This window comes from Sus scrofa, chromosome 1 (assembly GCF_000003025.6).
Source record: "Sus scrofa isolate TJ Tabasco breed Duroc chromosome 1, Sscrofa11.1, whole genome shotgun sequence".
Taxonomy (NCBI): domain Eukaryota; kingdom Metazoa; phylum Chordata; class Mammalia; order Artiodactyla; family Suidae; genus Sus; species Sus scrofa.
Window position 1 is genome coordinate 116659625 of NC_010443.5, and position 144179 is coordinate 116803803.

The 144179-nt window shown below is 38.0% G+C and overlaps 2 long non-coding RNA genes across 2 annotated transcripts; one reads left to right on the plus strand and one right to left on the minus strand.

Annotated features, from left to right (window-relative positions):
- On the minus strand, positions 5454-11162 carry LOC110256986. The gene is made up of 2 exons (XR_002339089.1): positions 11051-11162; positions 5454-8302 (listed from the first exon to the last, which is right to left on the minus strand). It is a non-coding gene; the product is annotated as an uncharacterized LOC110256986 (long non-coding RNA).
- Positions 27432-70175, plus strand: LOC110256987. The gene is made up of 3 exons (XR_002339090.1): positions 27432-27572; positions 32997-33165; positions 69873-70175. It is a non-coding gene; the product is annotated as an uncharacterized LOC110256987 (long non-coding RNA).

Consider the following 144179-nt stretch of genomic DNA (forward strand, 5'->3'; position numbering starts at 1 on the left):
TGATCGCTGTCACTTCCCAGGCCCTGCAACTAGGAGCAGCCTGAGCCACCTTCTTATGGGTCCTTGCTGTTGCCAAGTGCCCAGAAACAAGGCACTAGCTTCTAGACCTGCTCACTGCCTCCATCTCCCTGGAAGCATGCACAGCACCCTAAAATTAAAAAGTAAGCTCTCACAAATACCCAGGGGTGCTCACACATATAAATAGCCTTCCAAGACTATAGTAGTTGTTTTCCCTAAACTCACAGAGTAAGAAAAATATAAGCAAAATGAAAAAGCTCAGGAACCATTTCCAGTTAAAAGAACAGTAGAATTCACCTGAAGGAGCAAATAATGAAACAGACCTCTGCATTCTAGCAGACACCAAGTTCAAAAAGGAGGTAATGAAAATAGCACAGGAATTAAGAGCAAATATGAAGGAATTAAGAGTAGGAAGAGTAATGCAGATTACTTTAAAAAGGGACTAGAAAATATAAGGAGCAAATAAAAGCTATAAAATTAATTTGCAGAGATGCAAGCTGAGTTAAGTAACTGAAGAGCAGAATGGATAATTCAGAGGAAGTGAATTAAGTGACTTAGAAGATGGAATAATGGAAATCACCCAATCAGGATGGCAGACAGAAAACCAAGTGAAAAAAAACATGAAAGCAATATAAGAGATCTATGGTATAATATAAAGCTCACCAATCTACACATAATAGGGATTCCAGAAAGAGAAGAAAAAGAAAAGGGGATTGAAAATATATTTGAAGAAATTATGGCTGAAAATGTTCCAAATCTAAAGGAAACAGACAGCAAGATAAAAGGGGACAGAGGGCACAGAGAAAAACTGAAAGCCTTCCCACTAAAATCTGGAACAAGATGAAGTTGCCCGCTCTGACCACTTGTATTCAACATAGAATTGAAAGTCCTAGCCAGAGCAATCAGACAAACAAAATAAATAAAAAATATCCAAATTGGAAGAGATAAAGCTGTCACTCTATGCAGATGACATGATAATATATATAGAAAATCCTAAGGATTCCACATGAAAGCTACTTGAACTGACTAATGAATTCAGAAAAGTAGCAGAATACAATATTAACATTCAGAAACAGTTGCATTTCTGTATACTAACTATAAAATATTAGAAAAGAAATAAAAAATACAAAACCTTTTAAAATTGCACCCCCCAAAATTAAATACCTGGTAATTAACCTAAGGAGTTGAAAGACTTACATGCTGATAACTATAAAACATTAACCAAGGAAATTAAAGAGGATTCAAAGAAATGGGAAAATATTCCATGCTCCTGGATTGAAAGGATTAATATCATTAAAATGGCCATACCTCCCAAAGCAACCTACAGATTCAATGCAATCCCTATCAAATTACCCATGACATTTTTCACAGAACTAAAACAAACAATATCAAAATTGATATGGAACCATAAAAGACCCAGAATTGCCAAAGCAATCCGGATCAAAAAACAAACAGGGGGAGACACCAACATCAAATGCTTTCACTGACACGTGGAATCTGAAAAAAGGACAGACTGAACTTTGCAGAACAGATGCTGATTCACAGACATTGAAAAACTTATGGTCTCTGGAGGAGACAGTTTGGGGGGGTGGGGGGATGTGCTTGGGCTGTGGGATGGAAATCCTGTGAAATCAGATTGTTATGATCATTATACAACTACAGATGTGATAAATTCATTTGAGTAATAAAAAAAATAAAAGAAAGGGAAAAAAAAGTTAAAACAAACAAAAAAAACCAAGCAGGGGGCATAACTCTCCCAGACTTCAGACAATATTATAAAACTACAGTAATCGAGACAGTATGGCACTGGTACAAAAACAGACATAAACCAATGGAACAGAATAGAGAACCCAGAAATTAACCCAGACACCTATGGTCAATTAATCTTTGACAAAAGAGGCCAGAATATAAAATGGGAAATAGAAAGTCTCTTCAGCAAGTCGTTCTGGGAAAACTGGACAGCGACATGTAAATCAATGAAACTGGAATACACCCACACACCATGCACAAAAATAAACTCAAAATAGCTTAAAGACTTAAACGTAGACAAGACCATCAAACTCCTAGAACAGAACATAGGCAAAACATTCTCTGACATGAACCTTACAAATGTTTTTTTAGGTCAGTCTTCCAAGGCAATAGAAATAAAAGCAAAAATAAACCTATGGGACCTAATCAAACTGCTAAGCTTTTGCACAGCGAAGGAAACCATAAAACAAACAAACAAACCAAAATCCCCAAAAAGACAACCTACGGAATGGGAGAAAATAGTTTCAAATGATACAACTGACAAGAATTTAATCTCTAAAATACACAAACAACTTATACAACTCAGTAGAAAAAAAAAAACCCATTAAAAAATGAGCAGAAGACCTGAATAGACATTTCTCTAAAGAAGATATACAGATGGCCAACAGACACATGAAAAAATGCACAACATCACTAATTATTAGAGAAATGCAAGTCAAAACTACTATGAGGTACCACCTCACACTGGTCAGAATGCCCATCATTAACAAGTCCACAAATAACAAATGCTGGAGAGGGTGTAGAGAAAAGCGTATGCTCCTTAACTGTTGGTGGGAATGTAAATTGGTACAACCACTATGGAAAACAGTATGGAGGTACCTCATAAAACTCAATATAAAACTACCATATGACCCAGAAATCCCACACCTGGGCATCTATCCAGTCAAAACTCATTCAAAAAGATACATGTGGAGTTCTCGTCATGGCTCAGTGTTTTGTGAACCCAACTAGCATCCAGAAGGATGCAGGTATGATCCCTGGTCTTGCTCAGTGGGTCAAGGATCTGGCGTTGCCATGAGCTGTGGTATAGGGCTCAGATGTGGCTTGGATCCCGTGTTGCTGTCGCATAGGCTGGCAGTGACAGCTCCGATTGGACCCCTAGCCTAGGAACCTCCATATGCCATGACTGGACCCCTAGCCTAGGAAACTTTTAGACAAAAAAAAAAAAAAAAGACAAAAAAGATACATGCACCCCTATGTTCATTGCAGCACTATTCACAAAGGCCAAGACATGGAAACAACCTAAATGTCCATCAACAGATGAATGGGTTAAGAAGATATGGTGTATATACACAATGGAATACTAATCAGCCATAAAAAAGAGCAAAATAATGCTATTTGCAGCAACATGGATGGGACTAGAGACTCTCATACTAAGTGAGGTAAGTTAGAAAGAGAAAAACAAATAACATATGATATCACTTATATCTGGCACCTAATATATCACACAAATGAACCTTTCTACAGAGAAGAAACAAACTCATGGCCTTGGACAAGACTTGTGGTCGCCAAGGGGGAGGGAAAGGGAGTGGGATGGGAGTTTGGGGTTAGTAGACACAAACTGTTACTTTTAGAATGGATAAGCAATGATGTCTTACTATGTAACACAGGGAACTATATCCAGTCTCTTGGGATAGACCATGATGTGACTATAATATAAAAAAGGAAATATATATATTATATATATATTATATATTATGTATAATATATAATATATATTAAATATATATTATATCTGGGTCACTTTGCTATATAGCAGAAATTGACAAACATTGTAAATAAACTAATAAAAAATAAAAATCTTACAAAAATTACATAAAGTAATGTCAGTTGCAGCAATATGGTTGCAACTAGAGATTCTCATATTTAGTGAAGTCAGAATGAGAAAGACAAATACTACATGGTATCACTTCTATGTGCAATCTAAAATATGACACAAATGAACCTGTATGTGAAACAGAAACGGATTAATGAACATCGAGAACAGACTTCTGGTTGCCAAGGGGGAGGGAATTGGAAGAAGGGTGAAGTGGGAGTTTTGGGTTAGCACATATATGCTTTTATATATAGAATGGATAAACAACAAGGTTCTGTATATCACAGGAAACTGTATTCAATATCCTATGATAGGGGAGTTCCCGTCGTGGTGCAGTGGTTAACGAATCCAACTAGGAACCATGAGGTTGCAGGTTCGGTCCCTGCCCTTGCTCAGTGGGTTAAGGATCCAGCGTTGCCGTGAGCTGTGGTGTAGGTCGCAGACGCGGCTCGGATCCCGCGTTGCTGTGGCGTAGGCCGGGGCTACAGCTCTGATTGGACCCCTAGCCTGGGAACCTCCATATGCCGCAGAAGCGGCCCAAAGAAATAGCAAAAAGACAAAAAAAAATATATATATATCCTATGATAAACCATAATGGAAAGAATATGAAAAGAAGAATGTACATATATGCATAATTTAATCACTTTGTTGTGCAGCAAAAATTAACACATAGTAAATCAACTATACTTCAATGGTAATAATAATAATAATAATAAAACTACCATACGATCCAGCAACTCTACTTTGGGATGTGTATCAAAGGGAAATGAAACTATTATGTCAAAAATATCTACACTGCACTGAGGTCCATTGCTGCATTATTGATAATAGCCAAGAGGTGGAAAAACCTGTGTCCATCAATGGATAAATGGATGAAGATGTGATACACACACACACACATATATATACAAACACAATGGAATATATTTCGGTCATTAGAAAGAAGGAAATCCTACCATTTTTGACAACATGGATGGAATTTGAGGGCATTATGCTAAATTAAATATGAGACATAGGAAACACACGTATGTAAAAATTAGTATGTTACTTATATGTGGAATTCAAAAAATCCACGCTTAGAGAAACAATCCTCCTTATCTGGGGCTAGGGAAAGTGAGGAGATGTTGGTCTTAGGGTGCCAGCTTCCTTTTATAAGGTGAATATGTTCTGGGGATCTAACATACGGTTATGATGATTACAGCTAAAAATTCTATATTATGTACTTCAAAGTTTCTAAGGGAGTAGTCTTAAATATTCTCACCCACAATATGTGATTACATGATGCTATAGTAGTAATCATTTGGCTATAAATAAGCATATCAAATCAACACATTGTACACCTTTGAAAGTGCACAATATGATGTCAATCATATCTTGATAAAGTTGGAAACCCTCCCCCAAACCCAGAAAACAAAAGTACAATTCAAGTCATGTTTTGTTCAATAGGTGGGGGAAAGATTCTACTGGAAATATTAGACATTCCTTAGGTCTGAACTGCAGGATAGGAATTATGTGTGAATTTGGCAAAATATACTTGCTCCATTGCTGGGGAGGAGAATGATAGGGCTTGCCATGTATTGGGCAGAAAATAAGGGCCAGAAGCTCCCCATCCAGGCTGAGGAATGGTAGGCAGATGAGGCCAAGAAGTAGGGGTGCAAATGCAGTGAAAAGGTTGCCCATCTCTCTTGTGATGAGACCTGCTCGTCAACCCAGCTCCCAAAGTCAGTGGTGCTGCAGAATTAACAAAGAAGAGACAAAGAAATAGAGTGGGGATCAGGGGGATATCACCTTCAAGAGGCAATAACAACCCTCTGAGCAAAGTCATGATTTTTATTTGCTATTTTCTACTTCCTTGTACGTACAGGATCACATATGGCATTTTCAATATTACTGATCAAGGCTATAGATATGCAAGGCACAGATCTTTGTATTCATAGAAGCTATAAATGACTAACCCTCCAGAGAAAGATTATGTTGTTTATGCTTAAGGCTATTATGCCCTTTCCTCCAACTCCCTTAGGGTTCTGGGCCTGAGAACAAGAATGTCAACGGCTTCCCATCAATGACAATGGGAGTATTTGGCAACTTGCTTTCAAGCAGCCACTCAAACGATGTACGTTTCCCATCTCACTCCTTTTCCCCGAGAAGCCTGGGAAAGCCTTACATATTTTGCAAGCCTAGATTAGCATCATTCTTCAACTGCCATCTAATTTCTTTGATTCACTATGGCCTGTATACATGCATATCTGTCAAGCCTCCAACATCTCTCGTTGACCTTACTGTGGCAATTTGGAAGATGTCAAAGACAATATAAACAGAGTTCTGAGGTTGCTGAGGCTACTGATAACCATGTTGTTATTCTACCAGTAGAGGTGATCTGTGTCCAAGGCAGTGATGGAAGCTAGATAGAAAATATTCTCATAAGTGAGAGATGCTAAGGAGGTTAGGGCTGATTCTGGTCAAGGTCTCTATTGGAAATACAAAAGGAATTGGCTTACTTTTTCTTCTGCCCTCTTTCTCATCTAAGTTCTATCAGGGAAACGCAGTGGGTTTATCTACATGGGCTGAGTTCCTAAAAATGTTGATTTGAATGGAAAAATTATGTGAAAGAAAATAGTAAAATCAACTTACTTCTAAGGATGATTTTGGATACTTCCCATCAGTGAAGTATCAAGAAACGACTTCAGATATACATCTAGAAATTTGGCAAGAATGAATCAGGTTGTGGAAATCTTTGGCAGTAAGTAACTGTCTCTCTGTTACCATGAGATTTCAATCAGAGATGGTAATCTGCTCTATGTAGAGAGATCTAAACTTTTCAAAGCATTTTCATACACTTCCCTCACTTGAGGTACAGGGCAATCCCTATGGTTTGTGGAGCACCAGTTATTCCCCCGAGATAGATAACTGATACTCATAGAGACCCAACAGACTTGCCCAAGATCATGTGTCCAGTTAAAAACAGAGTTAGATCTGGAAGCAGACTCTCGATACTGCTTGTTTTCTCTGCTTCTATTTTAGCATGACCAGCAAATGACGTCTTCTGCTTTGACCTGAAACAGTTTTTAGATGACTCAGACTTCCCAAAAATGTGCTAGGTCTTCCTTGGTGGGTGATGTCAGCACATTATGGTGTTTAGAGGAACAGGAAGGGGACAACAGCGAGATAAGAGTGAAATCTACTTCTTTCCTAGAGGAAGCAGGACAGTTTAAATCAACTTGAAGGTGAACATTTGCCCTTGAAAACCTTTGTTTTGTAAAAAGAGAGGCTATTTGGTTGCAGCCTTGTGCAGGGATAATTATGGCTTGAATCAATTGAGCTCTTGGTGGATAGTTTTATTTCCCCAAAATTATGCTTGGAGGGTTTTCAATGACCACAGCTTCTCAAAATATCAGTAAGTAGAAAGTGAACAAATCATATTCCAATTAATTTTATGGATCTAGTATTTCAATGGTTTTTTTAGTCAAAAATGTATTTACTCAGAACATAAGTACACAGGAGAATGGGCAAAGACAGCTATATCAGAATTAATGTTTTATGTTTATGGTTACTTATTTTCTGCATCAAAAGATATTCACTATGTACTATCTGCTGTGAATGATACATCTGAGTTGGACAATTATTCCTAATTTTTAGAGGACTTTTATTTGGTTTTCCATTTATTAGGCCACTGTAGAATTGAGAATTCCTTTCCTCAGTTAGGGGGCATTTGTTTGAAGGGTAATCAGTATTTCACACCCAAGAAGGGGAATTTTTTTGTAGTAACCGCTGCCATAGGTCTTGGTTAAGATTTGGGAAGATTGAATGTTCATGACGTCGCTCCTCAAGACCAAGATCTGGTTCCATTAGGTATCTATCAACAACACAGGTGGGGGACTAGACCCTCACTGTCTCAATCATTCAATCTGAACTCTGCTTCAGATTTTCTCTCACTTGGTTCAGGACTTGATGGAAAAGCTTGAAAGTCTTCTCTACTTGGCTAGATTCTCCAATTGATCTGGACTCTGCTTGTAGGTTGACCTGGTGGTGACATGGGTTACAAGGCCCTGAAGTTTACCTTTGGGTCAATTGAACTATACAGATTATTTCCTGAGAGTGGCAGAGAACATCTTAATCAGGAGGTATGTACCAAATCATGGTCCAGGGGTGAAGCCAGGTTTTGGAGCTTGATAAGTTGCCTAAGGTCCAAGGGCTGAAATGGTGATATACCCCCAGAAACAGGCAGAAGCTGGAAGACTGAGAATAATTTGATAGTTGAGTAGGAGGTGGCTGGGGTATATATCTCAGGATAGAAACCGTGAATAAGGAGAAACTCTAGAAAGTTACAGACACATCTTGAAGGATGTACCTGTACTATTGAAAGCAAAGGCTATTTGCAATGAATAAAAGAAAAATTTCCTAAGGGTAAGGTTTAGAAACACTTCCTCCATGGGCTCAACAGTGGACAGTCATTGAAGTAAATTATGGAGACCTTGCTCCCAAGTCCACTGCACCCAAACATCTGGAGAAGAGTAAACACGAGAATCAATGATGGCAAAACCAAGCTCTGGGTAAACTTTGAGAGAAATGAGCTTGAGGGTTTGTTTTCCAGGTTCTGTGAGTGAGATGTGACAATCTCTGAACAGGGATTTCCTCCTCTTCATTAGGCTTGAGAATTTTCTAGACAGAAAATCACCACATTGAAGTTGCTGGGCACTACAAGATTAAGAGCTTTCAACTTTCAGTGGGACAGACAACCATCTCTCCATGGACTGCCTTCTGCAGCAGGGCTTCCCTCAGCCCAGAAAAGTGAGTGAACATTCCTTTAAGAGGAAAGAACAGGCTATTTCCCACTAAAGCTCATCTCTCCTCAATTCCCTGTCTCTTAGCATTTCATTCAGTTCTAGTACAAAGTACCTTAGCTTAATACTGGACTATTTTTCATTTTTTTTTCTTTTTGGCTGCCCTGCAGCATATGGAGCTCCCTGGCAAGGGATCAGATCTAAGCCAGCTGTGGCAAAGCCAGATCCTTAACCCATTGTGCCCAGCCGGGGCTTGGACCTGTGTCCCGGGCTCCCCAAATGCGATCAATCTCCTTGAGCCACTGTGGAAACTCCTATTTTTGAGTTATTATACTTGCAATTTATGCTCCAAGGGTTAGAGCTGGAAAGAACATTAGAAATCATATTATGTAAAAACACGTGGATTAGAAAATGGAGGCCCATGGTATTTACCCATAGTCATGGATGGTGGAGCTATGCTTAGGACCCAGCTGTTCTGACTTCATTTCATTTTGTTTAAGATACAGGAAATAATGAATTTATTCCAAAGGAAATGAGGAAGAAATATATACAAATATGGGGATCCCTCCCGAGTATAAAGAAAGTGATTTCCTATTTGAAATTTGGATTACTAATCTAGATGTGGAAATGAACTTTTCTCAGCTAGTTGAAAAGCCACAGATATGATGTTGACAAAAACTAAAAAGCAGCACTGGCCTTAGAATTGATCAGTCCACTTACGAGTTAAAATGAGTTATAAAGAAAAGATTTCTTGGTCAACCAAATTATTTTATAACAAATCACTGTTTTCACATCCCTATACTTGTTTTCACCCAAACCCTCAGGTTTGAGAGGCCATCTACCTGAAACCAGCTGGATCAAACTGCTGACTCCACCTCCGATTTCTAGCCCTGATACCCAGTCCTGATTATACACATACACAAAACACTGCTGAAGTTATATGTGCCTTTGGACCCTCTTTCAACTGATATCCTGAAAAGTGATCCCCTTTGGGGAAACTGAGGCAATAGTAAATATATCTTCAAACCATTTTACGGATTTCTTAAGTGGTTGGGGTTATGGTCACACATTTTTGTGGGGATAACATTGCAATCTTGATAACTTATCATCTCTAACCACTATTGTCAATGAACAGAAGGCATGCAACTCTAAATCTGGACCCTGCCCACCAGCCTGGACCTAGTGCTTTGCTGCACAACATACGGGGGAGGATTTAGACTGTGGGTGGTTGAGGGAAAGACAGCTTGTTAGACACTGCACAGGGAGGTGTGAGGCTATGAGCATGAGAAGTGTGGGTAAAGGACATCACCACACTGCCTCAAACAAAACAGCACTGAAGGGCTGGCTGGGAAGCATCATGAAGAGGACCACGTTGCATATGGAAACAAGAAATAGGATCAGCAGACATCCTGTGGGAGACAGTAGAGTACCAGACTGTTTGCCTTCTCAGTTTATCTGCTGGAGTGTCTGAAAATCACTGCATCTTTCCAAATCTCTATAAGACAAAAAAAAAAAAAAACTACTCTGCTCATCTCTAAGAATGTTCAGCTCAAAAGAGGCAACGTATGTTAATGAAAAATTTGAAGCTCTGAGCATTGCAGGTGTTCCCTTTCTACATGAGGCCAAGAAGCAGTTAATAAACAGCAGCTGTGGCAAGTGTAATACTGCTGAGATAGTGAACATCTATGTACCTCGAGATTTACGTGAGTTGTTGGTCATCTTTGAGACTCTGTGAATTAGGTATTTTTATTCCCATTTTACCAAGAAAGTTAACTCAGTCTAAAGATGTTACTCCAGGAGTTCCTGTTGTGCTGCAGTGGTTACCAAATCCGACTAGGAACCAGGAAGTTGTGGGTTTGATCCCTGGCCTTTCTCAGTGGGTTGAGGATCTGGTGTTGCCGTGAGCTGTGGTGTAGGTTGCAGACGCGGCTCGGATCCTGCGTTGCTGCGGCTCTGGCATAGGCCGGTGGCTACAGCTCCTATTAGACCCCTAGCCTGGGAATCTCCATATGCCATGGGAGCGGCTCTAGAAAAAGGTAAAAAGACAAAAAAAAAAAAAAAAAAAAAAAAAAAGGTGGTACTCCACGCCTTCCTCATATGCCTCTCAAATTCTTCCTACAGTATTGGGAGTCTGAAGTGTAAATCTTATTTGTAAGGTTTCCTTTCTTTGGAACTTTACTCAGCCCTATAATTTCCCACCTAAGAAAAATACACAGGCTTTGTACATTGCAAGTCTGTTGTAAAAGTCTTAGTCTGGAGACTGCCCTTCCCATTTTCCCAAGGGTGTGATTTCCAATCTCGCATGATTCAGGCATCCTTGTCATGGCCCTGGGGCCAGCTTAGAAGGTCACTGTGCATAGGGTTCCCTTTTTACAGTGAAAACCACAGCAACTGCAACAAGACTAAGGAAGGCAGACAGGGGAGGATGAGGTCTTTAAACCATGTATTATTGTTTTATGGTTGCTAGAATAAATCATCACAAATTTAGCAGCTTAAATCAATACAAATGTATCATCTTACGTCTCTGTAGGTCAGAAGTCTGACACAGGTTTCACTAGGCTAACATCAAGGTGTCATCAGGGCTGTATTCCTTTCTAGAAGCTCTAGAGAAAGGTTTATTTCTTACCTTTTCAGCTTCCAGAGACGGCCCTTGTTCCTTGGTTTATGAGTGTTTTTCTCCATCTTCAAAGCTACCAGCTCTCTGAGAGCTTTTCCACCAAGTTCCTCTCTGACTGATTACAGCATGAAAGCCTCTTTCCTAAGAAGAAGTCACATGACTAGATTGTTTCCACCTGGGTCACTCAGTCTACTTGCCCTCATCTCAAAGTCCTTAGCCTTCATCATATTTGCAGAATCCCTGTTGCCACCTAAGTTAGCATATTCACAAATTCTAAGTATTAGGATGTGGACATTTTTGGGGGCCTTCTTTGGCCTACCACCATCCCCAGATTACAACAGGCAGAAACAGATGCAGGAACAAGCACAATTGACTCTTGGTAGACATACAATCAGATTATTAGGGGAAGCAGAAGTGTATGGGTGTATGAAGCTGACTAACTCACATATAGTGACTTTTCTGCCTGCATTGTCATCTGAGTATTTGATAGAGGGAATGGACAGAGCTGGTTAACAAGGTGAAAAGTTAAATGGGAGTCAATTAATAGAATTTCTACTACCATTTGTTCTGCAGGGAAGGTGTGGCAACCTGGGTTTGATAGCATTGCCGGGAAATTGAGGTCTGGTGTTTTAGCCCCCAGGGACAAACCAGTTAAAAATTACTCCTTGACCCTGCATAGAAGTGAAGTGAGATCACCTGCTGGCCTTCAGGGCTGGGTGGCCATTAATACTGAGGTGAGAAGCTGGATGGTCATTGAAGGCTAGAGAGGAACAGGAATAAATAGGTTTTTAGAAGTCTGAACTTGACTCAATACTTCTACTCTACGAAGATGTCTTTTTCCTCTCCTCAGCCAGCCGTTTTTAACATTTTCTGAGTACCAAATGCTCCATGTCTTATTTTAGCTCTCATAATGTGGGGTTGTAGTTATTTGGTTTTATACCCAGACTGGGTGCTCTTTGAGAATAGACCCTGTATCTGATTTACTGTGGCATCCTACAATCTAGTTCAGTGTCTGTTACAGTGAGGGCATGCAAAGATTTGAAGGAATAAATGAGGAATGTCCACCTTCTACAGTTCCCTCTTCCAGGCATAGCTATTCAGGAGGATTTACACTCTTAGTAATCAGCCAGGGTCATATATAGTAATGGAGAGATGTAGAGGGTCCCACTTAGTACCGCATGGGATTGTTTTCTTAATTTCTCTTATAGTTCATTGTCAATATATAAAAATGCAGTTAATATTTGTGTTTGATTTTTGTTTCCCACAAATTTTCTGAATTCATGCATTAATTCTAACCATTTCTGGTAGTCTTACGGTGTTCTATATGTAATATGTCATCTACAAAAGACAGTTTTACTTCTTCCTTTCCAGTGTGGATGCTTTTTACTTATCAGAATATTTTAGCCTCATGGTAGTCCTGAGTCAAATGCAGCAGGAAAGGATGAAAAATAGATTTACTTTCGCACTTTACTGCCTTAAACTGCATTTTACTCAACATTTCTGAGTAAAAAACTAGAAGAAACCATGAGTGACTCCCTGAAATTTGTCCTGAGGTTAAACCTGTAAAGCCTTTAGAGACAGCCAAATCTGAAAATTACTAGCAGCAGTAAAATCCTACAAAAGGTGAGGTGCTTGTTATGTGTTTTGTCAAAGTTCTCCAGAGAAACAGAACCAATAGGATGGATATAGCTATTCATATATTTTCACATTTATCTCTATGTATATCTATAAAGAGATTTAGTATAAGGAATTGGTTCCTGTAATTATAGATGCTTAGAAGTCCCAAGGTCTTCAGTTGACAAGCTGAAGACCATGGAGAGCTGAGGTGTAGTTCCAGTCCTGAAGTCACAAGCTCAAGACCCCAAAAGAGCTGGTGTTTCAGTATGAGTCTGAAGGTTGGAAAAGACCCATGTTCTAGCTTATTAAGTCAGGAGGGAGGAGTTCCCCCTTACTCAGCCTTTTTATTTTATTCAGGCTTTCAGTTGATTGGATGAGGCCCCATCCACATTAGGGAGGGCAATCTGATTTACTTAGTCTACAAATTCATATATTAAGCTTATCTAGAAAAACCCTCAAAGACATACCAAGAATAATATTTGACCAAGTGTCTGGGTACCTTGTGGCCCAGTCAAGTTGATATAAAATTAATCTACACTGTATCCAAGAAAATTTTTTCAAGAATCCTCTGGTTCTGTCACAATTTGTTTCTACAATAATTAAGAGCCTCAGGTGACACATATTCTTTTTCAGAATGGAAAATAAGCATAAATCTCTACTTACCCACTTGTCAATTTTAACTGGATAAAAGCAGATATTTGACGATTAGAGATTCAGTCAAAAAAGACAGAGGTGACAACTTTAAGATAAATCCACAGTAATTTTAAGTTTGCTTTTTAAGATAAGAAGGAAGCCATCAGGTACCATTTCTGGGATGGCAGTGGCAGTATGAAGAATTCTGTGGACCTACTCCTTGGTGAAATAAGCATAACTACTGAAAACCATAAAATAAAGTCGAACTATTTAAAATCTGAAAACTTTCCAAAAGGTGTACAGTAAATGAAGAAACATTGGTTCAAGACAAATCTCTGAAAGTAAGATCAGTGAGAGTCAATGGCAATTAAGCCATGACCAGCCCCCATCCCCATCAGCTTGACAGAAGCACTACTTCTGGTGGATGTGACCAAGAAAATGGGACTCCCTCTCTTCTCAGCTTCTAATTAGTGGATGTAATATTTACCACTCCAGAACTTTGTAGCCTCTCAATCTCTGAGTCAAAGAGGCCAATTTATTGGTGAGAGAGACTGAGAAGTCAGAGGGATTCCTTCATCCAACCAGTCCTTACTCATGAGGCAGACCATCTTTCACAGGTGTGACAGGATGAGCATACTGGCCTCCAAGTTCCCTTGTCCCAGCTCACTTGTAGAGCAGAGTTTCCAAGCCAGGAGAGATAAACCAAGAAGAATGGAGGCTACTGCACCTGCCCAGTGCCTGGAGTAGGAGCTCAGAAATCTTGTCTAAGAGAATAGGCAATTCATATGAAAATATGAATCCAAAGCTCACCCCAAATGGAGTTCCCTTTGTGGCACAGTGGGTTAAGGATCTGGTGTTGCCACAACCACCACTTGGATTTGATCCCTGGCCCAGGAACTTCCAAATGCTATGAGTGCGATCAAAAAAGAAAATGAAGTTCTCCCTAATTGGACTGACTTTATTTGAAAAGGTGTGTAGAAATGTTAAACCTAAAGGTGCTCTCCAAATAATAGGAGTTTTGTTGGTAAGCAAATAAGATGAGGCCAGTAACTCTTCTAAATTAAGAGCAACAAACTAAAGCAAAGACAAGTTAGTTTAGCAATAAGTACTGGGGAGAAACAGCTAAGAAGAGCCTTCTTCAGGTCAGAACAAACCTCAAAAACTGGTCTCAAAAACTACTACTGCCTAAATTTAACTGAATGCATTGTGGAGCAATTTATATCCAAGGCATTCTTGAAACCAAGAGAGCTATGAGCTGGTAGAGCCTAACAACTGGGTGTGATACCAAACGAGGCAGACATATTAACAGATAGACTCTCAAAGAGAGCACTGCTAAAACCATTGTAATCCAAAAGGTTTCATCTCTGGTGGGGAAATGGACTTCATTAAAATACTATCAAAGTGTCTAAACATGTAAAAAAGAAAACACACACACACACACAACACACATGAAAAATCCCTAGAGATGGGGTATGGGAGTCACTATCCAGAGTCTCTAGAAAGTCCAGTTGTCAACAAAAAATTATGAGGCAGGCAAAGAAACAGTGAAAAAGGCAGATAATAGAAAAGGGAAAAAGGCAGATAATAGAAACTGCCTGGGAGAGGGCTCAAATGTCAGATTTAACAAGGACAGATTTCAAAGCAGCTGTTATACATATGTTCAAAGAACTAAAGGAAATCATGCTTAAAGAAGTAAAAGAGGGTATGAAGTAACTTTTCATCAAGTAAAGAATGCCAATAAAAATACATGAATTATAAAAAAGAATCAAATTGAAATTCTGGAGTTGAAAGTACAATTGAAATGAAAAATTCACTAGAAGGGCTTGACAGTAGTTTTGAACTGGCAGAAGAAAGAATCATCAAACTTAAAGATATATTAATGGAGATTATATAATATGAAGAACAGAGAGAAAAGAATGAAGAAAACTGAAGGGAGCCTCAGAAACATCTGAGAAACCACTAAACACATTTACATATGTGTAATGGGAGTACCAAAATGAGAGGAGACAAAGGAGTAGAAAAAATATTCAAAGAAATAATGGCTGTAATGGCTGAAAACTTCCCAAATTTGATAAAGATGATTAATCTACATTTCCAAGTAGCTCAACAGGTCCCAAGTAGGATAAACCAAAGACTCACACCCAGACACATCACTGCAGAAATGATGAAATCCAAAGATAAAATCTTGACACCATCAAGGGAAAAATAACTTATGTACAAGGGAATCCCATTATGATTTGAAGTACATGAATCATAGGCTTAGAGAGCTGCAGCCTCAGGAAAGAACTTCCACATATGATGAATCATGCATCAATACTTTCTAATCCTATGTGTATTGCAGACATCACTATTCAGTCACAATCCTCTTTCCCTTTGACCTAGTCTCAGCCTTATTATATTCCTCACAAATAGCCATCCATCCACCCACTGCCAGTTAACTAGATCATGCATATAAGGGGAAACACAATACTTATCATCCCAGCCTCATTTCACAGGTTAGGAAATCAAGGGCTAGAAGTCACACAGAATTAGAAACAGATGCAGAAACAGCTTCCAAGACTCCTGACAACTGCTCCTTGGCACCACTTTGCATTTATTCAGATCCACCAGCATCACAGCTCCTTTTAAATTTCTACCTGAGGAGCTTTTAAATAATAAACCAGCCTTGTTCGCTCTATTTTGTATGAACATAAAGCTCTAGGACTGGAGCATTCATGCTTGAAAAGGAATGATTAATTAGCACTGAAAGCGGTTGTTAGATATATTTAAAAAATATCTTATATTTCAGGCTTCCCTGGAATTCCCCGGAGTTCAAAGCTATGTCCATGAAGCTTCCCTGTCCCTCCCCAGGCATAGGAGACAGCCCGCTGGGAAGAACGCGCATTCCCAGTACCCTAGAAGAATTTCTAAATTTCCATGGGTAAATGTCCCATCTGTCTCAAGTTTTGAAGATGGAACTGGCAGATCAACAGATGCATCAGGTGAGTGAAGCGTATATTTGGCTCATACTTATTAACACAGCTGACAACCAGAAGTTGACAACTGAATGTACCTCATGCCTTAGAATTTTATTTATTTAGTTAGGTTTTTCTCTTTCTTTCCTCTTAATTTGAAGAATCAGCTCTGGGAGCTCAGCGGGCGTGGTAAATCAGTTATATAACAAAGAGTCTCCTGCCCCTGGTGAAGTCGATTGGGAGATGTCAGTGGTTGAGTTGGTGTGAATCACATATTCTGAGGAGAATCCAACAAAATCTCTTTCCAATGTCCCCACTTACCTTTTCTCATGTGTTTTCTGCTCCTACAAGTAATTCTGCATCCTGGAAGCTTTCCTCATTTTCCAGTCCTTCCCGCTGGGTGGGATTGATGTTGGCAATCCAGAAGCCTAGGATTGCAGCTGTTTTCCTCTTGCTTATTGACACTAATGTTGGGTGCCGCCACCAATACCTTCTACTCGTCAAGCTCCTACCCATCTGATCTTGCTGAGACCAGGATTCAGTGAGAAATGATAGATAACTGTCTCCAAGGGTCACCTTAAAAATATTTTATAAATACTTAATGCTACATTTTACTTTTTACTTTAGCTAAATTCATTCAGATTGTTTCTACAAACACATCTGTGTGAAATCTGATAAATGGAAATGTAAAAATCTGTTTCATCTATTTGGCTTCTCTTGGAATGCCATTCCTGCTTCTTTTCAGATGACAGCCCTTTTGGCAGGAAGCAACTTGTATCATTGATCCTAGGAAGGTGGCCAGCTACCAGTGACTTCAAATGGAGATAAGCCTCCTTGCATTGAGATCTGGTCGCCTTTCCCCAAAGCCCTGATGAATGTGAGGATGCAGAGTATTTATGTTTTCCTAGCTTCCCTCGAGTGATGTAGCCATCTGGCATGCAGCTTTTGTGCAGCTTTGCTGTGGTGTAATTGCAAAACTATTATTTCATTCAGTGCATCACCCTGATTGCCTTTACTTTTTATATTACTCATAAATGAAACCATACATTATTTATTACAATTCAGGGGAATTGTTCTTTGCTGGGTTTATGTTTGGGGCAGTTGTGGAAATGTAATGTAGGAGCCAGTGTTTGCTTTGTAAGAAATCTCTGAGAGTGTTTTCAAAGTTAGGTTAAACCCAGGGCCTCAAGTCTCTTCTCAAGTGAGGGGTGTGTTTCAAGATTTGGTGAGGCCTTTGTGAATGCTGAAGGATATTAACTCCACCCAGATGTTCACTGCAGTCTAGTTTCAGTATTTCCATGATGAGTCTCTGGACCAATCTAGATGCCAAACTCAGAATATCTTTAGAGTTTATGGCAAAAAAACCCAAAACAAAACCAAAAAACAATTTTTTTTCTGATTTAACTTTATAAGAAAGGTGGGAGAGGGGATTTTTGTCACATATCTCATTGCACCAACTTAAAACAAATCCTCTTTAGAAATATTTGTTCTCCTCCAAAGCCCTTTCTTGGTTGCTTTGTCTGCATGGGTTTGTTTTGCCTTTTGCTTTTTTGAGCAGCATTTGGGCTCTTCTTTTGTGCTCCTTGGTTGCTGTCACCCAATCTCCTTATTGTTAGCCTGTCTACTAGATTTAGGCCACTCATATTAAGTGTTTTCCCTTCTATACTGGTTGTCTTTTCAACCCAACACATCAGTGCCTTGAGATAAAGGAGGGAGTCCTCATTACTCCAACTCTTTATTTAATGTTTCTTGGACTGAAAGCTTTGCTTTACCTCTTAGTGTGTCAACTAGTACTCTTATTGACTTACTCTTCCAGTTTCCTAAAATGCCTTCTTTTATAGAATTTTCCATAAGTGCCCTGGGACCGGATTAGGAGAGTATGAAGGATGACCATATGAAGAGCATTAAAACCTGATCCTCCTCCATGACATTTAACCAGAAGCTGAGTTCTAACCATTGGACTTGGGGTGAGAGCTCATAGGACTTACGATGAAAACCAAGCATGCTTCACAAAACCAGAACCTTTGGTTGTTTGAATGCCTTGTCTCTTCCACACTTAGCTAGCTAGAGTAACTTTTGATTACTCTCTCTCTCCTTTTTTTTTTTTTTTTTTTTGTGTGTGTGTGTGTAAGATGGATATGTTTCTGCAGAAACAATTGCCACTGTCATTGCCATGCACCATCAAAATGGACTGGAAAACTGCTGACATGACTGTGTGGGTGAAAATAGGTTCTGTCACCAGCTTTTTAGAACATCTGCAGGGAGAGGCTACTCCATTAAAGACTAATGTCCAAGTTTAGAAACTAAAAAGTCTATGACCCAGGGTTTAAAATTAAGCAGCAGCTGGTGGTTCACAGGTATGATGGTGGAGACCCAAGGAGCCTATTCAATGAAAACTAAAGAAGCAGAAACTCAGACCTGAGTTTTCCTAGTGATACTGATGATGAGAGTCTTGAGCTTGATGAAAATGAAATATGACGTACAGCTACAAAATATGGCCTTGGAAAAAAATCTTAAAATTATTTTAAAAAGAGGGGCTACTTAAAATTTTAAAAATTAACACATTTTAAAGATATTTTCCATTAAGAGTTACTACAAAATATTGGCTATATTTCCTGTGGTGTAAAATACATCTTTGAGCCTATCTTAATAGTCTGTATCTCCCACTCCCCGATTCCTGTATTGCCCATCTTCTTTCCCCACTGGTAACCACTAATTTGTTCTCTATATCCGTGAGTCTTCTTCTTTTTTTGTTACTTTTATTTTTTATTTTTTGGCTGCACCTGTGGAGTGTGGAAATTTCCTAGGTCAGGGATAGAACCTGTGACGCAGTTGTGCCCTGAGCCACAGCTGCAGCAGCACTAAATCCTGAACTTGCGATGCCACATGAGAATGTCATGATATATTTTTTACATTCTGCATATAAGCGATATCATAGGATATTTGTCTTTGTCTGGCTTATTTCACTTAGCGTAGTGGAAGAGGGGCTACTTTTTAAAGGTCCTTAACACAATAGGTTTTAAGATTGTATTTTTTTTTGTGTAAACATATTTTGTTTCTATGTATTAAAGTATGAAATTGCAGTAATTCAACAGTTTTTGGGAGTTCCCTTTGTGGCATAGCAGAAACGACTCTGACTAGGAACCATGAGGTTGCAGGTTTGATCCCTGGCCTTGCTCAGTGGGTTAAGGATCCAGTGTTGCATGAGCTGTGGTGTAGGTCACAGAAGCGTCTTGGATCTGGTGTTGCTGTGGCTGTGGTGTAGGCTGGCAGCTACAGCTCTGATTGGACCCCCAGCCTGGGAACCTCCATATGCCGAGGGTGCAGCCCTAAAAAGACCAAAAAAAGCAAAACAAAACAGTTTTTGATTTACAAAAATGGTAATCCTATATAGTTCCTAAAAGCCTTCTGGTAGTTCTGTAGTATTAGAAGGGTACTCTGATTGCTGTCTTTGTTGGAGCCACTGAGTCCTCCTCTTGGGCCTCTCCTGACCTGGTATGGAATACACTGAGTATATCATTCCTAAATATCAGTTGCTGCCATGAACTATTCTTGTTGCAATACTCTAGTGGGAACAAAATAAAATCAAGAGTAGGAGTTCCTGTCATGGCACAGTGGAAATAAATCAGACTAGGAACCAGGAGGTTGTGGTTTTGATCCCTGGCCTCAGTCAGTGAGTCAAGGATCTGGTGTTGCCGTGAGCTGTGGTATAGGTTGCAAACATGGCTTGGATACTGCGTTGCTGTGGCTGGAGGCTACAGTTCCAATTAGACCCCTAGCCAGGGAACCTCCATATGCTGTGGGTGCGGCCCTAAAAGGCAAAACAAAACCAAAACCAACCAATCCAAAAAACCGAGTAATAAGGGAGTTTCCACTGTGGCACAGTAGATTAATGATCCAGTTTGTCTCTGTAGAGGTTTAATTCTGAGTCGGACACAGTGGGTTAAGGATTCAGTGTTGCAGAAGCTATGTTGTTGTTCAGTGTTGGTCACAGCTCCAGCTTGGATTTGATCCCTGGAGAGGGAACTTCTGCATTATGGATGCAGCAAAAAAAAAAAAAAAAAAAAAAAAAAAAGGAAAAAACAAACAAGAATAATACAACGTGAAAATGTGTATGTTTTTTAATGGGAAGTGCCAGACACTCTTCTAATTGCTTTATTTTTATAAATTTACATTTAGACCAAAAAAAAAAAAAACAACCCCACGGGGATAATGCTATTCTCTTTCTCACAGATGAGGAAAGGTAGAGATAATTTGCCTAACATTCCACTGGGTTATCTGGGGGACATCAGGACTGAGATTTCCTAGCAGACAGTTGAGTCCACAGGTCTAAGCTCAAGGAAGAGGCTTTGGAAATCATCCTCTTATAGTCAGGAGATGAAACTGCAAACAAGAATATAATCACCTGGAAAGCATGAGCAGTGTGAGGGAAGATTTCCAAAGTTTACCTAAGATTGGATTCACCAGAAGCAGTCCTAGAGGTTGAGATTTGTGTGAAAAGGACTTAATAGGCAAGACAAGTAGGAAAGGAGGAAAGTGAGTCAGGAAAAGGAAGGAAATCAAGCTTTGGATGCAATATTAAATCAAGTTCTACAGAAGATGATTTTACTTCAGACCCAAAGGAAGCTCTGGGGATATGGGAAGCAAAGTGTTTCCAGAATTTTATTTTATATAATGATCTGCTGATAAAAATTCAATAAATGTCAAGGAAGTAGAGTGTTATAACACCCCCAATTATTATTAATGGGATTCATTATATAATACAATATTGTTTTTACTAAAACAATTTTCCCCCTGAAGATTCTAATTTTCATTTGATTTGTAATGATTTTCACACATAGATGAGAATAAAAGATAATCTACAATATTATTTTAATATAAATTTTAATTTTGAATTCTTGGTTTTTGAAAATGTTATGTGCCAATGAAACTGGTAGCCTCTGATCATACAGCATCTGCTGTACCAAGTGTGATACTGGATGCTTTGAATACATTGTCTAATTTTCTTCATTAACTGTTGGTGCCCTGTTTTCAACACTGGGGAGAAAACTGTTAAAGAGTATATGCTGGCAAGGTTTAGGAGATTTTTTTAGAAAGAATTCTCATTGGTTTAAAAAAAAAACCAAATAAATGCTTATAAAACAAAAACAAAGAACAAGCAGGAGTTTCATTGTGGCTCAGCAGGTTGAGGACCTGACATTGTCTCTATGAGGATCCAGGATTGATCCCTGGCCTTGTTCAGTGGGTTAAGGACCCAATGTTGTCTCAAGATGCCAGTGTTGTTCACAGATGTAGCTCAGATCTGGCATTGCTATGGCTGTGGCATAGGCCTGCAGCTGCAGCTCTGATTTGACCACTAGTCTGGGAACATCCATATGCCATAGGTGCAGCCATAAAGAAAAAAAAAAAAAAAAAAAAAAAAGAACAAACAAGCATATGGAAATATACTTGTTAGGAATGGCCATTATTTAGAGTTTAATAAATATACTTCCAAACCATTATCCCCTTATCAGTTTCTCTCTCTCTCTGTATGTATTTTACAGTTTATTTAAAAGAGGAATCACACTTATATCCAATTCTGCGATTTGCTTTCCCATTCAATATTCATAACATTTCTTTCTCTTTTGCCAGTTGAAAGTAGAAAATAATTTTACCTATTGCTCTTCCTTCTAATTGTCCCCTTCTGATCTTTTTATGCATAAGTCAATAGTCACAGGACTCAGAGAAACTAATCAGTTGGACCAAGGAAAAATGTTTTAATGATAAAGCAATTCTTTGATACTTAATATTTTCTATTGGGAGAAACTGGGGTTTTTGTCACTTTTTTTGGTGTTGTTTTAAACATGATGTTAATTATAAGTAGTCAGATGTGTCAAACTTGCCTTTCCCTGAATTCAAACCATGATGGAGAGGTGGCTGGAAGATGATCTAAAAATAAAACAGTATACGTATACTGAAATTTTATGTGGTTTTGTTGCTAAGGCCATAAATTTTCATAACTTTGTGCCTTTCACTGTCCATGGCTCCCTAGCCTGTGATTTATGCTCTGTCTAGTATACAAGGTTAGGGTAGCCAGATGTCCCAGATTTAGATGTAGACAAATGGTGAAATTTTGGCCATCAACATAACAAAGAACCACTCCATGATTTGCAAAGTAATTATAGGGGCTGCAACATTTTTCTACAGTGGCATTGGGAGCATTCCTCCTTCTTCCCAAGATGATTAGCCCCTGAGATATTATTTGTTTGGGCACCAAACAGCCTTGATCTAATATTTCCTCATGGATTATTTTAAATGGATAAAGAGCAGCTGATAAGCTGTGAACTGTGATCTATTAGAGGAAATGAGGAAAAACATTTTAGAATCTTCTCATTGTAGGGTAGTAGTTCACATGTACTCTAGAATTACACCCTATTTCTTAAAAAAAACCCTCTGCCTTTACTTCTTTTTTAAAAAAAATAAATTTTATTGGAGTATGGTTGACTTAGAAAGTTGGGTTAGTTTCAAGTGTGCAGCAAAAGTGAATCAGTTATATATATCTCCATTCTTTTTCGGATTCTTTTCCCATATAGGCTATTACATAGCATTGAGTAGATTACCCTGTGCTATGAGTAGATCCTTGTTACCTGTCTATTTTATATAGAGTAGTGTGTACATGTCAATCCCAACCTCCTAATTTATCCCTCCTGCCCCACACTTCCCCTTACATAACCACGAATTCAGTTTCCAAATCTTTGAGTCTGTTTCTGCCTTTATTTCTATCTTATTTTAACAACGTTCTTTTGACACTTCATGTGATTTCTGTTCTTACCAACTTGCTATCATTGGACATGGCTACTTTTTCCTCTAGCTTTGTGGTCCCATGGGGAAGATTTTTTTCCCTCACTTTTTTTTTTTTTTTTGAGACTGAAACGTCAGTCCTGGGCAAGTGCCCCAATAAAAGACCATTTACCATAAGAGAACATTGGAGAATTTTCTCAGTCTGATGCCTGAGGAGAAATAGGAGACCAGAATTTCTTAGAGACTTTGCGGTGCCTCACGTGCCTCTCAGTTCTGGAGAATGAGGCCAAGGAGGAAGAATCTTCCTTGGCTCAGCTTGCTTGTCCATAAGACGATTAGGTTTTTCTGCCACTTTCCTCTCGTGTCATTCTCTCCGACTTGAAGTAAGTGCTTGAGAGCACCATCAATTTAGACAAGCGGCAGCTCAAATCTCTTTTTTAATGTCAAAAATAAAGTGAGATTTGGAAATGAAAACGAGGTACCCTACATAGTTATTTTAGTAGTCGTTATTTCTATAATTCATAGAAGCTGGGAAAGCTGTCAGTGTCGACTGTGTAGGTTAGTTAGTATGTAACTGGTAAGCTGAGATAGTTATGATGGGTGGGATATCACTGGTGATTGAGACACAACTTTGTGTCTCCCATCTTCCTTATGAAATTGATTGAGTGGAAGCAATCTGCACCTGCCATTGGATGAAAACTGGCCACCCATGACTCTCCTGGCTACTTTTAGGTAATAACACTGTCATAGTCACTTTAAGTTGCAAACTTAATCTCAGTTCAGCAGCTGGAATGCTTAATGCTAGGGAATGAATAGATAAACACGGACGGTGTAGAACACAGAGTAGTTTCACCTGTTACCATTAAATTCTTATTATGACATTACACTTTCTCCCCCCACTGGCCCCCATGCTAGCTGTTTGCAGGGGGAAAGGGGGATATGGCTCTTCACTTTTCACAAAAGTGAATGATGTTTAGCCTGGTGGCTAGTGGCCTTCTGCTTCTAAAGCTCACTAAAAATGTTCCTCTTTGGAGAAATCTATTTCTTTCTTCTAGAGAGGTGAAAATAGTATAGTCTAGTTCAGATTATGGATTTTTGGCTTAAATTTGGGATGAAGCTTCTAATGTGGGGACGTCTCCCTCCTCTAAACTTCAGTTATTCATATGTTAAATTGAAATACCTCATAGGATTGTTGTGAAGATTAAATGAGTTCATGCGTGAGAACAGCCAAGTAGAATGTCTGGCAGGTATTATTCACTCAATCAGTGTTTGATAGATGGCCATGCTCTGGGTTCCAAGCCCACATCCCTTCCTGATTGTGGTAGGTATTTCCAGGACTTTCCCATATCTGGTGCTTCTTTCCTTCTGGGTCCATCATTAGCCTGGGAAGATGATTCCCTTCAGGCCTAAATGACAGCAGGTGATTAGAAGCAGACTTGGTCAGAGCCTGCCTGTATCCTACGGACATCTCTCATTTCTGTGCTCTCCAGCCTAACCCCCAAGTACCAAGCCCGTGACTCTGCTTGAGGGTTTCCTCTGGCAGCTGCAGCCTGTTGTGCATGGGACAGGTCAGTTATGGAAGGGATTATGTGCTCAACCAACAATTATCTGAGCTCCTTCACCCCTTAGGTGGGGTGATTCTAAGGCATATGTTCTATACTGTTTCTCAATGTTTTCTGGTGGGATTGAGCTCCAATTCCCCGTAGTGGTAAACTGCTTGACAATACACCCTATATTGTCTCTCTTCCCCTACCTGTAGTTGCAGGTTGGGTTTATTAATGTGCAGGATGTTTACTGGGGAGCTCTTTTGGGATCTACACCTGTGGGAGGCAGGTGATGGGAGCAAAGTAGCAAAAGGAGATGCTGGACCGCAACATTGTCCAAGTTGAAGCCTCAGCTGAACCCTTAGGGGACTTTGGAGAGGCCCTTCAGAGGTGTGCTGAGTTGAGGTAAGTAGGTGGGAAGATTATAACCCTACAATGTTTAGTCTCTGGGTGTGGGCTCTGTGCTTAGAAGGGGTCCTGACCTTGGGAGAGGCAGCTGTCTTCAAACAACTTCATTTAAAAAAGAGCTGGTAGCTGAGGCTCTACTGTGACACTCACAGGCTGCCTCTTTGAGAGTATATGAGCAAATGCATTACAGTGCTCATCATACCTATGGTTCCCACTCCTCGCCAGTGTTTTCTGAGAGCACCTCCTAAATAAACCATTTGCCCTGGAATCCTGGTCCTGGTGCTGGCTCCTGAGGGAACCTAAGCCAAGACAGGGCTTTCATAGCACTACTTGGAGAGCTTGCTATGTACTCTTTGGAGGGCTTTCATTGCACTGCAGCTTCTAGGCTTAAGAAACAGGAATGTGATTCTTGCCCAGGGAATCAAAAAGGAGGGACAGACTGCTTTGCTGATGGGGGTAGCAAAGAGGTTATCACCTAGGGATTAGCCTATACCCCAGTGTTTTTTTGCGGCAAAGGAGAGTGACTGAGTGTTTCCCTTGGAACAGAGATGGGCCTTGGATGAGAGGGCCTGTGTGGGCATGGCTAGGTCCTGACCAGCTGGCAAGGGGACTCCTGCAGCAAGAAGGTCCTGGGGGCTATGGAAGGAGGCGAATGTCTTAGGGTAACAAAACCAAGAAGATTAAAAAAAAGCCAAATCCAGTTCCTTCTACCTACATTAATTATAGAAATCCTAATTTATTTGCATGTGATAAAGTAATAGTGTCCAGGGGGGTTATCTGGATTGCTAATCTTTTCACATTCATCACTCTAGCTATTGTATTCTGGCAACCAATCCTGACTCTTTATGTGGAGGATTAACTATTGCATTTCAGGGTTATGGTCCCTAATTTTACATTCCCTTTTATTGAACCCACCGTAGAGGATAATAGGTTAATCAAAGTTGTGCTACCTCTGGTCATGGTTAGACTAGTATTCACCTCAATCAGGGCATCATTAAAGTCCATATTAATGATTTGTATTTTCTATAGTAGATGTCAGCAAGCAACACATTTCATAACAGTCCAACAAGTCTAATCGTATGATATTCAGTCCAATATTTGGCAGCCTGTTGTTTTCCTAGTTTGGTCAGACCAGGTTAATTAGAACACCAAATTGTTCAGTCCTTGTGCATTGTAAGTATTCAGTCTGTGTGTATTCCACTTGGCTATACGGTATAAATGTGTCAATTGGGAGCATCATCGAAAAAACAAATTCAGCCATGCTGCAGGAGAAAAAAAATATTTTTTTAGATTAAAACTTGATTCTACAACTCCCCAACTTTGATATTAATATTATCTGCAATTTCCAGAGATTTTGACTTCCATGTACAGTTATAATAATCCTCAGATACATCATAAATATTGAAAGATTTTTTTTTCTTTTTGCTATTTCTTTGGGCCGCTCCTGCAGCATATGGAGGTTCCCAGGCTAGGGGTCGAATCGAAGTGGTAGCCACCGGCCTACGCCAGAGCCACAGCAACGTGGGACCCGAGCCACGTCTGCAACCTACACCACAGCTCACGGCAACGCCAGATCCTTAACCCACTGAGCAAGGGCAGGGACCGAACCCGCAACCTCATGGTTCCTAGTCGGATTCGTTAACCACTGCGCCACGACAGGAACTTCCAAATATTGAAAGATTTCAAAGCATAAGCTTCATCTCAATTTGCCTTTATATTTATAATGAAAGAATAAAATTTTGGTGAGTAGTTAAGGAAATGAATCCAAAGGTCCAATAATACCAATAGCTCTAACTTAAAAAAAAGAAAACAAAAAGTTAGAACAGTGCTTTTAAAACTTGACCATACACACGAATTACTCAGGACTTTTGTTAAAAGGAGGATTCTTATTTGATAGGTTTGGGGTGGAGCCAGAGACTCTGCATTTCTAACAACTCCCAGGTGATGCTGCTGGTCTATGGGCCACATTCTTTTTTTTTTTTTTTAATTTTTATTTTTTTATGACTCAAATGAATTTATTGCATCTGTGGTTGTATAATGATCATAACAATCCAGTTTCACAGGATTTCCATCTATGGGCCACATTCTAAGTAGCAAGGACCCAGAAGATTTTCTGAAAGCCTGGTGATTTTAGGCAAAATGTTCAAGGTAACATTTCTTCATAAGCCAGTTTGCATAAAGTTAGGTCTGTTACTGAGCTTCTTCAGGGTTAAGGACTAATTCTCTCATTAAATCCAAGATGTCATTGATTGTTAAAGGAGTCATTATTTGATATGCTGCTGAGAAGGGGAAACGCTGACAAACTATGATGCGTCCTGATTTCAGAAATGTTAATATATGAATTCAAGACATATGATGGTTTCTTTGATTCCTTCCTGGTTTCCACAGTGAGTGTGTACTTCACACTAGATGCTTCTTCTGTGAGTGCTATTTTTTTTTCCCATTTTGCAGATTACTTTAAATGGCACAGCTAGAATTTGAACCCAGGTCTCAGTGACTGGAAAGCCCATGCTCTCATCTTCTACCTCCTAGGAAGAGCTCTTGTCCTCGAGGAAAAAATCTCTCCTGTACTGTCTCCCATGGCATCCACTTAAGGTAATTGCTCCTACAAGAGCATCTGGGCCTGCTGAGTTTATTTCCTTTTAAAAGACATCTTTGAGCCTAGCTTCTTGTATTCATCCCTCTATTGAAATGGCTTGTCTCGAACTCAACAGTGACTGATTTTTACTGCTAAATCCAGCAATCCTTTCAGTCTGAATTTTCCTTGACCTTGTCTCTGTCTGACATAGCTTATCATCATCTCTTTGAAGGTCCCGCTTCTGTGCTTTTGAGTAGCGTGCTGTTTGTGTTTGAAGCTTCTTTAATATGGGTAAATCATACTTCGCTTAATATATATAGCACCAGCTTTCCTTTGTAACCACGCATCAGAAGTGAATGACGGCAATTCAGGCAGTTCCACTCATTGAATGCAAGTGACTTTGAATCATGGATCTTTCTTACTAGAACTTTCTCCTTTTTGCTCCCACTTTGTGCATATTTTTATCATTGAGTTTACAATGTTATGTTTGAGTTATGTCCGCTTGTCTTTGTATCTTACTTGACTGAAAGCCTTGTGGGTAGAGATTGTGTTTTAGTTATTTCTATTCCTCCAACCCCTATCCAGTGCCTGGCACACAAATGAGTCAACACAGCTGAGGCAGGAACAAAATTCACTATTTTTGTGGCAAGAGTAGCTGTTTCATGATATCTATCTTTTAAAAGATATTTTTATTAAAGTGTAGTTGATTTACAATGTTCTGTCAATTTCTGCTATACAGCAAAGTGACCTAGTCATATATATATATATACACATATATATATACATATATATATATACATATATATATATACATATACATACATATATATATATATATATATATATATATATATATACACACACATTCTTGTTCTCATATTATCTTACATCATGTTCTATCATAAGAGATTGGATATAGTTCCCTGTGCTGTACAGCAGGACCTCATTGCTTAACCATTGTAAATGTAATAGTTTGCATCTACCAACCCCAAACTCCTAGTCCATCCCACTCCTTCCCTCTCGGCAACCACAAGTCTGTTCTCCATGTCTGTGAGTCTGTTTTTGTTTTGTAGATAGGTTCATTTGTGCCCTATTTTAGATTCCACATATAAGTGACTGATATCTATTTTACGTTGCAAGGGAATGTCACTTATGAGATCTCTAGCCCCAGGATCAGACCAGTCAGACTGGGGCAGAGGCTGAGGTAGTGTCCCTTCTCTGTTTCACAGAGAGATCTCACATGTTCTGGCTTGAAATTACTCTTGGCTTATTTGCTTTTTTATTTTTTTTTTTGTAACAAATTTGGAAGTTCTGGTTTTTTTCACACAGGAGGGTAAAATAAACTTTGTATGGAAGGCAAAGTCTTCTAATGAAAAACAAAAAACAAAAAACCCTCACCAAAAGAGGTAACCCTATAAAGTCATTTATAAAACTAGTTCGATGAAGGACCGTAGGGTTAAATGTTCTTGTCAAGAAATAATTCCCTAGGAGTTTGAAAGGGTTGAATCTTGCAAAATGCAGCATTTGTCCTCCTCAAGGAACTTCTCACAGCATTGGATGCCCTAAGCCCATGCCCAGCTTGGTCTAAGATGATGTAAGCCTGGAGAAAATCAGTACCCCTTCCCCTCCCTAACCCCAGCTCTTATGGGCTAGGAAGATGGTTTCTCATCACTGCCCTGCTTGCTGGGTCATTTTGATTAGATTTGATTCAGTTCATTGTCTGCTTCTGAAGCCAGCCATATAAAGGCAATTATATGGTAATTCAGCCATGTAACAAATCTGTTTTTAAGAAAAATCAAATTAAATCTTTTTCTGAAAGAGGAAAGTGACATAAACATTGACCCTACCGCAAGTAATTTTACTGCTTGATTTTAGAGTCCATTATACCTATTTTTTCTTTTGTTTGTCAAATGATTTGTGTTCCATCCAAACAGCACTCTTCTTAAGCTGCTAATTTATCTGCGGAGCTGTGTCTGCAGAATGTTTGAAAACAACCCAAGTAGTTGCAGAGGCCACAGGGAAGCAGTGTGGCAGAAAGGCCGATAGAGGGCACTGGGCCATTTGCTATAAGTTTGGAAGGGCTGGAGAAGTCTGTTTATCAGCCTTTAGGTGAAAAAAGTAAAAAAAATAACAAAGTAAATGAACACAGCATTTTTTCTTTTAATCTCACTAATTCTGTTAGAAGGACAATGGAATTTTAAAAAATGAAAATGGAAAAGATCATCAGCTACATCTTTAGGTCTGAATTCTACACAACGGAAGTTTTCAACGTTGGCTGCTTATCTGCTACAAAGAGCTTATATAAGGGACCTAAGGACCTAAATGTGCACACAAGGTCCCTTTTCCTGATATATTTCAGTTTGCCTGGGAGCGATGGTAAATTGCTTAAATTACCCAGACATCAAGTTTTAGATGTAATAGTTTTGTAGAAGACAGTTGAAATCAAAGAACTCCTGATCATACCATAAATAATGGTTTCTAAAGAACATTTGGTTTTTCCTTCTGCAATTCTGTTCCCTCTCTCCCTCCCTCTTCAATTCCTTCCTTCCTATCTTCCTTTAGAGGCTGGAGTGCATGGTTTGTTCCTATGATCTTCTTTGGGGGGTACTAATTGGTAAGCTTTGCTCTGCTGTTCTTTCATTCCGTCTCTTGTGTTCATAGATCCCATGATTAATTTTCATCCTTTGCCTTATAGCCTCTCCTTCCTCTAGGGACCTCAGTTGGAAAAACTTAGGAGGAAGTTTGAAGAGGGAAGAAGCCCGGGCAGTGGGTTGCCTGAGTTTGGAAAGCATCTTCAGTGGCCTTCTGTTTCCTTGGGTTCCTCTCAGCTCCTCACCCTGGGGCACCTGCTTTGGGGGCGGGCCAAGTCTCTTTGCTCTAGTCCTGCCTGGCAGCACGCTCCCTCTTCCCTGCTCACACCTCTCTCTCCCAGTTAGATTTTCAGGCCTCTAATATTTGTTGTCTTCTGAAACGGTTTCAGATTTCTTGCTTCCAGATAACATATCACTATTACAGCCGGCTAGGCAAGTAGGTGATTTTCACTGTCATAGGTGTAAAGTATCTCATAAGAACAACTTACAGATATATAATCAGAGAAAAGCAACAACTAGTAATTATCTCAAGACTTGCAAATTTGTGATAGTGATATAAAAGTGCTCTTAGGCAGGGAATGCTCAAACCCTTTGAATTCATCTGCCCTTAAAAAAATTAAGCCAATCTCACCTGTTTTTTTTTGTTGTTGTTGTTGTTGGTTGTTGTTGTTGTTGTTGCTATTTCTTGGGCCGCTCCCGCGGCATATGGAGGTTCCCAGGCTAGGGGTCTAATCGGAGCTGTAGCCACCAGCCTACGCTGGAGCCACAGCAACGTGGGATCCGAGCCTCGTCTGCAACCTACACCACAGCTCACGGCAACGCCGGATCGTTAACCCACTGAGCAAGGGCAGGGACCGAACCCGCAACCTCATGGTTCCTAGTCGGATTCGTTAACCACTGCGCCACGATGGGAACTCTCCTTTTTTTTTTTTTTTTTTTTCACCTGTTTTGAAACAATTAAAATTTTGTAAATCCTCACTGGGATTACTTCAATGGATCCTTGGACTCAGATCTTTAGGGATAATCATTTCTCTTGAATGGTTTATTTTGAAGAGATCCATATGCCTTAAAGCAGCATGGTTATAAGGTGATTTGTTCATGTGAAGCTAGTGTCAGACTTGTTGGTTAGGGGGAGCCAGCTGGAACCGAGGTCGAGAAGACACCCAGAGGAACCAGCAGGGAGAAGAATGGAGAATTGAGAGAAGCAAATGAGAGATGAAGAGTAAGGTCTGTTTGTTTTTGGGAATTTATCTTACAGCGTACTTTTGAGATAATCATAAGAAAGATAATTTGTGGAACATGTAAATGAACATAAATGAACATAAAGAGTCAAGGAATGATGAATTATTCTTTTCTCTTGAGATACTAAGAATTAGATAAACTGGATAAAGTAGAGTTAAGGTTAGGAATTGTGTAAATTTCCCCCATTCTTAAAGCCCATCTGTAGTACTCTTCTCTGATAATCTAACATGTTTCAATTCTTTAGTAATAAATACCTTAATACAGAATTTTATAATAAATTTTCAAAGACATCTTTAATTACGCTTCACAGAGTGCTATCTTCTATAGGCAGTCAAATCATTGTTGGTCAGATTGATATGCCCAGGGGACCTCTCTCTGTGGATTACATATGATAGAGGTGAGCTATAAGCTCTTAAAATATGAAGTTTTGGAGTTCTTTTTGTGGCTTAGTAGCAATTAACCTGACTGGTATCCATGAGGATGTGAGTTCACACCCTGGCTCACTCAGTAGGTTAAGGATCTGGCATCGCTGCGAGCTATGGTGTACGTCGCAGACATGGCTTGGATCCTGTGTTTCAGGCCAACAGCTGCAGCTCCAATTCGACCCCTAGCCTGGGAACTTCCATATGCTGCACATGTGGCCCTAGAAAGACAAAATCTGAAGTCTTAACCCTCAGTAGAATTCTATTTTGGATGTACCTTTTTACTAATAACCACTGGTGCCTGTTGTATCAGAGTCTGATGTGTGGTCTGGCCTACATAGCAGAAGGGTGCCCATAGAAAGTCTGCTGTGCCCTGAGTCTTTGGCTGGGAGACAGGAAGGCCTGAGGCACACCCCTGTTGCACAATCAGCAGGATCCCTAAACCTGTCTCAGGCATAGTTGCTTCAGGTGTTAGTATTTTATAGGTGTCAGGGGAGGGGTGTTGCCCTGCACACAGTGGGCCCATGGCAAGACCTGTGTCCTAGGATGTATGTGGTTGGGTGGTAAATGGGGTAACCCAGTGTTCTGAGGCCACTTAGCAAGACATTTTGTTTAGAAACCTGGGAGGGGAGTTGGCCTGGCTGAAACGTCAGTCTGTCAGGCTCAGTGGCCTCAATAATCTGCATGTTCTTTTGGGGGAGGGGGCAGGAACACTGAGGGAAGTGGTTATAGGGTAGAAGTATAGGGGTGCTGATTGTAGGAATCAAACAAGAGATTTCCCTATTGGTGGAAGCTTGGAAGATTTGGAGGATCTGACAGATGCTTTGATTTTGGAAGTGAGACTTTCAGTGAAGTTGACCGTAGTTCTTCTATTAAGAAAATTGGGTGCAGGGGGCAGGAGAGGATGTTGGGGTCATTAACTGGCATTTTTGTGGGGCTATGTAGTGTGTAAGCTGTAACACTGATAACTTCATTATCTGGCCTCTTCCTTCTCTTGAAGCCTTGGGAGGGGTGCCTTGAATGTACAATAAGAAATGAGTAGAGCCAAGAGTTCTGCTAAAGGTGGGAAAGAAGTCTTGCTGAGGAGGTCTCACCATTTTCAAGGAAGTCATGTGTGGTAGAATGATAATGAAATATGTGAAACTGGTAGTGTGAGAAGCTATCTTAAAGTTGTGTGTCATTCCAGGGTACTGGCAGTAGTGACTACCAACACCTTGGCAGAGTGTGTATGACTTTGGCTGGATGCAGCTGTGACTAGTTGGCAGTAAAGAAGCAATTGAAGACCACTGGGCAGCTACAGTAGCAACAAGATGACCTCTACTTTTTGTGCCAGAGACCTTGACCTTCAATTACTTGTGAGTTCTTAGCTTCAACCAGGATGGCTGAAGCCATTTTACATATGACATTGACATAAATGTAATTCTATTGTGCATGTTTTAAGGATTTTTATAGGATTTGCTAACCAAAATACATAAATCTATTCATATCTGCTAGACACTCAAATTTATTACTTTGTTATATAAAATGAAAGGTAAAACTTGACACAATCAAAAGAAATGCATATTTGATTTCAGATTAATTGGATGGGAGTTAGGAAAATGAAAAGGCATTTACTCTAACAGTAGTTTTAAATAGAATAAACTATGGACTTTTTAAAGGATTACTATTATCCTTAATCATGCCCAAATGAAGCTTGAAGCAGTTATTGGCAGTACAGATGTATTATTAACACCAGCTGTAACCCAGGTTTTGATTAATAGGCTTAAATTTTTGGCGGAGGGTAAACTTAAAAATTTGAGTAAATCCAAGTTTTTAACTCCTGAAAATCTAGGGAGCATTTCTATTTGAAGAACCAAGATTTTTCCTCCATAGGGAATATGCTGAAACTGGAATTATCCCAGTAACCTTCAAATGTGACTTTGTTCTTTAGAAAGTTAACTATGCCCTTATTTTTCTGAGTCCTCAACTTTATAATTTTTCCAATGTACTGCGTTTGTCAAAATGACTTAGGAACATTTTTTTGGGACATGTACAAGCTTCCATTAGCCTTTCTTCTATCTTTTAAATTTTTTTGATTCTCTTTTTATGGGAAGTCCCTGAATTGTCATAGTGCAAATGGGCACCATTGGGGGGAGATCCTTTCTTGCTACTGCAGTGTTATTCCTCTAGTGATGGATCTTGGACATGGAAGCAGGACAAGTTAATGGGCTGAAGTTGGTGGAGCTAATATAATGGTGGAGCAATTCTTTCTTGCTTCAACAGGGGCAAGAAAAATCTCTGACTTGGCAAGGTCACTCAAAAGGACAGCAGACCCCGGTCAAGATATCAGCACTTTGTCTCATCTTTTGGCTTCCGTATTCTAGGGCACAGTGTCTGCCATGCTTGTTTTCATTCCTCCTGATAAGAAGAGCAGTATTTTGACTCTTGTGGGAGTAGGAGGGGTAGAGAGATCAGAGCCCCAATCACAGGAAATTAAATTATCCTTCATCAATTAGGCATTTGTGTTTTAGTGGGAGACTGTGATTTGGGTTCATATGGCTATTCAAGAAACCAGTGGGAAGAGTTTGGTTGCAAATATCCAGTGTAACTTTCTGGAGTAGGGAAATAAGGTCAAGATAACAGCAAGATTGAGATCTTGAAGAGGAGAATAGAAAAAGAGGCAATATTGCTCAGAATATTACCTGAAAATAACATGCAGGTGTGTATAACCACCCGTAAACTCATGAGATCTTTCTAATGGCTTCACAACTGAATGCTATCTTTAGGGAAATATAAGTGGAGATGACTGATCGGGGATGGATGGAACCACCAAGTGAGTACACACTTTTTTTTTTTTTTTTTTTTTTGGTGAACATATTCTTATTTAAAATGATTCAGGAGTTCCTGTCGTGGTGCAGTGGTTAACGAATCCAACTAGGAACTATGAGGTTGCGGGTTCGGTCCCTGCCCTTGCTCAGTGGGTTAACGATCTGGCGTTGCCGTGAGCTGTGGTGTAGGTTGCAGACGCGGCTCGGATCCCGCGTTGCTGTGGCTCTGGCATAGGCTAGTGGCTACAGCTCCGATTCAACCCCTAGCCTGGGAACCTCCATATGCCGCGGGAGCGACCCAAAGAAATAGCAAAAAGACAAAAAAAAAAAAAGATTCATTATCCAGGAAAGAGAATCAGGATTTCTTCTTTAAGAAATTTATCTTGTCAAAGAAAAAAAGGACAAAGACAAACAAGCCAAAAAAGAATTAACATTCATTAGACATTGTTTTCTAGGAACTATACTAAACATACCATTACAACCTTAAGCTTATATTTACAATACACCACATTTTTGCAGATACCATATTTGTTACAACACTGAACTAGGCATTATTATTAACACATATTTTGCTGATAAAAACAGAGATTTAAAAACTTAAAAACTTGCCCAAAGTCACACAGCAATTACAAGACAGATGCAGGAATCTGACTTCAGATCCCAAACTCTTAATTACTGTGCTTTACTATCTCATAGATGAGCTTCTGTTGTTCATTGGGGAGTAAACCCATCTTCATCTGTGCCTAATGGTTGAGTAGCTAGAACATGAAAGCTAGTCAACCTTGGTGGTTTTATGGCCAATAGATATATTTAAAGAGGCAGAGAGAAAATATGAACTGGTGCTATATGGAGGAAGTTGAATAATTTCTTGGCCTGATTTCAAGTCTTAATTTCCTCTTTTTTAAAAAAGTAGTTTCCTTAATTTTCTCAACCATACTCTAATTATGGGGCTCACAGAAGTTCATTTATTGTATTAAAAAAGTAAGTTTTAATGGTGCAATCTTCAGAGATTCGAACAACAAGTAACAATTAGTTCTGTGGCTCTTAGCCAAGCAGTGCTAACACCTAAATTCATCTCGTATTTTGCTTGGCCAGATTGTAGGATGGAGTTCTCCTACAGTAATTTTCCTTGCATCTTGACTCTTTGCCTTAAATAGCTCTACCAAGGAAATGAACCGCTATCTGGGCCTCCTTCCTTGCACCAGTTGGTTTTAATGACACTTGCATTTTTTCCATAATTTCTCAAGGTGACATTTATTCACTCATTTAGTCATTTAGTACTTCCTTCTTCTCTTCCTCCCTTCTCCTTCCCTGGCGTTTCCTCCCACATTTCCTCTTTCTTTCCTCTTTCATTGCCTTCAAACTTTTCCCCCTTTTCTCCCTTCAACAAATAATTATGAGGTTCTCAAGAAATGCTAGGCCTTGAACTGAGTACTGTGAGGGATACATAGATATATCGATAGATGCATAAATATCATGATTGATTTTTTTATCCATTTAATGACTATTTACTGCGTACCTACTGTGGGTCAGGCTCTATTTTGCAAGCTAGGAATGAAGCTGGGTACAGTAAAATCTTTTCATATTGTGTTGTATTCCTGAATGTGTATTTGAAATACAGACAAGAATATATGTCAAGTAGTGATAAGAGGTATAAATAGAAAAGAAGAAGGGAATGGAGAGAGAGGTGATGGGGATAGGGTGGTTTGGGAAGGTTTCTCTCACAAAATGACATTTGACTCAAGATGCATTGATCCGAGGAAATAACAAATCCCAAGGCCTTCAGAGAATTCATTTCTAACAAGGAAAAAAGATGTAAATATAAACTCCTGTAACAGCAGGTGAAAAGGGTAAGTGCTATAAGGGATGAATAGGTGAAGAGCTGCTGGTGAGTTCCAACGAGGGGCAGATAACTGCCCACAGGGGAGGAGGTTTTATGAAGAGCATCCCCTATTCCTAGAGGTAACTTACACCTCTGACACCCCATAGCAAAGCCTTTGCCGGCCAGGCGTTTTCCTGGAGGGTGACCATTCTCCTTGGTTATGAGATAGTTGGGTGCACACCTAACCAAGTTGCCTTTTGTTTAAGATGCTGAGATTCTAATAGAAACAAAACCAAGTTACACCATTTTACCACCTAGTTTTAGACTCCTCTAAATCATATTTCTTATTTATAAAAAGATTAACTATGTGTTCATGCTCAATGTTGGCCACCAAAGGCAAGAAGAAGACAAAAAGATTTCTCTTGTGTTGAGATAACTGTGCCTTGTGCTTACGATTAGGACACATTTATTTTTACCTTCTTTGGTCATCTTGGCAAGGACCTAGCTCTTCTACTAGGATGCAAATACCCCAGTGAAAGAGGCAACACTTTAAAGCAGTATCAGCTCACACTTGACTTTTGGCCAGAGAGTGTGCAAACAAGGAACTAAAAAAATGAATGAGAAGATTACATAATATTTTTATTTTTAAAATGGGATTCTAGCTATAAAGGAATATAGGACTCTAAATGGAGCAGTAATGAATGGAAAGAGTACAAGGTGGCAGAAAGGAGGAAGGAAAGAGAAAAAGGATGGTATTTAATTTCACAGAACAGATCTATACAAATCTTGAAACTGATCCAGTTGAGACCTTTTGAGATACAGTTGTGGATATATTTAGAAGAGCAAAAATACCTTGATAAGCTCCTGTAAGCTAAGGTATGATCATAGGGTAGGGTGTGGGGGTCTGCAGGAGCCAAGACAAACTTGAGATAGCTGAAGCAGTGTGCCTTAGAAATGAACAGGGGTTTAGAGAGGACTGAAAGGAGATACGAGAATGGGGAAGAAGAGAGAGAAGTAACAGTATGGTGGGTGGCTGGAAATAGCCACAGGATCGTTAACAACACAGACATCTATTTTTGAATTTTAAATGATTTTTGATGTTGCAATGTAGATTTTTCTTTCCAAAACCTTCAGTAATGTTTTCTCTTCACACAAAATGCCTTGATTGGGGGGTGCATTGCTTTGAAATTAAGGACAGGGGCAACTCAGGGCAGAGCAGGGTTGAGCTAGATGGAAATGAATGGTGAAAGAACTGTGGATCTCAGCATCTATTAGAGGTTCCCCAACCCTTGAGCCCCACTGCAGAAATGAGCAGAAATCCCAGGGATGCCACTGCATTTTTCTACAATTGATAATGGAGATTTTTAATCGGCCTTCATCTAGATATTAAGAAATAGGTCAATACCAGTTGTTAATGTGGATTACATATTACATATACTTAAAACATGATTATAAATTTTTATTAGGATGTTAGTGAGTCAGAACTTTAGAAGTGAAGATGAAAGCTGAAACTCCAGGGTTCAACATGAAGGGGAAGGGAATGTTTGAAGTATAGCACTAAGTGGCTCTTCCTTTTAGTAGATGAGAATAAAGCAGTCTTTGGTCAAGAATTATCTTATTTGTCTATATCTCAGGAGGGACTTTCGCAGAAGTGGGTCTTTGCTATGGGGACTCTGGAAGTGGAGGGATTCTTCTATTTCTTTTCATAGCCCTGAGGGCACATTTGAAAACTTTGACATCCCACTCATTTTCTTTGCTTTTGAAGTTGTGGAAAACCTCAGCTCTCTACAGAGGGCAAGCTTGCGTAAGGCTGAGCAGGGAGATGACTGAGTCATTGCAATACTCTTTGATTTGAATACTGACTAACTAGGAACATTGTGTGTTCAAACCTCCTCTTCTGTCCTGTTTGGAGATTTGTGATTTCTGGCAAGGTGATTCATTCAGCCTGGTTTCCTTGCTCCCTCTCCATAACCAACACTAAAATGATGCAGAAACCAGAGGGAAGTCGGTAGGTCTGGTAGCGTAATAAAAACGAACAAAGTCTAAGGAACATTGAGACAAAGATCATGTCTAGGTTGCAGGGTGTGGGAAATGAAAGTGTAAGATGTCATTAATTCATTTTTATATTGTGTTTATGTGAAATGGTATTTTTTGATGTACTGGACTAAATAAAATATATTATTTATATTAGTTTTCTAGGGCTACTGTTACAAAGCACTATAGATTGGGTAGCTTAAAGAACAGAAAATTAATTTTCTCATGAATCTGGAGGACAGAAGTCCAGGATCAAGCTGTCAGCAGAATTAGTTTCTTCTGACGCCTCTTTTATTGGCTTTTAGATGGCTGTCTTCTCCTTACGTCTTCATATTATCATCCTTTTGTATGTGTCTGTATCCTAATCTCTTCTTCCTATAAAGACAACAGTCACACTCAAGTAAGGGCACTGAAATGACCTTATTATAACTGAATTACCTTTTTAAATTTCCTAACTCCAAATATAGTCACATTTAAAAAATTTTTTAAATTATTTATTTATTTATTTTTTAATTTATTTTTTATTGTTATTTCCCCCAACACAATCCCCCCCCCACTGTACAGCATGGAGACCCAGTCACACATACATGTAAACACAATTTTTCCTCCCATTGTCGTGCTGCATTGTAAGTATCTAGACATAGTTCTCAGTGCTACACAGCAAGATCTCATTGTAAATACATTCCAAGAGCAATAGTTTGCATCTATTGACCCCAAGCTCCCAATACCTTCCACTCCCTCCTCCTCCTCCCGAGCAACCACAAGTCTATTCTCCAAGTCCATGAATTTCTTTTCTGTGGGAAGATTGATTTTTGCTGTATGTTTGATTCCAGATATGAGTAATATCATATGGTATTTGTCTTTCTTTCTAACTTATTTCACTCAGTATGAGATTCTCTAGTTCCATCCATGTTGCTGCAAATGGCATTATGTCATTCTTTTTTATGGCTGAGTAGTATTCCATTGTGTATATATACCATGTCTTCCTGATCCAATCATCTGTTAATGGACATTTGGGTTGTTTCCATGTCTTGGCTATTGTGAATAGTGCTGCAATGAACATGCGGGTGCATGAGACTTTTTTAAGGAAACTTTTATCCAGGTATATGCCCAAGAGTGGGATTGCTGGATCATATGGTAGGTCTATGTATAGTTTTCTAAGGTACCTCCACACTGGTCTCCATAGTGGTTGTACCAGCTTACATTCCCACCAACAGTGCAGGAGGGTTTCCTTTTCTCCACACCCCCTCCAGCACTTGTTATTTGTGGACTTATTAATGATGGCCATTCTGACTGGTGCGAGGTGGTATCTTGTGGTAATTTTGACTTGCATTTCTCTAATAATCAGGGATGTTGAACATTTTTTCATGTGTTTGTTGGCCATCTGTATATCTTCCTTGGAGAAATTCTATTCAGGCCTTTTGCCCATTTTTCCATTGGGTTGTTGGCTTTTTTGCTGTTGAGTTGTCTAAGTTGCTTGTATATTCTAGAGATTAAGCTCTTGTCAGTTGCATCATTTGAAACTATATTCTCCCATTCTGTAAGTTGACTTTTTGTTTTCTTTTTGGTTTCCTTTGCTGTGCAAAAGCTTGTCAGTTTGATTAGTTCCCATTGGTTTATTTTTGCTTTTATTTCTTTTGCTTTGGGAGACTGACCTGAGAAAATATTCATAAGGTTGATGTCAGAGAATGTTTTGCCTCTGTTCTCTTCCAGGAGTTCGATGGTGTCTTGTCTTATATTTAAATCTTTCAGCCATTTTGAGTTTATTTTTGTGCATGGTGTGAGCTTGTGTTCTAGTTTCATTGGTTTGCATGTAGCTGTCCAGGTTTCTCAGCAATTCTTGCTGAAAAGACTCTCTTTTTCCCATTTTATATTCTTGCATCCTTTGTCAAAGATTAATTGACCATAGGTGTCTGGGTTTATTTCTGGGTTCTCTATTCTATTCCATTGGTCTGTCTGTTTTGATACCAGTACCACACTGTCTTGATGACTGTGGCTTTGTAATACTGCTTGAAGTCTGAAATATGCCTCCTTCTTGGATTTTGTTTCTCTGGATTATTTTGGTGATTGTGGGTTTTTTGTGGTTCCATATAAATTTTTGGATTGTTTGTTCTAGTTCTGTGAAAAATATCATGGGTAATTTGATAGGGCTTGCATTGAATCTGTAGATTGCTTTGGGTAGTATGGCCATTTTTACAACATTAATTTTTCCAATCCAGGAACATGGAATATCTTTCCATTTCTTTACATCTTCTTCAATTTCCTTGATCAATGTTTTATAGTTCTTGACATATAAGTCCTTTACCTCCTTGGTCAGGTGTAATCCCAGGTATTTGATTTTTTTGTGGTGCAATTTTAAAGGGTATTGTATTTCTGTATTCCTTTTCTCTTATTTCATTGTTAGTATACAGAAATGTGACTAATTTTATGAATGTTTGTCTTACATCCTGCTACTTTGCTGAATTTGTTGATCAGTTCAAGTAGTTTTTGGGTTGAGTCCTTAGGGTTGTCTATGTATAGTAGTCATGTCATCTGAATACAGTGAGAGTTTTACCTCTTCTCTTCCTATTTGGATGCCTTTTATTTCTTGTGTTTGTCTGATTTCTGTGGCTAGGACTTCCAATACTATGTTGAATAACAGTTGGTGAGAATGGGCATCCCTGTCTTGTTCCAGATTTTAGTGGGAAGTCTTTCAATTTTTCTCCATTGATTATTATATTTGTTGTGGGTTTGTCATAAATGGCTTTGATTATGCTAAGGAATGTTTCTTCTATACCCACCTTGGTGATAATTTTTATCATGAATAGATGTTGGACTTTGTCAAATGCTTTTTCTGCATCTATTGAGATGATCATATGGTTTTTGACTTTTCTTTTGTTAATGTGGTGTATGACGTTGATTGATTTGTGCATGTTGAACCATCCTTGTGAACCTGGGATGACTCCCACATGGTCATGGTGCATGATCTGTTTGATATATTGTTGGATTTGGTTGGCTAAAATTTTGTGAGAATTTTTGTGTCTGTGTTCATCAAAGATATTGGCTGATAGTTTTCTTTTTTGGTGGTATCTTTGTCTGGTTTTGGAATTAGGGTGATGTTGGCATCATAGAATGTCTTTGGGAGTGTTCCTTCTTCTTCAACCTTTTGGAAAAGTTTAGGGAGGATGGGCACCAGTTCCGCTATGTATGTGTGGTATAATTCTCCTGTGAAGCCATCTGGTCCTGGACTTTTGTTTGTATGGAATGTTTTTATGACTTATTAAATTTCATTTCTAGTGATCTGTCTGTTCAATTGGTCTTTTTCTTCTCGATTCAGTTTAGGCAGGCTGTAAGACGCTAGAAATTTGTCCATTTCTTCCAGATTGTCAAATTTGTTGGCTTATAATTGTTCATAGTATTCTCACATTGTTTTTTTGTATTTATGCAGTTTCTGTTGTGATTTCTCCTTTTTCATTTCTTATTTTGTTTATTTGGGTTCCTTCTCTCCTCTTCTTAGTGAGTCTAGCCAGAGGTTTGTCAATTTTGTTTACCTTTTCAAAGAACCATCTCTTGGTTTTATTGATATTTTCTATTCTTTTTTGAATCTCTATTATTGATTTCCTCTTTGATCTTTATGATTTCCTTCCTTCTGCTGACTTTAGGTTTTTTTTTTTTTTTTGTTCTTTTTCTAATTCATTTAGCTAGTGGGTTAAGTTGTCAATTTGAGATCTTTCTTCTTTTTTGAGGAAATATAGTCACATTTTGAATGACTAAAGGTTAGGATTTCAAAACATGAATTGGGGAGTTGGTGCTAATTCAGTCTATAACAGTGTTAAAATTAAATTCACCTGTCTCCTTTTTTTTTCATTTTTGAAAACATGGCTATTAGAAAATTTTAAATTATACACATGATTTATATTTGATTTCTATTGGACTGTGCTGCAACTAGACTATAACTCCAAAAGGGCAGACTTCTTGATACCTTGTTCATGATTGAGTTTCTTGGTGCCTTGGACAGAGCCTGCCATGAGTACACGTTCAATGACAATGGCTGAATATAGGATGAATGGGCCCCACAGGCAGTAGGTAGGGTGGGAGAGGATTTAGTGTGAATCTCTAGGTAAGATTCCTTGCCCTGGCGTTTACCTGAGTAGTTTCTGGTTGTCCCCATTACCACCATCCAGCAGGAAAATGTAGCCATCCTGGTAGCTGCGTAACAATGTGGAGGTGAGTCTGGCTGGGGCATTGGGAGTTGACAGCAAGTTCAGGCAGACCTACTGATTTATAAGCTTTCTCTCCTCCTCAGCACCCTTCCCATTCTGAAAGTTATGTGTTAGAATGAAGGGAGTCAGGTCTTGAAGGTTCCTGTCAAGAAGGGTACAGACTATGATATCAGAGGACTTCTGAAGCTCCCAGGAGGTTACAACCTCGAGTCTTCTTTCAAAAATGATTTAAAAGATACTATTTTAAAAAGTGTTTTGAAAAATTAGATGAGCTAGCTTATTTGAAAAATATAAAATTACAAAATTGTTGTAAGAAGAAAGAGAACATTTGACTTTGAAGTAGTAATCAAAGACCCTCCCTACTACCCTCATCCCCCAAACCCTAGACAAAGATGTCTTTCTGAGGGAGTTCTACAAAATTTTCATGGAAAGAAAATCATTATTTATAAAAGTTTTAGAAATAAAGTAAGAGGAATTCTTCCCAACTTATTTTTTTTTAGTCTAGCCTGACCTTAAGCCAGATAAAGACAGCACAAGGAAAGTTGATTATAGGTCTACTTAAGAACAGCATGTGAAAAATCTAAATAACATGTATAGCTAAATCCATCAGTATATTACAACTATCAGATCATGTAAGGACTGTTCAGCTTTGGAAATTCCAATTCACTGTATTAATTGACTAAATGAGAACTTTCATGGTTATTTTCATAAATACAGTACAAGCTTTTGATACATCTCAACATTTTTTAATGATTCAAAAGCAAGTCTGCGTGCTCTGTTCTTGCCATGTTAGTTGAGTTACATGCTTCCCATAAGTCAGTTGTATTTGTTCCCAAAGTTCTTTGTACAAGTTGTACTTGATACTGTAATTGTGTAATTTAGTTAAATATCATATAAACTAAAGAATTATAAGTGTGTAAAAGAATTGTTTCTCTGAAAGTTCAACTATATATTTTGAAAGACTTGACAAAGGCAAGCCACTAATAAATATTGCTATCAGATCGTTGTAGTTTCTATCATATTAAAAGCAGTGGCTTTGGTCCTACATCAAAAGATTGATGAATGAATATGGATTTATATGTGAAAACAATTTTTTTTTGTCTTTTTGCCATTTCTAGGGCCGCTTCCGCAGCACATGGAGGTTCCCATGCTAGGGGTCTAAGCGGAGCTGTAGCTGCCAGCCTACACCACAGCCATAGCAACACGGGATCCAAGCTGCATCTGCGACTTACACCACAGCCCAAAGCAACGCCGGATCCTTAACCCACTGTCAAACCCGCAACCTCATGGTTCCTAGTCGGATTTGTTAACCACTGCGCCACAACGGGAACTCCGAAAACAAAAATTTTAATGAGTGCATCACCTTGCATAATTGTTCTTTTTACTGACTTTTATTTTATTCTCTTACTGGTTGGACCTAATTATGGCAGATACAAGGGCTCTCATCATTTTATTTTGAAAACAACACTGCCTAAATTCCCAGTATCACTCCTTCCATTCTTTTCAACCTCTCATTTGATTATGAAGAGGACATGTAAGTGAATTAATAGGCTGTCATCCTTACTATCCTGCTGTGTCACAGCATGAGTAGGAAAGGAGATGAATTAGACTGCCCATGTTAGGACTCCGTTTTCTCTCCAAAATAATTAAATCTATAAGAAGTCAGGGATTGAAGAATCTTAAAACATTCCCATTTATTTTTTGTCACCTCTGAAACGGTTTCCTTGTTCTCCTGTCAACGTATATTCCTGTGTCTAAGTAAATACAATATCTGAAACTTCTTTCTATTCCCCGTTTGCCCTAGATCTTGGCCACTAGAACACCCCCCCCCCCCGCTTTTTTGAGGCATAAAGTACCGTAACTTCTTAGAACTGTGCAGATTGAAATAGCATTCTAGAACCCAGATTTCTGGAAAAATAATAAGACAACATTTTAATTCTTTTGTCGTTATGGTAGGAGGGAAGTTTGGAGAAAAGTATTATAAAAGATGCTACATATGATTCGTATGTTGCTCTCCTGGCCGTCGCTTTCTTTCTTGATACATGTAAAAGCTGCATTATTTTCCCACTTCACAGTATGTATAGAGAAAAGCAGAAGGGGCCAGTGAAATAGGATATGGTGAAGGTGCAGAATTTTTCTTTTAAAAAAAAGTTTAGTGAGCATTCATCATTTCATACAGATGCAAAATAAAAGAAAAAGAATAAATTTTTTCCCTTGTTATGGGAACTCCTAGGATTTAATAACACTCACATATACCCACAGCAGCGTTAATTATATTAATCATGCTGTACATTATAGTCCTAGTATTTATTAATCTTATAACTGAAAGTTTATACCTGTTGACCTTCATCCAGTTCCTCCTCCCTGCACCTCCTATGTCTGATAACTGCAAATCTGATTTCTTTTTCTCTGAGTTTGTTTGTTTTTAAAGTATAACAACACTACAACACTATGTTAGTTCCTGGTATACAGTATAGTGATTCAGTACTTCTATACATTACAAAATGATGGCTGTGATGTCTTGCTACCATCTGTCACCACACAAATATATTACATTGTTACTGACTATATTCTTCTGACTACACATTTCATTCCTGTAGTCATTTATTTTGTACCAGGAAGTTCATACCTCTTAATTTCCTTCACTCATTTCACTCAATGCCCCCCCACCCCACGCCCCATCTCTGGCAGCCACTCTCTGTTCTCTGTATCTATGACCCTGTTTCTCTTTTGTTATGTTTGTTCATTTTTGTATTTTAGATTCCACGTAAGTGAACTCATATGGTACTTGTCTTTGACTTATATTGCTAAGTATCATACACTCTAGGTCCATCCCTATTGTCACAAATGGCAAGATTTCATTCCTTTTCAGGACTTAATATTTCTTTGTATATATATATGCATCACATTTTCTTTATCCATTAGGTTGCTCCCATATCTTAGCTATTGTGAATAATGCCAATGTACATAATATTGCATATATCTTTTCAAATTAGTATTTTTGTTTTCTTTGGAAAGATATCCAGAAGTGGGATATAGTAGTTCTATTTTGTAATTTTGTGAGGAACTTCCAAACTGTTTTCCATAGTGGCTATGCCATTTTAATCTAAGGAGTCTAGATTGGGGAAAGCATGTAAGACATAAATGTCCACTGGAAAGGACTGTTTCCACGTCCCTTGGGGCAACCCATACAGGCTATCATGAGGAGGCTGCTCTTTGCAGCCATTGCACACTGGGCCCCCGAGTTACATCATTTTTGTTCTTCATTTTGTTAATGTTGTGTTTCACATTGACTGATTTGCAGATAATGAACCATCCTTGTTCCCATCGTGGCTCAGTGGTTAGCAAATCCGACTAGGAACCATGGGGTTGTGGGTTCGATCCCTGGCCTTGCTCAGCGGGTTGGAGATCCAGCGTTGCTGTGAGCTGTGGTGTAGGTCACTGACACAGCTTGGATCCCGTGTTGTTGTGGCTCTGGTGTAGGCTGGCGGCTACAGCTCCAATTCGACCCCTAGCCTGGGAACCTTCATATGCCGCAGGAGTGGCCCAAGAAATGGTAAAAATGGAAAAAAATGGAAAAAAAAATGAACCATCCTTGCATTTCTGGGATAAACCCCACTTGGTCTTGGTACATGATCCTTTTAATTTATTGTTGAATTTAGTTTATTACTATTTTGTTGAGGCATTTTACATCTATTTTTATCAGGGATATTGGCCTGTAATTTCTTTCTTTCTTTCCTTTTTTTTTTTTTTTTTTGTGCTGTCTTTGGTTTTGGTATCAGGGTGATGCTGGCTTTGTAGAATGAGTTTGAAGGCATTCCTCCTCTTCAATTTTTGGAAATATTTTGAGAAGCATAGGCATTAACTCTTTTTTAAATGATGGGTAGAAGTCACCTGTGAAGCTGTCTGATGCTGAACTTTTGTTTGTTGGGAGTTTTTAAAAATTACCAATTCAATTACAATAGTAGTAATTGGTCTGTTCATTTTTTGTATTTCTTCCTGATTCAGTCTTGGGAAATTGTATGTTTCTAGAAATTTATCCATTTCTTCTAGGTTGTTGAATTTGTTGGTGTATAATCACTCACTGTATTCTCTTATGTTCCTTTGTATTTCTGTGGCACTGATTATAATTTCTCTTCTTTCATTTCTAATTTTATTTATTTGGGTTCTCTCTTTTTTCTTGAAGGATTTGACTAAAGGCTTGTCGATTTTGTCTGTCTTTCATGGAACCAACTCTTAGTTCCCATTAATCTTTCCTATTTTTACATTTCTATTTCATATATTTCCACTCAGATCTTTATCATTTCTTCTAATAACTTTGGGCTTTGCTTGTTTTTCTTTTTCTAGTTCATTTAAACACATATTTAGATTGTTTCTTTGAGGTTTTCCTTGTTTCTTGAGGTAGGTTTGTATCACTATGAACTTCCTTCTTAAAACTGCTTTTGCTGCATCTCGTAGATTTTGGGGGAGTTATTTTTCCATTTTCATTTGTCTTCCTCTTTGATTTTTTCATTGACCCACGGATTGTTTAATCGCATGTTTTTTAGTCTCCATGTGTTTTGAATTTTTTTCTAGTTTTCTTCTTGCAGTTGATTTCTAGTTGCATACTGTTGTGGTTAGAAAAGATACTTGATAGGATTTCAGTCTTCCTAAATTTATTGAGACTTGTTTTGTGGCCTAATGTGATCTACCCTAGAGAATGTTCCATGGGGCACTTAAAAAGTATGTGCATTATACTTCTTTGGGATGTAATGTTCTCTGTATATCTATTAAGTTTATGTAGTGTAATGGCATTTCATGCCAGAGTTTAATACTGATTTTCTGTCTCATTTATATCAATTCCCATGAATAGGTTATTAAAATCTCTTCATATTATTTTATTGCTATTTCTCTATTTCTGTTAACATTTGTTTTATATATTTAGGTACTCCTATATTGGGTGCATGAATGTTCACATGTGTTGTATCCTCTTTTTTGACCCCTTTATCATTATGTAATGCCCTTCTTAGTTTTTGTTACAGTCTTTGCCTCAAAGTCTATTTTATCAGATTAGAATATTACCACCCCAGCTTTCTTTTCATTTTTATTTGCATGGAATATATATTTCCATTCTTTTGCTTTCAGAGAGAGTGTGTGTGTGTGTGTGTGTGTCTTTAGTTCTGAAGTGAATTTCTTATACGCAACATATACATGGGTCATTTTTTTTTAAATCCATTGAGCTACGCTGTGTGTTTTTTTGGAGCATTTAGTCATTTTACATTTAATGTGATTATTGATAGATGTGTGTTTATTTCCATTTTATTAATTGTTTCATGGTTGTTTTTCTAGTTCTTTTTTACTTCTTTCTTCTTCTCTAAGTATCTTCCCTTGTGGTTTGATAACTTTTCTAGTGCTACTTTTTTTTTCTATCATTTTTTTGTGTATCCATTATAGGGCTTTAGTTTGTGGTTACCACGAGGTTCACAGCTCTCTCTCTCTATACACACACACCCCATAGATATAGATATACCTATCTATATATATGTATATATCTATCAGTTTATAATAAGCAGATATTTGCTTATATTTGAACACATTCTAAAAGTACAGCCATTTTGCTCTCCCTCCCCTTTACCCATTTTATGTTTTTGATGTCATATTCTACATCTTTTTTCTTTGCGTATCCCTTAACTACTTATTGTAGTTAGAGAGTTTATTTTATGACTTTTGTCTTTTAACCTTCATGTTAGCTTTTTAAGCAGTTAATTCACTGCCTTTATTATATGTTTGCATTTATCAGTGAGTTTTTTTTTTCCCTTTCATGTATTTCCTTATCTCTAGTTAGGGCATTTTCCTTTCTTCTTAAAGAAGACCCTTTAACATTTCTCGTAAGGCCTTAGTAGTGATGAACACTTTTAGTTTTTGCTTCTCTGGGGAACACTTTGTATCTCCTTCATTCTGAAAGATAAACTTGTAAGGTAGAGTATTCTTGGTTTGAAGCTTTTTCCTTTCAGCACTTTATATATATCACACCTCTCTCTCTGGCCTGCAAAACCAAGTAATAGCCTTATAGGAGTTTCTTTGTATGTGACTAATTGTATTTTTCTTGCTGTCTTTAAAACTCTCTCTTTGTCTTTAATTTTTACCATCTTAATTATGACATATCTAAGCATGAATCTCTTTTAGTTTATCTTCTTCATGACTTCCTGTGCTTTGTATCTGGATGTCTCTTTCCTTTTCCAGGTTAGGGAAATTTCCAGCCATTATTTATTCAAATAAGTTTTCTGCCCTTTTGTCTCTCTCTCTTCTGCTTCTGGGAACCACATAATGAGAATGTTATTACACTTGATGTTATCCCAGAGGGTCCCTTCAATTATCTTCTCTTTCTTTAGTTCTTTTTTTTTTTTTTTTTGCTTTATGCTCTTCTGATTAAGTAATTTCCACTATTCTTTTTTCCACATCACTTATGCATTCTTCTGTATTTTCTATATGCTATTGATTCCTTTTAGTGCACTTTTCATCTAAGTTATTGTATTCTTCAGTCCATATTTGTTCTTTCTTATATTTTCTCTATCTTTGCTAAAATCTCACTGTGTTCCTACATTCTTTTCCCGAGTTTAGTGATCGGATTTACAACTATTTCTTTGAACTCTTTATCAAGTAAATACTTACCTCCATTTCATTAGGGTTTCATTTGGTACATATTACTCTCATTTTGTTTGGGTTTCTGTGCTTGTTTATTAAAGGTGTGGCCTTGTGTGTACATTGTGATTACTGGGTGATAATGGCAGGCAGGCAGGGGGTGGAGTGAACATGGGCCTGGGGTGTCATGGGGCATGCCAGAATCGGGAATATTTACAGCATGTCTGGAACTGGAGTAGGTGTGACCTCAGGGATGCTGTCCCAGGTCATACTGGGCTGAACTGGGTCACTTTGATGGAGTGGCTGAAGCTCCAGTGGGTGCATGTCTGTAGCATACTGTTGCCAAGGCAGGCTGGCTAGAGTGCCATGTATTTTCAAACTGCTATCTCTGTTTTGAGACTCAGAGTGAGTGAATTTGTATATGAGCCCCTTAAGCATGGAGTCTCAGTTTCCAGCAGCTCTCCTGCTCTTTGGAACCTAAACTCTGCTTTATTTTTTCAAAGCCAGATGTTGTGGGGGCTCATGTTCATGATGTTGGTCTCTAGGGATGGAGTGCCTAATGTATGGCTCAAAATCCTTGCTCCTTAAGGACAGTCTCTGCATGTTTGATATCCCCTTGTGCTTATGAGTTACTGTGCTGGGTGTGGAGGTTCTGGCTTGATTGACTCTCTACCTCTCCTACCCATCTCAATGTTTTTTTTTTTTTTCCCCTTTGTATCTTTAACTGTAGAACTTTTCATCTAGTCTTTAGGTTGTTCTCAGGAAGAGTTGTTCTATATGTAGTTGTAGTTTTGGGATATCCATGGCAGAAGGTGAGCTCAGGATCTCTCTACCCTGCCATATATATATATATATATATTTTTTTTTTGGTCTTTTTTGCTATTTCTTGGGCCACTCCTGCGGCATATGGAGGTTCCCAGGCTAGGGGTCAAATTGGAGCTGTAGCCACCGGCCTACACCAGAGCCACAGCAACGCGGGATCCGAGCCGGGTCTGCAACCTACACCACAGCTCACGGCAACGTCGGATCGTTAACCCACTGAGCAAGGGCAGGGACCAAACCCGCAACCTCATGGTTCTTAGTCGGATTCGTTAACCACTGTGCCACGACGGGAACTCCTACCCTGCCATATTGATCCCACTTCCCAAGATGTTAAGCAACTTGCCCAAGATCACACAGTAAATAAGTGGTAGAGCAATACTGTATAGGAATGTTTCCATTTTGACTAGTAGTAAAAAATGCAGATCAAGTTCTAATTTACCACTAGTTAGCTATATGACCCTGTACAAATCATTTAAGCTCTGTGGGTCTGTATCTTTATGGGTAAGATGTGAAGTTGGGATACTCAGGGTCCTTTGCATAATATGAATTCATTTAATGTTAAGCATGGTAGAATATGAGTTCCTATCATGGTGCAGCAGAAATGAATCTGACTAGGAACTATGAGGTTGTGGGTTCGATCCCTGGCCTCACTTATTGGGTTAAGGATCTGGCATTGCCATAAGCTGTGGTGTAGTTCACAGACTCAGCTCAGAGCTAGCATTGCTCTGGCTATGGTGTAAAGTAGCAGCTGTAGCTCCAATTTGACCCCTAGCCTGGGAATCTCCATATGCTGCAGGTGTGGGCGTAAAAAGCAAGCCAACAAACAAACAAACAAAACCCACATAGAATATAGCAAACCAAATAAGCAGGGAAGATGCTTGTTTCTCTCCTGAATATAAAGCATATTTTCTCTTCTAGCAGAGTCCAAATGATTTTCCATGTTAAACAGAAAAAGTAGATCTTATCAAGTATTTATAGAAACTGCAGATTGCTCAGAGATGCAATCCAATACCTCATTTGATACCAGTGAAAAGCAAATAATACCTCAAACTTTAACACATACTTAGGCCAATTCAATGAATAAGGAAGTATCTGAAAGTGGCTCAAATTTAAAGGAAGCCGTACATTTCTTGAATGATTTGACTTTGGGGGCCACTTAAGAAAATTAAGTTTTTCTAAAATCGTCATAATTAAGCCTAAGCCATGCATCCTTCTATATGTAAGTTCTTTTAGTCATCAATGGTAGAACATAGGTCTATCTTAAATACAGTATAATAAGGAAGGCATGAAAATGGCTAACTGGAGATTGTTGATACTCTTTTTTGGCAAGGACTCATTACTGTCATGAAGCCCTACATTTTATTTTCCACTGAAAAAGTTTAAGCACCAGAAAATTTGAAAGAAGGTTGTAGTTAGTATTTGTATATTAACACTTACCATATTATCTGTATCGCTTTCTCTATCCCAGTTTTGGTGGAACCATTTAAAAATGATCACAGATATCATAAATTGTTCTTGTAGACATTAGCATGCATCACTTCAAAAGTAAGATCATTCTCTTACACACAAAATAATGTTATCTAAACTAAAAAAAGTCTACAATATTTATATACAGTCCACTTTCTATAACATTCTATTCTATAATATTTTATATCTTGTCCAATATTTAGTATCCAGTTCAATTTCTCTAACCATCCCAAGATTGTCATTTGTATCTTTATTTCTTTTTGACTCAGGATGTAATCAAGATTCACATATTGCATTTGGTTGTTATGGATATTTAGGATATCTTAATGTAGAACATCCCCTACCCTGAGAAAATCAAGTTTTTCTAAAATCTTCATAATTATGCCTAAGCCATGCGTCCTTCTATATGTATGTTCTTTTAGTCATCAATAGTAGAACATAGGTCTATATTAAATACAGTATAATAAGGAAGGCAGGAAATTGGCCAACTGAAGATTGTTGTTATTTTGGTGGCATTGACTTTTTTTTTTTTTTTAAATGCCTTTTAGGATTGTGCCTACGGCATATGGAAGTTCTCAGGCTAGGGGTCAAATTGGAGCTACAACTGCTGGCCTATGCCACAGCCATAGCAACATGGGATCTGAGCCACTACTGTGACCTACATCATAGCTCATGGCAATGCCAGATTCCTGACTCACTGAGTGAGGCCAGGGATCGAACCTGCATTCACATGGATACTAGTTGGATTCATTTCTGCTGCACCACAATGCGAACGCCGGCATTGACTTTTTTTTTTGTTTGGCTTTTTGTCTTTTCAGGGCTGCACCCACAGCATAGGGAGGTTCCCAGGTTAGGGGTCTAATTGAAGCTACAGCTGCCGGCCTATGACAGAGCCACAGCAATGTGGGATCCGAGCCAAGTCTGAGACCTACCCCAGTGCTCAAGGAAATGCTGGATCCTTAACCTACTGGGCAAGGCCAGGGATCGAACCCGCAACCTCATGGTTCCTAGTCGGATTTATTTCTGCTGCACCATGACGGGAACTCCGAGGCATTTTAAAGAGTCCAGGACAGTTGTCATGTAAAATGTCCCAGATTTTGTTTTTTTTCAATTCTTTCTGGTGTTATTGAATTTGTATTGCCATTTCCTATACTGACTGTAAATTGTAAGTCAAGCCTAGCAGCTTGATTACATTCAAGTTAAAATTTTTGGAAAGAATATCTCATATGTATTGTTTAATTTTATTGCAACCATGACAGATTCAAGTTTAGGTTGTCCTACTGTTAGAAACTCAAGGGTGCTATTTGGTTAAGGTAACTACTTAAGTTCTATTATAATGGTATGTATATATTTTAGATTTGCAATTTGTAAGTCATCTGTGGAGAGAGACTTTGTGCCATGGAACATTTCTTCACTCAGTGGTTTTAGTGTCCATTGAGGATCCTTCCCTAAATCAGCTTTTACAGCAGGGGTGGCAATGTGGTAATATTCCAATTTCCGTTATTTCTTTTATTATTTTTTTATTTCATTATTTTTTTTCCCTCTTTTTTATGGCCACACCATGGCATATGGAGGTTCCCAGGTTAGGGGTCTAATCAGAGCTGAAGCATCAGGCCTATGCCAGAGCCACAGCAAGGCCAGATCCGAGTCTCGTCTGTGACCTACACCACAGCTCATGGCAACAATGGATCCTTAACCCACTGTGCGAGGCCAGGGATTGAACCTGAAACCCCATGGTTCCTAGTCAGATTCATTTCTGCTGCACCGAGACGGGAACTCCCATTAGTTCTTTTAAATTTATTATGAAATAAGAACTTACTTTTTGTGTCCCCTTTTTTTTGTACACTTTCTTTAGTTTCATTATGGGCTCACGGATGTTTGTTTATTTAGTGAATTATGTTAATTACAATCATTACTCCTTTTTTTTTTTTTTTTTTTTTTGGTCTTTTTGTTTTTTCTAGGGCTGCGCCTGCAGCATATGGAGGTTCCCAGGCAAGGTGTCCTATCAGAGCTGTAGCCACTGGCCTATGCCAGAGCCACAGCAACATGGGATCCGAGCCGCATCTGCGCCTTACACCATAGCTCACCGCAATGCCAGATCCTTAACCCACTGAGCGTAGCCAGGGATTGAACCTGCAATGTCATGGCTCCTAGTTGGATTCATTAACCACTGAGCCACGACGGGAACTCCAATCATTACCCTTTTTGATGCTCACATTTATTTCAAAGGCCAGTGGAAGCCTTTTCAAGATGGCTCTGGTTTTTTTGACTTGACTCTTAGTCTTTGAGTCCTTCCTTGTTTTTAACAGAGCAAGATGGCCTTGACTCATCTGGTACATTTCCTGCCCAAGATCTAGAATAAACTCATTTTCCCAAAGAATCCAAGCATACATACTAGTGGAGAATTAAAAGCCATGATCTAGGGGCTAGATATCTTCATTCTTACTGTACTATGACTGCTTTTTGGACCCTTTTCTGTAGACAGAGGTAAGAATATATTGTTTATAAGTCATGAGTTCACATAAATGTTTGTGATTTAGATTAATATTACACTGTTTTTCTTAATTCTGTTTCTTTTGTTATCCATGTTTTCTCAAATATATGGAGTGAGGGAAGAAGGACAGGGAAGGGATGAGAGACAATTAAAGGTAAAGTTTCAGGTAGAGTGTCCAGGGGGAAGTTTCAGCCTGATCTTGTGGGGAACTCTGGAAGTTAAGTTAACCTCCAAGGTGCCAGGGTTGCCAGCTTTCACTCCCATTCCCAGGCAAGGGAGCTAGCGTTTTAAACTCTGTGTTTGTCAGTAGTTATTTGAGAGCTGCTCCTGGGGAAAGTAAGTTCCAAGGTACTGCTGTTTTTTCTGCAAGTACAGGTGAAGGTCTGACATTGTCTGTAACAAATTATAACTTTGGTTTTGAAATTTTCCTAACCAACATTTTAGACATACAACCATAAACTACTATAAATGATAGCTCCATAGTTAATGAAACTTTCTAACATTTGTTCAAATGAATAACCAAATAACCACATACATGTATATTTCAGACGATGCTTATCATTATGTGCAATACAAAGTTCTTTTAAATTCCTGCTTTATTTCTACTGCAATGAATCAGAACTCACCATCATTAAGGTCAGGATATTCATAAGGAGTTCTCTCAGAATTTTGTGTGTGGGGGGACTTAGGACAAGTTGGAGGCTTTTGGGAAGTGGATTCGGAAATTTCTATTTTGTTGTCCTGTTCTCATTGCTGATTTCCCTGTAGAAAAGAGCAATAAAGATGATTCACAGCTCTTCTGGATTTCCTTGGAAACAGCCTTTCCATTTCCTTGAGCTGCCATCTCATCAGCAATGGCAGCTTCACCTTGTTCCCAAACAAGATACAAGCAGATCCATCTTCAGTTTGTGAGTTGACTGAATTGCATTGACTTTTCTCATTCTTTACTCCCACCATGTACCATTGCTTTCCAGCATCAAAAATATACAAAACTCCAGGAAAATTTAGCTCTCAAGTTTCTGAATCACAAATGCTTTCATTGCCACAAATTATGTCCTTTGCCCTAATAAAGGATCCCAACCACTTCCTGAAAAAATAAAAATGCATAAAGTATTGAAACAACTCCCCTGCCCCCAAATGACATAATAGGGCTTATCCCTCAGTGAGCATTTTTTTTTTCTTCAAAAAGCCCTCTTGGGAGGCCATATACTTATTCCAAATAATTTAGGAATTCATCCTTCTGATCATCATCTAATATGTTGTAGGCTGGGTTCCCCAGACACAGATGCTTCCAGCAGAGCTTGAGGTGACAGATGTTTTAGAGTTCAGCACCTGTGAAGGAAAGGGGGGAAGGCAGCCTAGGCAGAGGGAGAAATGGAACTGTGATGCAAGACTGACAAAACTTGCCCAATCTAGGGAGGTCAGCTGTAGGACAAATCTTGCTTGTTAGGGTGTTTTTGAGTCAGATCAAAATGGCTGTGTTTTTATACTTTTCTCTGCTCAGTCACTGGAAGCAGGTTATCCTAGGAATTCCATGGTCTTGACAAGGCAGCTCTACACAGCTGAAGCAGGTCCTGCAGGAGCTGACAGCTAGAAGCTGCCCTGACACTCACAATCCCCAAGCTGGGCAGCAGGTTATTCCTTCAGGGTGGACATGGGGTGAGGGCACATATATTCTTTTCTAGCACATAGAACCAATTCCAAGTTTAAAGAAAAACCTAATTGCTTTATGTCTCATGCTCAGCTGTACTGAAAGTTAGGATTGAAAGGTTATGGAGACTTTCTGGTCTAACTTCTCCCCTCTCCCCACCTTTTAGTGATACTTGATACACTCACTGGAAGACTGCACTGACAGAGAGAAAGTGGCATGATATTTTCCTGTATCCCACTTTCTCCACCAAGTTACTACCCCTCCTACTCACCTCTAAGGAATGCAAAAGACTTCATCGCCTCACAGGTTTTTAAAAATCACTTAGATAGGCATAAGAAGTGGTAGGCATTTGAGGGAAGAAAAGAGAAGGAAGGTAAAAATTGGGAGGAAAAGATTCTCTGGGGTTATAACTGTGATTTGTGAGAATTATCCAGAAAAGCCTAGATCATTCCCCAAATGCTGAGTCATTAGAGAACTAAACAGCCCTCATAAAAAGGTCTTTCATCTTTCCTTTTGTTGAAACTCTTGCAAAAATGATGTAGAGCTTTTACTGGGAACCTAAGGGAAAAGATGTCTTAAGGGGCCTCCTTAACTGGTAGCAATGGCCAAATCTGTTCTCTTAGAGTAGCTATGTGATAGTTCTCATAAACTATCATTCATTCATCCATAAAGTCCCTTTGGGTGCCTGTCATGTGCTGGGCCCCATGCTAGGCTCAGGATACAGTGGGAACTGTACTATGACATAAACGTTCTCAGACAAAGTTGGCTGAAGATTTCAGCCAGAGATCCTGGCTGTTTCCCTTTGATTTTGATATCTCTTTCCAGGTTGTGCTACACCTATTCATTTACATGAAGGTGTTCTAAAGCTCAATGTGACAATTTTATCTTTGTTTTAAAACATTTCACTTTTCCTAATCCAAAACATTTTCTTCCATGATCTGAGGGTGCTGAGGACTGACTTTCATTGCTAATTTTCCTCCCTGTCTGCTCCTCTCTCCTTGCTCTGCTGTTTGAGCTGGCCATCAGGATTCTTAGGAGGGACTGTGGTGTGCTGGTTTGGAGAGAGTGAGGGGTGGGAAAAGGAAAGGGAGAATTGCGGGATGTCCTCTGAGGCTCTCACTAGGAAGCTGTTGAACTGATTGAGTCCATTAATAATAATAGCTAATGTTTGTGTAACATCAACCATGTACCAGAGCATGCATTGATTCATTAAATCCTGATAACCCAGTAAGCTAAGTTCTTCCATTATTTTTTAATCCTTATCTTATAAATGAGGTGATAGCATACAGAAGGGTTAAGTGCCTTGTCTTAGGTCACACAAATAATTGTCAGAGTCAGGAATAATTTTTTTTTTTTTCTGGCCATGCCTGCAGCATGTGGAAGTTCCTGGGAAAGGGATCAAACCTGAGCCACAGCAGCGACCCAAGCTGCTGCAGTGACAATACTAGATCCTTAACCTGCTGTGCCACAAAAGAACTCCTGAATTGTAGTTCTTTGCTTCACGCACTAAGCCATGGCACCAAAGTACCCCTTGAAAGTGAGAGTAGCTATTTTCTGAGGTACTTCTAACACAGTGGTTCTCAACTGAGGGCTGTTCTGCCTCTCTGGGGACAATTAGCAACCTCTGTAGCCATTCTTGGTTGACATGACTGGCAGCAGATATTTGAGGCATCAAGTGAGTAGAGACCAGGGGTGCTGCTAAATCTCCTACAGTGCACAAGCCATACCCTTACAACCCAGGACTATCCAGCCCAAAATATCAATAGTACTGAAGTTGAGAAACTTTGTTCTGCCTGGATATATAGTCCCTGTGAAGCCTGAGCAGAAAAAAAGTGTAACTATTATCTCTCTGGCAAGAAACAGTGATGGTTATAAGTGTAATTAGATACATCACTGGTTTTTAGAATTCATCGATGTCACACTGATGGCTTATGTGGAGCCAGTGATTAACTAAACCCCTTGGGGGTACTTCACCCTCTTTAGTTACTTCAAGCCACATGTTCCTACATTTTTCAACTTTTTTTGGAACCAGCATACGGAATCTTAAGTTTAGTCGTTTAAGTTTCACCTTGTTATTCCCTATTTTTCCCAGGGTCCATATTTTTGAACACTGATTTTGTTTTCCAGTATATAGACTAATACAATTAACTTGGTGCCATTGGAAAATATAAAAATTATGATTTCTGAGTCTTTATCCATGCTACCAAAAAACTATTAGAGGGGGCTACTAATCAAGCCCTGGAGCCTGCCACTGTACACTCTCTTTCAGATTTGTTTCCTGAATGCAAATTTTTATAAGAGCTATATCAGTGATATCTGGGAAACTAAAAAATAATTCCTGGACCTCATCTGTGTGGGATAGAAGTTATGAATTATGCATCTTTAAAGTAATTCCTAGGATTGTGATTTTAATCAGCAATCCTATTGCTATATTGGGAACCATTGTTCTAGTTTGGCAATAGTCCATAACTTCAACTAATGTGAATCTCCCTTACTCATTTTATTCATATTTCTCCTGCTTAACTGGATATATATGAAGAGAATGTCAAATGTCTTGTGGGAACCAGGATATATTAGATGTAAATGATTCTGTTTATCTCCAAGTATTGATTGGTTTATTTTTTCCTGAACACATTCCAAAGGGATTTAAGGAAGTTGATCAACTGTGGCCTGTGTAGCAAAGGAAGTGATGTTGATTTGCAATAATATGGCACGTAGCATTGTGTTTTGTGGGCATTAAAAAAAAGTGTTTGGGGAATTCTCTTGTGGTGTAGTGGGTTAAGGATCTTGCATTATCACTGCAGTGGGTTGAGTTGCTGCTGTGGTGTGGGTTTGATCCCTGGCCCAGGAACTTCCACATGCTGCAGGTACGGAAAAAAAAAAGTGAGTGGCCAACAGGCACATGAAAAGATGCTCAACATCACTAATTATTGGAGAAATGCAAATCAAAAGTATGAGGTACCACTTCCCACTGGTCAGAATGGTCATCATTAAGAAGTCAGCAAATAACAAATGCTGGAGAAGGTATAGCAAAAAGGGAACCCTTCTACACTGTTGGTGGGAATGTAAGTTGGTGCAGCCACTATGGAAAACAATATGGAAATTCCTCAAAAAACTAAAAATAGAATTACCTTGTGATCCTTTAATCCCACCTCTAGGCATATATCCAGACAAAACTAATTCAAAAATATCCATGACCACTGATGTTTATAGCACTGTTCACAATAGCCAAGACTTAGAAACAACCTAAATGTCCATCTAAGATGTGGTACATACAGGAGTTTCTGTCGTGGCTCAGTGGTTAACAAATCTGACTAGGAGCCATGAGGTGGCAGGTTTGATCCCTGGCCTTGCTCAGTGGGTTAAGGATCCAGCGTTGCCATTAGCTGTGGTGTAAGTGGCAGACTTGGCTCAGATCCTGCATTGCTGTGGCTCTGGTGTAGGCTGGTGGCTACAGCTCCAATTCGACCCCTTGCCTGGGAACCTCCATATGCCACAGGAGCGGCCCTAGAAAAGGCAAAAAGACAAAAAAAAAAAAAAAAAAAAGGAAAGATGTGGTACATACATACAATGGAATACTACTTAGCCATAAAAAGAGCAAAATAATGCCATTTTCAGCAATATGGATGCAACTAAAGGTTATCATACTAAATGAAGTAAGTCAGAAAGAGTAAGACAAATACCACATGATGTCACTTATATGTGGAATCTAAAGTATGACACAAATGAATTTATCCACAAAACAGAAACAGACTAACAGGCATAGAGAACAGATGCGTGGTTGTCAAGAGGGAAGAGGGTGAAGAAGAGAAGACTTAGGAGTTTGGGGTTAGCAGATGCAAACTATTATATATAGAATGGATAAACAACAAGGTCCTATTATATACAGCACATGATCCTGTGATAAACCATAATGGAAAAGAATGTGGAAAAGACTTATATATACATAACTGAATCACTTTGCTGTACAGGAGAAATTAACACAACATTGTAAATCAACTATACTTCAATAAAATTAAAAAAAGGTTTTGCTAAGTAAATGAATGAACAAATGAACAAATGACTGGTTAGTTCAGGGTATCTAATGCAGTTTTTAATTTCTCTGCGAATATTTGCTGAATGATGACACCAAATTTGCTGGTCCTTAATTTCTGGAAATCAAACCTTGTCTCTATCCACCTTGGAAAGCTGGTACAACATTTCCTCTCTCACCTTCAGGATACTTTTTCATTCTTCATGACTTCTCAAATCATTGATGGTATAAGCACTTTAAATGCCCTGAAGGTAATTCATCTGGATTTGAGTGATTGCATTCATTTAAATTGCTGGGCAGAGCATTACTTCTCTTTAATGTTGGACTTCAGTTCTTCCCACTCAAGTGTTTGTTTTATCCTCTCTGGTCTGGAAATTGTTCTCCCTGGTGAGATGGTTTGCAAAATAAGAATTAAATTGCATGGCTCTCTCTGTTTTGAATCATCTTTCCTAATTAGTGATTCTACTCCATCATCACCTAGTTAGTTTCTCATTAGCAACTAAGGAAAAGAAACTCCAAACAAAATGAAACTCCCCAAACTTTTTTTTTTTTTTTTTTTAAAGCACTGTTCACAAGCATCATTTGATTCTTGGCCAGTTTTGCTGACACTGGTTTTCCAAGTTTGTAGCTCTAACTTATTCCCTAATTAAGTACCTCTTCCTCATTTTATGGATGAGGGTTTCTCCACAGTGACATAACTGACATTTGAACTAACACTTTGTTGTAGTGGCTGTCCTATGCATTACAGGATATTTAGCAGCTTCTATGGCATTTATTCAATAGATGACAGTAGCAATAGCTATTATAACCAAAAATGTCTCCAGAACATTGCCAAAGATTTCCTGGGGGACAAAATTACTCTCTGTTGAAAACTACTGCTATAGATGTTACAAAACAAAAACAGAAAACCCCAAACCTGACCCTAAGTGTAGATGCATTGAATTATTGCTTTTTTTTTTTTTTTTTTGTCTTTTTACCTTTTCTAGGGCAGCTCCTGTGGCATATGGAGGTTCCCAGGTGGGTCGAATCGGAGCTGTAACCACTGGCCTATGCCAGAGCCATAGCAACGAGGGATCTGAGACACGTCTGCAACCCACACCACAGCTCATGGCAACGCTGGATCCTTAACCCACTGAGCAAGGCCAGGGACAGAACCCGCAACCTCATGGTTCCTAGTCAGATTCATTAATCACTGTGCCACAATGGGAACTCCGAATTATTGCTTTCTACTTTACAACCAAATAGGTAGAGTTTTACTTTCTAGAGTATTGCTTCATCTTTAAAAATGGCAGTGCCTATTTTTAGTTTAGGATAGAAGAGTTGGGATATACATTCAACCACTCTTCCTTCTGTGAGTCACTGCAGATATGGGATTTTAAAAAAGTCCCTGAGCTGTATGCTCCCTCTAAGTCCATCTCATAGAGGGCTACAGGCAACCAATAACAATTGATTGGCATTAGAGTATGAAATGGAACCCATTCACCATCCCTTTATTTTAGAGATTGTTCTAAGACATCCATGATTTTTCTTTGAACTCTTTTTAAATTTGTTTCTTCAACTCTGGGGCACATGCTTGATTGTACCTAATACACTATAAATCCCAAGATTAGAGGGTTATTTTCTCACAATATTCCTGTCAATTCAGGTTTTCCCTGTCTATCATGATCAAGTCCAGAGTAACAATTCTCCTATTGCTTCTTCTAATTCATGACAAATGAAGTAGCCAAAAAGTATCAGATGATTTTGCATTTTTCATACTGGCAAAACTGTTGATATAGGGCTGACAAGGATGGAGTGAAATACGTTAGAATAATACAACCCCTTTGAAAGACGAATTGTTAATAGCTATAAAATTTCTAAAATATGCACTCTCTTTGATTCAGCAATTCTCAGATATATATGTGTATATATATATATATTATGCATGCATATAATGTATATATGAACACACTTAAAGACATAAAATTATCTAAAAAACTCTATTAAAAACCCCTCAAAATACCAAAATCAGACTTAGGCAAAGGGGGACTTATTGCAGGAAGAGGAGGAGGCTACTGCAATAATCAGGTATTGTAACTGTAATATCTGCAAGTATCTCAAAGTTAGGCATAAAATTCTTTTTTTTCATTTTAAAAGTTTTATTTATTTAAAAGTTTCTCTTTTTCATTTTAAAAGAAGTATATTTGATTTACAATATTGTGATAAGTTCTCTTATACAACATAGAGATTCAGTTATACATGTACACACATCCATTTTCTTTCAGATTCATTCCCCACATAGATTATCAGAGAATATCGGGTAGAGTTCCCAGTGCTATACAGCAGGTCCCCGCTGGCCAATCATTCCATATACCACAGCGTGCATGTGCCAATCCCAAACCCCCAGTCCGTTCCTCTCCCACCTATTCCCTTTGATAACCATAAATTTTTCAAAATCTGTGAGTCTGTTTCTGTTCTGTACAGAAGTTTATTTGCAACCATTTTTTAGATTCCACATATAAGTGCTATTATATGATGTTTGTCTTTCTCTGTCTAACTTCACTCAGTATGAGAATCTCTAAGACCATCCATGTTGCTGTAAATGGCATTATTTCATTCTTTTTTATGGCTGAGTAATATTCCATTGTGTATATATACCACATCTTTATCCATTCCTAAATGTTGATGGGCATTTAGGTTGCTTCCACGTCTTGGCTATTGTAAATTGTGATGCTATGGACACTGGGGTTCATGTATCTTTTCTAATTATGGTTTTCTCTGGATAGATGCCTAGGAATGTGATTGCTGGATCATATGGTAGTTCTAGTTTTTGTTTTTTGAGGAACCTCCATGCTGTTTTCCACAACGGTTGTACCAATTCACATTTACACCAGCAGTGTAAGAGGGTTTCCCTTTCTCTGCATTCTCTATAGCATAAAATGCTTTTCTCTAAAAGGAAGAGTAAAGAAGGCTAGAAAGAACTGGAGGTTGGGAAGTGGAAGTAAGGGTGAAGCAAGTGAAGCCAGGGTAGTATGATGAGACAGCAGATCAGAGATTGTATCACCCTGAGGTCAGCTTGTTATTGGGAGGGGCAGTTAAGGGGTTTTATGTTGGCTCAGGCTAAGGGTGGGCCTAGGAGGATGAGAGAAACTTGACTAAGGTTAGTTAACAAGCATCTCAGTTCTGACTGATCACTGGGGACAAAACAGTTCAGCTAATCATTTGTGAGGCCAAGGATGGAAATTTAAAGGGTCTGTATCTGACCTTGTCATAAATAAACCAGGGAGCATCCTTGAATCTTACTTAAGGCATTTGGTGAAGGGTGTTTCTTTGCAGTAAACTGTTTTCCAGAACACAAGAGAGTGGGGGAGATTTCTTTAATCTCCCTGTTCTCCAGGAACACAGTGCTCAGGTAAAATTCAACATTGTAATTTGCTATAGAAGTGGGAGCCACCTTATACAGAAAAAGTAACATCATTTACTATAATTAGCAAATTCCCCAATAGTCCAAACACATTTGAAGTTTTTTTTTTTCTCACTTATGTGAAGTCCAACACGAATGCCCTTGGTTCATTGATGGTTCTCCTTCAAATGCGGATTTAGAAACTCAGGATCCTTATAACCTATGGTTCCACCATCCTCAGCATGAGCCTCCTAAGGTCATCTTGCTCCCCTAAAACAATTATCTGAAGGGGCAAGAGTGTGGAGGATCAAATGTTCAAGGGTAAGGCCTGGAAGTGGGTCCTATCATTGCTCTTCACGTTATATTAGTTAGAACACAATTATATGGCCACACCTAAGTGTGAGGGAAACTGGAAAATGGGAGTAGCTATATGCACAGGAAAAAAAATTGAGTTTGGTGAACAGGTAGCCAATTCCTCATACAGTATCAGTGTTCACCATTTATGGTATATAATTGCTGGTTAAATAAACAATGGAGCAACATGTAGCTTTTCAAAAAAATATGTATTGATATAATCTCTAAAATATTTTTAAGTATAAAAAATTTTAGCATAGAGTTTTTTTTTTAACATATTTTTATTTATTTATTTATTTATTTATTTAAATTTTCCCACTGTACAGCAAGGGGGTCAGGTTATCCTTATAGAGTAGAGTTTGTATATTGAGTTAGGGTCTCTCCCCCCATCCCCATCCCCCCTTCTGCTCCCACTGAGCAAAAAGCATTCATAAGCATCCTGGTACGTGCATAGGATTCCTTTTGAAGCATTCTCAGGAAACGTGCACCCATGATTGCCTTTTGACTTGCTGAGAAATGTGTTTATTCTTCCAAAGCTTTTCCATGCTTACTCCTGAGATTTACTAAGCACGTTTTTCATTACGGCTTTTCTGTCATTTTTATCCCTTTGAATCAGCTCTTGCCTTCATGTGATTTTGCACCAGTATCTGGATATTTTTTCCGGCTCCCTCTTGATTTTCAGCAACAAAAGTTTTTAAACAGGTTGTCAAGTCTTTTGCCAATTTTTTTTCAATCTTTGTGAGATTCCCTCTAGGAAACAGTGTCAAAATGATGGACTTGCTAAAGGACCAGATCTTGGTACTCAAATCCCATTGAAATCCTATTCTTTGGCAGGATCACCCCACCTAAAATCGCCACCAGTTCATTCCTTGCCAGATTACCTTGTTTTATTTCCATTAGAGAAGTTATTACTGTTTGATATTTTTAAATTAGTAGTTGGTAACTATCTGTCTTCCCAGTAGAGCACAAGATACAGGTAAATGGACTTTCTCTATCTATGTGCCTGGGATAAGGTCTTGTGGTCGGTGAGAGCTCAATAGAAGTTTTCTGTATGGGTGTAGCAATCTCTAGAGCTTGTTGTTTACTTTATATGTACCTTCTTTCTTTTCAAAATTCACTTCCTTATCAAGTTCCAAATTATTTACTTTCCTTCTCAGAATTTTGAGGTATTTTGCTCACAGCTTTTATGGCAATGGACACACTGCACTGCAGTTACTAATTTGTATATTTATCCTCAAATATGGGCTTCTCAAGGACAGAGATCTCATATGATTTATCACTGTATTCCTAGTTCTTTGAACCCAATAAATGAATGAAGTTACTGAAGTTAAAAAACTTTCTCCAGCATTTCTTTGGAGAAATAAACTGTTTCTTTATTTTTATTTTCAGTTTAATTTTTTGGTGGGACACATGTCTGGGGTTCAGATTTTTTTAAAACTGAAGTATAGTTTATTTACAATGTTTCAGGTATACAACAAAGTGATTAGTTATACATATGTGTACATCTTATTTTTTTCATATTATTTTCCTTTATACATTATTACAAAATATTGAGTATAGTTCCTTGTGCTATGCAGTAGGTACTTGTTAGATATCCATTTTATATATAACAGTTTGTATATGTTAATCCCAAACTCCTAATTTATACCTCCCTTGCTTCTTTCCCTTTTGGTAACTGTAAGTTTGTTTTCTATGTCCGTGGGTCTATTTCTGTTTGTGTATATGTTTATTTGTGTTGTTTTTTCCTTGATTCCATGTATAAGAAATATCATGTAATATTTGTCTTTGTCTGACTTACTTTGCTTAGTATGATAATCTCTAGGTCCATTCATGTTGCTGCAAATGGCATTACTTCATTTTTTTATGGCTGAGTAATATTCCGTTGCATATATATACCACATCTTCTTTATCCATTCCTTTGTCAATGGACATTTAGGTTGTTTCCATGTCTCGGCTATTTTTTTCAAAGTGAAACCAAACAGTTTATTTGAACTGAATGAATGGAAATAACAGAGTCGAGACATACTTCTTTATAACTGCACTTGCTTTTATGGGCAAAATAAGCACTCTTCAAAGTTAATGTGCTATTTTCTTCTACACCTCTTTTCTGCCAATCAATGAAGTATTTTGTGGCCATTATCTCAAGATATTCCTATAATGTTCATTTCAAATAGTATTTTCTAGTAGTATTTTGTACCTTTAAAATATTTGTTCAGGGAGTTTCCGTTGTGGCACAGCAGAAACAAATCTGACTAGTATCCATGTGGATGCAGGTTTGATCCCTGGCCTTGCTCAGTGGGTCAGCGATCTGGTATGAGCTGTGGTGTAGGTCACTGATGCGATCTGGCATTGCTGTGTCTGTGGTGTAGGCCACCAGCTGTAGCTCTGATTCCACCCCTAGCCTGGGAACTTTCATATGCTGCGGGTGTGGCCCTAAAAAGCAAAAAAAAAAAAAAAAAAAAAAAAAAATTTTTTTTTCCAAACTCTATTTTAGGGTAACATAGGTAAAGACTGGAAAGGGAAAATACCTGTTTTTGTTATAATCACATTCCCCTCTGCAGCAGAAATCAAATAGCATGTTCTAACCAGAACAATGCAGTGAACATTGCAATGAACATTGGGGTGGCATGTATCTTTTTGAATTACAGTTTTCTCTGGATATATATCCAGGACTATGATTGCAAGATCATATGGTAGTTCTATATTTAGTTTTCTGAGGAACCTCCATACTGTTTTCCATAGTGGCTCTACCAGTTTATGTTCCCACCAGTAGTGTAGGAGGGTTCCTTTTTCTCCACACCCTCTCCAGTATTTATTATTTGTAGACTTTTTGATGATGGCCATTCTGACCACTATGAGGTGGTACCTCATTGCAGTTTAAAAATTTTTTGGGAGTTCCCGTCGTGGCACAGTGGTTAACGAATCCAACTAGGAACCATGAGTTTGCGGGTTCGGTCCCTGCCCTTGCAGGGTTAACGATCCGGCGTTGCCGTGAGCTGTGGTGTAGGCTGCAGATGCGGCTCGGATCCCGCGTTGCTGTGGCTCTGGCGTAGGCCAGTGGCTACAGCTCCGATTAGACCCCTAGCCTGGGAACCTCCATATGCCGCAGGAGCGACCCAAGAAATGGCAAAAAAGACAAAAAAAAATTTTTTTTTTATTAAAGTATAGTTGATTTACAGTGTTCCTACAATCTGCTGTAAACAAAGTACATATGTATGCATTTTTTCTCATATCATCTTCTGTCATATTCTCACACAAGAGATTGGACATAGTTCCCTGTGCTGTACAGTAGGACCCCATTGCTTATCCATTTTAAATGTTATAGTTTCTCTTATAGTTAGTGATGTTGAGCTTCTTTTCATGTGTTTTTTTTTAGTCATCTGTATGTCTTCTTTGGAGAAGTGTCTATTTAGATCTTCTGACCATTTTTTGATTGGGTTGTTTGTTTATTTGATGTCGAGCTGTATGAGCTTAAACTGTTTCTTTAAGCACTGATCAGCTACCTTTAATGGAGAGGGCTTTGAAGTTGTTTCCAAAGCATTCCATAGATTTAGCAGTATACATATAGATTTGACACATTCTGGACCTGCAGCATTTCTGAGAATCACAGAGTATCAATTAATTTGATTTCATGGCAATTACATTTTAATTTTACTCAGATAAGTCAGGGGAGGGTGAAGTTGATGTTGAAACCCTTTGTAAACTAAAAAACTATGCTAATGCTGGTAGTTAGTATTGTAATTATGGTTACTTTTCTGAAGGTGAATTTGGTGAAGGGAGTTGGGAATTGGGAGAAATAAGCCTTCTTTTTAAATGAAGTTGAGTGGCTTATCTCAGCCTCATGCCTGACTGAAAACATGGTGGATTCCAGAATCATTGGAGACTGACCCTTGGGTTAACAGTGAAACAATTCCTGCAGAGCTTTGGGGCTGAAAGCTGTCACACGATGGATGACAGCCCAGGCTGCTGGATCCATTTCAAAGTGACTCAGTTGGGTAGAAAATTATTAATATGTTTATCACCACAGGTATAGTTATATGTCACCATTGAGAAACTACTGTAGAATATTATTTCACTTTTTTGTTTAACCACATATTGTCTATTTAAAAAGTTATTTGTGCTTATGTTTTTTTTTCCATAGGAAGATACTTTTGCTTCTGAGATTCCTCCAAATTTTACACAGTTTGTAAAGTAGTTAGTACAAAATACAGTTAGAAAATGGGTGAAAAACATGAAGAAACATTTCATCAAAGAGGACAGACAGATGGTAAATAAGCAAGCGAGAAGACATTTAACATCATTAGCCATTAGGGGAATGCAAATTAAAACTATAATGAGAGATCACAGCATACCTATCAAGTGGCTAAAATAGGAAAGAGTGATAATGCCAAAAATGCTGGAGAAGATGTAGAGAAACTGTATCATTCATTGCTGTGGGGATGTTAAGTGGTCCAATTACTCTGGAAAACAATTTGGTACTTTATATACTAAACATAAAACTACCATATGACCCAGTATTTGCACTCTTAGACATTTAATTCCAAAGAAATTCAATTTATGTCCACAAAAAACATATATGAATGTTTATAGAACCAATTGATTAAAACAATAAAAATTTTTAGTGTGATAAAATACACAAAATATAAAATTTACCACCTTGACCATTTGTGCATTCAGTAGTGATAAGTACATTTACATTGTGGGACAACCAACCTTCAGCCTTTTCAGCCTGCAAAACATAAAATCCATGCCCATTAAATAATAACGCTCATCTTCCCCTTTCCTTCCAACCCTTGGAAACCACCATTCCGCTTTCTGTTCGAATGAATTCGATTACTAAAAATACCCCATCTAACATCACACAGTATTTTCTTTCTTGTGACTGGCTTATTTCTCTTAGTACAATGTCCTCAAGGTTCATCCATATTGTAGCATTTGTCAGAATTTTTTTTCTTTTTAAGACTGAATAATAGTCTGTTGTTTATCCCTTCATCTGTTGATGCACATGGTTGTTTCTACCTTTCGGGTTTGTGAATAATGCTGCTTTGAACATGGGTGTACAAATACCTCTTTAAGACCCAGAGGTGGAATGGATAGATCATACAGTAATTTTAATTGTAATTTTTTAAGGATCTGCCATACTATTTTCCATAGAAGCTTAACCTTTTTACATTCTCACCAACAGTGTATAGGGTTCCAATTTGTCCACATCCTCACCAACATTTGTTACTTTCTTTTTTTCATAGTATCTATTCTTGTAGTTTTGATTTTCATTTCCCTCATGATTACTTATATTGAACATCTTTTCATGTGCTTGTTGGCCATCTATATTGATCTTTGGAGAAATGTCTATGCAATTATTTTTTATTGAGTTATAGGAGTTCTTTCTATATTCTAAATATTAACCCCCTATTAGATACATGATTTGCCAATATTTTCTATAATTTTGTAGGTTGCCTTTTTATTCTTTCTTGTATCCATTAATGCATAGAAGTTTTAAATTTTACTGTAGTACAATTGGTCAATTTTTACATTTGTTGCCTGCATTTTTTTAGTCTCATATCCAAGAAATCATTGCTAAAGCCAACACTGAGAAGCTTTCATCTAAGTGTTTTATAGTTTTAGTGCTTATGTTCTCAGGTCTTTGACTTGTTTTGAGTTAATTTTTGTATATGGTATAAAGGAAGAGTCCAACATCATTCTTTTGTCTGTGGATATGTTGCAGGAGAGGAAAATGTCACATCCTGGGACCTGCAGTATCCTTGGGGCAGATCACCAAGTGAGCTTTTTTGGCTTTGTGCAGGAAAGAATTCAAAAGTGAGACAAAGAAAAATGAAAGCGAGTTTAGTTGAGGGATATATACTCCATAAGCAGAATGCAGACCACCTCAGAGATGGAGAGTGGCCCTAGGGCATAAAAACTCCAATAGGATTTTATGGTTTAGATAATTTCATACTCTAGGGGAAGGAGTGTTCTTGCTATTTCAGGGAAAGGTGGGGATTTCCCATGAATTGGGCCACTGCCCATTTTTTGGCCTTTTAATGGTCCACCTTGGAACTGTCATAGCATAAGGGGGGAAGTGATTTTTAGTATTACAATGAAGGTATAACAAGCTAAAGGTCAGTGACTGGACTATTTCCCAAACCACCATGGTTTCAGCTGGTTCAAGCCAGTCTTTATCCTATTCAACCACTGCAACCTTTCTGCATTTATCTAGCATTTGTGTCCTGCCTCTTTTCCTCCTGTCTCAGGTATGTAGTTTTGTCAGTACCATTTGTTAAACTTTCTATTATTTCTTAACTGGCATCATTTGCCTATGTAAACTATATGACATTAAAATATAATAACATCCTCTCTGCTTTAAAATCCACAGACTGTTAAGAATCCTGGTGATGCAGCTGTATGACAAGTCATTTGCTTCTGAGAAGAAAAGGCTGTGGCCAGCCTGTGAGGCAACAGCACTAAAAAGGAAATGAAATCGCAAAATAAAAGATCAGTCTTTATATAAAAGCAATTTAGAAACTATTGCTAGTGACACAAATAGACCATATATCATCTCTATACATTAAAGGTACTGTATATTTAATCCAAGAAAGATAAACCTAACAGGCAAAGATGCATCTTGGGAGTTCCTGTTGTGGCTCAGTGGTAATGAACCAACTAATATCCATGAGGATATGGGTTTGATCCCTGGCCTTGCTCAGGTGGTTACGGATCTGGTGTTGCCGTGAGCTATGGTATAAGCAGGCAGCTACAGCTCTGCTTCAACCCTTAGCCTGGGAACTTCCATATGCTGCTGGTGGGGCCCTAAAAAGACAAGAAGATAAATAAATTAAAAAATAATAAAAAAGAAAAAAAAAAAGAAAAGATGTGTCTTAATATCTAATTAACATTCGGGACCCTAATAATTTTGGAATCCACTGAAACATGTCGAATTGATGTTATTATTTAGTTTTGGTTAAAGTACTAGATTCTTCATTCCTGTCAAATCATTATAATCTCTTAATTAAAAGTCTATTTTAGCTTCTTTTTAAAATTGTCATGAACTTTTATTGTAGGATTGTCTCTAGGATTAAGAGTCATTCTGCTTTTAGTCTTACTTTGCTTTTATAACATCAATTGTACCTATACCATAACTGATGTCTCTAACAGAAAAATTAACTTAGCATACCATTCCATAAAATCAATATATATTTATATAGATATAAAGCTTTTAGAAACATCTATTTGGAAATTTTATGATAGAAATTCTGCTACTCAAAAGATTAAACTTCAGTTCTCTAGACATTTTATCATTCCTGAAAACATCTGGGCAAAGCTTTTAGAATGGATCACAGCATGGCACAAACAGATACCATTACTCAGAATGCAAGTGAACAGAAATCTGTGAGCTGCTTTGCAGACTAGCATGTTATTAGCTAGTTTAATATGCTAAAACTTCATGAAATTAAAATAAATGCTCTCTGCAGCCACAGTAAAGTTCTGGTCACATTCTTTAATTTCTAACATAGACCTGTGACTAATAGCATGAACAAATTTCAGTTAAGTAAGAAGAGCTTAAGTGTAAAAAATACACAATCAACCCAGTTTCCTCCTTCCTGTACCATAAGGCACAGCTACATGCCATCTGGTGATTATTAGGGGAGAAAGCTGCCATCTGCCACTTCTGCTAATACACAGGAAAGGGATAGCTCTCCCTGCCCTGTAAGCCTGGGAGATTTTCTTATGGCTGTTTACCTGCCCTAGGCCTCCAACTGGAGTTAGAATTTACTGTTTTGTGTATGTATGTGAGTGCATGTGTGTGTGTATGTGTGTGTGTATGTACATGCAACATATGCAACACCAAAGTGAGACAACCCTTTCTTACATCCCAAATGGCCTAGGAGTCTGCATTTGGCCAGGTTAACTCACTCCACAGCAGGCCTCTTTTATCCTGCCTGACTCAACACCAAGCTACTATTAAATACAACCTAGGGAGACAAACTGGATTGTAGCCATAAAAATAGATTACAAAGAGGACACGAATAGAATCCAAGGTGTAAAAAGGACTTGCTAGTCCTTCTGTTTTACATCCCTTCAAGGAAGGGCAGAACCTAAATCATCCTCAAATGTTTTCCATAGACTCTCATCAAAGAATTTTTAAGGTGTCATATCTTTCCTTATGCCAGACTGAAGTTTGTTTCTTTACATTATAAACAAAAAAAAGACATAAAGTTATTTCAAAGAAGCCTTAGCTAAGATCCAAGTCTGAACTATTTCTAGAGTTTAATGAGGTGGCAATAGGGAGAGAAAAACAGGGTATATAAACACATAAATTCTTCCCCAACTTGTGTCAGGCCTGTCAGTTTCTCAAACCTTTGCATATAATAGATGCTTCATATATAATTCTTGAATAAATGAATGAATGAGTAAATAGAATTAATTTCTCCTCTCGATAGAATGTGGACCAGTTGACTTCACTTAAGGATTCAATCTCACCCACAAAAGTTTTATATTCTAAAAAAGTAAAGAATAAAATTTAAACAGTTACCTAAATGACTCACCTCATTATTCTCTTCTTTAAACATCAGTATAGTTGACTGATGATGCACAAAGATTATAGGAATCTGATTCTGGATTTTTAGGTTTAAGCCTCAATTCTTAAAGAAATTTTAAATTTTGGAGCAAGTCATTTAGACTCTCTATTTCTTGTTTTCCTCCTCCATCAAAGAATTGCTCCTATTTGTCCAAACCCATCTCACAGGAATGCCAGGAAAATCTGTAAGACAAAATGAGAATGGAGTCATATACATCAACAATAGCATTAAATGCTTATCAGCAATCTGTGTAGAGCAAGTTGTCAAACAAAATAAGCTTTTATTGTTTAATTTTTAAATATTTTTCATTTTAAAATATAGTTGATTTACAATGTTTTGCCAGTTTCTTCTGTACAGTGAAGTAACTCAGTCATAATATGTATACATTTATATTTTATATTCTTTTCCATCATGGTCTATCACAAGTGATTGGATATATTTCCCTGTGCTATACAGTAGGACCTCATTGCTTATCCATTCTAAATGCAATAGTTTGCATCTACTAACCGCAAACTCCCAGTCCATCCCACTCCCTCCTTCTTCCCCCCTGGCAACCACAAGTCTGTTCTCTATGTCTGTGAGTCTATTTCTGTTTTGTAGATAGGTTCATTGGTGCCATATTTTAGATTCCACACATAAGTGATATCATTGTTCTTTGTTTTTCTCTCTTACTTACGTCACTTAGTATGATATTCTCAATTTGCATCCATATTGCTGCAAATGGAATTACTTCATTTTTTTTTTTATGGCTGAGTAGTATTTCATTGTATATATGCACCACATCTTTTTTTTTTTTTTTTGTCTTTTTAGTGCTGTACCTGTGGCATATGGAAGTTCCCAGGCTAGGAGTCTAATTGGAGCTACAGCTGCTGGCTTATGCCGCAGACACAGCAACTTCAGATCTGAACCCTGTCTTCAACCTTCACCATAGCTCACGGCAATGCCAGATCCTTAACCCATTGAGCAAGGCCAGGGATTGAACCTGCAACCTCATGGTTCCTGGTCAGATTTGCTTTTGCTGCTCCATGTCGGGAACTCCAATATGCACCACGTCTTAATCTCTTCTTAATCCATTCATCTGTTGATGGACATTTAGGTTGTTTCCATGTCTTGGCTATTGTGAATAGTCCTGGTATGAACATAGGGGTGCATGTATCTTTTTGAATTATAGTTTTGTTTGGATATATGCCCTAGAGTGGGATTGCAGGATCATATGGCAATTCTATTTTTTTCTGTTTTTAGTTTTCCTGAGGAACTTCCATAGTGTTTCCCATAATGGTTGTACCAATTTACATTTCCACCAACAGTATGGGAGGACTTCCTTTTCTTCACACACTCTCCAACATTTGCTATTTGTAGACTTTTTAATGATGGCCATTCTGACTATATGTGAGGTGGTACCCCATTGTAGTTTTGATTTGCATTTCTCTGATAATAAGTGATGTTGAGAATCTTCTAATGAGCCTACTGGCCATCTGTAACGTCTTCTTTTGAGAAATGTCTATTTAGATATTCTGCCCATTTTTCAGCTGGGTTTTTGTTTTTTGTTTTTGGTTATTGTTGTTGAGTTGTGTGAGTTGTTTGTATATTTTGAAGATTAAACCCTTGTTGGTTATATCATTTGCAAATATTTTCTCCAATTATGCAGATTGTCTTATTTTTATTGTTTCCTCTGCTGTGCAAAGGCTTGTAAATTTTACTAGGTCCATTTGTTTATTTTTTTGTTTTTTATTTCTACTGCCTTGGGAAGCTAAACTAAGAAAACATTTGTACGGTTTATGTCAGAGAATGTTTTTGCCTATGTTCTCTTCTACAAGTTTTAGGGTATCAGGTCTTATGTTTGAATCTTTAAGCCATTTTGAGTTTATTTTTGTGCATGGTGTGAAGGTGTGTTCTAGTTTTATTGAGTTAGGTGCATCTGTCCAGTTTTCCCAGCACCCTTTGCTGAAGAGATTATCTTTATCCCATTTTATATTTTGCCTCCTTTGTCAAAGATTAATTGACCATAGATGTGTGGGTTTATTGCTGGGTTCTCTATTCTGTTTCATTGTTCTGTATGTCTGTTTTTGTAGCAATACCACACTGTTTTGATTACTGTAGCTTTGTAATACTGTTTTTAGTCTGGTAGAGTTATGCTTCCTGCCTTGTTTTTTTCCTCACGATTGCTTTGGCAATTCTGGGTCTTTTATGGTTCCATGCAAATTTTTGGATTATTTGTTCTAGTTCTGTGAAAAATGTGGGCAATTTGATAGGGATTACGTTAAATTTGTAAACTGCTTTTGGTACTGTGGCCATTTTAATGGTATTAATTCTTTTAATCCAAGAGCAATGGATATCTTTACATTTCTTTGAACCATCTTTAATTTCCTTGATTGATGTTTTATAGTTCTCTGTGTGTAAGTATTTCACCTCCTTGGTCATGTTTATTCCTAGGTATTATTTTATTTTTGGTATGATTTTTTTAACTTTTCTGATTTTCATTGTTAGTATAAAAAATGTAACCAATTTCTGAATGTTAATTTTTTATCCTGCCACTTTGCTGAATTTGTGTGGAGTCCTTAGGGGTTTTTATATATAGTAACATGTCATCTGCATACAGTGACAGTTTTACCTCTTCTCTTTCAATTTGGATACCTTTTATTTCATTCTCTTGCCTGATTGTTGTGACTAGGACTTCGAGTACTATGTTGAAACAAGTGGCGAGAGTGGGCATCCTTGTCTTGTTTCACATTTTAGCAGGAAAGATTTCATGTTTTCTCTGTTGACTATTATATTGCCTGTAGGTTTGAGATAAATGGCTTTTATTATGTTGAGATATGTTCCCTCTAAAATCTCTTGATCAGAGTTTTTTTTTTTAATCATAAATGGATATTTTCTTATGGTGTTTTGTATTTTCACAGTTTGTCAGTTTTGTTTACCCTTTCAAAGAACCAGCTCTTGGTTTTATTGATTTTTTTCTATTGTTTTTTGAATCTCCATTTTATTGATTTCCTCTGATCTTTATGATTTCTTTCATTCTGCTGACTTTAGGCTTTGTTTCTTTTTCTTTTTTTTAAAATGATTTTTATTTTTTCCATTATAGCTGGTTTACAGAGTTCTGTCAATTTTCTACCATGCAACAAAGTGATTCAGTCACACATACATACATTCTTTTTCTCAGATTATCCTCCATCATGCTCCATCTTGAGTGACTCTATATAGTTCCCAGTGCCATACAGCAGAATCTCATTGCTAATCCATTCCAAAGGTAATGGTTTACATCTATTAACCCTAGGCTCCCAATCCATCCCCCCCAGCAACCACTGATTTCTGAATGTTAATCTTATATCCTGCTTCTTTGCTGAATTTGTTGATTAGTTCAGGTGGTTTTTGGGTTGAGTCCTTAGGGTTTTCTGTATATAGTATCATGTCATCTGCATACAGTGACAGTTTTACCTCTTCTCTTCCTATTTGGATGCTTTTACTTCTTTTGTTTGTCTGATTGCCATGGCTAGGATTTCCAATGCTATGTTGAATAACAGTTGGTGAGAGTGGGCATCCTTGTCTTGTTCCAGATTTTAATGGGAAGGCTTTCAGCTTTTCTCCATTGAGTATTATGTTTGCTGTGAGTTCATATAAATGGCTTTTATTATGTTAAGGTATGTTCCCTCTATACTCACTTTGGTAGGAGTTTTGATCATGAATAGATGTCGGACTTTGTCAAATGCTTTTTCTGCATTTGTTGAGATGATCATGTGGTTTTTGACTTTTCTTTTGTTAATGTGGTATATGATGTTGATTAATTTGTGTATATTGAACCATCCTTGTGAGCCAGGGATGAATCCCACTTAGTTGTGGTATATGATCTTTTTTATATGTTGTGGGTTGGGTTGGCTAATTTTTTTTTTTTTTTTTTTTGGTCTTTTGTCTTTTTGTTGTTGTTGTTGTTGTTATTGTTGCTATTTCTTGGGCCGCTCCCGCGGCATATGGAGGTTCCCAGGCTAGGGGTTGAATTGGAGCTGTAGCCACCGGCCTACGCCAGAGCCACAGCAACGCGGGATCCGAGCCGCGTCTGCAACCTACACCACAGCTCACGGCAACGCCGGATCGTTAACCCACTGAGCAAGGGCAGGGACCGAACCCGCAACCTCATGGTTCTTAGTCGGATTCGTTAACCACTGCGCCACGACGGGAACTCCTGGCTAAAATTTTGTTGAGAATTTTTGTCTTCATTCATCAAATATATTGGTTGATAGTTTTCTTTTTTGGCAGTATCCTTGTCTGGCTTTAGTATTAGGGTAATGGTGGCTTCATAGAATGTCTTTGGGAGTATGCCTTCTTCTTCAACCTTTTGGAAATTTTTTTTTGTCTTTTTAGCTATTTCTTGGGCTGCTCCCGTGGCATATGGAAGTTCCCAGGTTAGGGGTCGAATTGGAGCTGTAGCCACCGGCCTACGCCAGAGCCACAGCAACGTGGGATCCGAGCCACGTCTGCAACCTACACCACAGCTCACAGCAATGCCAGATCGTTAACCCACTGAGCAAGGGCAGGGACTGAACCTGCAACCTCATGGTTCCTAGTCGGATTTGTTAACCACTGTGCCACAACGGGAACTCCATTCAACCTTTTGGAAAATTTAAGGAGGTTGAGTATAAGTTCCTCTTTGTAGTTTGGTAAAATTCACCTGTTGTTTCTTTTTCTAATTCTTTTAGATGGAAAGTTAGGTTGTTGATTTGAGATTTTTTTTCTTTTTTGATGAAGGCCTGTATCACTATGAACTTTCCCCTGGTAAATACTTTGGCAGCACCCCATAGATTTTTTTAAATTTAAATTTAAATTTTTTAAATTGTTATTTCCCCAACACAATTTTTTTCCCCACTCTACAGCATGGGAACCCAGTTAAACATACATGTATACATACTTTTTTCTCCCATTATCATGCTCTTCCATAAGTAACTAGACATAGTTCTCAGTGCTACATGGCAGAATCTCATTATTAACCCATAGATTTTGAATGGTTGTGTGTTCACTGTTATTTGCCTCAGGGTTTTTATTTTTTAATTTTTTAAAATTATTTTATTTTATTTTCCCACTGTACAGCAAGGGGGTCAGGTTATCCTTACATGTATACATTATATTTTTCCCCCACCATTTGTTCTGTTGCAACATGAGTATCTAGACATAGTTCTCAATGCTACTCAGCAGGATCTCCTTGTAAATCTATTCTAAATTGTGTCTGATAACCCCAAGCTCCCGATCCCTCCCACTTCCTCCCTCTCCCATCAGGCAGCCACAAGTCTGTTTTCCAAGTCCATGATTTTCTTTTCTGTGGAGATGTTCATTTGTGCTGGGTATTAGATTCCAGTTATAAGTGATATCATATGGTATTTGTCTTTGTCTTTCTGGCTCATTTCACTCAGTATGAGATTCTCTAGTTCCATCCAAGTTGCTGCCAATGGCATTATGTCATTCTTTTTGATGGCTGAGTAGTATTCCATTGTGTATATATACCACTTCTTCCAAATCCAATCATCTGTCGATGGACATTTGGGTTGTTTCCATGTCCTGGCTCTTGTGAATAGTGCTTCAGTGAACATGCGGGTGCATGTGTCTCTTTTAAGTGGAGTTTTGTCTGGATAGATGCCCAAGAGTGGGATTGTGGGGTCATATGGAAGTTCTATGTATAGATTTCTCAGGTATCTCCAAACTGTTCTCCATAGTGGCTGTACCAGTTTACATTCCCACCAACAGTGCAGGAGGGTTCCCTTTTCTCCACAGCCCCTCCAGCACTTGTTATTTGTGGATTTATTAATGATGGCCATTCTGACTGGTGTGAGGTGGTATCTCATGGTAGTTTTGATTTGCATTTCTCTTATGATCAGTGATGTTGAGCATTTTCTCTTGTGTTTGCTGGCCATCTGATATCTTCCTTGGAGAACAGTCTATTCAAGTCTTTTGCTCATTTTTCCATTGATTGATTGGCTTTTTTGCTGTTGGGTTGTATAAATTGCTTATATATTCTAGAGATTAAGCCCTTGTCGGTTGCATCATTTGAAACTATTTTCTCCCATTCTGAAAGTTGTCTTTTTGTTTTCTTTTTGGTTTCCTTTGCTGTGCAAAAGCTTTTCAGTTTGATGAGGTCCCATGGGTTTATTTTGCTTTTATTTCTGTTGCTTTGGGAGACTGACCTGAGAAAATATTCATGATGTTGATATCAGAGAGTGTTTTGCCTATGTTTTCTTCTAGGAATTTTATGGTGTCCTGTCGTATATTTAAGTCTTTCAGCCATTTTGAGTTTATTTTTGTGCATGGTGTGAGGGTGTTGTCTCAGGGTCTTTAAAAAAATTTCCTTTTTGATTTCCTCATTGATCCATTGTTTCTTTAGTAGCATTTTGTTTATTCTCCATGTATAAGGTTTTTCTCATTTCTTTTGCTGTGGTTGATTTCTAGTTTAATGTCATTGTGGTCAGAGAAGATGGTTGAAATAATTTCTATACTCTTAAATGTGTTGAGTTTAGTTTTGTGTTTGATCTTAATGTTTCATGTGTACTTGAAAAGAATGTATATATTCTGAGTTTTTTGGATGTAATGTCCTGAAAATATCCAGTCTAACTGTTCTATTGTGTCATTTAGGATCTCTGTTGCTTTATTGATTTTCTCTCTAGAGAATCTGTCCATTGATGTGAGTGGGGTGTTCAAGGCGCCTACTATTTTTGTATTCCCATTAATTTCTCCTTTTATGTCTGTTAGTGTTTGTTATATGTATTTGGATGCTCCTATATTAGGGGCATATATTTTTATGAGTATAATATCATCTTGTTGAATTGATCCTTGTGTCTTTATTTTATTTTTCTTTTTACAACCACAGCTGTGGTATATGGAAGTTCCCAGACTAGGGGTCAAATTGAAGCTGCAACTGCCAGCCTATGCCACAGCCACAGCAACACTGGATCCAAGTTGCATTTGTTACCTACGCTTCAGCTTGAGGCAATGTCAGATGCTTGACCCACCGAGTGAGGCCAGGGATTGAATCTGTATCCTCACAGACATTATGTTGGGTTTTTAACCTGCTGTGTTACAACAGGGACTCCAATCTTTTTATCATTAAATAGTGTCCTTTTTATCTTTCTTTATGGCCTTTGTTTTAAAGTCTATTTTGTCTGATGCAAGTGTTGTGAACCCTTCTTTCCTGTCATTTCCATTTGCATGAAATATCTTTTTCCATTATCTCACTGTCAGTTTATATGTGTCCTAAGGTGGGTTTCTTGTAGGCAGCATGTTGTAGGCTCTTATTTTTTTTTTTATCCAGTCTGCCACTCTTTTTCTTTTGATTGGAGCATTTAGTCCATTGACATTTAAGGTTGTTATTAATAAATATGTTTTTATTGCCATTTTAAACCTTGTTTTCAAGTTGATTCTATGTTTCTCCTTTGTTCCTTTCTTTTTCTTTTCTTTCTTTTTTTTTGGTTGTATGATTTCCTTTAATTTTGTGCTTATGTCCTCTTCTTTTTGGTTTTTATGAATGTATTATTTGTTTTTGATTTGTGGTTCCTCTGTTTTTTATGTATGTTTACCCCTTATTTTATCTGCTTGCTTTAGACTAATAGTCATTTGGCTGAAAAACATTCTAATGAAAACAGTCTACATTTTCTTACTCTCTTTCCCCACATTTTATGAATTTGACATCCTTTTTTACATCTTCATGTTTATCCTTTTGCCATTCTTTGTTTTTATCAATGCTTTCACAAGTACTTTTTTTTTTTAAATCTGTATACTGGCTTATTTAAGTGATTATTTTCCCATTGTGATTTTCTCCATCCTATATCTTCTTAGTTCTTTCCTATTTAGAGGAGACCTTTCAATATTTCTTTTAGAATGGGCTCAGTATTGCTGTATTCTTTTAGTTTTTATTTGTTGGCATAGTTCTTTGTTTCTCTTATTTTAAATGATAATCTTGCTGGATGGAGTATTCTAGATTTCAGTTTTTTCGCTTTTAGAACTTTGAATATATCTCGACACTCTCTTCTGGCCTGTAGTGTTTCGGTAGAGAAATCAGCTGATAGCCTTAGTAGGTTCCTTTTTAATTATCTCTTTGTTTTTCTCTTGCTGCCTTTAGAATTCTCTCCTTAATTTTAATTTTTGCTTTCTTTTAATTTTATTTTTTTTATTTCCCCAATATATTATTTTCTTTTCTACTCTACAGCATGGTGACCCAGTTACATGTACATGTATACATTCTTTTCTCTCACATTATCATGCCCAATCATAAGTGACTAGACATAGTTCCTAGTGCTACACAGCAGGATCCCATTGCTAATCCACTCCAAAGGCAATAGTCTGCATCTATTAACCCCAAGCTCCCAATCCATCCTCCTCCCTCCCCCTCCCCCTGACAACCACAAGTCTATTCTTCAAGTCCATGATTTTCTTTTCTGTGGAAAAGTTCATTTGTGCTGTATATTAGATTCCAGATATAAGTGATATCATATGGTATTTGTCTTTCTCTTGCTGACTGACTTCACTCAGTATGAGAGTCTGTAGTTCCATCCATGTTGCCACAAATAACAACCCAAATGTACATTGACAGATGATTGGATTAGGAAGATGTTGTATATGTACACAATGGAATACTACTCAGCTATAAAAAAGAACTTTTTGCCATTTTCATTATAATATATCTTGGTGTAGGTCTGTTTGGGTTCAACTTGTTTGGGCCCCCTGTTCTTCCTGTATACAAATATCTGTTTCTTTTAGATTTGGAAAATTTTAAGCCATAATTTCTTCAAATATATTTTCAATTACTTTTCTTCCTTTCTGGAATCTGTTTTTGCATAGATTGGTAAGCTTTATGTTATCACATAGATGTCTTACATTGCTTTAATTTTTTTTTTCATTTGGTTTTCTGTTTGCTGTCCTGACTGGATGATTTACTCCATTATTCATTCTGCTGCTCAATGACTTTAACTCAGGTTTTGTCTCTGCAAATTAATTTTCTAATTTTTCTTGGCTCCTCCTTATAGTTTCTAGTTCCTATTTATTTATTTATTTATTTATTAGGGCTGTACCCATGGCCTAAGGAATTTCCCAGGCTAAGGGTTGAATCAGAACTACAGCTTCTGCCCTATACCACAGCCACAGCAGAACCAGATCCAAGCCACATTTGTGACCTACATTGCAGTTCAGGACAAGGCTGGATCCTTAACCTGCTGAGTGAGCCAGGGATTGAGCCAACTTCCTCATGGAAAACTAGTTAGATTAGTTACCACTGAGCCATGATCAGAACTCCTAGTTCCTTTTTTTTGGTCTTTTTTAGGGCCACACCCATGGCCAGTGGAGTCTTCCAGGCTAGGTGCTCCAATCATAGCTGTAGCCACTGGCCTACACCAGAGCCACAGCAATGCAGGATCTGTGCTGCATCTGTGACCTGCACCACAGCTCATGGCAACACTGGATCATTAGCCCACTGAGTGAGGCTAGGGATCAAACCTTCATCCTCATGGATGCTGGTTGCGTTTGTTAACTGCTGACTCACAACAGGAACTCTCCCTAGTTCCTTTTTATTTATTTTATTTTTATTTTTATTTTTTTTGTCTTTTTTTTTTTTTTTTTGCCATTTCTTGGGCTGCTCCTGCGGCATATGGAGGTTCCCAGGCTAGGGGTCGAACCCAGGGGCCTATGCCAGAGCCACAGCAATGGGGAATCTGAGCCACGTCTGTGACCCACACCACGGCTCACGGCAATGCTGGATCCTTAACCCACTGAGCAAGGCCAGGGACTGAACTTGCAACCTCATGGTTCCTAGTTGGATTCGTTAACCACTGTGCCACGACGGGAACTCCCCTAGTTCCTTTTTAAAGTAATCTCTATTACTGTTCATATCCACTCTTAACTCTCTCAGTATTTTCTCTACCTCCTTTTTGAACTCAGTGTCTGTTGGATTGCAGAGGTGTGTTTCATTGTTCCTCCTTCATAGGAATTCTTCTATTCTTTTAACTGGGAATGGTTCCTGTTCTTCTTATTTTGCTTATATTTTTCCTATTCTGTGAGTTTATGGAAAACAATTATCTATTGTAGTTTCGGAGGGCTATTTATATGTGGGAGCATCCCTGGGTAGCTTGTGAGGGCTTGCTTTTTTTTTTTTTTTGTCCTCTTAGGGCCTCATCCATGGCATATGAAGGTTCTCAGGCTAGGGGTCAAATCGGAGCTACAGCCACGTCTGTGACCTACACCACAGCTCATGGCAACTCCAGATCCATAACCCACTAAACTAGGCCAGGGATCGAATCCACAACCTCATGGTTCCTAGTTGGATTCATTTCCACTGTGCCATGATGGGAACTCCAGGGCTTGCTTTTTGTTTTTGATATGGGGGCTGCTTTTGGTTTGGATGTTTGCTGTCTCTTTCCTTAGTATGTGCAGGCCATTATCCTTTGATAGGGGGCGTGCAGATGTACAGCTTGCACATGCTTCCAGGGAGGTGGGGAAGCATCTGTAGGCAATGCCTGGTTGCTGGGCCTTTGGCAGTGGCAATAACCCATTGGAAGGTGGGGGCTGCAGGCTATTCCTGGTTGCAGGTCCCTGGGCGGTGACAGAGACCCTCAGCAAGGTGAGGGCAGTGCCAGGGCCTTTGGCAGTGGCAGTGGCAGTGTCAGGGTGTGTACCTTCCTAGGGGTGTGAGAGCAATGGATGTTGCTTGGTTGCATGGTCCTCTGGATGACCCCTGAGGTAACTATGACTTCATGTGGTGCCTGTTCATGGCATCTTTAGTGGAGCAGGTTTTGACCACCTCAGGAATCCAAGATGGTTGCAGCAGTTTGCACCTGTTCCCATAGCCCATGTAAGCAGTGCCACGCCACCAAATAACCCAAATATGTGCAGAGAAAGATCTTCCTCTGGTGGCCCTGCCCCCTTCTTCTTTTGCCCTCCCCCCAAATGGCACCTTGCTTTTCCTGTAAACTCTGGCTGTGGTTCATTGCTTCATAGCCTGAGTCTCAGTGCCCAGCCCTGTGTGAATGCACAGGCTATGGTATCCTGGGTGGTGGTACTGATGGTCTGTGTGGCTCTCTCTCCACTTTTCTCTCCTCTGGTAAGCTGCTTCATTTTCCTCTGAGGCTTTGAAGTTCCCCCCTCCATCCTGGTTTATCTCTCCTTCAGTTAAGTGGTATCTTTCCTCTTTCAAAGCTGCCTCTCAGGAGTGCTGGTCCTGTCTTGATTCCTTTTTGTAATCTTCTCATTCTCTCTGTTTTCCTTTTGTTCTATCCAGTTATGTAGAGCATTTCTTTCCCTTTTTGGAGGTCTGAGGTCTTTTGCCAGCATTCAGTAGATGTTTCTATATGAATTGTTCTACATGTAGATGATTTTTTTTTGATGTGTTTGTGGGAGAAGGTGAGCACCACATCTTATTCCTCCGCCATTTTTTTTTCTTTTGAGGGCTGTACCCATGGCATATGGAGGTTCCAATGCTAGGGGTCCAATTGGAGCTACAGCTGCTGGCCTATGCCACAGCTACAGCAATGCATGATCTGTGCCACATCTGCGACATACACTACAGCTCACGGCAATGCTGGATCCTTAACCCACTGAGCGAGGTCAGGGATCAAAACTGCAACCTTGTGGTTCCTAGTCAGATTCATTTTCCCTGCACCATGTGGGCACAGTTTTACAGTGTTGACTCATGACCCTTCCTTCATCTCATTTTGATCTCTGCTTCTATCATCACTTCTTCTCTTACTGTGACCCCCTGCCTCCATCTTACAAAGACCCTTGTGGTTACATTAGACACACCCAGATAATCCAGGACCCTCTCCATCTAATTTATTAATCACATCTGCAAAGTTTCTTTTGCCACGTAAGCTAATATATTCAAAAGTTTTGGAGATAAGACTGAAAACATTTTTGGGACTCCATTACTCTATCTCCTATAGATTCTACAGGAACTAATGATCTTAAATCCCCAAAGAAAGAGGCAGAATGAATTTGTATATCTAAAGAATGGACAACACAAATGGGATCTTTCTGGCTATTCAAAATAATTGACTTTCTGCAACTCATTATATCATTACCATTTCATCAAGAGCTGTGACTCTCAAAATAATCCCAAATTGTTCATAGCATTTCCATTGGTGAGACACTTATGACAATAATCCTTGCCATGTCATGAAGTATTTAAAGAGCTCCTATTGTCTTCTTTGCTTTCACCACCAAACTTTTGAAAAGAGGAATCAACACTCACCATCTATTTATAGTTCTACCCAGGAAAAGCTGGCACCAATCTGGGCTTCAGTTTCCTCACCTGGTTCAGGCCCCTTATTATTGAGATATTCTTCTCCAACTTTAAAATCCATGACTCCAGACTCTTTCTTCCTCTCAGTTATGTAGCATCAGGAATGGTATGGTTCCTCTCAAGTCTTTTAGCCTCTATTCAGTTATGCTACTTCTAGGATCTCAAGTCAAACTGTCAATCTAATCAGTTTGTTGTGACAAGCTTCACTGTAGAATTCAGCAAAAACTTTTTTTTTTTTTTTTTTTTTTTTTTTAGTGTTGTAGGGTTCCATTAAGAAAACAATTCAAGCTAGGAAAGAAGCCTGCTCCTGCATCCCTGGGAGACTTCTATTGTGATGCTGGGCTGCATACTTATGTCCTTGCTAGAGGCGCCCCTATACAAAGAAAGCACAAGCATTACCATCTCAGGATGGAAGGAGAGGGAAAACCCAGCACAGATGTGCCCAAGGCAGCCTGGCTTCTTAGACATCCTAGTTACTAACAGCTTTCACTTTTACTTATGTATTTGTTTTTCATATAATCAGTTACCTCTTTTGGGCTTAATACAAACAATACATCATATAGCCAGGGAAAGAGAACAGTTATCTTTTGAGACTTCAGTATTCTATTAAATATTTTAAATTGCATTATAAAATATTTCAAGCTTGAATTTTCTGTAATTTAGCTTATAATAACCACTGAGGGATATCTTACAATGGTTGATTAAGCTTCAAAACCTTTTCCTGATTATCTTCAGAAAGACTTGATTATCTTCCTGCTTCTGGGGGAAGGGCCTATTGGGGAATGTTCAAATGAAGTGTGAATGAGGAGGGGTTGCCTCTGATCTTGTGTTAACTGGTAGTAAGTGAATAGCTAATCCAACTTTGTTTCTTTGTTCTTTCAATGTATCCACTGAGGCCTTTTCATGTGCTAGAGTCTGTGCTGGGCAGTGAATACAGACATGAATTAGACACAACTTTGTTTTCAAGGGGCTTCCCAGTAGGATAGCATCACTTGATACCCTTGTAAGTTCTTACCCAGTAGCTGACAAATGAATGAAGAGGCTTTCTGAAGGACGACTGGCATTACCCATATACAGGTTCAAGATCCCCCTCAATATTTATGGAGTATTCACCTTAAGTCAAGAACTCCTTGATGGTCAAGAAGTTATTAGCTAAATGGTCAAGTAAAAAGGAAGATTAATTATAGAAAAGTCAAAGAAGGGATAAGATTCTTCTTGCCAAAAGAATAGAGAACAGGGAAATAAAGAGATAGTGAAAATTCAAGGCACTATACTTTAATATTAGATATTTAACTGGTAAGGGTTGAAAGTTTTTCCATACTCTAATCAGGCTTATCAAAATTGAACTGATAACCACATTAATGTAAAACTACAAGATTTTTTTTATGGCCTTCCTTGAAGTGATAAAAACAGAATATGTGACTTAAAAAATAATCTTGGTTTTGTAAGTCTAAAGGGAATAACTTAAACTCTCAAGCGGTTCCTATATTTCTTGAGAAAGAGGAGATGTCATTTTCTATAATATTCATTTTAAGCCAAAGCAGCACTAGGTGATTTAATAAAGGAAAAAAAAAAAACCTTAGAAACTCAGTAGAAACACAGGCAAAGAATAAGAATAGGTAGTTCATAGAGAAAGAATGGATTATACAAATATAAAAAATTCAGCTTTACGTACTGAATTTTTTATATTCAGTTAGAGATATGGAAATCAAAACAGGGAAATACCTACCTGATTTGCAAAATTTAGACATTTGGTAACAGCTAGTGTTGAAGAGTAAAGAAACTGTCAGCCTCAAACATTGTGGATGAAAGAAACACCATGGGTGCAACCATTTTGGAGAGCAAGTGACTCCTAAGAAAATTAACACGCATACATATTCTGTGACCTAGTAACTTCACACCCAGAAATTTTTCCTAAGTGGTCAAAGAACTTATGAACAAATATGTTTCTTTAGCCTTGTTTCTAATAGCCACACCAAAATATATCTATCAGTTGGAGATCAAAGTATAGTTGATTTGTATCTGAAACAGCCACTATTAAAGAGAAGGATGTAAATACATTTGTGCTAACATAGAAATATCTCTATCATTAAAAAGCAAGATGCAGAGCAATGTTTTCAATGCCTGTAAGTAGAAAATATTTGAATGGGTACCCAAGAAAGTACTAATGGTGGTTCTACAGGGAGTGAATCTGGAAGATTTGGGTGGTTTCGGAGTAGGAAGAAGATCTAGTTTTACTGTGTACATTGCATTCTGTTTCACTTGTTTTTTTTTTTTTTTTCAATCAAAAGAAAAAAAAAACTATTTTAAATTGTAGAAGACCTCACTGATGGAATGGTAGTGTCAGAAGACTATTTGTAGGGAAAAATAGGGAAAAATTCCTAACTTGGTCATTCTGAGCTCTAGCAGTACTTCTAATTCTTTATACTGGAGCCTCTAGTGAATCTCCAGGTATTTTCTTAGTTGCTCTGGCTGTAGGAATCACTCAGCTAGATTCCTCTCGGGAAGGATTGCTTCATGTACAGCTGTACATTCAGTGTTTTAATGGAAAGCGGGAAATTCTAGAACCTCCTGTGTCACCAACTTGGTCCCTGAATCTCAGTTCATCTGAGTCTTTTAAGCTACCTGTGGATCCACTAAATCTTTGCAATCGATTAAATCACAAACACATGCGACTCGGATTGCTTTTGCCTTTAGTTAACTGATGGAACATTTTCTCATTATTCCTGTTACTCAGTAGTTCTCTTGATCTGGGAGGGCAGTATACACAGCTAGGAGATTAGTCCTCTAGGCTTGGGGAACTTTATAATGGAAAGAGGGCTTTCCTGATCCTCTGGTCTTAATTCATGCTCTCAAATTTCTAACCATCCATCTATCTACCTACCTACCTGTGTCATAGGGAAACATGTTAGGCACCTAAACAGGTAAGTCTGAATGTATCAGATTTCTGAAGTAAATCTTATTTACCCTGCACTTAGTGTAATAATCTCTAGTTGCACCAGTGTTTCTGCAAATGGCATTGTTTTCTTGTTTTTTAATGGCTGAGTAGTATTGAAGTAAGTCACTTGATGTATTTAATTTTTTATTTACCTTTGTTAACTCTGAAAAACTGACTCATAGTCAGCTAGAATTGCTATCCATCAAGTAAAGGCATCTCAGATATTATATGAGGTAATGAATATCAGATGTGTAGTATGGTGCATGGAGGTACTAAGTAAATTCTGATTTTCAAAAAATTGAAGTATAATTGATTTACAATGTATTAGTTTCAGGTATACAGCAAAGCGATTCACACACACACACACAAACACACACACACACTCTTTTTAAGATTCTTTTCCCTTATAGGTTATTACAAAATATTGTATATAGTTCACTGTGCTGTACAGTAGGTCCTTGTTGTTTATCTGTTTTATAAATAGTAGTGTGTATATGTTAATACCAAACTCCTAATTTATACCTCCCCTGCCCCTTTCTCCTTTGGTGACCATAAGTTTGTTTTCTACGTCTTTGGGTCATTTATAATTTGTAAATAATTTAATTTGTATCCTTTTTAAAGATTCCTCATAAAAGCAATATCACATGCTCTTTTCCTTTCTTTGTCTGGTTTAATTTGCTTAGTATGATAATCTCTAGGTCCATCCATGTTGATGCAAATAATGTTATTTTATTCTTTTGTATGGCTGAGTAATATTCCATTGTATAAATATACCACATCTCCTTTATCCATTCCTCTATTGATAGGCAGTTAGGTTACATCCATGTCTTAGCTATTGTAAACAGTGCTGCAGTGAACATTGGGGTACATATTTCTTTTTGAACTGTAGTTTTCTCAGTTACACTGGGTCATATGGTAGTTCTACATTTAGCACACTCCATACTATTCTCTATAATGGCTGAACCTATTTACATTCTCACCAACAGTGTAGGAGGGTTCCCTTTTCTCCATATCCTCTCCAGTATTTATCATAGACTATTTGATGATGGCCTTTCTGACTGGTGTGAGGTGACACCTTGTTGTAGTTTTGATTTGCATTTCTCTAATAATTAGTGATGCTGAGCATTTTTCATGTGTCTGTTGGCCATTTGTAGTAATTCTAATTTTGGGGGAGTTTTTAAGTATGAGTGTTAAGGACAACAAAATAATTTTTTGGAAATGAATAAATGTTATAAAATAAAAACAATATAAATTATAATATGTACATATATTCACTAAGCTGAAATGATTATACAGTGAGTTTAATTTTTAGTCTTAATTTTTAGTTTCTCCTCCCCTGCAGAACTGGAAATACACCATAAAGAATAAAGCTAAGGTAAAACTTTTGAGTTGACTTGGATTATTCTCCCTCTAAACTCTTGGAACCCCTTCAGACAATATGGCACTGCTTTTCTTTCCTTATTATCTAATGCAAAATGCCAGTAGTCTTTTTACCACTGAGTAGATGTGCCATTATGAACCATAGGTGTGACCCTCAGCAATGTTTTACAGCTGAAAAGATAGTCTATTGATTTAAAAATAGGAAAATAAAATCACAAAATTGAAATCAATATATATTTAATTAAATACTTGCAAAATATAACATTTTGTCAGTTAGTCAATAGTAATGCAACACAAGTACTATAAAGATACATATATATTATCTTCCATGAGAGGTATGATTATACTTTAATATAGTCTATTTACCATGGGTTGGGGTTTTGCAAGTAAAGATAAAGAGAATATACAAATAGCTAAGCACATTAAAAGATGCTCGTCATCACTACCGTCACTGAAATGCAAAAGAAAACCATAAAGACATATTACTACATATCCACTAAAAGGCTAGAATGGAAAACCTCACAGATAAGTGTTAGTGAGGTCATGGAGAAATTGAAACCCTCCTCATATGTTGCTGGTAGGATATAAGAGGAATACTCACTTTGGAAAACAGTTTGCAGTTATTCAAAAGGCTAAATTTAGAGTTACCACATGACCTAGCAATTTCACTTCTAGGTATATACTCAAGAGAAATGAAAACTTATGACTGTCTCCACAAAAAGTTGCATATGAATGTTTACAGCAGTATTATTCATAATAATCAAAAAGTGAAAACAACCCAAATATCCATCAACTGATGAGAAATAAAATGTGCTATATCCATACAGTGGAATATTATTTGGCAGGTAAATGCGCTACAGTATGTGGCATGAATGAACAAACCTAGAAAACATTAATGTAAGTGAAAGAAGCCAGTCACAGGGGGACACATATTTTAGGATTCCATTTATGTGGAATACCCAGAAGAGGCAAATCTATAGAGACAAAAGATAGATTAGTGGTTGCCTAGGGCTGAGGGGAAGGGTTTGTGGAGTGATTGTTAAGAGGTATAGGTTTTCTTTTTGGTGTGTTATGTGTGTTGTAAAATTGAGTATGGTGAAAGGGTAATTCATGCAGCTCTGTGAATATACAAAAAGCTGTTGAATTGTATACATGAAATGGATGAATTGTATGGTATATGAATTACATCTCAATAAAGCTGTTTAAGAAAAGTAAAGATGAGGACAACACACAGAGAACTGAAAATGACCCTGGAATGACAATGGGATACCTCTCTATCTCAAATGACTCAAAGATGCAGGGAGAAGATGGGTTCAAAAGAACGAGTTGAAAGAATGGTGTTGTACAAAGGAAAGGATAACTCTCTAGTTTTTTTTTTTGGGGGGGATGCTAGTAAGGAAGAGTGAAGACTGTTTCTGATGCAAAGATGAAGTAAGGATATAGATGTCGATGGAAGATAGTATAAGAAAAAGAATGTATATATTCATATATATATAAATGACTGGGTCACTTTGCTTACAGCAGAAATTGATGCAACATTATAAATCAACTGTACTTTAATAAAAATAATTTTAAAAAGAATTGAGTAATTCTGAAAAGTGAAGGCCAAAGAGTTGGATATAGAATTTGGTCAAGAAGAAAACAAGACTTTGAGATGGAGAAGATGATTGGGAGAGTACAAGTTATTATCGCTGAATGGGAGGGTCAGTAGGCCTCCCATGGCCTATAGGAAAAGACATCATCCTTCATAACATCCATCTTTCAGCTCTATGTTCCACTGATTCCAGTTTCCTAAATGCTCATTCTCCTCTGCTTCATGTCCTTACACATCCTGTTCCCTCTGACTGGATTTTCCTTCTTCACTTAATCCTTTTAAGGAATTCTTAGTCATCTGTCAGGATCCACGTCATGTCTCATCCATTTGGAAGTACATTGCCCCTTCTGTGAGATCTCACACATCCTATTTTACCTCTGCCATAGGACTTAACACATTCTATTGCATTGTCTGTGTATACCCATTTTCTCTGGCAGACTGAGTTCTTGAAGGCAAGGCCTCTGCTTTGCTCATCTCAGCACCTAATTTTATAAAAAGCATCTAAGAGGTATTCACCAGCTGTATGCTCAATAAATGAAATGTAAATATCTTCTCTTTTGAATAGGAAATATGCACAGGACATTTCCAAACATAGCCAAGATGAGGATTGATTGTATGCACTGGGCATCTCTTTAAACTATCACATGGGAGCAAGACTTGGTGCTCTGTAGCCTTATGAAAAAATGATCTGGATATTTTAGGAGAAAAAAGGGTTAGCAAAGAGTAAGTGGTTTTCAAAAAAGATCTAAAACCTGCTTATAGTTTGGTCATCATTAGATAACATAAAAAAAAAACCACACAAAAATATATAACTAGGCTTTTTTCCCACATGGAGGGTAATTATGAATCCTTCATGACACTAGAAAAATATTAATCTTCAGGATTTTGTATGCTTTTAAGGCTGTATGAGATTTGGAAGGACAAAGTAGCATGATTTAGAACTATTTTCTGCTATGTAGAAATAGCTTTGTTGCACAGAAATCTTATAATGAGATTTTATCAATGTCCCTAAAAAATTGATGAATGTATTAAAAAATCATTTGTGACTGTGAAGAACTTGGTCATGCCTAACTGCAGGAGGCAGCAGGAATAGTGGAGCGGGATCCCAGCTCTTCCTCTAACTAGATTTGTGACCTGAGGCAAAACTCGTTGTCTCAGGTATACTATCCATACATAAAAAGGAGTTGGCACAGGTATTCTTTAAGAGAGCCTATCCAGCAGAAACAAATGGAGACTGGGTATTTGTGTGTGTGTAAGTGTATATAATGGAAAACAGTATGTTCTGTAAGGCTTAAAGGGTTAAGGTTCTGTTAAAACAACAGTCCTAACTTGATTCAAAATTCAGTTATTCAAATTCCCCATAATGTGACAGTCTTCATGAGAATATATAAATATTTGAGCTTCTGGAGTTCCTGTCGTGGCACAGCAGAAACGAATCCAACTATGAGGGTGCAGGTTCGATCCCTGGCCTTGCTCAGTGGGTTAACGATCTGGCGTTGCCATGAGCCGTGGTATAGGTCGCAGACATGACTCTGATCTGGTGTTGCTGGCGTAGGCCGGCAGCTGTAGCTCCGATTAGACCCCTATATCCTGTGAGTGCGGTCCTGAAAAGAAAAAAGACAAAAGACTAAATAAATAAATATTTGAGCTTCTAAACATGAAGAGGAATAAAACTGAAGAGAGGTCTCTGGGTTTGAATCTTGGTTCTGCCCCTTACTGTGCCATTAGGGTAAAATTATTTAACCTTTTAAAATCTAATTCCTCATCTGTCAATGTGATTAATAATGGTCTCTGTTTCTGTAAGGACTTGAAAATATTAAATGTAATATATTAAAAAATAGGTCCAGTACAAGTATTAGACCTATTGTAAGTGCTAAATACTAATACTTGATTTCAATTTGATCTTACACATTCAAAATATGGCTTTAACTGGTCCATAAGATAAGAATGGGGGCCAGGAGGGAGTCTTTGGAGGGCATGTGAGAAAAGAGCAGCTGAGGAGTGACTACAGATCTTCAGACTAAGAGTAATTCAAGTTTTTCATTTTTACAGATGAGGATGTCCACTAAAAACATATGCACCACTTATAAGCTGAGAGTTATGTTTTATTCGGTGGACAAAACTGAAGACTTAAGCTGGGTAGGCAGCATCTCAAGTCCCTGAGAAAACTGCTCTGAGGAAGTGAGGGGCAGCTAGGATAGAGAGAAGAAGCAAAACAAACCAAAACAAAACAAAAAACTGGATATCTCAAGTTAGCCCTTTTTCTATGTAGGGAAAATGCTGGAGTTAGGGTTCACTGAAATCATTTCTCGGATATGCGCCTTAGCTCTCTGGGGCCAGTATCCCGTGTTTTCACATTCTCAGGGCTCACCATCAGGAGTGGCTGCAGTCTGAGGCCTGATAGATGGCAGGTATTTGTTTCCATCCTCAGTTCCCTCAGGGCTCACAGCTCACCAATGGAAGTGGCTGCAATCGCTGAGGACAGTGACATCCCTTGTTTGCTGATATGGCAGGCACTATTCTATTTCTCAAGAAAAAAATATCTCAGGGTAGTTTTGACATACCCAAGGTCATGCAGGTAAAATTACACAAACATGCAATAAAAAGAAAACCACTGGAGGATGTTGTATGAGGCCACTAACGTTAAATTTAATGACAACACTGTGTCTATAATAAATTTTCTGTATGGCTGAATTATACACCTGAGTAAAAGTGGGTGCAAGCTTTGAACCTGAGCTAATTTCTATTCACACCCAGTTTGGAAATCTTTAGCTCAAGAGTAGCAATTGCCAATAATTTTCTGGGTTGTGTTGGTTTTTCAGAAATCTTCCTGAAAGATCCTACCCACTTCCTTCTTTAAGGCTGCTGCTACATGAGATAAAGATTTTTAACCAAGATGGGCATCAGAACATCCTGGGAAAATTAAAAATTATTCTGATAAGTGGGCCTCACTACCAGAACTTCTGATGTTCAAATGTGGAGAGGGGAATGTCTCTGCGTTTTTTATCTCACTTTGTCTTAACAATTTCCAAATAATTTTGTACATACAGTTGGTCCTTTGTATCCATAGGTTTTGCCTCTGCAGATACAACTTACCGAGGATAAGAAATATTTGAAAAAAAATTTCCAGAATGTTCCTTAAAAAGCAAAACTTGAATTTGCCTTATGCTGGCACCTATTTCTGTAGCATTTACATTTTATTTACAATTACTTACATAACATTTACATTGTATTAGGTATTATAAATAATCTGGGGGTGACTTAAAGTATATGGACGAATTTGTATAGGTTGTATGTAAATACCATGCCATTTTATATAAGGAAGTTAAGCATCTGTGGATTTTGGTATCTGCAGGGGTTCCTGCAACCAGTCTCTTGTGGATACCAAGGGACTACTACATATAATATACAAATTCAATAATAGAAATATTTTGCTGCTAGAGAAATATTTTAAGGTCAGAATTTGTACAAATAATGTATCCCATTATTTATATTGGATAAATTTCTATTTGTTAAAAAAAAATCTCCCCTGGTGATGATGATGGCCATCAGGATTGAGAATTCTTTTTTTTTTTTTTTTTGTCTTTGTTGTTGTTGTTGTTGTTGTTGCTATTTCTTGGGCCGCTCCTGCGGCATATGGAGGTTCCCAGGCTAGGGGTTGAATTGGAGCTGTAGCCACCGGCCAACACCAGAGTCACAGCAACGCGGATCCGAGCCGCGTCTGCAACCTACACCACAGCTCACGGCAACGCCGGATCCTTAACCCACTGAGCAAGGCCAGGGACTGAACTCACAACCTCATGGTTCCTAGTCGGATTCGTTAACCACTGCGCCACGACGGGAACTCCGAGAATTCTTGACAAAGGGAATTAGTCTTAGAATTCAGTGCTCATTTTAGGCTTATTGATTATTACAGATCACTTATAATCACTGTATTGTTGGTTTTTAAGGATTATTTTCCCTGGATAGACAAGAGGATGACTGATAAAAACAAAACAAAATGAAACAAAACACAGAGAATGTTTTCTAATATATATATATAATATATAATATATATATATATATTTGTCTCTTTTAGGGCCGCACCTGTGGCATATGGAAGTTCCTAGGCTAGGGGTCAAATCAGAGCTGCAGCTGCCTGCCTACGCCATAGCCACAGCAATGTGGGACCTGAGCCACCTCTGAAACCTACACCACAGTTCATGGCAATGCCAGATCCTTAACCCACTCAATCCCTGAGTGAGGCCAGGGATTGAACCTGAGTCCTCATGGAAACCAGTTGGTTCATTACCACTGTGCCACCAGGGGAACTCCTATTCTAACATCTTAAAAAACACACTTCTATGGCATAAAATTCCCAGTCTCAGAAAATAAAATCCCCTTTATCCAAGCTTCTATTTGACAGTTGTGGGTGAATGACTGGCCAGGGGAAATGATGTGGCATAAAAGAAAAGTCTTTAACCTTGGAGTCAGGAGACCAGGAGCCCTGGGATCTTGTTCCAAGCTTGCTGCTTAATGAGCCCTGTGACTTTAGTGAGTAATTTTACCTCCTTGAGTTTCTGTTCCCTCATCTGTAAATGAGGGGAACTTGAACTAGATTGTTTCTCAGATCCAGTATCTGAAAATTCATGGTTTATTTAAAGTTCTATTAGTTACACAGCTAAATTCTTAAGTATGCTTTTCACAATCAAGCTCCAATGTACTTGAGAGTAAAAGCAGATGATTGAATTTATTTGGGTAAGGTCAGGCAGCAAGTCAAGGCAACAAGTATGCAAACTGTGTGATTCTCAGGAGTGACCATGCCTATGGGGATCAGGATAAGTAGGATGTGCTGTGAATCTGGGAGCTGGTGATTAGCTGGGAAAAATTAGTGGGCTCAAGATACTGGAAATAATGGCAAAGTCGAAATAGGTGTAGTGGGGAATGATGATACTGAACAATGAGATGTGGGGAATGGTACTGAGGAATTCAAGGAACCATGTGTGACCTTGACCTGTGTAGGTTATCCATGCCAATTTTGGGATCTACCAGAATGTGGTAGCATTAGGAGTGGAGAGGAAAACTGTAAACAGATGACAAAATTCTCAGTGAAAGTGAGGCCGTGATCAAGTGGGTGGTAGGAAACTAGGACAGTGGTGTTCATTATGAGAAAAAAAAGATATTTTGAGAGACTTCTGCATAAGTGTAGAAGGAGGAAGTTCTGGAAGTAACAGTGGAAATAAGTGTGATATTCATATTCTCACTTGGTGGAAGTTTAGGAGAATAAGCATCTCTTTTCTGAGAGCCCATTTTTTGCTATGATGTTTTCTACCTGGAAAGCATCACATCTACTTGGGGGTCTGCCACGGATGAAAGAATAGGACTTTGAACCTTTCAAATAACTAGGTTGCCCTACTTTTAAGACTCTTCTTTTTTCCATCTAATTTCCCCAACGTTGATGTTCTTTGTGACTTAAATATTCTCCCCGTCCCTAAACATCTTTTGAAGAATCGTAGATATTTCTTTCCTCAGCCTAAATAGAAGCTGATTTCTTCAAATGGAAAATTCAGCAAATCGTTGCAGTAATGTGTATTGATTCTTCTTGCTCCAGCAGCTGGATCAATGTAGGGAGTGAATGTCATTATTTCCTGTTCTATCTACAATCCCAGATGTATTCACAAGAGAGGCTGATGGTAACAGCTCTGAAGTTTTACTTGGGATAGTTGTAAATGGTCTTACACCTTTGGAAAAATCAGGACAGTAATCTGGTTATGTCCCTTTGTGACCAAGGCGTTGTCGAAGATTAAAAATTCTGGGATCCAGAAATGGTCGACTTCAGTTCCTGCTTCTTCATGCTATAAAATCATGGGACAAACTCCTAGAAATCTAGATGACCTTGAACTACTTGACCTGTTAATATGCAGAATTAATACCTATACTTTTTATGAGATGAATGTAACCATTGATCTTAGGTTGGTATAGATGTAAATATAAACAGAATGCATAGTTTTGTAATAAATATACTATAAAAATTTCAGACTTTAGTTTAACATCATTTTCCCACAACTGAGCAAGTAAAATCAAGGTAGATAAAGAGATATTCCCTAAGTCACCATCCATTTAGAGTGGATTAAGTCTAGGACCTAGGCCTACCAATCTTCTTGTGGTTACTTAATAGTTCTCAATAGGAGCATTTGTGTGTGAGAGGAAACAGCATGAAATTTGAAGACCAAGCAATACTTTGTCTCATGTTGGTAATTTGAATTTTAGATAATATTTAAAGAAAGATAAAACAGGGTCGAAAGACACTGAGTTTTTCTGGGAAGGTTTCACATCCATATTGGTAAAGGAGGTGGTGATTCTGAGTGGTCTTGATGTATGCAGAAAATGGGGCTTGTGTCTGGATTCAGGACAAGTTGGATGCTGGTAAGTCACTCAGGAGGCCCTGGTCTGGGAAGCAAAATAAACAATACTATTTATGGCTCACGAAAATGTTGAAAGATGACCCCTAGATAATGCTAAATTGAGGAAAAGGACTCTCTGTGTGTAAAGGGACTCTCTAGAGGTGAGGCTTCCAGAGACCAATTTCCTGGGCTTCCTTGACAACATGATGGTGTAATGTCATGAAATTTCCAGATAATCCTAATCAGATCAGAATTGTGGACAGCATGAAAAAGACATCTTGTCACCTGGCCCCCAGCAGCTCTTCCATACAGGTGCCATGCCCTGCATTGGCACTTCTTCACTGTGAAAACATACCATTTTATGGTTGATTCATATTTTTTTGCTCAAGTCTTCAATAGTAAATTGGAGAAAAATAAAGCCCTGAGGAAAGGGTTCTCCTTAGAAAAAACAAACAAAAAATCCACAAGTAATCCTAAAAACTATCAGATAGTATTTTCCCCCTTTTTTAAAATTTTTTTTATTTAGGGAAAATTGTTAGGGAATCTGGGGAGATAGTAATGGAGTGACTGCAGTTCAGTTTTTCGGTGTTTTCAAATGGTTGTTACTGAGGTGCTGTTTTATTTTGCCCAGAGATCCAATACAGTATTGACAGAAGGAAGGTGTCTGTTCAATTTTCTTTTCTCAGGAAAAGTTTATTGTCTATAACTCCACACATTTTGACATACTGAGGATGTTATACATTATATATGTATTTCAAAATTGATTTTATTGAAGTATAGTTGATTTACAATGTTGTGTTAATTTCTGCTGTGCAGCAAAGTGATTCATTTATATATGTGTATGTATGTGTGTGTATATACGTATATGTGTTTTTACATTCTTTTCTGTTACAGTTTATTACAGGATATTAAATATAGTTGCCTGCGCTATATTGTAGGACATTGTTGTTTATCCATTCTATACATAATAATTTGGAGTCTGGGATTAGTTGAGGATATTATATTTATAGTAAGGAAATAATTTTTAAGGCTATATCTTTTCTTGGTGCCACAGTTGGTTGAAAAAGAGAAAAATTCACTGAACCAGAAGAATATATTGGTCATACACTGTGGACCAAAAAATGAATCTATTTTGACTGATATTTTCCCCCGAGTGAGTTGACTGATTTTTGGACAAAACTGGCTGGCTGCTTGGCACAATTCACTCACAGCCATCAGACAGCCTTTCTAAAACAAAGAGAATTATAATAAATTATTGTTCTATTCAGAATTGTTGGGGAATGGTCTAGTCTGGTGAACTAAGAATTATCATTGAGACCATATACAGATAATCTGTTTGAGAAGAAACAGCCTGTGTTGAAAGTGATATAATTTGTATAGATTCAGCTACTGACTCATTCCATCAAAGTTCTCAGGAGCATATATCAGAAGCTGACTAAGCAGAAAAGGTTTTTTAAAAGAAGAAGAATCATTGGCCTGATTAGAGAAACAGGGCTCAGGTTAAGTTCCCAGGAACCATGTCCAAGACCACATCTCAGTAACACACTGGCACTTTCCCCAGAACTAATGCCACTTCTGCACCAGATACTTGGCCTTTCAGATGTTCCCAACCCCCAACTCTGGACACCTTTTCTTTCAACCACGAAAATGAAACATGAATTCATCCTTTATTAAGTTTCTGACTTCTGAATCTTAGTCTCACGTGGAGTCTAGAGCACAAGTCCCTGTGTGGTATCTTCCAAGGAGGTTGGGGTGATAATTCCTCTAGGTTCCACCTTGATCTGAGATACAACTTAGGATATTTTCCACACATAGCAATGTGTTTAAAATATGTTGGACCTCTAAAAAGCACTGCACACACCCACCCACACTGGATGTCTTTGGGCAGACTATGTAATCTCATTAAGCCTCTTTTCCTTCTTCTGTAGAAGAGAATTAGTTATTTTTTCCTCACATCTTTTCACAAAGCTGGTATATAAGCAAATGATTTGTTGTCTAAAGAAAAGTCCAAGATCCCAGAAGTGTCTTATTTCTTGTGGAAATTTGTGACTAGACACAGCAGGTCTGATGTTCATATTGGCTCCCAAGCTTTCTGGAGGTAGTAATAACATTTTGGAGAAATGAATAGCTTATTAGGTGCCCTATTTATCATTATATTTATCATTTTCCACTGTAGAGCCCCTAGCCTATCAGAACAAAGGATAGGTATTTCCTCTTTGTTTATTACAGAGGATGATCAGGCAAAATAGGTTGTCTTCCCCAACGTAGGATTCAGTGGATGTCTGTGCCACTTCATGAGTATTGGGAAATGAAAGTTATGGCCCTTCACATTACAGAGCTTTATTTACAATAGCTTCTCCCAAACTGGCTTGAGAGAATTTCAGTCTTCAATGTAGGGAAATGTAATTTGTAAAGCTAAGGCTTTTATAGCTTTACTGAGCATTTGCTGATGTGCTAAGACCTGTGCTAAGTGCCTCCCATACATCACCTCATTAATTTCTTACTATGATTCTTTGATGTATACACTTTTATTGTCTCCATTTTATGGATCAGGAAACTGAGTCGCAGAAAGAATAGGTTATATTCCAAAATCACATGGGTATAAGCAACAGATCCAGGAGGTGAAGTCTATATGATGCCAAAGCTGGTTTGTTTACCATTATGTATGGTGTACTGTGAAGCCCTCAGACCTGCTGAAGTATAGAGATCATCAAATCCTTCCAAATGATGCTTAGTTCTGGTGAAGTCAGGATCCTCAGCCACTCAGTGTCTGTGATTTTTTTTTTAAAGGTCATGTTTACTTGTCATTTGACCTTTCCCTATGACTTGATTCGGACTTAGATTTGCTGTTTTCCTTCATCAAACTTTTCCTGTTTCTTCCCGCCTGACCCAACCTGGTTCCTGTCTTGGGCAAAGATTTTTTTTTTTTCTTTTTCTTTATAAGGCTGTACCTGCAACATATGGAAGTTCCTAGCCTAGGGGTTGAATCACATCTGCAGCTGAGGTCTATGCGACAGCCACAGCAATTTGGGATCCTAGTTGCATCTGTGACCTATGTTGCAGCTTGTAGCAACATTGGATACTTAATACACTGAGCGAGGGCAGGGATCAAACTCTCATCCTCATGGAGACTGTGTCAGGTGTTAACCCACTGAGCCACAGTGGGAACTCCACGTTTTTTCAGTTTTTTCTCACACTTCATTAATTTCTGACAGTGGATATCGTGGTATTCCACTCCTGGGTTCTCCTCAGGGACTAGTGCTAATATAGGATGATTCCTTGGCCCTAAAAGATTAGGCAAGTGAATGCAGAAGCTTTTGCAGTCACGAGAAACATCTACTTCATCAATTTCAATGCCACCATGCTATTTCCTTCCTCTGCCTCTGTCGGGTATATCCCCAGCGATGCTGTTCTCCACATCCTGCGTGGAGCTGGTTGCTGCTTAAAGAAAGACAGGAAACTTGGGTTCCATGGCAGGAAGCCCAAGCACTGAATTAGGCCTTTAGGCCGACCTTTTATTGACCAAGAAACAAGTGCTCATGAACCTGTTCCCAGTTAAAGGTTGAACAGATACAATCAAGCAGGAGTAGATACAGGTTAAAGAGATTAAACAGATACAATCAAATAGGTCATAAACTGCATAGCCAGAGACAATCAAGACAAGCAGGGAGGAATCTGCATCCTATCAAGCAGAGCATTCTCTGCAAGACAGCATTCCATCAAACCTCTTATTCTACTCTAAACTATTGGTGGCATTCCACTGAGGCTTATGTAATTATAGGGAATACTATGCTTAAGCTATTTTCTTATATCTTTCCCCTTGCATGCCTCTATCTCTGCATTCCCCAATGTAAAATTGATGCTCTTTGATTCCTATTCTTTCTATTTTGGAAAGGAAATCTTATCTATTCTGAGGGCTTTAACCAACCCCTGTGCTAAGGATTTCCAAATGAAGGCTTTTAGCCCTAACCTCTTTCTCAACCTCTGTTTATACATCTCTAGTTGCTCATAGTTATCTATCTTAAAAACTCTTACTCATAACAAACAAAACCCTTACAATAAAATAAACCTCTTCATCTTCTCTTCTGCCTGATTCATCCTTTCTACTTTATTTCCAACTATTTTATCCAATATTAGAACTCTTACTGTTCCTATTGGTATCTTAGGATGTGTGTGTGTGTGTGTGTGTGTGTGTGTGTGTGTATTTGCACCTGTGGCATATAAAAGTCCCCAGGCTAGGGACTGAACCTGTACCATAGCAGCGACCCAAGCTGCTGCAGTGACAACACTGGATCCTTAACCCCTGTGCCACAAGGAAACTTCAGAAATAGATATTTTGGACTTGAATGGTTCAGTATTTTTCATAAAGGGGCATAGATTCTTATCTAATATCCATTTCCATCCCACTTTTCTGAGCTTCAGTAAACGAAGGTGTTCACAATGAAGAGTGTAATTTATCTTGGATTCTGAGAGGTAAGTGAAATCCAAAGGTTTGAGCCAGTGAAACATACTAGAGTGGAACAACCAGATAGCTGGAAAAGTTATTAATTTTTAAAAAGATATGCTTTTGATATGAGCTCAGTGAGCTGACCCCTGGCCATTGGTTTATTCCACTCTTATCCCATGTGACTAAAGAAGCTGCCTCTTCTGTTTCCCTGATTCTAATTCTTTCATTCCAACATGTCCTTCATCCCAATAGTAAATAGGATACTGGTGGTGGGGGGGGGTAGGTTGGGTGGAGGTTTTTTCAACTTGCTAGCCATAAAAACTACTGGATTGATTGGTAAGTTTTAAATGGATTTGTCATATTCTTTGACAGATCCAAAAGCAAATTTTATGATGTGCTTTAAAATAAAGTTCAACTTAATTTTTCCATTATACCTCAAGAGACTCGCCTTTTTGAATTATTTAGGTCTTGCTTACAATCCCATGACATATTATACCTCAGCTGTGATGGATTGAGATAGGGTAGATCTGCTTTTAGTGCCAAAGAATGCCCAAGACACCACTCCAAATCTAGTTCATGAATTACTGTCTTCTCTGAGTCAATCACATTATTAGTTATAATCAGGAATGATTTAAGTGTCTATTCTGAAACCATGAGCTTTTCCCTTAGTGTTGAGAAGTTATAACATATATATGTTATATAACATATATATATCACATGGAACTATAATGCACAAGGTAATATAAATATTTGGATACATATTTATGATGTTTAGAATTGGCCAAATTTCTGAAATATTTCTAAAGTGGAAAATAATGTCCTCTGTCATCCTTATGGGTAAAAACTACCATGAGCTGCCACAATTTTCTATGTAAACTAAAAGTCTCCTAGTGTGATCATGTAATGACAAAATGAGCTCATCTTTGAATTTGTATTATATATGCATAATATATTATTATGTGTAATATATATAATGTATAACATAATTATAATTATTTATAATTAACATTAATACACATTTATATTAACACTTAAAATGAATTTTGAAATTTTTCCTGGCATTAATTTAGTCACTTAAAGTATTCCCACAGATATTTCTTTTTTTTTTTTTTATAATTTTTTTTTATTTTCCCACTGTACAGCAAGGGGGTCAGGTTATCCTTACATGTATACATTACAATTACATTTTTTCCCCACCCTTTCTTCTGTTGCAACATGAGTATCTAGACAAAGTTCTCAATGCTATTCAGCAGGATCTCCTTGTAAACCTATTCTAAGTTGTGTCTGATAAGCCCAAGCTCCCGATCCCTCCCACTCCCTCCCCCTCCCATCAGGCAGCCACAAGTCTGTTTTCCAAGTCCATGATTTTCTTTTCTGTGGAGATGTTCATTTGTGCTGGGTATTAGATTCCAGTTATAAGTGATATCATATGGTATTTGTCTTTGTCTTTCTGGCTCATTTCACTCAGTATGAGATTCTCTAGTTCCATCCATGTTGCTGCAAATGGCATTATGTCATTCTTTTTGATGGCTGAGTAGTATTCCATTGTGTATATATACCACTTCTTCCAAATCCAATCATCTGTCGATGGACATTTGGGTTGTTTCCATGTCCTGGCTCTTGTGAATAGTGCTGCAATGAACATGCGGGTGCATGTGTCTCTTTTAAGTAGAGTTTTGTCTGGATAGATGCCCAAGAGTGGGATTGTGGGGTCATATGGAAGTTCTATGTATAGATTTCTCAGGTATCTCCAAACTGTTCTCCATAGTGGCTGTACCAGTTTCCATTCCCACCAACAATGCAGGAGGGTTCCCTTTTCTCCACAGCCCCTCCAGCACTTGTTATTTGTGGACTTATTAATGATGGCCTCCACAGATATTTCTATGAACCCTCAAGATTGGTCTCACGTGTGTATACACACTAGTTCATCAAATGCAGCGACTATCAATACATTTAAAAAAATTTTTAAATTTTGGTAAATAACACATAACACAAAATTTGCCATCATAACCATTTTTTAAGTATAAAATTTAGTACTATTAGGTATATTCACATTGCTGTAAAACAGATCTCCAGAACTTTTTAATCTTGCAAATGGAAAACTCTATGTCTCTTAAAAACACTTTTCTTTTTTCCCTCCCCCAGGTTCTGGTAACCATCATTCTACTTTTTTCTTTTATTTTGGCTTTTTAGGGCCCCACCCACGGCATATGGAGGTTCCTAGGTCCAACTGGAGCTATAGCTGCTGGCCTACGCCACAGCCACAGCAACACGAGATCCGAGCTGCGTCCTGACCTACACCATAGCTCATGGCAATTCTGGATCCTTAACCCTCTGAGTGAGGCCAGGTATTGAAACCACAACCTCATGGTTCCAGTCGGATTTGTTTTTGCTGCACCACAATGGGAATGCCTCATTCCACTTTTTTATTTCTATGAATTTCACCACTTTAGATACCTCATATAAGTGGAGTCATAGCGGTATTTGTCTTTTGTAATTGATTTGTCTTAACATAATATCTTTTTTTTTTTTGGTCTTTTTTTTTGCCTTTTATAGGGCCACTTCTGCAGCATATGGAGGTTCCCAGGCTAGGGGTCTGATCAGAGCTGTAGCCGCCAGCCTACGCCAGAGCCAGAGCCATAGCAATAGCAGATCCCAGCTGCGTCTGTGACCTACACTACAGCTCACGGCAATGCCAGATCCTCAACCCACTGAGCAAGGCCAGGAATCAAACCCCCAACCCCATGGTTCCCAGTCGGATTTGTTAACCACTGAGCTGCGATGGGAACTCCAACATAATATCTTTAAGATTTATTCATGTTGTAACATGTGACAAGATTTTCTTCATTTTATAAGGCTGCATAATATTCCATTTATGTACATGGCACAGGTTTTTTTTATCCATTCATCCATCAATGGACATTTAGGTTGCTTCTCTCGACTATTATGAATAGTGTTTCTGTGAATATGGATGTGCAAATATCTATTTGAAACACTGCTTTCAGTTCTTTTAGATATATATCTAGATTATGGAATCATATAGTAGTTCTCTTAAATTTTTTCATGAAGTTTTATACTATTTTCCATACTGGTTGTAGTTTATAATTCAATCAACAGTACACAGGATTCTAATTTCTCCACATTTTTACCAGCAATTGTTATTTCATTTTTTAATAATAGACATTCTGACAGGGGTGAAGTAGTATCTCATTGGGGTTTTGATTTGAATTTATTTAATGATTTGTGATATTGAATTTATTTTTATATGCTGTTGGCTATCTGTATACCACTTTTGGAGGAATATCTCTCTATTCATGTCCATTGCCCATTTTTATATAAGATTATTTGATTTTTTATTGTTGAGTTATTTGAATTCTGTGTGTATTCTGGATATTAACCACTTATATAAATAATTTGTGAATACTTTTTCCAATTTCCTATATTTCCTTTTCACTCCGTTGATTGTGTCCTTTGGTTCACAAAATTTTTATTTTTATTTTGATATAGTCCCGTTTGTCTATTTTTGCTTTTGCCATGTCCAGTGTTATGAAGATGTTCCCATGTTTTCTTGTAGAAGTTTTATAGTTGTAGGTAAAACTTGCATTGTAGGTCTTTCATCTGTTTGAGTTAACTGTGATATGTGGTATAAGATATGGTTTCAGCTCTTTTTCATAGATAGATATCTGATTTTTCCAACAACATTTGTTGAAAAGTCCATCATTTCCCCATTGAATGGTCTTCTTTATTGAAGATCATTTGACCACGCATGCAAGAGTTTATTTGGGGGCTTTATATTCTATTCCATAAGTCCATTTTTTTTCTATCATTATGCCACTATCCCACTGTTTTGATTACTGTAGCTTTGTAATATATTTTGAAATCAGTGAGTGTGAGACTCCAACTTTGTGTGCTTTTTCAAAATTGTTTTGGCTATTTGGAGTCCCTTGAGATTTCATATGTTTTTAATTTTTAAAATTTCTGCATTATATGTGGTTGGGATTTTGACAGATTTTGACATTTAATTTTTAGTTTGTTTTGAGTAGTATGGACATCTTAATATTAGTCTTCTAATATATGAACACAGCATATCTTTTCATTTATTTTTGTCTTTCATTTCTTATAGCATTTTTTAAATTGTGTTATGTGTACAAGTTTTTAACTTCCTTGGTTAGGTTATGATCAAGTATTTTTTTTTCTTTTGATGTTACTGTAAATAGAAATATTTTGAACATTAGGACCTCTTCCAGCCCCTTTTACTAACCATACATTCAAAGCTGCTTGAGAAAGTCTTGCCACTCTTTATGTTGCAAGTGCCCATTGTGGACATAACATTGTCCACTACAAGTGTGTTATCTCCTTATGTCCCCAACCCCAATATGTCAAATACCAGTGCTCAGGGCATCAGAATGTTGCAAGTTCTTTACAGAAGTCAGTGAATTGTCACCTCTCCCACACTGTCCCCAAAATCCCCAGACCGTGCTGTTATGCCTTGTCTCTCAAAGTCCATTTGCTTCTGTTCCTCAGACCTTGACCAGAGTCTTATAAAGACTTGCATCAATTTTAGGACTTCACCCTATAATCATAAGTCTCAAATCTAGTATATGAGCTTCAGATAGTCAGAAACACTTTGTTATATACATATATATATCTTTGTCTCTATATACAAAATTTATGCATTTTGTGTATATATAAAATTCATAACTTAAATGAACAGGATGATATTGGGCAGTAGAGAAAGAGCCCAAGACGGCTGGCAAACTACCTGGTCCAGAGAAATCCTGAGCCTAAATTTTTGTATTAGTTCAACAGATTCTCAGAACTAACTTCAGCCTCTTGACTACATAATTTCGGATGTTTGGAATGTTTCTTTGAAGATTTCTGTAATTTCTTGGTCAATAAGAGATTCTGACATAAGTTGAAATGATCAAGTATGTTTCCTGAGTGACTTCCAGCTCTGGAAGGATGAAATCCTACGAGGGCCAGCGGCTAAGGAAGTTCACTTTGAGAACAATGTGGCCACTGCATTGGAAGAAAACTGAAAGGATCAAGACTATCCTCTTTCACATCCTCGGCTTTTCTGGGATTTGCCTGGTAGGTAGATAGCTTTCTTGGAAATATGTAGGCTGGAATCAAAGGATGCTAATGCCTAGACTTGCTCCCTAACTAGGCAACGGGGAGCCTGGAAGCATGGGCAAGTGCCTCTTTCTGAAGTTCATGCAGGTAGAGATAATTTTGCTGATGTGTACCACTCCATAGTTCCCCTCATCTGACCACATGCATTTAGTCAATGATCCAGATTATTTTTAGGATGCATAAATATGTGTAACTTTATCGACAAGGGTCATGATATACATTCTTTGTGCTTTGTGTAGGTTTTAAGACTACATTTTTTGTCAGGAAGCTGGCTCATGTTTATAATTCATCCAAATATGATTGAGACCTCTAGATAAGAAATGCCTAAAACATATTTTTTTCTTCCAGAATAACTTATCAATACTAGTTCCACAGAATTGAATTAAGAAAGAAGGGCACTACATTCATTTTAGTAGAAAATTGATTCAGTTGGAAGTATGATATATTGACATCTTTGGTGATAAACATGATGGGTATTGGAAAGAGAGATTTAAAAAAGTCATTGTGGGTATTAGTTTCATATATACGATTTGTTTCCCTATCATTGCCTCAAGCACAATTGACTTTGGAGGAAAGATGAAGTAATTGAGAATATCCAACCATTTACCTGCTGGAAATAAAGTCACCAAACTTTATTGCAATTCAGTGGTAAAGATTGTTCAGACATGCTGGCAGTGAACCAATATAAAATCAGTTATTTCTTTTCCTATTGAGTATGATCTCTGAGAGGGTGTTTGGCATGCTTTCCTTGCACACCATGGATTGTATATACCTCAATTATTATGGATGATTTCACTAGCACTAGCTATATCACCCATCTGACTGCATCAGTTGAGGGGAAAAGCAGCCAAAGGTTTACTTCAAGATGAATAAGCTCGGAAAGGTCAGAATCAGTATCATGCTCCAGCTTTGGATATGGCAGTTCCCACTGTCCTAAGGGAACTTAATTCAATAAACATTTTTTGAATTTCTATTTTATGTTACATCTTCTGCCAGGCACTGGGGAAATGAAAGTGAAAAGTTGTCCTTGCTCTTGAGAAATGTCAGGTGTTAATGAGGCATATATATGAACAGTAATGATAACAATAAAAATGCTAACTCTAATGATACCTAGTGCTTATGTAAGTGTTCCCATGTGCCAGACCTTTGACATCAGTCTTGACAATTTTTTTGGCGATGACACTACAAGCCCAGACAATGAAAGAAAAAAACAAGTGGGACTCCCTGAAATGGAAAAGCTTCTGCACAGCAAAAGTAACAATCAACAAGATGAAAAGTAACCTATGGGGTGGGAGAAAATACCTACAAACCATCTATCTGATAAGATATCCAAAACATATAAGGAACTTACACAAGGTAACCCCCCCAAAAGTAACAATATAATTGAAAAATGGACAGAGGATTTTAAATATATATTTTTTCACAAAAAGGACATAAAAGTGATCAACAGGTATATGAAATAATGTTCATCACTAATCATCAGGGAAGTACAAATGAAAACCATAGTGAGATATTACCTCACACCTGTTAGAATGGCTATTATAAAAAGAACAAGAGATAACAGATGCCAGTGAGGATTTGAAGAAAGGATAAACCTGGTACATTGTTGGTAGGAATATGAATTGGTGCAGCCACTATGAAAACAGTATGAAGATTCCTCAAAAAATTAAAAACAGAACTATGTATGATTTACCAACCCTACTTCTGGAAATATATCTGAAGGAGATGTAATCACTTTCTCAAATACGTATTTGGACTCCCATGTTTACTGCAGTACTGTTCACAATAGCCCAGACATGGAAACAACCAAAGTATCCTTCAACAGATAAATGGCATACATATATGGATGGACTTTGAGGGCATTATGCTAAGTAAATAAGTCAAAGAGAGAAATAGAATTATTGTATGATCTCACTTATAAATGTAGTCTAAAAAAGTTGAACTCATAGAATAGGAGAGTATATTGTTGGCTACGAGGGACTAAAGGGTGGGGGAAATGGAAGATACTCATCAAAGTGTATGAACTTTTAGTTATAAGATGATTAACTTCTGGGGATCTAATTTATAGCATTGTGAGTACAGTAAACAATACTATATTGTATACGCAAAAGTTACTATGAAAAGTAGGGCTTTCATATTCTATTTATAAGAACAACAACAAAATTATAATCATGTGCAGTGAAGGATGTGTGAACTAACCTTATTATGGTAAACATTTTACAATGGATACACATATCAAGTCATCACATTGTAACCTTATACTTACACAATGCTATATGTCAATTATGTCACAATGAAGCTGGGAAAACAGTTTACATGTAAGAATAATAAACCTGTGTTGAGTTACTAAGTCAATTTTGAAAAGAAAGTTCAAAGAGGAGGAGCATATCCTAATAGATATGAAGATTTAAACCAAATTAATATCAATAAAAACAGGTGTGACACATTAATAGGCAACTAAACCAATGACTACAGAGTTGAGAGCAAAAAGAGTTATATATGGGACCTTCATATATGATAAAAGCAGCACCACAAACCAGTTGGAAACTATAGCCTATTTAGTCAATGGTGCTAAGAAAGTCTGCTCCCTATATGGAGAAAAAAAATGTATTCCTAACAATCACAATTTGCAAAGGTGAACTACAAATGGATTAAAAACTCAAGTATAAAGTTTTATATGTGATAGAATTAAATATTGGCAAACATATTTGGAATGTTATCTGGTACTTTAAAACCTTAACCTTAAGGTGAATTGGTAGAGTTAACAGTTGGAAGAGGGGACATGAGAAGATATTTTCAGTGTATAAAATAAGAAAAGAGTATCAAGAATATTGAATAATTCTTGAAAATCAGTAGGAAAAGGCAGATTGTTTGATAGGGTTGTTGTGACAAACTAACACACCTTGATGGCTTTAAACAAAATCTATTGTATTCCAGTTCTGGAGGCTAGAAGTTGGGAATTAGGACATTAGCAAGGCTGCGATCTCTCTCCTATATTCTGAGCTTGCTGGCAATCCTTGGAGTTCCTTGGTTCCTAGAAGCTTACCCCCAATCTTGGTTTCTGTTGTCACATGACTCTATTCCCTCCATATATCTATATCTTCATATGGCATTTTCCTCTTTGAGTGTGACCTGTTTCTGCATCTCCTCTTTTTATAAGGATACCAATTATATTAAATTAATGGCACATACTACTCCAGTATGACCTTGTCTTTTTTCTTTTTCTTTCTTTTTTTTTTTTTTACAGTGTTAACACAGTGGGCTGACTTCCTGATAATCAGGGAGAGCCAAGCCTGCGTGCATGGTCGTGTCTGCTTTTTTTTTTTTTTTTTTTTAATTTTTTCATTTTTAAATTACTCAAATGAATTTATCATATCTGTAGTTGTATAATGATCATAACAATCTAATTTCACAGAATTTCCATCCCACAGCCCAAACATATCCCCCCACCCCCAAACTGTCTCCTCCAGAGACCATAAGTTTTTCAATGTCTGTGAGTCAGCATCTGTTCTGCAAAAAAGTTCAGTCTGTCCTTTTTTCAGATTCCACATGTCAGTGAAAGCATTTGATGTTGGTGTCTCATTGTATGGCTGAATTCACTTAGCATGATAATTTCTATGTCCATCCATGTTGCTAAGAATGCTGGTATTTCGTTCTTTTTGATGGCCGAGTAATATTCCATTGTGTATATGTACCACCTCTTCTTGATCCACTCCTCTGTCGGTGGACATTGTGGTTGTTTCCATGTCTTGGCTATTGTAAATCGTGCTGCAATGAACATCAGAGTACATGTGTCTTTGTGAGTTGTGGTTTTCTCTGGATAGATGCCCAGGAGTGGGATTGCTGGATCAAATGGTAGTTCCATGTATAGTTTTCTGAGGAATCTCCATACTGCTTTCCACAGTGGTTGCACCAATTTACAATCCCACCAACAGTGTACTAGGGTTCTTCTTTCTCCACACCCTCTCCAGCACTTCTTGTTTGTAGACCTTTTGATGATGGCCATTCTGGCTGGTATAAGGTGGTACCTCAGTGTGGTTTTGATTTGCATTACTCTAATAATGAGTGATGTTGAATATCTTTTCATGTGTTTTTTGGCCATCTGTATGTCTTCTTTGGAGAACTGTCTGTTTAGATCTTCTGCCCATTTTTGGATTTTTTTTTTAATTTTATTTATTTATTTATTTTTCTGTCATTGCTTTTGACTGGTAGCAGCTGAATATTTTTCCTGTTTTTTTTTTTTTTTTTTTTTGTCTTTTTGCTATTTCTTTGGGCCACTCCCACGGCATATGGACGTTCCCAGGCTAGGGGTCTAATCGGAGCTGTAGCCACCGGCCTATGCCAGAGCCACAGCAATGCGAGATCTGAGCCGCGTCTGCAACCTACACCACAGCTCACGGCAACGCCGGATCGTTAACCCACTGAGCAAGGGCAGGGACCGAACCCGCAACCTCAAGGTTCCTAATCGGATTTGTTAACCACTGTGCCACGACAGGAACTCCTGGATGGGGTTTTTTATTTTTTTGGTATGGAGATGCAGAAGGTGTTTATAAATTTTGGAGATGAATCCCTTGTCAGTCGATTCATATGCAAAGATTTTCTCCCATTCTGTGGGTTGTCTTTTTGTGTAGTTTAGGGTTTCCTTTGCTGTGCAGAAACTTTTAAGTTTGATTTGTTTATTTTTGTTTTTATTGTCAATACTCTAAGAGGTGGATCTGAGAAGATGTTGCTGTCGTTTAGGTCAGAGAGTGTTTGGCCTATGTTTTCCTCTTAAGAGTTTTATAGTATCTGGTCTTATATCTAGGTCTTTAATCCATTTGGAGTTTATTTTTGTGTATGGTGTTAGGGAGTATTCTAATTTCATTCTTTTCCATGTGGCTGTCCAGTTTTCCCAGCATCACTTATTGAACAAGCTGTCCTTTCTCCACTGTATATTTTTGCCTCCTTTGTCATAGATTAGTTGGCTGTAGGTACGTGGGTTGAATTCTGGGCTTTCTATCCTGTTCCACTGATCTATATTTCTGTCTTTGTGCCAGTACCATGCAGTTTTGATGATTGTTGCTTTGTAGTATAGTCTGAAGACAAGGAACCTGATTCCTCCAGCTCCGTTTTTCTTTTTCAGGATGTCTTTGGCTATTCTGGGTCTTTTGTATTTCCAAACAAACTTTAAACTATTTTGTTTGAGTTCTGTGAAAAATGTCCTTGGTAATTTGATAGGGATTGCATTGAATTTGTAGATTGCTTTGGGTAGTATAGTCACTTTGATAATATTAACTCTTCCAATCCACGAGCATGGTATATCTTTCCATCTATTGGTGTCATCTTTGATTTCTTTCATCAGTGGCTTATAGTTTTCAGAGTACAGGTCTTTTGTTTCTTTAGGTAGGTTTACTCCTAGGTATTTTATTCTTTTGGATGTGATGGTAAACGGGATTGCTTCCCTGATTTCTTTTTCTGCTCTTTCATTGTTAGTGTATAGAAATGCCATCAATTTCTGTGTATTAATTTTTTATCCTGCAACTTTGCCAAATTCGTGGATGAGCTCTAACAGTTTTCTGGTGGAGTCTTTAGGATTCTCTAGGTATAGTATCATGTCATCTGCAAATAGCAATAGCTTTATTTCTTCCTTTCCAATTTGGATTCCTTTTATTTCTTTTACTTCTCTGATTGCTGTGGCTAGGACTTCCAGAACTATGTTGAAGAGTAGTGGTGAGAGCAGACATCCTTGTCTTGTTCCTGATCTCAGCGGGAATTCTTTCAGCTTTTCACCATTGAGAATGATGGGTAGCTGTGGGTTTGTCATATATGGCCTTTATCGTGTTGAGGTAGGTTCCCTCTATGCCCAAATTCTGAAGGGTTTTCATCAGAAATGGGTGTTGGATTTTGTCAAAGGCTTTTTCTGCGTCTTTTGAGAGGATCATATTGTTTTTATTCTTCAGTTTGTTAATGTGGTGTATCACACTGATGGATTTGTGGATATTGAGGAATCCTTGCATCCCTGGGATAAATCCCACCTGATCATGATGTACAATCCTTTTAATGTATTGTTGGATTCGGTTTGCTAGTATTTTGTTGAGGATTTTTGCATCAATGTTCATAAGTGAAACTGGCCTGTAGTTTTCTTTCTTTGTGGTATCTTTGTCTGTTTTTGGTACCAGGGTGATGGTGGCCTCATAGAATGAGTTTCGGAGTATCCCTTTCTCTGCAATTTTTTGAAATACTTTCAGAAGGAGAGGTGTTAGCTCTTCTTTAAATGTTTGATAGAATTCACCTGTGAAGCCATCTGGTCCTGGACTTTTGTTTGTTGGAAGTTTTTTAATCACAGTTTCCATTTCAGTTTTTGCGATTGGTGCATTCATCTTTTCTATTTCATCTTGGTTTAGTCTTGGAAGATTGTACTTTTCTAAGAATTTGTCCATTTCTTCTAGGTTTTCTGTCATATTGGCATATAGTTGCATATAGTAGTCTCTTATGATACTTTTATTTCTGTGATGTCCGTTGTTACTTCTCCTTTTTCATTTCTAATTTTATTGATTTGAGTCCTCTCTCTTTTTTGCTTGATAAGTCTGGCTAGGGCTTTATCCATTTTGTTCATCTTTTCAAAGCACCAGCTTTTCGTCTCATTGATCTTTTCTATGATTTTCTTGTTTCTATTTCATTGATTTCTGCTCTGATCTTTATGATTTCTTTCCTTCTACTAACTTTAGGTCTTGTCTGTTCTTCTCTCTTGAGCTGCTTTAGATGTAAATTTAGGCTGTTTATTTGAGCTTTTTCTTGTTTCCTGAGGTGGGCTTGTATAGCTATAAACTTCCCTCTTAGAACGGCTTTTATGGCATCCCATAGGTTTTGGAGTGTCGTATCTTTGTCATTTGCTTCTATGTATTTTTTAATTTCCTCTTTGATTTCTTCAGTGATCCATTGGTTGTTTAGTAGCATGTTGTTTAGTCTCCACGTGTTTGTGTTTTTTGCAGTTTTTTTCTTGTTGTTGATTTCTAGTCACATAGCATTGTGGTCGGAAAAGATGCTTGATATGATTTCAATTTTTTTAAAATTACCGAGGTTGGATTTGTAGCCCAGGAAGTGATCAATCTTAGAGAATGTTCCATGTGCACTTGAGAAGAATGTGTATTCTGTTGCTTTTGGACGGAATGTCCTATAAATGTCTATTAAGTCCATTGGTTTAATGCTTTATTCAGGGCCTGTGTTTCCTTACTGATTTTCTGTCTGGTTGATCTGCCTATTGCTGTTAAGTGGGGAGTTAAAATCCCCCACTATGATTGTGTTATTGTTGATTTGTCCTTTTAAGGTTGTTAGCATGTTGAGTGTATAGGTATTTAAAATTGCTATATCTTCTTCTTGGATTGATCCTTTGATCATTATGTAGTGACCTTCTTTGTCCCTTAAAATATTCTTCATTTTAAAGTATATTTTGTCTGATATGAGTATTGCTACTCCAGCTTTCTTTTGATCCCCGTTTGCATGAAATGTTTTCTTCCATCCTCTCACTTTCAATTTGTATGTGTCCCTAGAAGTGAAGTGGGTCTCTTGAGGACACCATATATATGGATCTTGTTTTTGTATGCATTCAGCCAGTCTATGTCTTTTGGTTGGGGCGTTTAGTCCATTAACATTTAAGGTAATTTTTGATATATATGTTCTTATCGCCATTTTATTAATTACTTTGGATTTGTTTTTGTTGCTCTTTTTTCCTTCTTCTCTTTTTTCTGCCTAGAGAAGTTCCTTTAGTATTTGTTGTAAGGCCAGTTTAGTATTGCTGAATTCTCTCAGCTTTTGCTTATCTGTGAAGGTTTTGATTTCTCCTTCAAATCTGAATGAGAGCCTTGCTGGGTAAAGTAATCTTGGTTGGAGGTTTTTTCCTTTCATCACGTTAAGTATATCATGCCACTCCCTTCTGGCCTGCAGAGTTTCTGCTGAAAAATCTGCTGATAACCTTATTGGGGTTCCCTAGTATGTTATTTGTTTCTTTTCCCTAGCTGCTTTCAAGATTTTCTCTTTGTCTTTAATTTTGGTCAGTTTGATTAATATGTGTCTCTGTGTGTTCCTCCTCGGGTTTATTTTATATGGTACTTGTGCTTCCTGGATTTGAGTGAGTGATTCCTTTCCCATGTTAGGGAAGTTTTCAGCTATTATCTCTTTGAATATCTTTTCTGTCCCCTTCTCTCTCTCTTCTCCTTCTGGCACCTCTATAATACGGATGTTGGTGTGTTTAACGTTGTCCCAGAGTTCTGAGTCTCTCTTCATTTGTTTTCAATCTGTTTTCTCTTTTCTGTTCCACATCCATAATTTCCACTAATCTGTCCTCCACCTCGCTTATTCATTCTTCTGCCTCCTGTATTCTGCTGTTAGCTGCTTCTAGTGAATTTTTCATTATAGTTGTATTTTGCATCTCTTCTTGTTTAAATTTTATATCTTGTATCTCTTTGGTTAGTGTTTCCTATAAGTTATCCATCTTTGCCTCCAGTTTATTTCCAATGTCTTGCATCATCTTCAGCATCAACAGTCTAAAGTCTTTTTCCTGGAGGCTAAGAATCTCCTCATGGCTTAGCTGTTTTTCTGGGTTTTTTTCTTTCTCTCTCATCTGAGTTATAGTTCTCTGTCTTCATTTTTATAGTTTTTGGTGTGGTGACCTTTTTACTGAAAATGGAGTTGTAGCCTCTCTTCCTTCTGGTGTCATCCCCCCTGTGGCTGAAGTCGGTATGGGGGCTTGCTATAGGCTTCTTGATGAGAGGGGCTGATGCCTGCCCACTGGTAGGAGGAGCCAATTCTAATCCCACTGGTGGGTGGGGCTTAGTCTCTGGATGGCATTAGAGGCAGCTGTGTGCCTGAGGGGTCTTTAGGTAGCCTGTTTACTGAGGGGTGGGGCTGCAATCTCACCTGGATTGTTGTTTGCCCTGGGGCTTCTCAGCACTGACTGATGGGTGGGGTTAGATTTTCCCAAAATGGCCACCTCCAGAGAAAGGCATGGCTGCTGAATATTCCTGAGAGCTTTGCTTTCAATGTCCTTGCCTCACAACAAGCCACATTCACCCCTGTTTTCTCAGGATGTCCTCCAAGAACTGCAGTCAGGTTTGACCCAGATTCCTATGGAGACTTTGCTTTTCCCTGGGACCCAGTACACATGAAAGTCTGAGCCTTTTAAGAATGGGGTCTCCATTTCCCCCAATCCCATGGAGCTCCTGTGCACAAGCCCCACTGGCCTTCAATGCTGGATGCTCTTTCTCCCAGTGCCAGATCCCCACTGGGAGTTTGATGTGGGGCTCAGAACTCTCACTCCTGTAGGTGAGTCTCTGTGAACCAGTTAGTTTCTAGTCTGTGGCGCTTCCCACCCTGGAGGTATGGGGTTGTTTATATCATGAAATCGCCCCTCCTACCTCTTGATGTGGCCTCCTCTTTTTCCTCTGGAGTAGGATATCTTTTTTAAGGTTTCCAGTCCATTTGGGTGAAGAATGCTCAGCCTTTAATTGTGAATTTTGTTGTTTTTAGGAGAGAAGTTGAGCTCCAGTCCTTCTATTCTGCCGTCTTAATCCGATAATGACCTTGTCTTTATTTACGTCATATATGTCTATAAAAATCTATTTCCAAATACAGTCACATTCATGGATACCCGGGGTTGAGATTTGAATATACCTTTTTGGGGGGTGGGGTGTGGACAAAATTCATGATGGAGTGATACTGGTATTTAGTGGGTAGAGGATAGTGATGCTGCAATGCCCAGGGCAACTCATGAAAAAAGAATTATCTGAGCTGAAGTGTCCATGGTGCTACAGTTGAAAAATACAGGTATACACTTATGTATGCTAAGGGGAGTGGGATTAGGGATTTAAGTTGAATGGGAAAAGTAAAAGAGAGTGTTTTGGTAAGAATATTAATGCTATAATGTCATGAATTATATAATATGATAAAATCAATAGTTATACTCAAGTTCCCCCCTGGCAAATACAAATTTTTTTTTTTTTTTTTTGCTATTTCTTTGGGCTACTCCCGCAGCATATTGAGGTTCCCAGGCTAGGGGTCGAATCGGAGCTGTAGCCCCTGGCCTATGCCGGAGCCACAGCAATGCAGGATCCGAGCCGCGTCTGCAACCTACACCACAGCTCATGATAACACCGGATCATTAACCCCCTGAGCAAGGGCAGGACCGAACCCGCAACCTCATGGTTCCTAGTCGGATTCGTTAACCACTGCGCCATGACGGGAACTCCCAAATACAAAAATTTTAGCCATATACCTTTGCTCTTTCAATGTCCTACTTTGGACTTTTTTCAGACCCATTATGTCTTTTATTTTATTTTTTTATAAATATACGAATCATTATATCTTTTATAAGATGCAGAAATGCACATGTTTTTCTCTCTAAGCCCATCTTTATTGAGGTATAATTGACAAACAAAACCTGTATGTATCTATTTAGGGTGTACAACCTGATGATTTTAAGATAAATCTACATTATGAAATAATTACTGCAGTTAGGTAAAATAACATATCCATCACCTAACATGGTGACTCTTTTTTGTGTGTGGTAAGAATACTTAAGATTTACTTTCTTAGCAAATTTTAAGTATATAGTATTAGTAACTATAGTTACCATGTTGTACATTAGTACCCAAAAATTTTAAACTTATGACTGATAATTTGTACCCTTTAACCAATGTCATTCCATTTCTACCACCCCCCAGTCCCTCGCTGAACCACCATTCTACTATCTGGTTCTGTGAGCTTGACTTTTTTGGATTAGATGTTCAAGTGAGATCATACAGTATTTGTCTTTCTCTGTCTGGCTATTTCACTTAGCATAATGTTCTCCAGGTGCATTCATTCATGTTGTTGTAAGGAAGGATTAACTTTTTTTTAAGGCTGAATAATACTTCATTGTATATACCAGAGTTATATATATATATATATATATATATATATATATATACTTTTTCTTTAACCATTCATCTTTCAACAGACCTTTAGGTTGTTTCCCTATTTTGCCTACTGGAATACTGCTGTGGTGAACATGAGAGTACAGATATTTCTTTGAAGGAGTGATTTTATTTCCTTTGGATAAATACCCAGATGTGGGATTGTTGGATCATATGGTAGTTCCATTTTTGGTTTCTTGAGGAACCACTGTACTGTTTACTGTAGTAGTTGCCATGAATCACGTTTCTACCAACTGTATATGAGGGTTTCCTTTTCTCCACATCCTTGCCAACACTTGTTGTCTTTGGACTTTGATAATAGCCATCCTAACAGGTGCAAAGTAAAATCTCAATGTGGTTGTTGTGATTTACTTTTCCCTGATGATTAGTGAAGTTGAACATGCCTTTTGCTGTTTGTATGCCTTCTTTGGAAAAATGTCTGTTTAAGTCCTTTGTCCATTTTTTAATTAGGCTATTATTTCTTTGGGTTTTTTTGCTATTGAGTTGTATGAGTTCCTTATACATTTTGGATATTAACTCCTTCTTAGATGGTGTGCAATTATTTTATCATTCTGTAGGTAGCCTTTTCATTTCGTTGATTATTACTTTTGCTGTACAGAGCTATTAAGATGGTGTAGTGGTACTTGTTTTTTGTTTGTTTTGTATTTTGTTTCTTGTGTTTTTGCTGTCATGCTCAAAAAAATCATTTTCAAGGCCAATGTCAAGGAGCTTTCCCTCTGTTTACTTCTTGAATTTTTACAGTTTTAGTTCTTACATTTAAGTTTTAATCTATTTTGAGTTAATTTTTTTGTGTGTGGTATAAGGGTCCAGTTTCATTTTTTTTTGCATATAGATATGCAGTTTTCACAGCACCATTCATTGAAGATGCTATCCCTTCTTTCCCCATTAGCACATGGTATTCTTGATTCAGGCAATAGATTTTTATATTAGGGTAGTATAATATTTTATCTAGGTGTTTTCAAGATATTCCCCCAAATTTTCAATATTTTCTTGGCCTCTTTGTCAAGACAAGTATAATGAGCCACTTCCTTATTAATAGTGTTTTTAGCCTTTAATGATTCTTGGATTTCTTTCCTATTTAACCTCAATTTAGATTTCATCATCTTATTGGTGTATATGGGTTCATTTCATTTAAAAAGATGTCCTTAATACTAGACCACATTGAGTTTCACTTGCCAGTTTCATCCCTCTTACATGATTTATTCCTATTGGCTTGACATTTCACTACCTGGAAGAATTTAATATCTTCTGCAAATTTGGCTATAACATTGTATATTACCTTTCCAGATCTCTTATAAAAATGGTACATAATAAAAATATATGGAGAAATCCACTGTTAAATTTCCCCCAAAGAAGGATCTATTTATTTATTTTAAAAATATTCTGCTGTAATATATTTTTTAGTCTGTCAATCATATTTCTATGCTGTTGAACTCATAAAATACTCTTGTTTTTTTAAATGAATGTATACTTGAACTTTAAATTTTAGAGCCTTGATTTTCTTTTTCTTTTTTCTTCTTTTTGCTGCATTAGCAGCATGTAGAAGCTCTAGGGTCAGGAAGCACACCTGTGCCCCAGCAGTGACCAGAGCCCCAGCAGTGATAATACCAGACCCTTAACCGCTAGACCACCAGGGAATTCCTGTTGTTGTTGCTTTAAATAGTCTTTGACATGAAACGTTCTCAGAAGTTTCTTTAAATAAGTTAGGGAATTCTCTTTTGGTGCAGTGGGTTAAGGATCCAGTGTGGTCACTGCAGTGGCTTGGGTCGCTGCTGTGACATGGGTGTGATCCCTGGCCTGGGAACTTCTACATGTTCTGAGCAATCCCCCCCCCAAAAAAAACCCCAAATAAGTTATACTTATTTTCTTGCTGTCCATGTATTTTAAAGACTCTGGTATTTGAGCTTTAAAAATAACAGTATTAGTTTTCATATTCTCTACAGCCCACCATATAATTTGCATTTTCCAGTAAGTTAACATTTCATTTTTATTTACTATTAGTCTAAATTCCCAGTTTAATTTGCCTATGAATAGTCTGTTTTAAGGTCTATGATCATTTTCACAAATTTCTTTATCACTAGGGCTGAAATCAGCCATTGTACATATATGTTGTTATGACCAGTGTCTGTTCTGACTGGCCAGGACCTAAGCCACACTACTTGTAAAATATTCTGAGTATTTCCCAGGCATATATAGATATAACTTATGCTTGTGAGTGAGGGAAACCAGCTGAAGGAAGCAAAATTAATAGCAACAAAACTATTACAGTAATATCTAATCTTTGATGAGTGATACATGCCAAGCAAGGCACTGTGTGCTTTAACTTGTATGATCTTGAGTTCTCAAAATAACTCTTTATTGTACCCATTGTATAGAATAGTAAAGGTAGGGAAGATGTGAGACCTACCCAATGTCACATAGCTAAGTGGTGAGGAACAGATTTGAATCCAGTCTATTTATCTCCCAAATCTGTGCTCTTAAACTTTATGCTATGTTGCCATTTATCAAGCTAAGCTATGTTAAAGAAACAAAGATGTAAAGATGTAGGAAGCACATGTTTCCTGCTTTTCTTAGAGGAATTGGAATAGGAAAATTCATTCATCTTTGGCTGAGTAGGAGTCACATTTTAATTTTCCTCAGCAGGCAAAACCTTACTAACCTCCCTTTCACCTGTTTCCTATACCTAAGGGTGCAGCCTGATGTTCCAGTCAAACAGATGTTTTGTGTTCCCCATCCACATTCTGTAATTTTCTTCTTATGCATTGTTAGTCATGACTCTGTCTAGAAGGTCCTTTCTAACTACAAAAGTCTCCAATTCATCTTTTGAAGTCCATGCCAAGAGTCAGTTCTTCCATGAGAGGTTTTCTCTTATGATGATTTTCCTTGAGTGTCAGATTGTATGTCTCTGCTCAGTTTTTCTTTTTCTTTTTCTTTTTTTGTCTTTTTGTCTTTTCTAGGGCTGCACATGCAGCATATGGAGGTTCCCAGGCTAGGGGTCTAATCGGAGCTGTAGCTGCCAGCCTATACCAGAGCCACAGCAACTTGGGATCCGAGCCATGTCTGTGACCTACACCACAGCTCATGGCAATGCTGGATCCTTAACTCACTGAGCGAGGCCAGGGATAGAACCCAAAACCTCTTGGTTCCTAGTCAGATTCATTAACCACTGAGCCATGATGGGAACTCCTTAGTCTTTTCTTAACTCGTAGTTACTGTTGCTCTTTGTGTCAGGAAGGAACAAGACTACTGAATTTAAATTGGCTGCTATGAAAAAATACCAGGAAGCACTTACTTCACCAAAGAGAGAATAAGGGGAAAGATTTACAATGAATTTGCCTTTTTCCTGTCAACCAGCACCCTCTTAAGCAGAACCTGAGGGCATGTAAATGTGAAATGTTATTTCAAGTGACTAGACATTTATTTAAGAGTGATTTTTTGCTTTTAGCAGAAATGGTGAACAGAGTAAAGTACCTCCTTAAACTGTTGTAAAGTATTTATTGTGAAAGAGCAGCTTGTAAGGTGCCAGGAATTAACTTCTCAGGGAATGGCTTTGGAGACTTCTTTAATTATAGATTAAAGCAGACCTTGGCAGTGTCCTTTTGGATCAATATGAAATACAGAGCATAAATCAATACTAGTACACAGTACTAGTGTAGAAATTCTTAAAAAGAAAATGAAAATGAGAAATTGTCTTAAAGAAAAAATGATTTTTCCTTGACAATGAATCCATTTTAACCAAATTAAAAATTAGTGCTCTATAGGTGCATCTGTGCTTAGATTTCCTATTTGTTCATCAGGATGTGCTTATTTTTCTCTCTGCTAAAATAGCCCAGGATTAGAAATCAGGGTACAATTCTAGTTATGCTAATAATTAGTGGGAAATTAATTTCTTAGGTCCTGCTTTCCTTATGTTTAAGAGAGTTGGATTAGATGACTTCAAAGATTCCCCAGTTTTTCAAATGTGTTATGATCCTTTTATAAGAAAGATCTTTGAAATTTACCGAGTCCAAAGAGTTATATTATGATATGGGAAATCATTGATTTGAGAGGAGGGAGAGTTAGTAATTAAAAAAAAAAAAGGTGTAAGCGTTAACTTCAGAGTAGGGAGGAAAAGTTGGTGTAGAGAAAAATATCAATCCAGTTGGTGGAGATGTTGAAACTTTTACTTACACTGAATTTCATACTTGACGAAAAATTTTTGAAACTGATCAGGGCCCTGTGGGGCTTCTGGGCACAAAAGCTTTTGTGTGTCCCCCTTTTCTTGTTTTTAGGAAATGGGCCTTATTCAGCCTCCAGGACCTTCCCTAGTTCCAAGGGGCAGGTTCACATAGTTGCTGATCAGGGAAGGAAGGGGATGCAGAGACAAGGGAGGAACAGTCAAGAAACAATAGTACGGTCTTGGGGCAGGATCCTGATTCCCTCTCAAGGGCTCACAAGATGACATAGGCTTCTTATACACCTAAGAGAAAAGTTGTATTCCTTATGCTTCTTTTAGAAATGAATACTTTAAAAGTGAACAGTTTAGAGTGCTTTCTTGTCCTCCCTGGTTTAATTGCACCCTAAACACAATTGCCTGTAAGCTAAAGATTAGACACCCTGAGCACAATTGCCTGTGGGTTAAAGATTATTAGCACATGATGTTTTTCAGGAACTTTCTTAGTTTGTTCTAATCTCTCATCAATATGCCCTTTTCACAAGTACTGTTATTGTAGGTCTTAGGTGGAAACTAAAATGAAGGCCTAAAAAGGAGTAAGTCTGCATGACTCATTGACCCAGATCCAGACCTACAGTCTCTACTTTATTGCACCTCCATAGGTAGAACAACCAAGCCCATGAAGTGGTTGATTTCCCAAGGACACAGACAGCCCCAAGGAGAAAGTTAAATTTTTATACCATGATCTTAACTGCCATCCCAGACCTATAGAGCTCAGCACCTGACTCCCTGTCTATAAAACCTGATTTTCCCTCCCAATAGTGGGGGCTCTGAGTTCCTCTTGCTTAGTGCTCTTGGCCACTCTGCTGGTCAATAAATCTTGCTTGAAGATAGCACTGCTCAGGTCAACTGTCTTTCTTTCCCCAGCATTCTAACAGTAGGCAGTAACCCAGAAGACCACCACCAGGATCATGCTGAGATTTCCTGATGAAAACTTTGATAATTAAGATGCCCCCAAAGAAAGAAGAACGAATGTTTGTCCCAATCCTTATTCCTATCTGAAAGCCTGTTTTTCTCTTTTTTCCTATAAAACTCCCCACAATTCTTCTCAATGGAGGGCACAGTATTTAAGACATTAGCTTGTTGTGGCCTCCTTTGCCTGACAAAGCAATTAAAGCTATTTTTTTCTCCTTCATCCAAAACTCTGTCTCTGACTTTCTATTTAGCACTGGTGTACAGAGGCAGAGTTTTGGCAACACTTTCAGGTAAATGTTATATTTGAAGCTCTTAATAAGGAGTTCCAGTTGAAAGGCAATTGGAAGCATTGCTGTTTTCTGAGAAGGATGACATTTTAGAAATGATGCTTGAGCAATTTAGTGACTTCTTAAGAGAGTATTTGTAAATCATTTAGAACAATGCCTGGCATATCACAAGTGTTTGTGAAATAAAACAAAATGGATGTTTTAGTGGGAAAAAGGGGATGCAGGGTCTGGAAGTCACTGCTATCAACTTTATGTTAGAGTAAGTGAGACTTGTTTCCTGAAGGTTCTAAAGGTACTTGCATTTCTCAGGCTCCCCCGATTTCGTCTCTTAATTTTCATTAGGAAATAAATTTTTTTTTTTTTTTTAATTTCTAAGCTAGCTCAACTAGCTGAAGCTGAGCCATTTAGTTTTTTTTTTTTTTGTCTTTTTGGGCCGCTCCCATGGTATATGGAGGTTCCCAGTCTAGGGGTCTAATCAGAGCTGCAGCCACTGGCCCACGCCACAGCCACAGCAACACAGGATCCGAGCCACGTCTGTGACCCACACCACAGCTCACGGCAATGCCGGATCCTCAACCCACTGAGCAAGGCCAGGGATCGAACCTGCAAACTCATGGTTCCTAGTCTGATTCGTTAACCATCGAGCCACGACGGGAACTCCCCTATTTTTTCCAAATTTCTTTTTGAAAAACACAATATGGAGTACAGAGAATTGTAGGGGACTGTGCATATACTGCATAAGCTTTTATTTTCAAATGAAGTAACTCGAATAGTTTTAGTGAAATTTATGTACCGTTTACATAAATAGGCTGGATAATAAAAACATTTAACTATGAGTCAATTGCCTTTGTTTAGTCCTTGCTTTGCCATCAAATGACTTAATGTGATATTGGGCAAATCATGTGATTTTTCTAAACCTTAATTAACTCATTTGTGAAATAGAAATAATAACTAGTCTCCTATCTCATGGAGCTGTTATTAGTGATTAGGATAGTGCTTGGCATAGAAAAAAATGCTTGGGCAAATATTTCTTGAATGAACAAATGAACTTTAACTTAAATAATGTGTAGATATATGCACAAATTTATAAATAAAAAACATTATTAATGTAACAAAGTTCCTGTAACAAGAGATTCCTGACCCTCCTCTAGGAAAAAAGAATTCTAGGTTTCACTATTTAATTTTAACTCCTGCTAGAAGCCTGATTTCAGGGTAGTGTGAGATGTCAGCTTCTTTGCAAAACTGCCAGTTGCCTTAAGCAAGATGATAGTTGTCAAGCACTTTGCTGGGACAATAGGAGACAACTAGAAAGAAAAGAAGAAAGTTTTTGTGTGGCGTGTAGAATGTATGGAATGTGAGGGTGAAATAGTATTGCTTGGATTTGAGTCTTGGCTGAATCACATTTTTTTTTTTTTTTTCTGTGGAACTTTAGACAATTTCTTAAACTTGCATGCTTGGAATTTCTCTTTCTCATTTCTCGAAGAGGATAATAATCATATCTACCTTAGTGTTTTATGATAAAAAGCATTTATCAAGATAACCTGACATCTAGTAAAGGTTCTGTGTTAGATACTTTTATTATTTAAAGAAAGGAAAATTAAAATTATAGACTCAAGATAACAGAATTAATGTATCTTAGTGCCTAGGATTTAAAAGAGGTTAACAAGGAAGTGTTGATCAGGGACACTCAAGATGGGGATATTCTGAATTTGGGGCATGTCTCACAAGATGCTCAAGAAAGAAGAGAAGAGTTTGGACTATGTATCAACGATCTGTTTCTGTATCTTAGTCCTTATTAAATTTAACATAGCTTTGCTCTCATTAGTCAGGGAGTTGATATGTAAAGAACATGGAGAATTATGGTGGAAATGAAGATTTTGGATCTTTTGGCACATTGGGATGGTCCAAAAGGGGAGGTGACTCTGACAGGAAAGTCTGATAAGAGCTATAATTTTTATTATTAATTTTGTTCAGTTTCGAGCAAAGAAGCGATCTAAAGAGTAGTCATGTGATAGAATTTTAAAGTTCTCTTGTGGGCTATTCTTTCCAATCTTGCCTCACTCTACCTACCTAGGATTAAAATAGTATCTCTACTTCATATATAACTAATTCATTCACTCACTTAACCATTATTAATTGACCAAGTACTGTTTTATTTGGACATTTGTGATGCATCAGTAAACAAAACTCCCTCTTGGAAGTGACATTCTAGAGGATGAATTAGGAGGTGAGAAGGTAGGCAATAAACAGTGTTATAATAAAAAAGTAAATTATACAATATACTAGGAGGTGGTAAGAATTATTGAACAGAGAAATACTATAATAGGGTAAGGGGTATTGGAAATCAGGGGGCAGTTTGCATTTTTAAACTGGATGGTCAGAGTAGACCTCAATGAACAGATGACATTATAGAAAAGGGGGCAGTTTGCATTTTTAAACTGGATGGTCAGAGTAGACCTCAATGAACAGATGACATTATAGAGTTTACTGAGTTAGCCATTTGTATATTTGAAAGAAAAGCATTCTAGGCAGAAGGAATAGCCAATGCAAAGACCTTGGGGGTGGAGCCTGCCTGGTATGTTTGAGGTATAGCAAGGAGACCAGAGCCATGCCAGCAGAATTAATGAGAGGGAGAGAAATATGGAATGAAGTAAAGAAAAGTGTTGTAGATCATGCAGAGCCTTGTAAGGATTGTAAGGATTTTGACTTTTAATCTAATTAAAATCAGGAGGAAAATGATTTTGATTTAGGTTTCAAAATGTCCCTTCTAGTTGCTGTATTGTATATATGTAGTCAGGAAGAAGAGCAGAAGCAAGGATTCCAGTGAGGTGTTATTGCATAATCCAGACAATAGATGATGATGGTTTGAAGGGTGTTAGCAGTGGAGGTGGTAAGAAGTGGCCATACTTTGGATATATTTTGAAGATGTATCAATAGGTTTTGCTGGAATTCTCATTGTGGCTCAGTAGGTTAAGAACTCAACTAGTATCCATGAGAATGCGGGTTCTATCACCAGTCTCACTCAGTGGATTAAAGATCTGGCATTTCCGTGAGCTGTGATGTAGGTCACAGATGTGGCTTGGATCTGGTGTTACTGTGTCTGTGGTGTAGGCTAGCAGCTGCAGCTCCTATTTAATCCCTAGCCTGGGAACTTCCATATGCCATCCATGGGTGCAGCCCTAAAAAGACCAAAAAAACCCAATAGGTTTTGCCGATAGGTTAGATATGGCAAGTGATAGAAAGTGAGGAGCCAAGAATGGCTTCGTGGTATTTAACTTGAACAACTGAGATGGGAAAAATTGAGGATAAAGCAGCTTTTGTGGCAGAAGAGCAAGGGTTCAGTTTTGGACATGCTCTGTTTGAAATGTCAATTACATATTGAAGAAGGCAGAATTCTAAAAATGTCTCCATCCTCCAGATCTCCTGCCTTGATTCCTGGCACTGTGAATATGATATCTTGCCTGTGAATATGTTACATTACTTGGGAAAGGGATTTTGCAATTGCAATTAACTATACTGTTCAGTTAACCTTAAAACAGGGAGATTATCTTGGATTATCTCTCAGTGTAATCACATGAGCACTTTAAAATCAGAATTTTCTCTGGCCGGTGGCAGAAGGAAAAAGCAGAAGGGGAAGCCAGAAAGATATGAAGCAAGAGAAGATTTCTACATGCTTGAAGATAGAGGAGGGAATGTTCATTGTATCACTATTTACAATAGCCAAGGCATGGAAGCAACCTAAATGTCCATCAACAGAGGAATGGAAAAAGAAGATGTGGTACATATATACATGGGATATTACCCAGACATAAAAAGAACAACATAGTGTCTTTTGCAGCAATGTGGATGGACCTAGAGATTATCATACTAACTGAAGTCAGTCAGAGAAAGATGAATATCATATGATATCACTTATATGTAAAATCTAATAAAAATGATACAAAGAACTTCTTTTTAAAACAGAAACAGATTCAAAGATTTCGAAACCTGGCTTAAGGGTACCATAGGGCAAACCATGGTGGGGAGGGAGGAATTAGGAGAATAGGAATAGCATATACACTACTATATAAAAAAATAGATGATTAATAGGAACCTACACTATAGCACAGGGAAATCTACTCAATAGTTTGTATTAACCTATGTAGGAAGCAAAATGGATATATATATATATGTATAATGATCCACTTTGCTGTACACCTGAAACTAACACAACATTTTTTGAGTCAACTATACTTCAATAAAGTTTAAAAGAAGAATGGAGTAGGTGATGCAATGATGAATGTGGGTGCTTTCTAGAAGCTCAGAGCAACTCCAGCCAAACAATCAGCAATGAAACAGAAACATCTAACAATTCTAAGGAATGAATTCTGTCAACAACCTGAATGAGCTGGAAACTAATTCTTCCCCAGAACTTCCATGTAAGAGCTCACCCCTGCCAACACTTTGACTTGGTTTTATTAGATCTCAGAGAACCCAATCCCAGTTCACTGGGGTCTGTGTGAACCCAGTTCACACAGACTTCTGACCTACAGAAACTGTGAAATAACTCTTGTTTTAAATGGCTGTCATTAGTTATTTTTTCTGCTGTAATAGAAAGCTAAGGCAGACATAGAGGTGATGTCAGGTAAGCAGTTGGTTATATAAAAATGTTATTCAGGAGTATATTTGGATGACAGATATCCATTTGAATGTCACTGGCATAAAGATGATATTCAAAAATCATATGACTTTGATAACCACCAGAGTAAGAATCGAGGAGAGGCTTCGACTAAAGAATGAACCCAATCTATATTTAAAAGTTAAAAAATTTTTACTTTATTGTAGTAAGCACACAACATGAAATCTCCTTACTTAACAGATTTTAAAGTGTACAATACAAATTTAACCATAGGCACAGTGCTTTACGGAAAATCTTCAGATCTTACTCATTTTGTACTGCTGAAGCTTTGTGCCCGTTGATCAGCAACTTTCCATTCCCCCCTTCACTTCCCCTGGCAACCCACAATTCTGCTCTCTGCTTCTATGAGGTGGACTATTTTAGACACCTCATATAATTGGAATCATACACTTTTGACCTTCTGTGATTGGCTAATTTCACTTTGCATATTGTCTTCCAGGTTCATCCATCCTGTTGCATGTTGTAGGATTTCCTTCTTTTTTAAGGCTGAATAACATTTCATTATATGTATAAACCACATTTCCTTATCCATTCATTAGCTTATGGACATTTAACTTATTTCTACATCTTAACTATTGTGAATAATGCTTCAGTGAACATGAGAGTGGTAATATCTCTTTGAAATCCTGATTTAGATTCTTTGTTGGATGAATATCTGAAAGTGGGATTACTGGATCATATTGCAGTTCCATTATTTATTTATTTACTTATTATTTTTGTTTTGCTTTCCCAAATATATTGGATTTCTTTTTAAAAATTTTGATTGAAGTGTATGTGATTTATAATATTATATTAATTTCAGGTGAACAACAGAATGATTCAGTATTTTTATAGATTATACTCTAGTTATTACATATTAGTGGCTATTATTACAAAATTTTGGCTACATTCCCTGTTCTGTACAATATATACTTGTTGCTTACTTATTTTATATATAGTAGCTTGTATCTCTTAATCTTCTACCTCTATCTTCCTCTCTCCTGACTTGTAACCATTAATTTGTTCTATCTGTAAGTCTGATTCTGTTATATTCATTTGCTTTTTTAAATTTATTAGATTTCAAATATAAATAATAATATTGAGTTTTTCTCTGACTTCTTTTACTAAGCATAACACCCTCTAGGTTTGAATGTTGCAAATGACAGTCTTTATTTTTTATGGCCTAGTAATATTCTGTTGTATGCATATAGACCATATCTTCTTTATCCATTGATCTATTGATAGACACTTAAGTTGCATCATATATTGGCTATTGTAAATAATACTGCTATGAATTTCATGGTACATGTATTTTTTTGAATTAGTTTTTTTGGTTTTTTTTGGATATACCCAGCAATGGAGTTTCTGGTTCATATGGTAGTTCTATTTTTATTTTTTTTTTAAAAATGATAGTATTTATTTATTTACTTATTTAAGGTATAGTTGCCATATAGTATATAAGTTTCAGGTCTGCAACATAGTGATTCACAATTTTTGACAGTTATATTCCTCTTGTAATTTTAAAATATGGGCTATATTCTTTGTGTTGTATAATATATCTTTGTAGCTTATTTGTTTTATACATAGTCATTTTATCTCTTCAATTTCCTACTCCTATCTTTCCCTCCCTGCCCCTTACCCCACACTCTCCTCACCCATAACCACTAGTTTGTTTTCTGTATCTGTGAGACTGTCTTCTTTGTTGCATATACTAGTTTATTATTCAGATTCCACACGTAAGTGATAATGTACAGTATTTGTCATTCTCTGACTTATTTCACTTAGTGTAATATCCTTTAAGTCCATCTATGTCACAAGTGACAAAATTTCATTTTTTAAATAGCTCAGTATTCTATTACACACATACACACAAACACAAACACACAGACACATACCACATCTCCTTTATTCATTCATCAAATTCACCAAATGGGTAACTGTGTTGCTTCCATAGCTTGCCTGCTGTAAATAGTGCTGCTATGAATGCTGGGGTGCATATATCTTTTCAAATTTGTTTTTTTGTTTTCTGCAGATATATAACTTGGAGTGCAATTGCTGGGTCGTATGGTAGGGTTTTTTTTTTTTTTTTAGTTTTTTGAGGAACTTCCATACTGTTTTCTATAGTGGCTATACCACTATAGAATTTTGCCAACAGTGTACTAGAATTCCCTTTCTACACATCCTCACCAGCATTTGTTATTTGTGTTCTTTTTGACGACAGGCATTCTGAAAAGTGTAAGATAAAATCTCATTGTGGTTTTGATTTGCATTTCTTTGATGATCAGCTATGTTCAGTCATCTGTATGTTTTCTTTGGAAATATTTATTCACGTTTTCTGCCAACTTTTTTATTGGGTTGTTTGCTTTTTTGATATTGAGTTTTAAGAGTTGTTTATATATTTTGGATATTGACTCTTTATTGGTCACATCACTTGAAAATATTTTCTCCCATTCATTAAGTTATCTTTTCATTTTGTCAATAGTTTCTTTTGCAGTGCAAAAGCTTTTAAGTTTGACTGAGTCTCATTTGTTTATGTTCACTTTCATTTCCTTTTCATTAGGAGACAGATTCAAAATAAGATCATGCAGTTCCACTTCTAGCTCAGTGATTAACAAATCTGACTAAGAACCATGTGATTGTGGGTTCAATCCCTGGCCTTTCTCAGTGGGTTAAGGATCTGGTGTTGCCATGAGCTGTGGTGTAGGTTACAGACGTGGCTTGAATCCCATGTTGCTGTGGCTCTGGCACAGGCCGGCAGCTACAGCTCTGATTAGACCCCTATCCCCATATGCCTACCTCCAAATGCCACGGGTGTGGCCCTAGAAAAGACAAAATAAATAAATAAATAAAAATAAAAATAAAAGATTGCTATGATTTTTGTCAATGAGTGTTCTGCCTATGTTTTCTTCTAGAAATTTTACGGTTTCCAGTCTTATATTTGGATCTTTAATCCATTTTGCGTTTATTTTGTATATGGGTGTGAGAAAATGTTCTAATTTCATTCTTTTACACTAAGCAGTCCAGTTTTCTCAGTACCATTTATAGTAGAGATTTTCTTTTCTCTATTGTATGTTCTTCCCTCTGTCAAAATTGACCTTAGTTGTGTGAGTTTATTTCTAGGCTCCCTATTCTGTTCCATTGATTTATGTGTCTATTTTTCTGCCAGTACCACCATACTATTTTGATTACTGTAGCTTTGTAGTATACTTTGAAGTCAGAGAATATGATATCTTCAGGTTTGGTCTTTTTTTCCTCAGAATTACATTGGCTATTTGGGGTATTTTATAATTCCTTATTAATTTTAGGATTATTTGTTCTAGTTCTGTGAAGAATGTAATGGGTATTTTGATGGGGTCACATTAAATCTATACATTTCTTTGGGTGGTATGGCCATTTTAACAATATTAATTCTTGTAATTCATGAACATGGGGTATCTTTCCATTTCTTTGTATAATTTTCAATTTCCTTCATCAGTCCTTTTAGTTTTCAGAGTAAGTTCCTTTTACCTCCTTGGTTAAGTTTATTCCTAGGATATTTTATTCTTTTTGATGCAATTTTAAACAAGATTGTCCTTTTAGTTTTCAGAGTAAGTTCCTTATTAATCTTAGGATTTTCATATGGGGTTACCTTGGCACACATATATGGTTGACCTATAACTATATCTAGCTATTTTAAACTAATAGTCCTTTAAGTTCCAACACAGTCTAAAATATTTACATTTTTTTTACTCTTCCCTCCATATTTTATATTTTTGATGTCATATTTTACACCCTTATGTTTATCCCTTAACTGTGTTTTTTTAATTTAATTTTATTTTCCCACTGTACAGCAAGGGGATCAAGTTATCCTTACATGTATACATTACATTTTTTTCCCCCACCCTTTGTTCTGTTACACCATGGGTATCTTGACATAATTCTCAATGCTACTCAGCAGGATCTCCTTGTAAATCTATTCTAAGTTGAAGATGTCATAAAAACACTCCCTACAAATAAAAGCCCAGGACCAGATGGTTTCACAGGCGAATTCTATCAAACATATAAAGAGGAATTGGTGCCCATCCTCCTTAAACTCTTTCAAAAGGTTGAAGAAGGAATACTCCCAAAGACATTCTATGAGGCCACCATCACCCTCATTCCAAAACCAGACAGAGATAACACCAAGAAAGAAAACTATCAGCCAATATCTTTGATGAATATAGATGCAAAAATTCTCAACAAAATCTTAGCCAACCGAATCCAAAAACACATCAAAAAAATTATACACCATGACCAGGGAGGGTTCATCCCAGGTTCACAAGGATGGTTCAACATACGCAAATCAATCACCGTCATACACCACATTAACAAAAGAAAAGTCAAAAATCATATGATCATCTCAATAGACGCAGAAAAAGCATTTGACAAAGTCCAACATCCATTCATGATCAAGACCCTCGCCAAAGTGGGTATAGAGGGAACATTCCTGAACATAATCAAAGCCATTTATGATAAACCCACAGCAAATATAATCCTCAATGGGGAAAAACTGAAAGCCTTCTCACTCAAATCTGGAACAAGACAGGGATGCCCACTCTCACCACTGCTCTTCAACATAGTTTTGGAAGTCCTAGCCACAGCAATTAGACAAACAAAAGAAATAAAAGGCATTCATATAGGAAGAGAAGAGATAAAACTGTCGCTGTATGCAGATGACATAGAAAACCCTAAGGACTCAACCTTAACTTTATTGTAGCTACAGTTGATTTTATAGGTTTTGTCTCTTTTTGTTTGTTTGTTTTCAGTGAGATTACTCCACATGCAGAAGTATTTTTGATGTGTTTGTTGGGGGAAGTGATGTTAGTATCCTCCTACTTCACAATCTTGATCTCCTCTCCCTAGTTCTATTTTTAATTTTGGTGAGAACTTCCATACATTTTTTCTATATGTACTGTTTTGCATTCCCACCAACAATATGCAAGGTTTCTAATTTCTCTGCATTCTTACCAACACTTATCTTTCGTTTGTATTTTTTTTTTTTTTTTGGTAATAATCATCCTACTGTTTATAAAGTGATATCTCTGTGTGGTTTTGATTTTCATTTGAATATTTTTTGATATACCTATTGGCAATTTGTATGTTTTCTTTGAAGAAATGTCTATTTACATCCTCAGCTCATTTTTAAATCAGGTTGTTAGTTTTTGCTTTTGCTGAGTTGAATTCCTTATATGTTTTATAAATTAACAAAACTATAGTAGCCAAAACAGTATGATACTGGCATGAAGACAAACATATGGACTAATGGAAGAGAATAAAAAGCCCCAGAGTAAAAATTAATACATATACAGTCAACCAATCTTTGATAAGGCTATAAATAACCAGAAGGGAAAGGATAGTCTCTTCCACAAAAGAACAAAATGGATATTCCTAGGCAAAAGGATGAAATTAGAGTCTTATACCAGGTACAAAAATCACCTCGAAATGGATTAAATATTTAAATTGGAGATCTGAAAACTATAAAAACCCTAAGGCAAAACTTCATGAAATTGGTCTTGACAGTGATTTCATGGACATGACATGAAAAGCATAGGTAGAAGCAAAAATAAACAAATAGGACTACATCAAAATAAGTTTCTGTCTAGTAAAATAAATGATCAACAGAGTGAAATGGCAACCTGTGGAAAAGGAGAAAATAGTTTCAAACTATATATATGGGACCCTCCAATAGTAAGAGGTAAAGGAGAAAAAGGGAAGCCAGCAAAGGAGATTGAAAAGGAGGGAGCAGTGAGGTGGGAGGAAAATCAGGAGATTTTGGTGCTTTAGAGGTCATGTGAAGAAACTATGATGGAATAAAGAGTGATGACTGTATCGAATTCTAATAAGTCAATTAAGATGAGGTCTAACAGTTACCATTAAATTTAGCAATGTAGAGTTCTTGGTAATCTGCTTAAGAGCAGTTCTGGTAGAGTGATGCAAAGAAGACTAACTGGAATGGGTTGAAGAGAGAATTGAAAGAGAAATTAGGAACACAAATTATGGAGCAGTTTTTGGAGTTTTGCTGAGAAAAAGTCAAAGAATTAGGCAATAACTTGGGAAAGTGAGTTGATATAGACTCTTTTTTTTTTTTTTTTTTTTTTTTTTAGATGGGAGAATAATGGTGTGTTCGTGTTCTGAAGAGTCAAAAGAGACATAAAAGTTGATGAGGGGGAAATTCTGGAGAAGTATATCAATAGATGGAGTGGAGTTTAGTGTGAAATTGTAAGGGAAAGATTTGGATATGAATATATATGTCTGTCTTCACAGCTGAAAGGCAGAGGATGCTGGGATGATGCTATTAGGTGGACTTATATCTTAGTTGGAGCTTGAGTATTTCAATAACTGGTAGCAACCTGGTCCAGCATATGACTGTTGGAGTCAGTGATTGAACTAGGATGAAGGACAAGATGATGGGGAAGAGGAAGAGGGAGGGAGGAAGAATTAATGTGGCAATTAAGAGCAAGGAAGACACCAAATGCATCCCTAAATCCAGTGGTTTGATGGCTATGGGAGAAAAAACAGGCTCCATTGTGAGAGCTTTATAGAAGTAGCATCCTCATGGAAGATAGGTTTTAGTCAGAACAAGATAAGAAAGGAAGAGGTACAAAGTAGACAGAGGGCATTTTGAGAATGACTGATTGGATTACAGAGAGCAGAGCAGATTGATTTCAGGAGTTAGGCAAGGGTGGAAAGCAGGGAGAAATAGGAGATGTGTAGAGCCTTAAGGATTAGACTGTTGGTAATAAGGGAAAATCTTGGAATCTGGGGATTCTTATAATGACATATAATCAGAGATAAAGGGTTCAATGGGATTAGTGTGTGTGGATTCAAGCAAATATCAACAGCAAAGCTATGAGTGTTGGGGAATAGAAAATGCAATTATTAACATATTTTTGTTCATATCAATACAGCCTTCAGCCAAGCTAAACACAGCATAATTTACAATAAACAAACAGCCCTCTCTTGCACAATAGGAGTCTGTTAAAAATGCCAGCTCCCCAGTGGAAAGTCACCAGTGGCTCAGCTCCCTAGCAAAATGTCAAATACTTGGCTTGATTCTAACTGGGAAAAAAGCAGGAGAGCAGAGTTTCCTCTCAAGCCATTTATCCCTCTGCCAGTTTATTATTGCCTGTGATGTTTAGACAAGATATGACAGGAGATAAAAAAAAGTCTTGTGGGTGTGAGTGATCCTCCATTCTCCTAGAGGAAGGGGATCATTTCTAGGCAGTGACACCCAGCCAGGTATGAGGTGCTGCAGAGAGCCCAGATGGATGCATTTCTAATTCACTGGGAAACCTTCCAAATTTAACAGTTTCTAGCGCCTCCATGAGAAGTTTGTAACAATCTTACAGCAAAAACTGAAGGTGAAAAACTTCCTTGGGTGTGAATGCTCTCGAGTGTGTTGATAGACCAATTATTAAGACCAAGAGAGGCCTTTTAGATCTTTAGAGATGTCTGGCTTCATAGCATCCAATGCTTTATATTTTACAGGGGAAGCTGTATTATATCTTATATTTAGATATCTTATGAGCATCCACACTGTACATAAAACAGATAAAATGAAACTGCATTGGGAGGTTTTTGAGATGCTTCTGAATTTCTACTGAATTTCACTTTCTGAGTGTTCATGAGCAACTTCAGGGAAACTTAAGGGATTATGTAACACACAATTTTGACAAACATTGATCCAAAAGCCTTCTCTTGGCTTGGGTTCCTTAAAAAAAAAAAGCATACTCTGTCACAAAGATACAAGCACAAATTGTTTATTCAGGAGGTGATTCCAGGAAGTGCATTTAAAGTGAGACCAGTTATCAAAGAATGTTTTTCCTCAGTCACATTCAGCTGCACTGGGGTAGCCATAGTGTAGATGGCAAGTTGGATTTAACTGGTACTGTGGTTTTGCCATAGCAAACGTAATGACATAAGAGAGGGGCAAGGAAGATAAGAAGGATACAAAGGAGTGAATTGGTTATAATTATTTACCATAGAGTAAGGTGGGTGAGAAGCGAAGAGGAGATATCAATGGATGAGGGAGAATGAGACATTTGTAGCATCAATGAATTGAGGATTTTATCTGGGGTCTTAGTATTGTTGGAGTCTGGGTACCAGAGTGTGTGAGCTGGAAAGGTTTCACGGAGTGAGATGCATGAAACTGAGTTCATGGAGGGGTTGCAGTAATGACAAGGTCATTATGCATATGGCCTTGGAGTGAGTGGCTGAGGCAGGATGGAAGAAAGGTCATTTGAGGACAAGAGTTTTAGCAACTGAAAGGTTAAGGGTATTGGAATCATCTATGTATATAAGGAAATCTCCTTGAATTCAGATTGGGACAGTGTTGTAAGGAAAAGAATGTAGAGCAGAATATATCAATATATGTACAAGGTAATTTCTGGGTGACAGGTTATACTTTAAATTTATTTCCCGTGCTTCATGTATTACTTTTGTAATCAGAAGTAAATGATTAAAAAAGATAAATTGTTTCACTTGGGGTTCAGTCAGGAAAACAGGAATTTTATATAATTTTATGCACATATTTGGATGCTTACAAATCACTCTAAAGCCTAGAGGAGTCAAAGTCAGGGAGTCAGCCATCAGTTTTCAATTTTGCCATGCTCCCGTTGTCCAGGGTCAGAATTCTGGTACCTAAGATTCAGGAACCTGCAGGAAATTACTGCTAACTTCACAGCCTTTTCACATCCTGAGATGAATAAATGGCAAGGGAATGCACAGGCTCTTGAAAAACTTATTTGTGCAAAGCTGACATATCTGGTGTTACTACTGAGGGAGAAGAAAATGCCTCCTGTACTCTTCTCACATCTCATGTTAGTGTATCTCACTGGCAGAATGTAAATCACATCCATCTCTCTGCAGGCAGGGGACTCTACAACCTGTAGTTCTGAGTGTCTTGCCCCTGTGATATGGGAGAGCATAGAAGAGGAACAGGAATGAATGCTGATTGTAGAACAAAACAATACAAAACAAGAGACTAAATAATATCCAGCCTAGCAAACATTGCTTCATAGAGCTAAAATGCATTTCATGGCTCAGGTTACACTGTCCTTTCTTCATCTTGGGACTACGTCTTTTTAAGTGAATTTCTCCCAGTCTTGTATTCAGTTGAGTCCAGAAGAGAAGGATCTTTATCTTTCTGGCATCCATTTTTGTGACTGTAGGATCCAGCATCAATGAAGAGGTTTCTTAAAAACTGCATGTTTGGCTTTGCACCTTTACTGGAATGCTGTGAACACAGATTGTAGGAGTCAGAGTGGGCAAAAAAGGATACTATCCTCCAAATTTTGGGGACAAGTGCTGTGATTGCTGATTACAATTTTGATCTAAGAGGTGCAAAGAAGCAAGCAGCCATTGTTGCTCTACCTCCCCTGAATACTGCAAGCCCAAACAAAACCAACCCTGCATGTGTGTATGTATACATGTGTGTATAGGTGTGTGTGCTCATGCACAAGTGTCTTTACTTCATAAATATTCTCTAGGTTAGAAGAAAGGAATGTGTTGAGTGTCATTTGAAGAAAGTTACCAGTGTATCTAGATAGAGTTTAAAGGATCAGAGCAGTGATGTGAAGGAAGCCAGCAAACTTGGCCAGGATGTCAGGGGTACCTTTGCAAAGAAGGTAGAACTCATCTAGGCCTTGAAGGACAGGGAGATAGAAAAACAGATAAATAGGGTATTGGAAGACTGGAATGTTAGTTTTGGTTCTGCACTTTACTAGCTCAGTGACTGGCTGTCATTTGGGCTGCTCACAACCACTGCCATTTTCTTCCTTTGGACTAAGCATGAGGATTGCATTTCTCTAGCCCCTTGAATTTGGATGAGGCCATGTGACTTCCTTTGCCAATGAAATGTGAGTGGAAGAGAGAGATCTGTCACTTGTGGGTAGAAGCATCCATTTGCTAGTGCCTGAGGCCTATATTCCTTTTCCTTGCTGTGGTCATCATGCAAGCATGAGGTGAGATGGGGACTCTGTGTGTCTGGGCCCCTGAGAGATTATGAAGAGATGTGTTGGGCAAGGAATGTGAGAAAGAAATATACCTCTGTAGTGTTCAGCCACAGGGAGTTTTGGAGTTCTTCTTGCAGAGGCATAACCCTGCCCATCTTACCTATTAGAGTGACTTTGGCCAAGCCCCTTCACGTGTGGGAGCCTCAGTTTCTCATGGGTAAGACGAAAAATTTAGAATAAATAGGTTGTTTTCAAGAATTTTTCTTTTCCAGAATCAGATTTCAGAAGAAATTTGCCAGGAAACCTAAAGTATAAATGGATGCAAACTGAGCTACCTGACTCTCATTGAAAACCACTGGATAGAGACCTCTAATATTTTGTGCAGCTCTTGCATATGATGTCTCTTGGATGGCCCAGAGTCTGGAAATTCTGATCAGCCTGCCCAGTGTCTCTCTCATTGTCCCAAATCTCACCAGCATGAATGTGGGTACCACAAACCAATTTACTACAGCTGGGAAAGGTGAACATTTGTGATTCTGGTTACAGAAAAATGTGTGCAGTCTGACCTCAGTGGCTTTTTGGTTTCCCCTTGACACAGCATGACAGAGGCAGATAAGATGACCTATTTCTTGCCAGGAAACCAGGCATGTGACTGGCAGATAATGCTGAAGATCTGCCACTGAATTCCATGACTGATGCTAGCGTGGACTCAAGTGACATCTGCAGGGGAGAGGCTGAAAAGTCCTATCACTGAGCATAACGATATTTCAGAAGCTGGCAAAAGAACTGTTAAATAGACACAGTGCAGCCTCTAAGGGTATCAGTGATTTGGCTGGGTGAGAAGGAAAATGAATTTTGAACTTTTGGTAAAAGAAGGGGGCTGCAGAACTCTTGACACCTCTCTTCCTCCACTAGTCCTCAGTGGTAAAATTATTGCTGGATTCAGACAACCTGGGTTTTAATCCTAACTCATCTACCACTTGACCATAGATGTATACCCTAATCACTCTGCCTCCAGTTTCTTCAGTTGTAAATTGGAATAATAATACCTACTTGACCAGGTGACTGTGAAGATTGAATGAGATGGAACATGTGGAACCTACTTCTTTTTCATTTACCCCCTTGTTGTCTCCCATTCTCTTTAGTTTCCATCCCTTTGGCAATTCCTATGATGCATCTTTCCTGTTTAATATATCACTTATATCTTCAAAAGTGTTAGAATGTTTATTTTTTGAAGTTCTGTGGCATCCCTTTGCACTTTTAGGTTCAGAGGACTTTGGAAATTTCTATCCTTCAATATTTTTTAATCTTTTAACAGCCAGGTGTGGCGTATGGAAATTCCCAGGCCAGGGGTCAAATCAGAGCTGCAGCTGCTGGCCTATGGCAGAGCCATGGCAAAGCAGGATCCGAGCCCCATCTTTAAACTACACCACAGCTCATGGCAACACTGGATCCTTAATCCACTGAGTAAAGTCAGGAATTGAACCCACATCCTCATGGATACTAGTCGGGTTTGTAACCCTCTGAGCCACAATGGGAACTCCCTCTGTTTTCAATTTTCTATAAGATGTTCGTCAAGTTATACACTCATAGTTTAAATCCTGTTGGGATTTGTGTTGTTTCCATCACTGACAATGTCACTTGTCAAAGTATCACCCACTTGTGGTTTTATCTGACAAACATGTATCAATCATCTTCTGCACATAAATTGCTGTGTTAGGGAGCCATGGATGTTTTTTCCTCTCAACATTTTATTATGTAAATTTTCAACAGAGAAAATAATTTTATAATCAACAACTGGCTTATACAATTACATGTCTAAACACATCTATTCTTCTATCTCTCCATCAGCCCCTCTCACTCTTGCCCTGAATACTTGAGCATGCGTATCAGAAACCATGGAAGGTTTTTGAGCAGGAGTGTAGTAAGACTAAAGCTACATATTATGTAAATGTCTCCTATGAAAATATGAATGTGATGGTGCTGGTCCTAGTGATCATGCCCTTCTCACTGCCTCTGTCCTTTCTCTTCTTTTAGGAGACTCGGTCAATGTCTAATACAGTAGGAAAAGCAGAGAGTTTCCATAAACTGAATGGGAGAGAGAAGGAAGGTGCTGATCTGACAGCATGCTTTCACACATGTACTGTAAAGGTAATATTGGTATGAGATTATGTGGCATAGGACTCAAAGTTCCTGGGCTTAATTTATCCAGGTCATCATTTTCGAAAGTATGTAGTTGCTGTGTTAGGAATTTTATCTCTATTATCTCTTGTTATCTTCACAGCAGCCCTTTGAGTTGGCATTACTTCTCCCATTTCTCTGATGTGTATACTGAGCATGACAATGTTTAAATCACTTGCTTGAATTACTTGGCTGGAGGTGGTATCACTGAACTTGGACCCTAGAAATAATGTTCTTCCTTTTCATTGGCTGTTGTCCAAAGCTAGCACTTATTCAACTTCTTGCAAACCACGGTGCTTCAGAAGGAAGTGTTATAGGAGCAAAGGAAATCAGCAAAAATTATGCCTCTTCTAATAGATAAATTATAGGAACTCACAGTCCCATGGTAGTGATTATCCAATGTTCCTTTCAATCTGTAGACACTGGTGAGGAAAGATTTCCCTCTTGGGCAGTCTACAGATTTGCTTTTGCTGGCATGGATATGTATCTCTCTCCTGGCCTGACCCCTGCTGATCTGATCGGCCTCTGTTCACCAACAGTATTCTTTCCCATCCATCTAAGGCACTCACTGCCCTTCCTGATTAAACCATAAGAAGTCCTGAAGATTTTCAAACCTCATTGGGGACTATGGTGCTTTCCCACTGCTCATGTCCTAGTAATATGAGGTCAGATTAGAGACTTGCTCCTTGAGGCCAATCCTCTCAATTTATGCATCAACTCTATTTCTTTGGTGGTAGGAGGTAGGGAGAAATAAGGAGAGCTTGTTACTTTTGAGAGATTTACATATGCCTCTTTTAAAAAAATGGTTAAAAACATATAACATGAAATTTACCTTCTTGTACCATTTTAAAGTACACAACTCAGGCATGGAGTGCTTAGGGTCGACCCTATCAGGACAGAGGGACCTGCTTGACTAGCATGTGTGTGGTGTGTGAGGTGGAGAAGTGTTGAGAAGAAAAGAGGGGTTTGTGACTGAATGCCTGGCTTAAGGATTCCCTAGGTTCAGGTGGAGTGAAACAAGCCTAAATAGGCAGCTGCAACATAAGCAGTGACTTGGAGCTGATCCACTGTCTGGACTATTTTTAGCAATGACGCACCGTGACTTTGCACTCTTAGCTAATATAATTGACGGCAGCAGGAGCCCACTGGGAACAACAGCTACAGCTAAGGACTCTCTGCTTTCCAGATCACATCATCTCATAATCCTTTTGAGCAAACCATGAAGCATTTCTAGACTTGTGAGACATTTCAAACTCTACACAATATTTTCCAAAATGTGAGGGGCAAAAGAAAAATGTGATTCAATATTACAACATTAACTCTATATGGGAACTTTTAACCAGTCTCTTCAGTCCCCTTAAAATCCAGTAACTAAATAAACAAATGCCAAACTAGAGCAAAATCGCAAAATTTTGTGTTTGCCAGAGTTAATAAAGAAAGGAAAATAGTACCATACTTAGCATAAATTTATTAGCCTCTAGGCCCACTGTTAAAACTATAGGTTAGGCAGTTACTAAATAAAACAAAATAATTAATTTGGTGTTCTTTTATAAAGGGATGCTGTATCACAGATATTGTAAGAATTCATATCAAGATTACTAAGAGATGATAGTTGCCTTAGCAACTCTAGATAGTTCTCTTCAGAAATGTAATAAGAAAAAAAGATTACAGACAAGTTCAGGAACTCCTAGAATGCCAAATCTGATGAAAATGCAATGAAAATTTAATTGCAATGAATAATTAGAAAATGCCCGTGGGAATCACAGGTTAATCATAAAAGCTGAAAGAGCTCAAGATTTTTATTTTACAGGCAAAGAAATTAGTTGCCTGAGAGGTTAAGTGTCCTGCCTAAGATCACATCCCATGTAAGTGGCTTCTCTTGAATTAATCCAAATCTTCCAACTCTTGCTCCAAATTGTTTATACTTCCTGGACTATCTTGGTACTCTCTATCCCTGACCTAATGCTAGATGCTATAGAAACCCCCAAAATGAATAAAACCCACTGATGGCCAACCAGGAACTTACTAGAAATCTCTTGCTAGGATGGCCATCTTTAGAGAACAAATTCTGAACTATCATCACCTTATTCCCCATGAAGACCTGAAGTCCAATAACCAGAATATGCAGACTTTAGAAAACACTTCACCAGTGGAACTGGTTGAGGACCACTTCCTGTTCCTAAGAGTCTCCCTTGCTGGAATCCTGTCACTCAAGGACTAACTAATGAGCTAGCCTGCTCTGATAGCCCCAGTATGGATAAAGAGTTGACTCAAGGTAAAGGAAAGCCAAATATATGGAGAGGCAAGAGGGAAAATAAGTTTATTTCATTTTTGTTATAAACATGTACTGATCAAGGCACCAAGGATACTAAGTTGAATAGTACATATTACCTGCCTTTAAAGATTTTTTTTCATTGTCTCAGCTTTTATTACATTTTCAATAGTTATTTCCCCAATACAATTTTTATTCTACTGTACAGCATGGTGACCCAGATACACATATGTATACATATTCTATTTTTGCACATTATCATGTTCCATCATAAGTGACTAGACATAGTTCCCAGTGCTATGCAGCAGGACCTCATTGCTAATCCATTCCAAAGGCAATAGTTTGTATCTATTAACCCTTAAGCTCCCCAACAACCCCACTCCCTCCCCCTCCTCCTTGGCAACCACAAGACTATTCTCCAAGTCCATGATTTTCTTTTCTGTATAAAGGTTCATTTGTGCCTTATATTAGATTCCAGATAGAAGTGATATCATATGACATTTACTCACTTCACTCAGTATGAGAATCCCTAGTTCCATCCATGTTGCCATAAATGGCATTATGTCATTCTTTTTTATGGCTGAGTAGTATTCCATTGTGTATATATACCACATCTTCCTAATCCAGTCATCTGTCAATGGACATTTGGGTTGTTTCCATGTCTTGGCTATTGTGAATAGAGCTGCAATGAACATGCAAGTGTATGTGCCTTTTTCAAGAAAAGTTTTATCCAGACATAGGCCCAAGAGAGGGATTGCTGGGTCATGTGGTAGTTCTATGAATAGATTTATAAGGTATCTTCACACTGGTCTCCATAGTGGTTGTACCAGCTTACATTCCCACCAACAGTGAAGGAGGGTTCCCTTTTCTCCACAATCCCTCCAACATTTGTTATTTGTGGACTTATTAATGATGGCCATTCTGACTGGTGTGAGGTGGTATCTCATGGTAGTTTTGATTTGCATTTCTCTAATAATCAGGGATGTTGAGCATTTTTTCATGTGCTTGTTGGCCATCTGTATATCTTCCTTGGAGAAATTCTATTCAGGCCTTTTGCCCATTTTTCCATTGGGTTGTTGGCTTTTTTGCTGTTGAGTTGTCTAAGTTGCTTGTATATTCTAGAGATTAAGCCCTTTTCAGTTGCATTATTTGAAATCATTTTCTCCCATTCTGTAAGTTGTCTTTTTGTTTTCTTTTTGGTTTCCATGTCATCAAGCCAGTGTGGTACTGGGACCAAAACAGACATATAGACCAATGGAACAGAATAGAGAACCCAGAAATAAACCCAAATAAACCCTGTCACCTATGGTCAATTAATCTTTGACAAAGGAGGCAAAAATATAAAATGGGAAAAAGACAGCCTTTTCAGCAAGCATTGCTGGGAAGCCTGGACAGCTACATGCAAACCAATGAAACTAGAACACAAGCTCACACCATGCACAAGAATAAACTCAAAATGGCTGAAAGACTTAAATATAAGACAGGACACCATCAAACTCCTGGAAGAGAACATAAGCAAAACATTCTCTGACATCAACCTTATGAATATTTTCTCAGGTCAGTCTCCCAAAGCAACAGAAATAAAAGCAAAAATAAACAAATGGGACCTAATCAAACTGACAAGCTTTTGCACAGCAAAGGAAATCAAAAAGAAAACATAAAGATTTGAATTAAATAATAAATAGGTAAATGTAAGAGGTGGTAAACCAGAGGTAGAAAAAGAGGCAGAGGTGATCAAAAGACATAATCAATAGAGTTAAAGGGAACCAACACGTGGAATGGGAGAGGTGGCCCCAGGGCCACCACCTCTGCTGGCTGCTCTGCGCTTTCACTTTACCCACCTCCCCCTGTATCCTCCATACAATACCACTTACATAAACACATGCACCAAAAAGAAATCCCACTTTACCACCCCCCCAACACACACACACACACACACAAACACACACACACACACACACACACACACACACACAGAGGTGCTGAGAGATATAATGCCTCACTGAGCATCTGTGTATGAAATAGGAGGTCCATTGGCAAGGGCAGCTAATTAAAGTGACCAAGGTGCTGTGAGGGACCTGTAGGCCTCCCTCACCTGTCTCTGTCCACCACCTGTCTCTGTCCATCACTTCCCTCCCTCCACATTTCTCCACATGTGCTCCTGCTTGTAGTATGTTCTTAAGGCCTTTGTTACTACAGTGCTCAGAGTTGACCACTGAATTGAGAATTACAGGGTCTTATTTTGCTATAAAATACTCCACCAGAGCCTAGTGTAAATCATGATGTGTTCAAGGGGTGGCCAGAGGCCAAATGAGTCCACTCTCCTTCTTTGATTCTCTGAATGCTGAATCTGGCTATAGCAGTGCTGCCTGACAATTTAGTTTTCCTTGAGTGATTGACATTCCTGCTAGGAGTTTCATCAGCCAGTGTTTCATCAGACATTCCTCTTAAGAGTTTCATTTTTTGTACTTAAGGGCAATATTTTAGGAGACTTGAAAAAGTGGATCCCTTCCTAGAAATTT